Source organism: Quercus lobata, chromosome 4, assembly GCF_001633185.2.
Source record: "Quercus lobata isolate SW786 chromosome 4, ValleyOak3.0 Primary Assembly, whole genome shotgun sequence".
In the NCBI taxonomy this organism is placed as follows: domain Eukaryota; kingdom Viridiplantae; phylum Streptophyta; class Magnoliopsida; order Fagales; family Fagaceae; genus Quercus; species Quercus lobata.
In genome coordinates this window covers 15,980,718-16,124,896 of record NC_044907.1, presented here as the reverse complement: position 1 = coordinate 16,124,896, position 144,179 = coordinate 15,980,718, and the positions used below count along the sequence as shown (strand labels likewise).

General features: G+C 37.1%; 5 protein-coding genes and 1 pseudogene across 5 annotated transcripts; 5 read left to right on the top strand and 1 right to left on the bottom strand.

Moving 5' to 3' along the window:
* The first annotated feature begins 82,825 nt into the window (after nt 1–82,825).
* On the top strand, nt 82,826–83,500 carry LOC115984700. The gene has a single exon (XM_031107716.1). It carries the CDS (start codon nt 82,826–82,828, stop codon nt 83,498–83,500), a length of 675 nt encoding a protein of 224 aa, XP_030963576.1.
* Nucleotides 83,501–86,591: 3,091 nt separating this feature from the next.
* On the top strand, nt 86,592–88,514 carry LOC115984699 (annotated as a pseudogene).
* A 125-nt stretch (nt 88,515–88,639) lies between these two features.
* On the top strand, nt 88,640–92,117 carry LOC115984105 (glutathione S-transferase L3-like). Its single transcript, XM_031107008.1, has 10 exons — nt 88,640–88,759; nt 89,489–89,563; nt 89,708–89,768; nt 89,957–90,043; nt 90,133–90,231; nt 90,305–90,410; nt 90,500–90,579; nt 90,761–90,868; nt 91,233–91,313; nt 92,031–92,117. The coding sequence occupies exons 1-9, from the start codon at nt 88,701–88,703 to the stop codon at nt 91,311–91,313; spliced, it is 756 nt and encodes a 251-aa protein (XP_030962868.1). The 5' UTR covers nt 88,640–88,700; the 3' UTR covers nt 92,031–92,117.
* Nucleotides 92,118–99,812: 7,695 nt separating this feature from the next.
* Nucleotides 99,813–101,353, top strand: LOC115984698. Its single transcript, XM_031107714.1, has 3 exons — nt 99,813–100,628; nt 100,725–101,251; nt 101,335–101,353. The coding sequence occupies exons 1-3, from the start codon at nt 99,813–99,815 to the stop codon at nt 101,351–101,353; spliced, it is 1,362 nt and encodes a 453-aa protein (XP_030963574.1).
* On the top strand, nt 101,338–102,205 carry LOC115984106. The gene is made up of 2 exons (XM_031107009.1): nt 101,338–101,690; nt 101,819–102,205. The coding sequence occupies exons 1-2, from the start codon at nt 101,400–101,402 to the stop codon at nt 102,041–102,043; spliced, it is 516 nt and encodes a 171-aa protein (XP_030962869.1). The 5' UTR covers nt 101,338–101,399; the 3' UTR covers nt 102,044–102,205.
* Nucleotides 102,206–111,707: 9,502 nt separating this feature from the next.
* LOC115984697 lies at nt 111,708–121,911 on the bottom strand. Its single transcript, XM_031107713.1, has 4 exons — nt 121,855–121,911; nt 121,637–121,728; nt 113,351–114,450; nt 111,708–112,954 (listed from the first exon to the last, which is right to left on the bottom strand). The coding sequence occupies exons 2-4, from the start codon at nt 121,647–121,649 to the stop codon at nt 111,971–111,973; spliced, it is 2,097 nt and encodes a 698-aa protein (XP_030963573.1). The 5' UTR covers nt 121,650–121,728; nt 121,855–121,911; the 3' UTR covers nt 111,708–111,970.
* Between the last annotated feature and the right edge of the window lie 22,268 nt (nt 121,912–144,179).

Below are 144,179 nucleotides of genomic sequence, written 5' to 3'. Positions count from 1 at the left end.
TTGGATAAAATGAGAGAAAAAAAAATCACGCTGAGATATATATAGAAAACATGAAGCTCGATGGATCAAGAGGTGTCTAGAGGTATCGAGATTTAAATCTCACCAGATGGAGCTATCGAGGAGCTATCGAGAGGTGTCCATAGCAAAGTGACCTCGATGGATCGAGAAGCTATTGAGCATACAAAAACTCTCTCGATGGATCGGGAAGCTGTCGAGAAGTTATCGAGACAAATTCTCAAAAACTTCGATGGATCGAAATTACAATAACAGCTGTCGAGAAAGGAAGATTAAGAGGCTCGATAGATAGCCTAGCTATCGAGAGGTATCGAGAAGCTGTAGAGATTACTCAAAAATAGTTTTTCAAAGAAGAGAAAAACATAGATATGAATGTAATCAAGCATGATACTCAACCAAAAATCCAAACAACATTTTAAGCTCTCAAAAACATCTCTCAACAAAAAAAAAATGTCAAGCATTTAGATCCAAAACACACACACACACTAAACAAGTCTAACCAATTTTATATTTCAAAAACAAGTCAAGACAGTTCAATGAGTATACATTAACACATGTATTCGTTGTGATGGCCAAATCACATTGCACTTGCACATGTATCGAGAATAGCAAAGAATATTCTGTGTTGTGTGTGAAAAACATTGCAAGATTGCATAAGTGTCTACATGTTATGAAAATTTGAGATATGAGAAAATCATTTTAACTTACACACAATCATAACTACCTGATAGGGACTATCACCTTCGAGCTACATCTTATAACTCCCACATCTCTGAGAAGACACGCTTGCAATCATATATAAAGCATTTTGATTCTTTTTGCTTTTTATTTTTCTTTGCATATTTTCTTTTGTTAAGCATATCATGCACGGGCATATAAGAGAGAGAAAAGAAATACCCAATGATGTTAAGCTTTTGACATTGCACTTTTACTATGCCGAAGCATACAGATGTTATTTTATGATTGGCAGGCAACAGTGGTGAGATGGTTATTTATGCATTTCTCTTAGGATTTTCTAGTCCTTCTTGTCAAAAAGAGTAATACGAGTGTTAAGTACAAGAGATTATTTAATCTTATTCATCACAAACATGAGTCACAAAGCTCACTTGCTTAGTTGTGCATAGAGATACTCATCTAAGCTACAAAAGATACAAAGTTTAGAAAACTTTGTTTCAGTGGCTATCCAAGGTACACAAGTACCAATGTACACAAAACAAATTTTTTTTTTTTTTTGTATTTTTCATGTTTTTTCAATTTTTATTTTATTTTATTAAAAACAAACAAACAAAAACATGTTAAACAAAGCAAAGCATAAAAGTAGATGCAAATGCATGAGGAAGGAGGAGGAGAAGAGGAGATCAATCCATGGAGATAACACCAATGTTTTGGTAAAGGAATTCAAACCGTTAGCTATCAAGAGGTTTGGTGAACAAATCAGCATTTTGATCATCAGTGTGAATGAACTCAAGAGTGAAAGTACCATCTTTGACAAGCTCTAGAATGAAGTGATGTTGAATCTCTACCTATATAACTCGAGAATGTTGAACAGGATTATTAGAGATGTTGATGGCACTGGTATTGTCACAATAGATGGTAAAATGTTCTTGACGAATACCATAATCAAGGAGGAGTTTTTGTATCCATAGAAGTTGGGTGCAACAGCTACTGGTAGTGATGTATTCAGCCTTTGCAATGGATAATGAGATGGAATTCTGCTTTTTGCTCATCCAGGAGACAAGATTATTATCCACATAAAAACAACCCCCCCGAAGTACTCTTTTTATCATCAGCATTCCTAGCCTAGTCTACGTCAGAATACCTGGCTAAGACATCATTTGTGTCCTTACTGTACCACACACCAAAGTCGGCAGTGGTTTTGACATACTTTGTGATTCTTTTCAAAGAAATCATATGAGACTCATTGGATTAGCCTGATATCTAGCACACACTCCCACACTGTAACTAATGTCAGGTCTACTAGCTACAAGGTAAAGAAAACTGCCTATCATGCTTCTATATGGAGACAAATCAACACTTTTACCTAACAAATCAACAGTGAGTTTAACATTTAGGCTCATAGGGGTTCTAACAGAACTAGCAGATTCCAACCTAAACTTTTTTACAAGATTTTTAGCATATTTAGATTGAGATAGGAATATACCTGACTCTTGTTGACGGATCTGCAACCCAAGGAAGTGATTCAACTCTCCAATCATGCTCATCTCGAACTCGGCCTAAATGAGTTTGAAGAAACTATGAGCAATTTCATCCTTAGTCGACCCAAAGATGATATCATCAACATAGACTTGAGCAACTATCAACTCGCCATTTTCCCTTTTGATGAAGAGTGTTTGATTAGTTTTTCCTCTTGTGAACCAATGAGACATCAAGTATTGTGTGAGCTGATCATACCAAGCTCTGTGGGCTTGCTTTAAACCATAAAGTGCCTTTTTGAGATACAACACATGACTTGGAAAGTATGGATCAATAAATCCTTTAGGTTGAGCCACATAGACATCTTCCTTAAGGAATTCATTCAAGAAAGCAGTCTTTACATCCATTTGGTAAAGCTTGAACTTCAAGTGACATGCTAAGGCTAGGAGAATCCTAATGGACTCGATAAGGGCTACTAGAGAAAATGTCTCATCATAGTCTACTCCTTCCATTTGAGAGTATCCTTGAGCCATAAGTCGAGCCTTGTTGCGGATCACATTGCCCTCCTCATCAATCTTGTTGTGGAAGATCCACTTTGTGCCAATGATGTGCTCACCTTTCGGTTTAGGTACTAGAGTCTAAACATCATTCCTTTGAAACTGAAGCAATTCATCATGCATAGCCTCAACCTAGCTTTCGTCCTGAAGAGCTTCCTCAACCTTGGTGGGTTCAACTTGTGACAAATAACAAGAATATGACACAAAGTTAGCAACACATTTATCAACTGTATGCTTCCTTAGTGTAAGTTCATTCATGTTTCCCACAATAACTTCAGGAGGATGATTTAACTTAATCCTGGAGGAAGGTCCTTTCTTTTCATAGGATTCAGAATCAGGTGAGGTAAGTATGTCTGTTGAATCTTCTACAACACTTGGAGTGCCAAGAGTGCTTGGAGATGTGGGCTTTTGATCAACAATTTCTTGAGCATCCTTGGGCTCGAGAGGAAGAATTTCTTTGGGAATTTCCTCATTAATTTTCTCAAAACTGGACTCTAAGGCTTCATTAATCACAACATTCATAGTTTCCATCACCATTTTGGTTCTTTTGTTGTAAACCCGATAAGCCTTACTTGTAGAGGAGTATCCCAGAAATATTCCTTCGTCACTTTGCAAGTCAAATTTTCCCACACTCTCTACCCTTGAGAATGCAACAAGTACTTCCAAAGATTCTGATATACTTAACATTTGGCTTCCTTCCCTTCCATAACTCATAGGGAGTCTTCTTGGTACCGGGTCTAAAATATACCCAGTTAACTGTATGACACGTTGTGTTGATGGCTTCACAAGTTTCTAGCCACATCCTTGTTGTGCAACATGGCTCTAGCTATCTCCTAAATAACCCTGTTCTTTCTTTCTACTTCACCATTCTACTAAGAAGTAATAGGAGCAGAGAATTCTTGGGATATACCTAATCTAGTGCAAAAGGACTCCATGTAAGAGTTCTCGAATTATTTACCGTGGACACTTCGAATTCGATCAATCTTTAAGTTCTTCTCATTTTGCAATCTTGTGCACAAGGATTCAATGTGCTCAGGATCATCTGACTTGGATCTTAGGAGAATGACTCAAGTTTACCTTGTGAAGTCATTTACCACAACCATGATGTATCTCTTCCCACCAAGAGACTTGGTTCTTGTTGCACCCATGAGATCCAGATGTAGTAGCTCTAATGGTCTAGATGTAGTGGATGTCTGAGTGCCTAGATGTTTGGCTTTCATCTATTTCCCAAGTTGACACGGTCCACACACCACATTGTTCACTCTACTAAGCTTTGGTATTCCTAAAAATGATTCATGCTTATACACGATTGAAAGAAGTTTGTAACTAGCATGTCCTATTCTTTTATGCCATAGATCTTCATTTGGCAAATGAATGCTATTGCATACAATATTAGCATCAAGGACGAAACCATAACAATTGTCTAGAGTGCGAACACCACTTATGAGTTTCTTTCCAGACTTATTCAACACAAGGCATTTTCCTTTTGAGAATAGCACCATAAATTCTTGATCACTTATCTAACTTATGCTCAACAGGTTCATTTTTAGACCTAATATATATAGCACATTTGCAATGTCTGGCAGTCCAAGTAGGGAGATGGTCCTTTTCCTTTAATCTGTGATTTGCTCCCATCACCGAAAGTGACATTACCACCTTTCTTAGATTCAAAAACCTTAAAAAGAGATCGGTCTTTAGTCATGTGTCTTGAGCAGCCGCTATCAAGGTACCACAAACACGTGTCCATAGCCTTAAATGCAGACTCCATCATGAAGCACACCTTAGGCTTAGACGACAAATCAGTAGGAATGGTGTTTTCTCTCATTTTCCATTTATGAACAAGGCTTTTAACTTTCACTCTTCTCAGACAAACTCCTCTGCACATTTTCATTCTAAAATAGTCTAGTTTCTTCTTTGTCATGCCAAGATCTTTTCCAATAATCATCATGATGGATTTCAAATAAACTTTAGACTTGCATTTTCTGATACACTCAATCAAGTAGAGATTAGAAAATAAGTTGTATTTGAAAACATAGATCTTTTCTTGTCAGTTACAACCATGACAACAGGGGTCAATGGATCACACAACAATGATTAATCCTAATCAGAGTGTGCTTGCTCTGATACCACTTGATAGGTTAAGAAAGTATTGACCCCTTTCGATAAATTAACCAATTACTTAGTCAAGTTAATTTATTAATTAAATTAACATGCAATATACGTGGTAGCACAAATAAATCACCAACTAAGTTAATGTGCAGTGGAAAATAAAGTTGACATGGTGATTTGTTTACAAATGGGGAAAACCTCCAAGGCAAAAACCCCACTGGGTGATTTTAAGGTTACCACTCTCGAGAATCCACTATTATCCCAACAAGTGGTTACAAGTAAAGAAATCACAGTACCTTATACCAACTTACAGTTGGACCCTTACCCGAATACCCAATTGAACTTGTTCTGTAGTGACAATCTCTCATTTTCAATGCACGGCTCCTAGTACGTGACTAATCAATTGATGCACGAATCCAAGTACGTGACTAACCATTAACTTGAGAAGGATGTTGGTTGCAAAGTTCTTTAGTTCATGAAGCTCCTTGGTTACAAAACCCTATGACGTACAAACGCAGTAGCTTCTTCAAGAGAAAGATGGACTAGGGCATATGTCTTCAGTCACAATATGTTTGTGAAAAACTTTTGCCTTAAGTTGCATTCACTTGCGTCAACTGTGACGGCCCTTAAAATAATCCTTATATATGTTTAGAGTTGTGAGAAAAGAAAGCCTAAACAAATATATACGAATTGGTGTGGAATTAGATTTGAAAAACTGATTTTCGTAAATCTCGATAGATAGGTTATCTATCAAGTAGCTGTTGAGCATCGAGCTAAACAAGACTTTTAAACCTCGATAGATGCTATCTATTGAGCTAGTTGTCGAGCTTTAAAATCCAACACTTCTTCACTTGTTTCTTGACAGATTTGCATGGCTTTAACACTTGGACTTGAGCTTTTGTTCCTTGAAGTATTAAACACATCCTAAATCTATCCAATTACAAGTAAAGTGTGTTTTGTTATAGGATTAGCCAATTCTAAATGACATATGTTCCTAACATGATTCACATATGTCCTAACACTATGAAATATTTTTTAGAACTTTCAATTAAAGCATAGTCCTCATATTATAAGACCGCAAATTATTCCACAACTTTTGTGCCATAACTCTAATGGGGCAGACTGTGAGTGGTTAACCATCACTACTCGTGGTTTCTCTGTCACTAAGGAAGGGGCTCTTTTAAAGACCTACTCTTAGGCAGTAGAATAGGTTTGTCCCTTCTTACTAAAGGTGTGTCTGTCCTCTTAGGTAACAAGTTTACCTTTCAAGCTTGTGGTTTTTCTTCCTCTTATGGGATTCTGGAAAATAGTAATCTATTCTCCTTTTTTCATATGTAGGAATTAACTAAAACCCGGGGTGAACTCTCTTTAAATGACAGAGAAGCCTCAAGGTTCATTCTCCAAAATCAATAGCAATCTTCTGAGCTCATTAATGCTGCCAAATTCTTGACAAAGAGAGTGTTGAACAAGGAGGCAGTAACCAGCACTTTTAGATAGTTATGGTGTTCCATTGATGGTTTCAAAATTCGTAATCTTGGGGATCACGTGGTTCTGATTGTCTTCAAGAACCAAGGTGATGTTGACATAATTTTCTTGAGCAAACCATGGTTCTTTGATAAGCATCTGGTAGTGTTCCAAAAATATGACAATGACATTGTAATGACTGATCTCTGCTTTAATCGTGCTACTTTTTGCGTTCAAGTCCACAACATTCCGATCAGGTTCATGTCAAAGGAGGTAGCTAAAGGTATTTATGATACGGTTGTAGATGTGTGTCGGTCTATTGGGGGTGTTAAGGAAGATGGTGGGAGGTTCATGCATGTCAAGGTTACTTTGGATGTCTCCTTACCATTATGCCATGGTCGTTTGGTGTCCTTAGAGAACGACATAAAGACTTGGGTGAGTTTTAAGTATGAATGCCTTCCAAATATTTGCTACTGGGAGAAAATGTTCCAACGACTAGTTCTCAGTCCAAAACGATGTCGTGTAGTAAAGTGCTTAGACACAAAACACGCCTAAAGTGTAACGGTGTCGTTTCTCATTAAACCCAACGGTGCCGTTTTGGATTATTTTAGTTATTGAAGGTTTGAAGGATCACGCACGTGTAAGGATTTGTTATGACTCGTGTGAGACGGTTACAAGTTTGTTATACCAGACTCCGTTGGGCTTCTCTCTCCCTCCTTCTCTGATGTACCTATATATATAAGTATCTATTCACTTGTAAATCATTGAATTGTATTGTTCTCTTTCATAGCAATAATACTTGAGCTTTTCCAGTTTATTTTTCTATCTTTGTTTCTCATTTCTGTTTTGGTTAACACAGTAACAGTGAGATAGAGAGTGGTTTTCTCATGGTATCAGAGCATTGATCCATATCAATGGCTTCTGCTTGGTCCAGTTCATCTTCTTCATCATCTTCTTCAAGCGCTGTGCCTGCTATGGCTTCTTCAGGTCTGCCAGTGAATTCTTCATTGCTGTTGCTATTAAATATGTCATCTATGATGACTGTGAAGCTGGACTATGGGAATTATGTGGTGTGGAAACATCAAATTGAGGTAATTCTTGATTCCTACTCCATGATTGATGTTCTTGATGACTTAGTTACTGCTTCAGATAGATTTCTTAAGGATTCATCTGGTAATTTTACTACTGAAATTAATCCAGCATTCATAGCTTGGAAGAATTGTGAACAAGCAATGTTCACATTCTTGAATTCAACTCTTTCTCCTGCAATTCTTGCTCTTACAGTTGGGTAAAAATCTGCTAGAGGAGTTTGGAGAGTGTTAGAGAAGAGATTTGCATCAATTTCAAGATCTCATGTTATGAGTCTCCATAATGAATTGAATGCAATTAAGAAAGGGAATGAATCAATTGATGGTTATTTTCAGAAAATTAAGCAAGCTCGTGATAGATTAGCTACTGTGTCTGTGTTTGTGGATGATGAGGAGCTTCTCCACATTGTTCTTGATGGTCTTCCATCTAGCTATGACTCTTTTAGTTCTGCTATTAGAACTAGGAGTGATGTGTTGTCAGTGGAAGAATTGAATGCATTACTGAATGCTAAAGAGAGAGTTATTAAGAAGAGATCTAATGGTGTTGATTAAGTTTCTATGGCTATGGCTGCAAACTTTCATTCACAAGGCCTTCCTCGGGGAAGAGGAGGAAGAAATTACAACCAGAGAGGGAGAGGTGCTCATGGACATGGACCTCACTCTGGTGGAATGAATTCTCATTTTGGTGGGGGAAATTACTCCAATTTTGGTGGATCTAGCTCTCAGTTCCAGAGTTTTAATCCTGGTACTCAAGGGTTTCCTGGTAATCAAGGTTTTCCATCTCAATTTCAGTCTTTTAATCAACCTAAACCTTCTCAAAATCAAGGTCAATCCAGTAGGCCTATTTGTCAGATATGTGGAAAGAATGGTCATTCAGCTCTTGACTGTTACCATCGCTTGGACTTTGCATATCAAGGAAGGCATGCCCCTGCTAAACTTGCTTCAATGGTGGCCAATGCTGCTCAAGTTTAGGCTTCCAACTCTTGGCTAACTGACACAGGCTGCTCAGATCATGTAACTCCCAATTTGTCACAGCTGTCTCTTCATCAACAACCTATTCAAGGCAATGAGACTGTCACTGTTGGGAATGGTTAGGAACTGCTAGTCACTCACATTGGTAATGGTAAGTTTCAAACCCTAACTCATAATTTTAGACTTGATAATATTCTAAGGGTGCCTAACCTTGCTTCTAACCTTCTATCTGTTCATAAACTGTGTCTCCAAAATAATGTTTTTTGTTATTTTGATGCCAACAAGTTCTTAATTCAGGATTTGCCCACGGGGAAGATCCTCTATGCAGGGTTGAGTAGAGATGGGGTCTATCCTATTCCATCCATCTCTGACCTATCCTCATCATTGAACCATTTCAAGTCCTCTGCCTTTGTGTCTGTCAAACCACACCAGATTCTACTCTGGCATCATAGACTTGGCCATCCTCACTCTAGAGTTTTATATTATGTTCTTAAGACTGTATTTTCATCTCTTTCTTTTTCCATGATTGATGAGGTTTGTTCCTCTTGTGAACATTGTATAAGTGCTAAGATGCACAGACTTCATTTGAATAAATCTTAAATTGTTTCCACTTCAATTCTTGAAATTGTGCATAGTGATGTTTGGGGTCCCTCTCCTATTACTTCCTTCCTTGGCTTTAATTACTATGTACTTTTTGTTGATAATTACACTCATTTCACTTGGTTGTTTTTGCTTAAGTCTAAAAATGAAGTTTTGTCTGTCTTTAAGCACTTCAAGAACATGGTTGAAACTCAACATAATTCCAAACTTAAAATTTTAAGAACTGATAATGGTTCTGAATATACTAATGCTGTGTTTCAATCCTATTGTTCTGCTCATGGTATTCTCCATCAATCTTCCTGTCCTCATACTCCTGAGCAAAATGGAGTATCATAAAGGAAGCACAGACATGTTGTTGAAACAGGTCTTGCTCTCCTTTATCAGTCACATCTTCCTCTTAATTTCTGGTCATATGCTTTCACTGCTGCCACTTACCTTATAAATAGGCTTCCTTCATCAGTGTTAAGTTTTCAGTCTCCTTGGGAAAAATTGTACTCTAAAACACCTTCTGTTCATGCTCTTAAATCCTTTGGGTGTGCTTGCTATCCTTTTCTTAGACCCTATAATAAGAACAAGCTACAACCTAAGTCTACACCATGTATTTTTCTTGGCTATCCACCTTTGTCTAAAGGGTATATTTGCCTTGATCCTACATCCAATAGAATTTATATTGCTTGTCATGTTCTGTTTAATGAAACTCTCTTCCCTCTTGCCATTAATCCCAATCTTACTAATCCCCATGTTCCTTTTTCTTCTTCCTTGTCTGATTGGTTGTCTCATCCAGTTCCTACTTCTTTAGCACCCCCTAAATCTGTTGATACTCCTCATTCTTCTTCTTTTTCATCAGATTCTGATTTGTTATCTTCTCTACTTCCCTCATTTCTTTCTACTTCTTCTCCAATCCCTGTTGTTCCTACTCCTCTTAATACTCCTTCCTTAGTGTCTGCACTTTCTCCCTCTGTGCTCCCAGATTCCGTCCAACCTTTTTCATCATCTTCCAATCCTGCTCCTCTTGATCTTGTTCCTTCCTCCACCAATACTCATCCTATGGTTACAAGGTCTAAGCATGGAATATATAGACCTAAAGTTATGCAGGTACAATGTGATTATATTGAAGCAGAACCTCCTTCCTTTGCAATTGCTTCCAAGCATCCTTAATGGGTGGCTGCCATGGATGTTGAATTCCAGTCATTACAGAAGCAACATACTTGGTCTTTGGTTTCTCTTCCTCCACATAAAAATGTTGTAACTTGCAAATGAGTTTATAAGCTCAAAAGGCATAGTGATGGGTCTGTTGCTAGGTATAAGGCCAGATTAGTGGCTAGGGGCTATCTACAATAGTATGGATTAGATTATGATGAAACCTTCAGTCTAGTTGTTAAGCCTGCTACTGTTAGACTTCTTCTTACTTTGGCTGTGCAACATGGTTGGCAATTGAAGCAATTGGATGTTTCAAATGCTTTTCTACATGGTCTTCTAAAGGAGGAGGTCTTTATGGCTCAACCTCAAGGATATGTTGATCCTTCTTTTCCTAATCATGTGTGCCTTCTTCATAAAGCCCTTTATGGTCTCAAACAAGCTCTTGGGTTTGGTTTGAGAGATTTACCTCTCAACTCCTTCATGTGGGTTTCTGTGCTTCAGCTGCTGATGGCAATTTTTCATCTTGAGGCATCAATCTTTCATTGTGTATTTGTTGCTCTATGTAAATGATATTATCATCACTAGTAATAGCTCTTCTTTTCTTTCTACCATCATCACCCTTTTGGGCAAGGAGTTTGATCTTAAAGATCTTGGCTTGCTTCACTACTTTCTTAGTCTACAGATTGATTATACCTCCACTGGTTTGTTTGTGCATCAGTCCAAATATGCCTTTGATCTTCTCAAGAAGTTTGGCATGACTGATTGCAAGCCTTGTAAGACACCATGCTCTCCTAATCATCATCTCCTTCCCAATGACAGCCCTCTTTTATCTGATCCTAAATCCTATAGGAGTCTTGTTGGGGCTTTACAGTATCTCACCTTCACCAGGCCAGACTTGTCTTTTGCTGTTCAACAGGCCTGTCAACATATGAGCACTCCTACCCAAAATCACCTTCAAGTTGCTAAACGCATCCTGAGGTATCTTCATGGTTCCCTTCATTTTGGGATTGCTTTTACTCCAGGTCCCATCTCCTTATCTTATAGTGATGCAGACTGGGCTGGGGATCTTGTGGATAGACGATCTATTACCGGTATGGTAGTGTTTTTTGGTAATTCCCCCATAACCTGGTCTGCTAAGAAACAGTGCACTGTGTCTCATTCTTCCATAGAGGTTGAGTATCGTGTTTTAGCTTCTACTACAACTGAGTTGTATTGGCTTTGAATGCTCCATAGAGATTTTGGCATTTTTCTTCCTCAACCTTTGCTTCTTTGGTGTGACAATGTTAGTGCTTTGGCCATTGCCTCCAATCCTGTGTTTCATGCTCGCACAAAGCACATTGAGGTTGACTACCATTTTGTTTGTGAAAAGGTCCTCAGGCATGACTTACTCATTAAATTCATTTCCACTCATGATTAACTTGCTGATTTGTTTACCAAGGGCCTTCCTTCTCCCTAGTTTAATTGGCTTACTTCCAAACTTATGTGGGAATTCCCCATAAGTTTGAGGGGGGATGACAGTGCAAGCTCAGAATCAAATATTGAAGGAGAAGAAGCAAATGTTCCAACAGCTAGTTCTCAGTCCAAAACGGTGTCGTGTAGTAAAGTGGTTAGACACAAAACACGCCTAAAGTGTAACGGTGTCGTTTCTCATTAAACCCGACGATGCCGTTTTGGATTATATTAGTTATTGAAGGTCTGAAGGATCACGCATGTGTAACGATTTGTTATGACTTGTGTGAGACGGTTACAAGTCTATTATACCAGACTCCGTTGGGCTTCTCTCTCCCTCCTACTCTGATGTACCTATATATATATAAGTATCTATTCACTTGTAAATCATTGAATTGTATTGTTCTCTTTCCTAGCAATAATACTTTAGCTTTTCCAATTTATTTTTCAGTCTCTGTTTTTCATTTCTGTTTTGGTTAACATAGTAACAGTGATATAGAGAGTGGTTTTCTCAGTGTGGGCATCTTAATCATAGCGACAAAGAATGTTTGCTTTGGATTAGTAGCAAAGGTATGCTATCCTTTGATCAAAGACAATACAGTAAAAGCTTGCATGCTCCACCATATAGGTCCTATAACAAACCTATTGTTTTTGTTCTTGGCTTTTACAAAACCTTTGTTAGTCTAGCATTAGATAAAGTAGTCGAGGAGGAGGATCAATTGGACGTGGGGGTGGAGAACCAGTCCAATTTGTCACCAGTGGTGACGAGTCCAATTATGGATATGGATACACATGAGGTGGTAATGAATGCTAATGGTGACATTTCCAAATCAAGCTTGGCACCAGATACTGAATCCTTAGTTGGCAACATTTCAAATTCAAAAAAGTCCACTCCCGTTACCTTGACTGCAGTGATATAAAGCCTATTTAGCCAACAAAATTTGGTCACTCAATTTTCGTCACTCATCACTCATCACTCAATTTTTCACATTCGTTTGCCTTCATCACTCAGTTTCCATCACTCACTATTTTTCACACTATTTGGAGGGCCCACGCCTGTCATGGTGCAACTTTTTTTTTTTTTTTCCACTAGTAGCTTTTTTTTTTTTTTTTTTTTTTCCTCCTGGGTGGCTGTTCGGTCTGGTTTTTTTTTTTTTTTTTTTTTTTTTTCACTAAGTTTGGTGAGTCTAGGTACTAAAGAAAAAAAAAAAACAGAATAGAACAGAACAGACCGAACCAGTAAAAAAAAAAAAAAAAAAAGAAACCCAGATCGAATAGCCAACCCAGGAGGAAAAAAATAAAAAGAAGAAGAAGAAAAAAAGAAAAAAAAGAAGAAGAAACCAGACTGAATAGCCAACCCAGAGAAGAAAGAAAAAAAAAGTCAAAGGTCAAAAGTTGCGACTGAGTACTGTTTGTGGGTCCCTTATGTGTGTTTAATTACAATATTGTCATTGAGTTATGAGTTATGGAAATTGAAAACAGCCAAAATGTGTTTTCAGTTTCCATAACTCATAACTCAAAAATCAAAGAATTGAGGGATGGAAACAGAGTTATGGAGACAGAGTTATCGTTTGCCAAACAACCTTTTTGCTATGGGTCCCACCATTTTTGAGTTATGAGTTATGGAAACTGAAAATTGAGTTATGAAAATTGTGAATCCAAACGGCCCCATAGCTTCCATTCCTAATGGGGAAATAGTATATGGGGGAGCAAATCAAGCAAAATTTGATTTGGAGCCGAATTATGAGTCACTTTCCGAAAACAAGGGACCTTTGGCGAAAGGTGATCCTTTCCTAGCCAAACTTCAGGAAATTGACTGTGATCTTAAGAAGTTTGACAAGACTTCGGGCGAGAATCCTGGATTGTACAAATGTGAAGACTGTAGCATGGGTAATGTTAGGCCTTCTCGGGCCCTTGTAGACTTCCAAGATGGGCCTCGCCCAGGTATTATGTTTTGTGCTAGTCCAACCTAGGGCAGTGATCCTGTAAGAAAACCATTCCAGGATGTCACTAACTCCCTCTGTCCATCTAGCTTAGTTAAGCCCAAGCTTTACAAATGGTCCAAGGTTGGTCAAAAGCCCAAATGCTGAGCCTATGATCATGGAGTCTAAGCAAATAAGAGAGTGCCCCTTCGTATAAGCCTTCGATGCTCAACCAAAAAAGAAAAGAGTAGTATTTTCAGATGGCATTCCATTTCCTGAGGATGTCTTAATGGTGGCTGTCCCTCAGCCCCACCGTTCATCATAAATTGCCTAAGTTGGAACTACCATGGGCTTGGAACCATCGGCAAGTTTGCAAGCTGTCTGGCCTGGTAGAAGCAAATGTTGAGTGCACTACACCATGAATCCAGCCCACGTAATAGACATGCTCATTTAATGAGCATGTCTTTCATGTTTCTTAACTTTTCTTCATTATGTACAAAAGTCAGCATGAGTTATTGGGGTTGGTTGGCTTAGGCATGTTGGACACGCTGAAGGAAGAAAGAAAAGAAAGAAGCAAAAGGCAAGGGTCATTCGGCTAAGGGAGAGCTGAAGAAAAACAAATTGGTTGAAGCAAAGTCAAGATAAGTTGGATTGCATTTGTTGTGACTTGATGTGAAGAGTGTGAAAGGGAGAAAAGAAGGAAAAGATGAAGAACTAAATGGAGAGGCCATTCGGCCATTTGGGCAGGGGAAAAAGAAGTGAAGTCCCAAAGTGTGAGGACTAAGTGCAATCTTGAAGAGTTGCGTGAGTGAGAGCAAGCAAAAGAGGAGAAAAATAGAAAGAGTAAGAGAAAATACACTATGAGGAAGAGAGCAATTAGTGAAAAGAAAAAGAGAGCTTTTTTTACTCAAGTTGTATTTCTACGTATTGTAATCTCTATTTAATATAGTGAAATTATTCGGAGTTTGTCCCATGGTTTTTCCTTTTAAGGAGAAAGGGTTTCCACGTAAATCTTTGTGTTTTTGTGTGGGTGTGCTTCCGCTATGCTTGCTAAAATTTATTCATAGTTATATAGAATTTTTCCTAACAAGTGGTATCAAAGCGAGGTTCGATTGGGAGCAATGGCCAAAGAAGAAGGAAAGACGTTAGGAATCGAGAAGTTTGACGGCACAAACTTTGGCTATTGGAAGATGCAAATCAAAGATTATTTGTATGGGAAGATATTACATCTTCCTCTTTTGGGAAGGAAACCAGATAGTATGGAAGAAGAAGAATGGAGTCTTCTTGATAGACAGGTGCTAGAAGTTATACGATTAAACAAGATCAGTTGCACACAACGTTATGAAGGAAAAGACCACAGTGGATCTTATGAAGGCTTTGTCTAGCATATATGAAAAGCCTTCGACTAACAATAAGGTGCATCTGATGAAGAAGTTGTTTAATCTGAAGATGGTGGAAGGTACTCTTGTGGCTCAGCACCTAAATGAGTTTAACACCATGACAAATCAATTGTCTTCTGTGGAGATTGATTTTGATGATGAGATCCGTGCATTAATTGTTTTGGCTTCTTTGCCAAACAGTTGGGAGGCCATGAGAATGACAGTGAGCAATTCTGTAGGGAAGAGCAAACTCAAATATGATGATATTTGAGATTTGATTCTAAGTGAAGAGGTTCACAGAAGAGATGCTGGTATAAGCAATGCACAAGATCAAGCTCTTGTCATGAAGAGTAGGGGTAGAAATAGAAGCAGAGGGCTTGATGATCGGGCCAAATCTAATAACAAGTCATAGTCAAAAGGTAGATCTCAGTTTAAAGAGATGAGAGAATGTTTCCATTGTGGGAAAAAGGGTCACATAAAAAGAAACTATTGGCATTGGAATAAAGAACAAACTAAAGAGAAAGATGAAAAGAATGATGATGAGAAGAATACTGCAGCAGTTGTGTTTCATGAGGATGTTTTAATGCTCTCTCTTGAAGAGCAAAAATGTAAGCATGTTGCTAACAATGATGTTGAGTGGGTTGTTGATTCAGCAGCTTCCCACCATGTTATCCCCACAAAAAGGTTGTTCATCACATACAAAGCAGGTGACTTTGGTGTTGTGAAGATGGGTAACTCCAGTTATTCAAAAATTGTGGGAATTGGTGATGTGTGCATCAAGACCAATGGTGGTTGCATGTTGATATTGAAGGATGTGCGGCATGTTCCAGATTTAAGGATGAATGTGTTGTCTACATTGGCTTTGGATCGAGTAAGTTATAGTAACCATCTTGGCAATGGAAGATGGAAACTTTGTAAATGATTATTAGTTATTGCTAGAAGGCATGCTTGTTGTGGCATGTATAGAACTCATGTGAGGGCTTGTAAGAAAAAGTACAATGCAGTAAAAGTTTTTGAGAAAACTCAACAGTTGAGAGTTGATATTAATGGTGTTGCAGCCAAGAGAGTAAAATTCTCTCTACCTGAAAGTGATTTAAATGAGAAAGTGATATTTGACGAAAAATATCATGATGCTAGGAAGAATGATGAAGTGAAAGATCGTGAAGGTCTTGAGCAGGGGGAGCCAGGAAATTGGATTAAGGATATCCAAAGTGAAATAAATTCTTTGAGAATGAAAGGAATTGATTCTGATGAGATTTTCTCAGTATTAATGAAGATAATGAAGAAGGTTGAGTCCGGTATTGACTTGGTTGGCATGAATTCTAACTGAAGAGTTGAGTTGAAGATCTCCTCCATAAGTGGGTTGGAGGGGGAGATTGTTGGGTGCACTTCCCCATGAGTCCAGCCCACATAATAGACATGCTTATTTAAGGAGCATGTCTTTCATGTTTCTTAACTTTTCTCCATTATGTACAAAAGTCAGCATGAGTTATTGGGGTTGGTTGGCTTAGGCGTGTTGGACACGCTGAAGGAAGAAAGAAAAGAAAGAAGCAAGAGGCAAGGGTCATTTGGCTAAGGGAGAGTTGAAGAAAAGAAATTGGTTGAAGCAAGGTCAAGATAAGTTGGCTTGCATTTATTGTGACTTGATGTGAAGAGTGTGAAAGGGAGAAAAGAAGGAAAAGATGAAGAAATAAATGGAGAGGCCATTCGGCCCATTTGGGCAGGGGAAAAAGGAGTGAAATCCTAGAGTGTGAGGACTAGGTGCAGTCTTAAAGAGCTGCATGAGTGAAAGCAAGCAAAAAAGGAGAAAAATAGAAAGAGTAAGAGAAAATACACAGTGAGGAAGAAAGTAGTGAGTGTAAAGAAAAAGATAGTTTTTTTTTTTTACTCAAGTTGTATCTCTATGTGTTGTAATCTCTATTTAATATAGTGAAATTATTCGGAGTTTGTCCCGTGATTTTTCCCTTAAAGGAGAAAGGGTTTCCACGTAAATCTTTATGTTTTTGTATGGTTGTGCTTCCGCTGTGCTTGCTAAAATTTATTCACAGTTATATAGAATTTTTCCCAACAGCAAAAGGTCCCAACTTGGTCTTTTTGATGGAAACAAAGTAAAAGAAATCGTACATGGAGTGGCTTAGGTGCAAATTGAAGTTTGATAACATGTTTATTGCTCCACAGTGGAATTTGAGTGGGGGTTTAGCCTTGCTATGGATGGATGATCTTGATTTACATATTCGCACCTACTCTCCTCACCATATCAATGTGGTGGTAAATCCAAGAGTTAATGATGCTTGGCGATTCACGGGGTTTTACAAAGCTCCTGACGTTGCTAACTAAGAAGACTCTTGGTCTTTGTTGAGGCATTTAGCTAACCAATTTGATATGCCTTGGGTTTGTGTAGGGGATTTCAATGGAATTACATAACTGGGAGAGAAATCGGGTGGTTCAATTTGATCCAAGAGACAGATGCAAAAATTCAAAGATTGCTTAGACTTCTATAGGTTAAAGGATCTTAAGTTTTCAGGGCTGCCTTATTCTTGGTGTAACAGACGCTTTAATGGCAAGGTGGTTTGGGTCAGGCTTGATCATGCTATAGCTTCTGTTGAGTGGATGCTAAAATTCCCCTCGGTTTGAGTTCATCACTTACTAGGTTACTCCTCCACAAACTGATATGTTTATGTTTTGATGACGTCCACAGCAAGTTTTTTAGATCTCAAAGGCCTTTTCCATTCGAAGCGATGTGGCTTAAGGATGATTGTTGTGAGGGAGTGGTGCATTTGGCTTAATTCTGCAGGTGTTCCAATCAGTAAGGTTTAATCAAAGGTTGTTAATTGCCAAACACAACTAAGTTCTTGGAATAAAAAAGTTTTTAGCAATGTTCGATATCCTTTGGTTAAGCTGAGGAAGCAATTGTTGGAGGCAGAGGTTGTTTCTATGCTTGGGAGTGGTGATGATAGGGTGAAGATGCCGGATGAGGAAATTCATAGGCTTATGGATTTAGAGGAATGTATGTGGAACCAGCTGTTTAAAACAGATAGGCTGCGGTGTGGTGATCAAAATACTAAATAGTTTCATTGTTGGGCAAGTGAAAGAAATAAACATAATTTCATCCAAGGCTTGGAGAATGAACTAGATGAATGGGTTAAGAAAGAAAATCAAGTAGGGGAGCTCTTGATTCACTTCTATTCTAAACTTTTTACATCTTCAAATCCTATGCAACTTAATCCAGTCCTAAATGGGGTTGAGTCGAGGGTCTCTAGTGCCATGAATGAGGATTTGCTTCGACCATTTAAGGCAAGTGAGGTGCTGAATGCTCTTAAACAAATGGAGTCAGCCACTACTCCTAGTCTAGATGGCCTTCCCCCTTGTTCTTCAAGCAGTTTTGGAGCAAAGTTGGGCATGATGTATCGAAAGCTGTCCTTTTCTTGCTGAACTCAAGTACAATCCCAAACAATTTGAATCATACTTTTCTAACTCTCATTCAAAAAGTACATAGTCTGAGGAGAGTCACTAATTTTAGACCAATAAGTTTGAGTAATGTCTTGTATAAACTTGTTGCAAAAGTCCTGGTGAATAGGCTTAAACTTTTGCTCCCCCAACTGATATCAGAAAAATAGAGTGCATTCTTGTCCGAGAGAATGATTACGAATAATATTTTAATTGCTCATGAGACTCTCCACTATCTAAAAGCAAAAGGAACTAGGAAAATGGGGTATATGGCATAGAAGATGGACATGAGCAACACGTATGATCGAGTTGAGTGGGTATTTCTAGAGATGATTATGTTGAGAATGGGGTTCAATCCAAGATGGGTTTCTCTTATATCTGGTTGTATTCAATTCGTCACATATTCTATTATGGTGAATGGACAGTCCCATGGCCTTATCACACTTGAGAGAGGGCTTCACCAAGGTGATACACTATCTCCTTACCTCTTCTTATTGGTTACCGAAGGATTGCATGCTTTGTTTGCTAAGGCTAAAATGGAAGTGGCATTATTGGGTGTGTCCATTTGTGCTGCTAGCCCTAAGATTTCTCACCTTTTGTTTGCTGATGACGGCTTGGTTTTTTGTAAAGCTTCTATTCCTAAATGTGTACAAATCCAAGCTCTACTCAATCTATATGAGTAGGTTTCTGGCTAAAACATTAATAGGGGAAAACAAACATTTTTTTTTTTTTTTGAACTAACACTCATCACAGGACTCGTGAAGCCATCTCAAACTTCTTAGGGGTCCTGGTAATCCAATGATAAGAGCAATACTTGGGTTTACCTTCTTTAGTTGGTCAGGCAAAAAAGAAGTCCTTTAGTTTGATTAAAGAAAGAGTTTGGAAGAAGTTGAAAGGGTGGAAGGAAAAATTGTTATCACAGGCAAGGAGGGAAATTCTCATTAAAGCAGTAATTTAGGCAATCCCCACATACACTATGTCATGCTTTAAGCTCCCAAAAGGGCTTATAAATGAAATTGAATCTCTAGTTTGGAAATTTTGGTGGGGGTATAGAGGTGAGCAAAGAAAATTCCACTAGGTGAGTTGGGAGAAACTATGTCTTCCAAAGTGTGAAGGAGGTATGGGGTTTTGAGAGTTGAATAAGTTCAATGGCTCTCTTTTGGCATAATAACTTTGGAGACTCAATACATGTGAGAACACCTTGCTGCATAAGGTCATTAAAGCGAAATTCTTCCACAATTGTTCTGTTATGGAATGTAATAGCTCCAACAAAGGATCTTATGCCTAGAAAAGCCTAGAAAAGTATTCTTCAGGCTCGACATGTGATAGAATTGGGGTCGGGTTGGAGAATTGGTGATGGGAAATCAGTCCATATTCGGGAAGACAGGTGGTTGCCTAAAACCCCAGCTCCTAGGATTGTATCACCTGCTGGTGCTCTCCCACAGGAATGAAAAGTTAGCGAACTTATTGATGAGGGTACTCATACCTAGAGGTTTGACTTAGTTAGGAGCGAGTTTCTCCACATGAGGCTAACATGATTCTCGGCATCCCCCTAAGTTACTAGGTAGTAGAGGATAAGAAATTTTGGTTTCCAACTCCCAATGGTTCCTATCAGAGGCGGAGCCAGGGGGGTCGAGGGGGGGCAACTACCCCCCCTGACCTTCCCCCAAACAGTCTAACGCTTATTTTCCCCCCCCCCCCCCCCCGCGGCCAGATTTTTAGATTAGTTTGCTCTTTTTAACCAAGAGTCAAGAGACAAGTATTACAATTTATTTTGCTAAGAAAAGATAAGTTTTACATTTTATTTGAAAAAAAGAAAAGAAAAAAAAAATCAGACTCCTAACTTAATTATAGACTCACGATAGTTTTTTTTTTCCCCTGATAATTATTAGAAGTCTTACGACACTTTTGGTGTTTTACAATAATTGAAAATCAATATTTTTGAGGGAATATCGATGAGCTAATCCATGGGTTTTATGGGTCAACAAGTTGCTATTGTTGCAAAGTTTCAAAAGGTGGGAAACACACTCTGTTTGAAAGTCATGAAACAGGGGAGTTTCACTCTAGCTCCCTTGGCTCTCTAAAGTTTTGAATTTAAAGTGTCTAGAGGAAATCCTTACTAGTTTTTAAGATGTGTTCAAAGTCACATCATTTCCAAAGGTGTTTTGTAACTTTTGTTTGTTCTAACCAAAGTCATCTATAGCCAAGGTTCATTTTGATGTTTTTGCATTTATAATTCAAAATCATGAACACAATTTCAGGTATGTGTTTTGTACACATAGTATGTAACTATCGCTGTTCTTTTTAATCTCGCCCCCCCTAAACTAAAATCCTAGCTCCGCCACTTCCTATTCAACTCGGAGTGCCTATAAATTGTTAAGCTTGTGTGGATAAATGTATGTCAAAAACCACATTGTTCAAGTTCGGAGAAAACTCACAAATGTGGAATGGCATTTGGGATTTACACGTACCCCATAAAGTGAGACATATGTTGTGGAGAGCTACTCATAATGCAATTGTGTAACTTACAGAGGCGGAATGTGGTGCAAGACACAATACATGCCCTTTGGAGGTGCCCTTCTCTTCTTGCAGTTTGGTCTGAGGATAATGAGTTAATGAAGTTTCTCAAGTACAAGTTTCTGCACTTCTCAGATTTGCGAGGGATGGCTTTCTCGAGGTGTGATCGTATTGATTTGAATCTGTTAACAATATGTTTTTGTTGATATGGACTAAAAGAAACTCTGACTGAATTGGGGAAGCCTTTGTTGATTTCTGAGCGAAGACCCTCCTTCATGAGTTTCGAACAGCCCAGCCTCCTTAGAATTGGGTCCCAGCACTTGTGTCTCGGGCTGTCAGGGGATTCCTCCTATCTCTCCTTCCCTAAAAATTAACTTTAATGGTGCTACTTTCAATTAGGTGGGTACTGCAGGGATAGGTGTTCAAGTCCGTAATTGCTCAAGGTGTTGAACTCATGGCCTATCGTAAGGCAATGTTGTTTGCTAAAGAACTACAGGCCGTGGACTGCATTTTTGAGGGAGATGCTGTGTTATTATTCAAGCAATCTGGCTTAACGATTCAACACACCCGGAATATGGGCATCTCGTCAATGATGTTCTGTCACTTGCTAGAGATTTCCAGTTTTGTAGTTTTTCCCATGTAAAACGGATAGGCAATTCAGTTGCTCAATTTTTAGAGCCAGATGTTCAAAGTCTGGTAATGAGCTACAGGTATGGTTTACCTCCATTCCTAAGGATATAGCTCCCTTATGCTCGTGACTCATTGTAGTTCATTTTTTTTTTTTTTCAACAATCATTGCTATATGAACCCAACATTTTTTCTTCACCAATCACAATCTACTACATCACAATTATAGTCAAAAGTTGTGAAAAAAAATTGTGGTTCTAGACTATTCCTCCTAATAAACGATAAAGGTGTACCAAGGTAGAACTAGTACTTCTTAAGCCTTGTTTAACCCTTGTGGTAATTTGAAAAATGTTTCTATTAATAGTACTATGCAACGGACCATTTTGATGTGACATGTATTTTTTCACCAACTTTGTATTGTTGATGCACAGTGTTTGACCACAGTATTTTTGATAAAATTAGAGAAATTGAAGCTCGTTTGACTGTGGTTACAGCCCGAACTGTTTTTCTTCAGTTATTTTGAAAGAGTCCAAAAGGGTGTTGTAATTTCGTTTCACCAATTATGCATGTGGTGCTACATGCGTGTGCATTACGTAGGTAGTACTATCTTTTTTTAAATTTTGGGGGATTTATGTGACTTAACGTGTCTTATTCTTCTTCTATTAAAAAAAAAGTTTCTTCGATTAATAATTAAAGAAAGGAAAAAGAAAAATTGTGTCATGTTAACAATACAAGGACAAATAGGAAATAAAGGGATATCTTACGGTAAGGACTATAGGGTGACATTGAAAAGTTTTCAAAATATTCATCACAACTACATTTGGTTTTTCCTTGTAAGCTTATTTGCATTGTATTTATTAAAAGATATAGTTTTTGGTAAGGGTGAAAATGGTTTGGTCTATTCCAATTTTTGCATTTTTTGCCACCAAATTTGTCTGATCAATTTGGTCCGAATTTTGATCTTGGGCTTGTATAGTTGGACTTCCAATTTTTTGGGCTTTGCAAATAATTTTGGGTTTTTTTAAAAAATAGCTCATTGATTTTTTTTTTTGGGAGAAGAAACTAATTGATTTTTTTAAAACCCAAATATATGTTCAATTGTATTAAAATAGAACTAGTCGCTAACCCGTGCGATGCATGGGAAAATCTTATAAAAGTATAGTTTGTACATTAAAACATTTTAATTTTACATGAACTATAATAGTTTTAATAATATTTGAAAAATAAAATAAAAAGTGAAAACTCAAGCCAATTCAAGATGAACCACTGCAATTACAAAGGCAGTCCTCCCATTCATTCTTGCAAGCCAATAGCAACTGCAAGAGCTATCAAGAGGACATTCCATTGGATAGTTTAGACTCAAGTATGCTCCTCCTTTATTTTAATCCTATACATTAGCAATTTGAAGTGAGTTTTCAACAAGTGGTATCAAGTAAAAATCACGTTTGCACAAAACCTAAACAGACATCAACAATTTTACCAAGTTTTTTTTCACTTCATAGTAATTATGGAACACCTTGCAAGCTTTTAATCACCGCTGGCACATCATTGATGTTGAAGTTTATACATGCTCTGCATGTGGTATTAAGTTTTAGGGTTTTATAGATATGGCAGCCAAATGATACATGGAAAGACTTTTATCACATAATAATGATGCAGCAATCAATATATAAATATATTGTGTGTAGCAACATTTTAAAGGAACAAATAAAAAATAAGTGTAATTGTTTTGAATTATCCATTCATCTTAATCAGAATTTAACAAACTAAATTTGATAAAATAGTTTTCATATGAATAAAGCTTTATAAAGCTTGAGTATAGTTTCCTCTTATTTCCAAAAGTTTCCACATAATTCATCCAACAAAGTCTACAACTCTTCCCAGACCTTTTTTGGAAAAGTGAACGACTCTTCCCAAACCTTACCAAACCTAGAAGAAAAGAATGAAAGAAAACTTCAAATCAAATAATCATTCAGAGGAACAACTACAAACAACCATAAAAAATTTATGACTTGAGTTTTTATTCATTGAAATTGAACATTTACATATTTCCTACCATAAGGTTTTGGATTTTGACTCCAATTCCAAATGCCATGTCGCTTAATGTAAAGTTGTAAACTGTAAGCTTCTCATCTTTTTTAGGAATCCATCATCTCTTCTCAAAGGCATTATCCTAGCACGCTGAGCCTTCACCATCCCTGTTAAACTTTATCCCAAACATACTAAATAAAAATCCAAAACGTATCCCTACACTTTCTTATTAACCAAACCAAAATTATTATTAAAACAAAAAATACAAATATGCACATAATGATACAAAAAGAAAGAGTGTTTATAAGAAAACTCAGATAATACCCAATTGTGATAATTAGAGTCCACTGGCAGCCCATGTAAAAAATACTTGTAGTCAATAACAATGCAATGCAATCTGCTACATAGATTAAGATCATTCACCCAAAAAAAAGAAAAAGAAAAAAATACAAAATGGGAAGGGACATAGATAATAAATTTGAACATCTTGATAAATCCTATGAAAATTTTAAAGTAATCTGACTTTCAAATGAAAATTTGCTAGAGCACACATCAAGGAATTTAGGATTTTGAACAATATTGAGTCAAGATCTACAACAATGCACAAAATAGTCCATTAGATTTGTGTAGACAAATCATCAAATTTAAAAATATATAATTTGGGTATCCCTAAATTCATCACAAACATGAAGTTTAAACCATTATTTGCCTATTAGATTCAATAATCAATGTATCAGCTTGGATCACTGTGAAGTCTCTCAAAATATACTTCAAAAATAGATATGGAAGAAAAAATAACACAACTCTACCTTTTCAATTTGCTATTGCTAGAATTTGTAGACAACTTCTAAACTTTATAGGTTTAATCCTTCGCTGTGCATGGCAGAAAGCAGAAAATAAAAGTCAGTAGTAGGAATGAATCTTAGCTTCCATTGTTATACCAAAATTTAAAATACAAACCTTACCATAACTAACAAATAAAAGTTGTAGATAAATAGCGAAGCCAAGGTTGCAGAAGGAGGACACTGGAAAAGAAGCTGGGGTCTACAACCAAACAAAGAATCAAACAAAACCCCTCAAAAATCTAGATGTTGCTCTTAAAGAAGATTCTTATCAAATTTATTATTAAAAAAAAAATAGCATGATTCTTTGATAAAGTACAAATTCTACATACCCATAAAAATTAGATAAAGAAGTAACAAAAACAATGGTAAACTTGAGATGAAATAATAATTAAACTAAACATAAAACATGAACAGATAAACAATTAGTTTTTATTTCTTTGAAATTGAACCAAAAAATAGAACCACACATAAATCCTAGTGATAAGCCACAAATTGAATGACCCCTTGTGATAGAAATTAATTAATTAATTAGCCAAGTTATTAATTAATCAATTTATCATGCAAACGCGTGGTAGCACAAAAAAATCACCAATAAACTAATTAAGTAGCGGAAAATAAATAATACGGTGATTTGTTTATGAATGGGGAAAACCTAATGGCAAAAACCCCACCGAATGATTTTTAGGTCACCACTCCCGAAACTCCACTATTATCACAACAAGCAGTTACAAGTAAAGGAATCCCAAATACCTTACCAACCTACAGTTGAACCCTTACCCCAATACCCAATTGGACTTGTTCTGTAGTGACAGTTCCCCTTTTTGATGCACGACTCCCAAGTACGTGACTAACCAATTGCGCGGATCCCAGTACGTGACTTCAATCACCAACTAAGAAGATTGTTGGTTGCAAAGTTCTTCAGTTCATCCACACGATGAACATCAAGAAGATGCTTGGTCACAAAACCCTACGGTGCACATACACAGCAACTTCTTCAAGAGAAAGAGATGAACTAGGGCAAGAACTTCGTCTCCAGTCACAATTTGCTTGAACAGAGTTTGCTCAATGCTTGTGCAACTTGTGAACTTTTTAACGGCCCTTAAAACAATCCTTTTATATGTCTATGGTTAGAAGAAAAGAAAGCCCAAAGACATATTCACAGATCCCAAGAAAATCATATTTGAATTTTGAAATTCTTAAACCTCGACAGATAGGAGGTGTCGAGCAGCTGTCGAGCACTCCGGACTTTGAACAGCTTTCTTAAGCTCAATAGATGCAGTTGTTGAGCTAGCTGTCGAACTTTAATGAATTTGCACTATCAACTTGTTTTCTTAGATAGACTTGAAGGTTTCAACACTTGATCTTGAAACATGGTTTCTTGAAATATTTAAACACATCCTAAATCTACCAAAATACAAGTAAAGTACATTTTGTCAAAGGATAAGCCAATTACATAAAATCATGACATATGTTCTTAACATGTGAAACACATATGTCCTAACAATCTCCCCCTTTGGCAATCCGTGACAAAATCACAACAAACAGTTGAGCATATGAGAGAAGTCATAAATCACTCAACTCATATTCACTTGTTGAATACAATAAAATATATCCTAACACAAACTCTTGAAAAACTTTGCAAGAGAGAGTTTATGGCAAGTAGACTTTGACAACCTATATTTCTGAAACACTTTAAACAAAACTCATCAAGGCATCTTTGTGTGAAACAGAAATAATAGATTGCATACAAGTATAAGAAACATGTGCATTAAGAGAGAAAAGAAACAACACATGAAGGGGTAGGTGAAGGAAAAACATACATCAATATAAATAAGGAGATAAGTACAATGTATGTCAATAAGTGGTCACAAGACCTCATGTACAAGAATAATATATCTAAAAAGAAAGAAAAAAAGATACATAATATCCTCACTACATCCCTCAACACAACATATGAACATTCCCCCTAACAAAATGGCCCTATACTAACTCTCCCCCTAAGAATCACTACTCACATATCCAAAACTACTCCCCATTTTTGTCATGAGTGACAAAGGGTAAGAGTGTCAAGTAGACATTTCATCGGTAGAGCTAGCATCTCCATCAGCATCATCGTCATCACCATCATTATCATCATCCTCATCGTCAAAATCAGAAGCCACAGGAGAAGGTGGTGAAGGAGTAGCCTTAGGAGCAAAACCACCCATGGATGCCTATTGCCGTGCAATACGACCGACACGAACGTTCACCTGATACAACTCCGTAGAGAGTGTATCTAGGCGAGCATCCATGCGATGCAGCTGCGTCATGATGTCTCCTAAAGTCACATCGCCCGAAGAAGAGGGAGGAACGGACGTGGATAGAGCAGAATGGGATGGAGCTGAATGGGAGGGAGGAACTGCTGAATCCGACTGCCGCGACCGAAACTGGGCCTCGCTACGTTTAGCTGTAGCGTAATCTATGGCACACATGATGGTGAAATGGTCGGAAGAGGGAAAAGGAACGGAAAAATGGTGTAAGATCCTTGTGATAGAGGAAGGAAAAATGAGCTTATCACGGGACACCGAATCTAGATGAACATCTATAATAGAAAGAATGAAATGAGAAGGGAAATCTATAGTAAGATGCTCAAGAAAAGATAGCAAAAATCGAGCATGAGGCTCTGTAATGAAGTTATAGTGAGAGAGTTGATGCAAAACAAAAGTCATCACCATATTCATGAATCTAGGACCTTTAGCAAAAGGTTGACATGGTGTAAACAGATGCTCACCCCAAACAGAAGGGCGCTCACAGAAAGCAGACATGAGCTCATCCTTGGACACAGTCCTCAAACGCTCATAACTAGGATAGTCAGGAAACTCTATCCTAGGAACCCGAAGCACATCTGCAACAAGTTGCGGTGTGATAGGAATGCGCGTACCTCGAACGCGAGTGAAGAAAAGAGGTACTGAACGATCAATCCCATGCATGTTGGATTAAAACTCTTGGATAAGCATGAGAGGACAGGTGACCGAGACGTCACACAGTGACTCCCATCCCTTACTGTGAATGACGAAGGGAAGGTCGGTATCGGCAAATTTTGGTAGAATGACTCGGCATTCCGAATGAATGCCTCATCTAGAAAAGTTCTCTAAGAATGCCTTAAAGGCATCATCATCACGGAACCGAATATGAGATAGTGTAGGATCAGAGGACGAAGAAGCTCCGGAACGAAGAGGGTTCCGGGCTTGAGTGGATTTACGCTTAGGTGCCATAGACATGACTAACGTAAACAGAAAGAAAGGGAGAAAAAGAAAGACAATCAGAAAAGTCTCAAGCAATTTCAAATATAACAAGTATATTGAAAAGAGAGTATGTATGCATGGAAAATGCATGAACATGTGACATGCAAAGGAAATTGCATCATGGGCTCAGCCTAATCCAAACCTATCAACACACAAACAGACAGCACACATCTAAATGCATGACAATACTATTATAATTCTAATGTGATGCAATGTATGAGGTTTTAAACTCATTTAAATGAAAATCCATCCCAAAATTTCAATAAAAACTCATCAATTTTGAAAAACCCCAAAATTTTTTCAAAAACCCCAAAACCTAGGTTTCAAAACATGAAATGCAGGAATGTGAAAGGATTAGAAGCTTACCAAGTGAAGAAAAATTATTGGAGTGAGATGAGAGATTTTGGGAGAGAAATCAGAGAAGTATCGAGAGAGAGATTGAGTGAAATGAGTTCCAGATCGCACAGGGAGCTTAAATAGTGCCTGCAGTAAATCTCGACAGATGCAGGTGTTAAGAGGTATCGAGATATCTGTCGAGGAAGGTGTCGAGAAAATGATCGTCAACAGCTGAGGTATCGAAGAGGTGTCGAGGAACAACCCAACAGAATCAAGAACAGAATCTCGATCGATCCACCAGGTGTTGAGAAGCTATCGAGGATGCAGACCCATTCTCGATCGATCCTCTAGGTATTGAGAAGCTGTCGGGATTATGATAAGAAAAAGCTAAAGAAGCTCGACAGACAGCAAGGTATCGAGGAGGTATTGAGAAGGTGTCGAACCAGCTTTTAAAAACAGTTTTTCGAGATGAGAAAAACACAGACATAAATGCAATCCAACATGCAACTCAACCAATGATCCAATCAACATATTTAGCTCTCAAAATCATCTCTTAATAAAAATTTAAAGCACGTGGGTCCTCAAAAACACACACACACACACACTAAACAAATCTAACCAATTTTATATTTCAAAAATAAGTCAAGACAGTTTAGTGAGCATACATTAACACATGTAAAACCTTGTGATGGCCAAATCACATTGTACCTGCATATGTATCAAGAATAGTAAAGAATATTGCATGTTGTGTGTGAAAAATATCGCAAGATTGCATAAGTGTATACATGTTATGACGATTTGGGATATGAGAAAATTACTTTAACTCACACATAATCATAATTGCTTGATGGAGACTATTACCTTGGTGGTACATCTTATAACTCCCACATCTCCTAGAATACACGCTTGCAATCATTTGATCTTTTTGCTTTTAATTTTTCTTTTGCATGTTTTTCTTTTAAGCATATCATGCATGGGCATATTAGAGAGAGAAAAGAAATACCCAATGATATTTGACATTCCAATTTTGTTATGCCTAAGCACACAAATGTTATTGACACTGCACTTTTGCTATGTCGAAGCATACAGGTGTCATATTATGATTGGCGGGCAACAGTGGTGAGATGGTTATTAATTCCTTTCTCTCAGATTTTTTTAGTCCTTCCCGTCAAAAGGAGTGATACGAGTGTTAAGTACAAGAGATAACTTAATCTTACTCATCACTAACAAGAGCCACAAAGCTTACTTGCTTAGTTGTGCATAGAGATACTCATCTAAGCTACAAATGATACAAAGTTTAGAAAACTCTGTTTTAATGGTCATCCAAGGTACACAAGTATCAATGTACACAAAACACACACTGTTTTTGTATTTTTTCGATTTTTCAATTTTTTATTTTATTTTAATATGAAAATCAAAACAAAGTAAAAATGAAAAATAACCAAATAAAAACATGTTAAACAACCAAAGCATAAAAACTAGATTGACGTAAAACTTGAAAGCAAAACACATAAGTAATGCACACACAAAAAACAAGAAGAGAGAGAGAAAAGTGATAGAATCACTTGGAGCCCTTTTCTTTCCACACCCTGGAAGAACCTTTCCTTTGATTAAACCCTTGAACCGGCGGTGAGGGGGAAAAACCGTTCAAGTTCGAAAGGAACATGAGGGCTTTAAAAAGATCTCCAAGGGGAGCAAGAGAGGATTGAAGCTGATTTTGGTTCCCAGATGCTATCATGCCGTTGCTCTGTTGAGTGGCAAGCCACTTGTAGCAATTTGGTCGAGTATGACCGGCAGCTCCACAATGAGGACAGAGATGCTGCTTCTTTTGTTTAGGCTTTTAAGAGTTAACCTTCTTAGCCCTAGGGTTTTTAATATCTTTCTTCTCAAGCTTAGGGGGTGTTCCTAAGATAGATTTACCCTTATCTATGTTCTCACTAGCTAATTCAGTTTTAATCTCATTGTTCTCAATTTTAACATTATTAGCAGGAGGAACAAAAACAATAGTACTAGTAGAAGCAGTATTAGAGGAAGAAAGACTATACCCTAAACCTGTTCGATCTGAAGCAGATTTCTAAATGCTGAGCATATCATCAAGCTTTGCACTTGAAGTCCTCTCCAATTGAGCTTTGACTTGAAACAGCTCCGCTTCAAGCTTCTTGCTCTTCTCAGTTAAGAAATTGTTCTCGAACCTCAGTGCTTCAATAGTCTGACTAGCCTCATCAAATTTTGTGGAAAGCTCCTCACGGTCAAGTTCCACATCACTGAGCTTCTTGGTGGTTAGCCTATACAGTTTCTCATGCTTCTCAGAAAGATTGTACAGTTTCTTATAGGCTGTATGTATGTCATCTTGATCATCCATCTTCTCAAATTTGGATTCCACCAATTCCTCTTCTTCAACCACTTCTTCAACAATCTCATCAGTAGGATCAACAGTGGTAGTGAAGGTATTCAAGATTCCGTCATCCTCATTGTCAAAATCATCCTCAGGCTCGGTGTCGCTCAAGGTAGCAGCAAGTGCCTTGCTCTTCCCAATGCTCTTGAGATATGTAGGACACTCATGTTTCATGGGATCGAAGCCTTGACACCCAAAGCACTTAGGTCCTGCAGGAACAGTGTACTGACCACCTTCCTTAGCATCCTTCTTTCCTTTGTCTTGGCCTTTAAACTAAGAAAAACCGGTTTGCCTACTGTCCTTGTCTAAGCCCTTTCTATTTGCATTCTTTATAAACTTCTTGAACTACCTGGTGATGTAGGACTTCATCTTGGAATCTTTATCATCTGAAGACTCATCTGTCTCACTGCTCTTGGCCTTCAAAGCCATGCTCTTGCTTTTACCGAACTTGCCTATTCTTGTCAACCCTAGCTCGTAGGTCGGCAAGTTTCCAACCAGCTTAGTCAAAGGAATTTTATCAATGTCCTTTGATTCCTCTATTGCTGTGATCTTGGCATGGAATCTCTCGGGTAGAGATCTGAGCACCTTCCTTACAATCTTGGGTTCAGGAATGGTTTCCCCAAGATTGAAGGCTGAGTTCACTATGTCCTTTAGCTTGGCATAGAACTCATCGAATGACTTATCCTCCTACATTTTTATCTCTTCAAAACTTCTGGTGAGCCTCTAAAGTTTTGAACCTTTTACAGCCTTTGTACCCTCATAGGTTGTCTGGAGGATGGTCCAAGCCTCCTTGACAATTTCAGTTGAGGATATCTTCTTGAACTCCTCATTGGTGACTGCACTGAACAATCCATTCAATGCTCTGCTGTTGAAGTTTGCCGCCTTAATCTTGGCATCATCCTAGTAAGCTGGCGCTTCTGTAGGCTTAGTCCAGCCTATTTCCACAGCTTGCCACACTTTCTCATCTAAAGACTGCAAGAAAACTCTCATGCGTACTTTCCAGTATGCATAGTTAGTGCCATCAAATAAAGGAGGTATGATGAATGACTATCCTCTATCTATGATAAACAGGGGTCAATGGATCAACACAGTAAAGATTAAACCCTAATTAGAGTGTGCTTGCTCTGATACCACTTGATAGGCCACAAACTGAATGACCCCTTGTGATAGAAATTAATTAATTAATTAGCCAAGTTATTAATTAATCAATTTATCATGCAAACGCGTGGTAGCACAAACAAATTACCAATAAACTAATTAAGCAGCGAAAAATAAATAATACGGTGATTTATTTACGAATGGAGAAAACCTAACGGCAAAAACCCCACCAGGTGATTTTAAGGTTACCACTCCCGAAACTCTACTATTATCACAACAAGCAGTTACAAGTAAAGGAATCCCAAATATCTTACCAACCTACAGTTGAACCCTTACCCTAATATCCAATTGGACTTGTTTTGTAGTGACAGTTCCCCTTTCTGATGCATGACTCCCAAGTACGTGACTAACCAATTGCGCGGATCTCAGTACGTGGCTTTAATCACCAACTAAGAAGATTGTTGGTTGCAAATTTCTTCAGTTCATCCACACGATGAAGATCAAGAAGATGCTTGGTTACAAAACCCTACGGTGCACATACACAACAACTTCTTCAAGAGAAAGAGATGAACTAGGGCAAGAACTTCGTCTCCGATCACAATTTGCTTTAACAGAGTTTGCTCAATGTTTATGCAACTTGTGAACTTTTTGACGGCCTTTACAACAATCATTTTATATGTCTAGGGTTAGAAGAAAAGAAAGCCCAAAGACATATTTACGGATCCCAAGAAAATCATATTTGAATTTTGAAATTCTTAAACCTCGACAGATAGGAGGTGTCGAGCAGCTATCGAGCAGGTGTCGAGCTCTCCGGAATTTGAACAGCTTTCTTAAGCTCGATAGATGTAGCTGTCGAGCTTTAATGAATTTGCACTATCAACTTGTTTTCTTGGATAGACTTGAAGGCTTCAACACTTGATCTTGAAACATGGTTTCTTGAAGTATTTAAATACATCCTAAATCTACCCAAATACAAGTAAAGTGCGTTTTGTCAAAGGATAAGCAAATTACATAAAATCATGAAATATGTTCTTAACATGTGAAGCACATATGTCCTAACACTAGATAGGCAAAAAAAAAAAAAAAAAAAAAAAAAAAAAAAAAAAAAAAAAAAAGAAGAAGAAGAAGAAGAAGAAGAAGAAAAGCCATGAAATTGAAACATATGGAAGCAAAACCTATAGGATTGGGAGGCTAAGATAAAAAATGAATACTGCCACCAAGTATATATGATTAACCACAAATCCACATGAGGCTAAAATAATTCAATAATCTACAACAGAAAGTTAATTATTCAATAACTAAATTAATATGCTTACATTTGTATATAAACCCAATATTTAAATTAAATCCAAGCACAAACAAATGACTCACAAAAACATCAAGGGCATTCCAAGGATGCTCGTCTAATAAAAGGACAGGAAATATCATTACACAAAACATAACAAAATTATTAACAATGAAACAGAATAACAACTCTAAAATCCCAAATGAATTTTCTCACTGCCAATAATTGAAATTAATAGATGAAAAAATGACAAAATCAAAACTTCTCCCATCGGATCGTTCACCGGTGTAGGATTAAAGATTAGGTCCAGGATTCGAGTCAAATCGACCTTCCCTCTCATCTCAGGGTGAGGCAAGGAATTCAATACTCTAATCTTACTGGGGATTCATCATTGGCTAGGGCTTTCGAATCAAAGCATGGGCATCTACAACTAAGAGGAAGTAGTAGATCGTCGATTGAAAAGCCAGGTAAGTAAACTTCTATTGATTATTGATTCGACTAGAGGGACTCCTAGCAACAAACTTATATGAAGGGGCCCCATGAAGACGTAAAAGATGCAAGAGCCGCTAGCCGGATTGACCAATAAATGATATATAGGCTAGAGGGACGGACTCATACGACTAATTAGTGATCCCTGGCCCTACTAACAAAGAGATGTCCCTGAAATAGGGGATTAATTGATCGGAAAGCTCGGGCAGGAGTAGGACATTCCATAAAAATCTTTCTGATCCGCTAGCTAGTGGTCCTCTCAAATCCCATTTTTTCATTGACAAGTAGGGTGAATTCTAAGGTTCCTTATTCCGGTTGTAAAGCGGAAGAAGAGGGAGAATGGGCAGAGCCCCACCAGCAGCCTGCATTTTCGACCTGAAAGGAATTGAAAATGAAGCAAGAATCTGTGTTCACTATCTATGGAGTGGAATGACTATCCTTAATCTAAAACCCACTATGAGCTCCAAACCCATCAATCTAAACTAATCATTCAAAAGAAACACTCCCAAATGAAACCCTAAATCAAATTTAACAACCAAAACTGAAACCCTAAATCATATTTAACAACCAAAAACGAAACCCTAAATCATATTTAACAACCAAAATTATAGAACAAAATAAAAAACTTACCAATAATGTTTGCGGAGAGAATCTGGTCTAAAAAATAAATAATAATAATAATAAACAAAGTATTAAGGATGAAACCTAGATTGTGCGAAGGGTTTGGTTGAGTTGAATCCACTATTAGAAACTTATGAGAAAAACAAATTAGTGAGAGGTTAAAGGGGAAGGTCTATGTTTAGATGAGAATGAAGAGATGGAGGAGGAATTGTTGAATGGTTAGGAAGGAAGAGACGTTGTGAGAAGAGAGAGTTATAGAAGAAGTATTATCGGGTTTTGTTTTAAGTGGTAGAGAATTTTTTTTCCCGGTTTTATAGTAAAATTAGAATTTTTGTTTTTATTTTTTATTTTTTAGGTAATGCTAACGTGGAAAATTGTGGGAGCTTCAAAAGCTTCGGTTTTATATGTATATATATATATATATATATATAAATGAGAGAGTTAGGTTGTTTAGGGTGTACAAAGCAGCTCAATATTTCCATTTCTATAAGACTTATGGATAGACTTGAGAGAGGAAGAATCACAGCTTGAGAAATTGGAGATTTCGGAGAAGAGGATTGTTGTTGTTGTCTTCTTTCCTCTGCTTTAGTGAGTTTTTGCAGTGCCAAGCTAATGGCATTCAACTGTTTAGTGTTAGCATTCAATTGTTGAGTGTTAGTGTTTAACTGTAGGTTGATTTCTTGTAAAGAATGAGTGTGGTGGTCTATGGTGGTTTTAAGAAGAGGTATGGATTCATTTATGTAAGAAGAGAATTGAGTTTCAATCATGGTTGCAGGAAGTTAGGCTCTGATACCAATTGTTAGGTTCTTAGCAAATTAGAAATGGATGGAAAGAAGAATGGAAATGCGAAAGAAAATGAGAAAGAAAAGAGAGTTACTTTGAGGGTAGCCACCTCCTAAGCAATAGGGAGAACTAGAAAGGAATAGGAAGAGCAAACTTGGTTCATTTTCTGTATCTCCCTCTTATTCACTCTTAGTCCTCTTATATACAATTCTCCCTCCTCAACTCTTATCATTTCCTACCAAAAGACTACTAACTAACTAACTGATACTTTGACATCAACATAACAAACTAACATACATAAGCTTCAGCCTTATCTAACTAACTAAACCAACACACCAGAAGTACTAACATACATTGCAATAAATGTAAACCCTCAATACATCACATTTGGATTCCTAAAAAGGCTTCCCCCACGCTACCACCAGATATGGTAAGAAGGCTTCCCCCACTAGATATGGTTGTCATTAACTTTTAGTTTTGGTTGATTTTGTGGATTTATCTTTTAGTTTCTAAATTATGAGTTTACCTTTTAGTTTCTAAAATCTGGGTTGATTTTAGTTTAGCTGATTTTATGGGTTTCATACAAAATGTTCACAAAATGAATTTTTGGTTGAAGGTCTCCCTACGTAGGATTTATGTACCATGGTTCTCCATTGCTACTCTCACTTTTTAGCCCACTCACTACTGAAAGAATTGAAGGGCATCCTGATCATATTCTTAGCCCACTCACTACCAAATCAAACACACGACAAATTTCTTTCTCAATCTTTTATATCCCTTTGACGGTTTTGTTTAGATTGATATGCTTGAGAATGTTCTTATGAAAAAGAAGAATGTTCTTAAGCCAAAGTTTCACCAGTTTAAGAAATATGCTTTTAGATCTTGGTTTTTATGTTGTTGTTATGCTTTTTGTGTTTTTTAACGATAAAAGTACAGAGGTGGGTTATGAAAATCTAATGGAGTGAATTTCAAGTAGGCAAAGTGCCAACTTTTAAACCAAAGGTAGGCAATTACTTAAATTTCAGCCAAACTGCAGGTAGGTAAGTTGTAATTTGCCATATTTTTTATTTGATATAAATTTTGATAAATCCACCATTGGATTGCATTTTCTTCTTATGTCTTCCATATTTGCAAAATTTCAATAAGATCAAAGATTAATAACTATGTCATCAATCAAATGTTTAAATTTCAAATTATACATAAAAGAAGTTTATGGATCAAATAGTAAATAACATTCGATTGAAATGAAATTTCACATGTGTTTTAAAAATATAAAAAACATGCAATTCAACAGTTAGATTTTCAAAATATGTAGTAATGTCAATTTTTTAGTGAGAGTTGTAGTATTAGTCTATAACTAAGTTTATTGCCAAATTTTGTTTTAAAACTTTGGTCCCCTTAACAATATATTAAGCCCTTACAAACAAAAAGAAAAGCTTAAGAAAATTTTTGTTGATCTAAAATTTCGAAAGATATGTGGCTTACAGGTTGCAGCATTGATAATGAGATTATCATGTAACAATTTCAAAATAAAAAACTCTTAAATGAAAATTGTAAGATTTTATGTATTTGCATTTTTTTATTGTTGTCAATATATGAAATTATCTCTTTATTAGATTTTGTATAGTTTAAGTTTCATAATGACCACCCTAGAAAAAATTACTAGAGCCGTGGTGGGTCAATTAGTGGTTTGGTCAATAATTTTGACCTTGACTCACCCAGCCTAACCATTCATAGTTCTAATTACTAGATTGAAAGACTTTTTTTTGGCTAATGTTGGTATCTAGAATTCTTCAAATACTTAACTATTCTCATGGTGTGTACAATCACTCATCCCACATACGCACACTAGTTAATTATAGTAAGAAATTCCTTGGGGTTCCCCAGGTTTGAATCTCTTCCTTTCATTTCCAAATCCGAAAACTAGTGTTAAACTCATTGAGAGAGAGAGAGAGACAGAGACAGAGACAGAGAATTAATTCTAAACGTACGTATTAAACAACATGTTTAAATTTCAATTCGACCTTTGTAGATCAGTGGGAGAAGTTTTAGGAATTGCGTGCTCATGCTTTATTGACATATGCTTGGTTGAGCAATTTCAAATAGATTTGTTAATAGGTAGGTAATAATAGATTTCTTTCTCTCCATTGTATTTGACACCCCCCTCGACATACGTCGAATAGAGTTGCCGTTTGCAAATGTACTTCGCCCTGACCCATATACTAGGAGAAATGTTCACACAGGCACTAGGGCCATAAAAGAAAGGGATGAAGGTCCCTATTTCTTTTTCATGCTGCCACAAGTTGCATTCCATGTAGTTTCTCTTATTTTCCCACTCTACGATTTCAATATAAAATGGCCTGCCTGGTTCAAGGTCACCCTCTCTCTTAGACCCATCGTCCAAGGAACATGATACATGAAGCGGGCCACCTGGTATGTGAGTGTTCAGTTCAAGTACCTGTGTGATCGGATACTTATCTCGAATATTATCCCAAGCATTCCTTAAGCCTTGTCGAGCACTACCCCAAGCATTATGCCAAGCATGCTTCACCAAATTACCCAAGATCCCTCCCTCCGACGCGGGAACTAAGAAGAGCAATACAAAAAGTGACATGGCGAGAAAATTTCTGTTTTCACTATCAAAGGGTCCCATATTCAATATCGTGCCTATGTTAGCACTGACGGCAATGTTGGTGATAGTAAATGCTTTGGCCCTGCTCCTACAACACTATTTAAGAATTATTTGAACAGATAATCAAAACTGATATCTGTTGGGCTACGTAACTTACGGAACGTAAATGAGCTAGAACTTTTAACATTAATTTACGTAACTATTAACATAAATGAGCTACGTAACATTGAATACATATAAATGCCAATAAGATCAGTGAATAAAACTGATAGATTTAAACTAGGGTGTTCAGGCATTTATATGTGCCAACTAGGGGTGTCAATTTTTATCACTAAAAAAAAAAAAAAAAAAAAAAATTGCTATTTGCAGTAGAACTTTTTCAACTACTACAAAAAGCCATCAGGAAAACTAATTTTTTCGACAGCAAGTCTCTTTCATCAACAATTACTCATCGAATATTAAAATATTTGTGATGACAAAATAAGTTTGTCAAAAATGTCTATTATTTTAATTTGTCGAAAATATAATTTGTTTTGGAGGGAAGTGTTCTCGCCTTACTTTTTGCGACGGCATAAAAACATACGTTGCTTATAAAGTATTATTTATGACAACCGAAGAAAAAATGACGTAAATATTAAAACTTGTGACGACTTTCATGCATCAAAAATACAAATATATATTTATATATATATATATATATATTTTGTCAATATTTGCGACAAAGATTCTTCCATTGTAAATATAAAAGAGGGTATATTTGCATGCAATAGACATGGAGCCATCGAAAATGGTAAAATATTTTGGAGGGGAAATTCCCCTTAACTTTTTACATTTGTGATGACATTTATCCATTGCAATTATTTTATTTTTATTTTTTTCTAATTGAGTTTGTATTTGCGGCAAACATTTTTATAGTCCTATATAGTTAATTTGTTTTAAAAGAAAGAATGTAATAGTGATGGAATTGTATCCCTCCCAATTAATAATATTTTGCGATGGCCCTAAGCCATCGAAAATGGTAAATTTTATAAGGGGTAGTTTGTGCCCATATTTTTCATGCATTTGACGGTTATTTTTTTCATCACTATATATTGCATTGTTATTTGCGACGAATATTTTGGTCTTAATTAATAGTTAAAATTTTCTTAAGAAAATAAGGTATTAGTGATGTTAAGGTAATCCTGTCACAATAAAGGTGATTTCCAGCTGACATATGGCTATAAAAAATGGTTATTTTCTTTGAATGGTATATTTTCCTCAATTTTGTCTTAAAGCTCTTGAAATTTTCCTTAATTTTAAAAACTACAAAAAAACATCTTTCAAGACCCTCTATGTACTTAAGTCTATTTGGTAATTTTAGAGGTAAAAAATATTTTGATTATTTTGAAGATTTGAGGGACACTTTGGTCATTTTGTAGGTTTTAGGTTGTATTTTGGTCACTTTAGAAGTTTATGGGTATTTCGGTCATTTTCTAGCTTTGATGGTGTATTTCAGCCATTTTGGATGGTTAGATTGTGTTAACAGGGTTAATCAAAGTTTCCCAATAGGTGGGTACAACGATACATGTCAATCATGCAACAGATGAAGATCCAAATCTGACTGTTGGATTGGTCAAATGTGGTGAAATGTTTGTGTTTGTGAATTACAGTGACAACCAAATAGTAAGATTGTGAGAATAGAGTAGTCAAATCTTGCAAAATTTCGTCAAAGTTGATTAAACTTGGTCAATTTTTGGTCAAACTTCAAAGTTGGTTATAGGTCCACGGGATTTGATCAAATTAGGTTGATCAGGGAGGCTTTAAGTGGGTTTTGGTTATTGGTCAGTGTTTTAAGGTTTTCTTGGTTTTTATACTTTTATCAGTGTTAATGTCTCACGGCAATCGACTACCCTATGTGGCGACGTGCTCGCACCCTTGAAGGCTGCAGAGCTCGGGTGCTGTGAAAGAAGGGAAACCTCTGGTGTGTGACTAAATTGAGTCAATTGTAATCTATTATTACCAAAGGTAAGTGAAGTCATCACCAATCATTGGGTTTTTTTCTAAGGTGTGATTGGTCATCTAACTATATTTGATTTTATTACCAATCCTAGGCTAAGAAAAATTTCATTTTCCCTAATCTAATACGGATGGATAAAAAATCTTGATTCTTGAGTTCAAAAGTCCAGTAACATGTGGAGAAGGTGTTAGGACCCTACAACGCCTGTTCGGAGACATTCCTTTGTTTTGGTAAAATCTTAATTTTCAGACATTGGCAATTAAAAAAAAAAAAAAAGCTATTGGCATTAGCTTTTGAGGTTTTAAAGCAATTGGGCTTTTAGGTTTGATTTTGTAAAGGGGTGTGGCCTCTTTCAATGTTTTGCTAGCACATTTAGAATTGTTGTCAAATTTCCATGACAAAAATCTAGCAGCATTTCACCTTATTTTCATGGCGGAAATCTGGTAGCATTTCGCCTCAGGTGCATTATAGCACACAAAACACTATTCTCACCAAACTCTTGCTATGAGATTATGGTAAATATATGCACCATTTTTACAACGAAAATTCAGTAGAGTTTCACGTTTGGTGCGCTAGGCGCACCAGCAAGGCTTCATGCTTGTGTAAACGGTGCGCATCATCATGTTCATACTAAGGCAAGCTGAAGCTCACCTAAGCATCAAACATATTGATACGTATCACAAACACGGGGAAACCAATGTCGCTAACATGAATTGAGACAATCACACTGTGATGATCATGCACACAATGTAGCATGAATATGCCCCTACAACAGTCACATTGAGTGCATACCCACACTCCTAGGTCAAAATCACTAATGATTATGGGAGGGATGCTCTCCTAACCATATGAGTCCATCATACAAAGTGCATGACCATCTTTAAACAAATAGACATATATATATATATATATATATTTATATATATATATATATATATATATATATATATATATATATTTATAGATAATGCACAATGCAAGCACACAGAGTAGAAAAGTAAACTAGACATTGCCAACATTCTGAGGGTATTGCCCAGCAAGGTACAAGAAAAGAAAACCCTAGTCTAGAAAGCTATAAACATTGTTCTAAAGAAACACTATGAGAGAGAGAAAGAGGTAACCACAGGTGAAGGCTAAACCTCCTAATCTACTGAATATTGCCCTTTTTGGGCTTGTGTCTTCTTGCTTGCATTTTGCCTTTTTTGCTTGCTTTTTTAGAAGTCGTGCCCTCACTCTAAGCGTGTACATGCAATAACAAAGAAAACACAACTAGCAAACAAGTAAAAGAGATAGCAAAGAAACAAAGAAAACACACCAAGGGGCAAACAAGGAAAGAGAGCACACAAAGGGGCAAAAAAGCATGTTATCAAACAAGGAAACAAGAAAAGGTGTCCTATAAGGACAAATGTAGGTTTGGATTGGTGTTCGTAGTTCCATTGTATTGGAGTACGGACGACACATGTGCCATTAAGCAAAGTTCCTAAAAGGGACTCAGGATCTCATGTACAAAGACAGGTGCGATCCCACACGAGATTGTAGGTAGGAACTAAGCTTGATGACACAAACAAGTATACAAAGACACATGCATGAATAGGTAAACAAAGATGTGAATAAGGAAAGCTTAAAGAGTAGCGAAGAAGGATGCAAACACAAGATAACACTGAGACATGTTATCGAAGAAGAAACTGAAGAACTCAGTGAAAAACCTCTCTGCCACCCTCCAAGTGGTAAATCGATCCACTAGAGAATAAGTTGGAGTACAATAATAACAAAAGACCCTCCAAGCCTAGTCTATCCAATGTACTTGAGCCCTCCAAGCTCTTGCTACCAACTAGCTTCTCGGAACCTTGTTTTCTCTAGTTTTCTCGGATCCCGCAATTCAACCCGATTCATCCACCAATGGTTGGCTTCTTCCAATGCTTCCAAGCAGCACCAAAACCTCACTTTACACTCAAATTGGGTGTGATAAATGTTTGGGCTATCAACCTCTCAAGGATTTAGAGATGGAGAGGTAGGAGTAGAGGAAAATCATAAGGAAATATGTAGATGATTGTGGGTATAACAATCTCTAACTCTCAAGTGTGTATTCTAGGGTTTTCTCTTTGAAAAGAACTCCTTACAATATGTGGGTAATGAGGTTATATATGGTGTAGGTAAAGACTTGGTAAAACAAAACATGACAAATTAGCCAAACAAAATGTTATGCGAGTATTTCGCGAGAAGGCCTTACCAACGAAACAATCGCAAAAACTCCAGGTTGTCATGACTCTTCATATTCAAGTCATGTGCTTTACATGTGGCTACTTTGTGGGTTAGCTTCTTGCAAGCTTCTCGCGAAATCCACTTGTTCTTCATTTTAAGCTTGAGTCTTCACACTTTCTCACACTCATCCCTTACAATTAAAAACCCACATAAATACAAGGAAAATTGATTAAATAAAATTACAATCAAATTTAGCACATAATTAAATCCAACACAAAATAGTTGTAAATTATAAATTTATAGATATAACCAAACAAACAAGAAGGCCCTGAAGACCCACAAGCATAAACCCACAAAGGGGAAACAAATAAAACATGGCAACGGCCTAGATCTAAGCAAACAAGCATGGATCCAAGCACCAAAAGCATGAAAACGAGCAAACATGCAAAAAGGAACAAATCCAAACCCATTATTGAAACATGGGTGTATGGATGTAGGCCTCATCCACTAGATCTAAATCTACACCCTACCAAAAAAGCCAAACACAAGAAAAAGGCACAAACAAGTTATGTAATGCTATAAAAAAAAACAAAGGCATAGCATCCAAACATGTAGATATAAACACACAAACATGGCAAGAAGCACATAAACATGGCAAAGAGCAAAAAGGGGAAAATTAGACATATCCTAGCCCAAGAAGGCTACGCCATCAACATCAAAGCAATAAAACATGTGAGAAAGCAAGTAGACATGCTAGGAAATGAAATGGGTTTAGATAGTAGATAAAAGCTACATCTACACCCCTAAGCCTCAAATTGAAGGTACCAAGAGTAAGGAGAGGAAGATGAGAGCAAGAACACTACTTCTTGATTGATGAGAAAGATGAGAAATCAAAGGTTATATGAGAGTGTTTAGGAGAGAATTTAGAGTGAAAAAGAGAGAATCTACCCAGAAAATGCTCCAAAAAGCCCTTTTTTTTTTTTTTTTTTTTCCTGGGGGTTTGGTGTATATATAATGAAATAGTGACTTTTTAGCCTTTAGCGGCCTTTCAAGGTGCACCGAGCCTAACTGCTGACATCAGCAATCCTATCCTTTTCCCAATTAATGCCAATCGCATATTTGAGAGCCTTAGGGATTCTAATTGAGTTGATCTTGGATTCCTTGGAAAGGTATGGATGTCTAGTTTCCAAAATACTAAAGAAATTGGAAATACAACGGTCAAATAAAATGTTATGGCCTCAAGAAGTGAGTTGACACGCCTAACACGTTTTTCAATATATCTCAACCGTTTTAACTTCAATTTTGACTCCTAAATAGTCATTGGTAAGGGAATTCATTAATCTTAGCAATAAAATTGGTTTTAACCCATTCTGATTGTCGAAACAAAATTAGGTTTTTTGGCATCCCTAAGAATCACCCTTGAGTCAAACTTGGTCAAAGTTGACAAAAATCTCCAACAAGGTCGGGTTTGATGTAAAGACATGAAAATTGTTGTTTTTTTTTTGGGGGGAGGGGGGGGGGGGTTGACCAACTATGAATTTTGGTTTAAATGCTCGTAAATGTGTGGAAACACAAGAACTATTTAGACCCCCAAATTAAAGTTACAACTTGATTGATTTTACTCTAACTTAATAGTAAGTGTGGAATAGAGTAAATGCGAGTGGATAAACAAATAAGCTACTTTAACCCATAATCATTATAACACAGTAGTAAAACGAAAGGTGAAAGAGTAGGGAAGAAGAATGCAAACACAAGATAACATGTCGATGTGCTATCGAAGAACTCGGTGAAAAACCTCTCCACCGCCCTCCAAGCAGTAATCGATCCACTAGACAATCAGTTGGGATACATGGGTTAGCAAGAGACCCTCCAAGCCTAATCTACCCGATGTACCTAAACCCTCCAAGCTCCTACTCTAACAAGGCTTCTCGGAACCGTGTTTTGTCTAGCTCTCTGGATCCCGCAACAAGCTCCATGTTGCATCTGCCATCCTTGGCTTCTTTCAATACTTCCCAGCAGCACCAAAACCTCACTGAACACTTTGAAAGGGTGTGGTAAGTGTTTGAGTTATCAACCTCTCAATGGTATGGAAATGGAGAGGTAAGAGTTGAGGAAAATCCACAAGCAATTGTGTAGAGAAATGTGGGTATAACAATCTCTAACTCTCATGGTTTGTGGCTAGGGTTTTCTCTCTGAAGCACTCCTCAAATTTTGTGGGTAATGTGGGTATATATAATGTGGGTACAGAAAGTGTGTATTAGATAGGAAAATCTGGCAAAACAAAATGTTTCGCGAGTGTCTCGCGGGAAGGCCTTACCCACAAGCTACTCGCGAAACATAGCTATCTCCATCTATCCTGACTCTTCGCATTTCAGTCATGTGCAGGGCACATGCATCATTTCGTGGGATGCTTAGTCGCAAGCTACCCGCGAAAACTCTTCAGTCTTTAATTTGCTTGGGTCTTCACATTCTCTCTCTCTTTCTCTCTCACACAACCCTTACAGTTAAATCCCATAATAAATACAAGGTACAAAAGATTGAACATAATTACAATCAAATTTGGTACGAAATTAAAGCCAACAAAACATATAGTTGTAAATTACAACTTTACAATCTCCCCCTTTGGCTATTCCGTGACAAAACCCCTAAAACAGACTCTAGACTTAGACATGAGTTTGGGAACAGTGGCAAAACTCACTCACACCTAATCTAGAAGCTGTGAATCACTTGCACGTATATACCTGTAACCTAAAACACTCGCACACAAACAAAACTTTCATTAAGCTTATAACGAGTTGAATACATGGTATGTATATGAGCAAGTAAAGTGCGATCAAGTTTGTAAACATAATAAAACATATAAGCATATCTTGATCAAACAAGTTTAGTCATTAAATAATCACTACAATGAACATTTAACTAGTAAATGCTCATCCAGACACGTAATGCAATGAAGATCACTCACAAGGATCAATTGCATGTCCAACACACAACCAATGCAAAATACACGAAGTATTTGCATCTAGGATACATGATCCTACTAGGGTACAAGTGAGAGGTACTAAAGATATATAATCAACATCTAAAAGTACTAAAAAAATGCTACAAAGCATTGAGATAAACACAACAACAGAATATAAGACTGAAATTAAGAACAATGTATTAAAGCTTTAAACAAAAGGAGTAAAAACAATAAACAAACAGTTATAAAAGCTAAAATAAACAATGGTAAACCGCCTGTAATAAACTAATATATCTAAGGTCTAAATTATGCTCCCCCTAAACCATGCAAGCTTCCCCTCAAAATTTTCTCCCCATTTTTGACCGGAATGGCCAAAGAGGCTAAAATTCATTGGACTCTGAATCTGAACCCTGGTTGATGGACAAATCATTGATCTGAAAGGATAAGGCAGTGATCTAACCCTGGACATAAGCAAACTGGTCTGCGGTGTGCTGCACATAGGAGTCTAGCAAAGTATATAGCTAGTCCACTCTAGCAAGAAGGCAATCAAGTCTGTCGGGTCCTCGTGTAGGTACTGAAGAGGATGGCTGTGCTGAAGTCTCTAGGGTAGAAGTGAATCTATCAATCTCCTCCTCTGTATCTCACCCCTCCTCCTCAACACAATCCCGTGGTATCGTATGCACACCTGTTTTAGAGCCTTTGATGTGAGCTGTGCTTCTAGTCACTGTGTGTGCACTAATAGGATAGTCCCTCTGAACCACAGTAAGGCCACTCGAAAGTTTGAGCCTTGACTTTGCAATGAGGCCCATAATGAGAGAGGGGAATGGCATTACTGTTCTGGAGTTTTGCTTCTCTATGCTCTTCTTCAACAAATGGAAGATGTGTCCACATATATCAATCTCCTTATGAGTAAAGATATCATACAAGATGATTGTCCTTGGAGCGGATAGTGTCGTGAGGTTCGTGACTGGGTACAGATTATGGATCAGTACATAAGCTAAGGCCCTCATCTCTGGAGTGAATGGTATTGTGTTCATGGAGGGCTTCTTCAGTGTACCACTAAGTATCCTTACCATCTCCTCAATGGATTCCAATCTATGCTCATATTGTATCGTGATTGGCTATGAGGGAGGATGAACTTCTAAGAACTCCTGAATACTTTCCCTAGTGATGACAAACTCTGTCTGTCTCTCTCTCTCTCTCTCTCTCTGATTCTATGACTTTAATATGCATTATTAGTTTTTTTTTTTTTTAATTTAGTGTTTGTAACTTGATTTGTTTTGTATTTCATTCTTCATTTGATGCATTGGATGTGAGAATGAGTGTTTCCGTAGCATTACTCCACTTAATGTGGACAATTTTATTTATTTAATTTAGGCAAAATATTATATTTTAAACTTTTTAAAATAAAAAAGTAGTGGAAATATAAATAATTTAATGATATATATGGGGGATGTGGATGAATTTAAATGTTAAAAAAAATGATATGAGAAAAAAAAATAAAAATAAAATACATAGTAATAAACACTAACTTATCCAAATAATTCTATGTAATATAATAATAGTACATTCTTATATACTATTTTTAATTATTTATAATGAAATATGATAATATTTAACAATCAAAGCCATAAAAAATAAAATAAAAAATAAAAACTTAAAAAAACAAAACAAAAAACTAAATCTCATCAACTAAAATAGAGTTCTAAAAAATACAAAACTTTATCAAGCTAAAATAGATATGCAAGAAAAATAAAAATAAAAATCCACCAAAAAATTGAGGGAGAAAGAGTGGGAAATAACCACTTTTTGTGAGAAAATTATGTAAAAAATGGAAGGGTGAATGACAAATTTATACTAAAAGGATGATAATAAAAAAGAATCAAAATAAAGGAAGATAAAAGGAAAGAGGAAGAGTGATATCAAGGTAGAATGTTTGGGAAGATGAAAAGGTAAAGAGAAGGAGAAAAGTTGGAGAAAGTATAAATGTTAAAAAAAATTAGTACAATTTGATGAGCACAATTTTCTTTTATTTGAATTTACATTTTTTATTTTTTAAAACAAAAGGAGAGAGAAAATATAAATAATTTAATGATAAGGAGGATGTGGTTGAATTTTAATATTGAGTAAACCAGAAGAGAAGAAATAAATAAGAAAAAATAAAAGATATAACAATAAACACTAAATTATCCAAATTATGCTATGTAATGAAATACTATTTTATTTTTATCTATTGTCTTTAATTTTTTATAATGTAATAGGATAAAATTTAACAATCAAAAAGCAAAATAATAATAATTGTGGGGCCAGAGAATTTGTGGTCCCAGCCAACTTTCCATTTGGGCCGAAGGCCCACGCCAAGGAGAGTAGTTGACGAGGACAAGTAGCAAAAGTCCAAATGGCCTAGAGATGCAGTCAAGGATGACCCTGTCCTTGGCATCCCAAGGCCTAAAAGGGAAGAACGACACGTCATCAAAGGCAACCTTCGAAGCGCTCCCAAAAGAAAAGGCGAATAGAATAGGACTCGCATGGGGGTACAGTGTGGGAGTGGTTCAAGGAAAAGACGTCACCTCCGCATTGAATGTGCCAACAAACGTCCTAGCCACATTGATGAGAAAAGACCCCTGAACAGTGTGTTTTCGGTTATTGCAACTAACAGAAGGTGAGGGGAGGCGGCTGATGGGACAGACACTTGAGTAGTTACCTGCCTGATCAATAGATGGAAGGTCAGGATCAACTGAGAAGGGCTATATATTGTAAGGATTCATGCGCCAAGAGAGGAGGCCAAAAAAAAAAAAAACAATTGTAGCCAAAAAAATGAAAGGAATAATAAGAACATTAAGCTCAATGGACAAGATCCATGGACAAACTTAGTTCACCTCTGTGCGTTTACTATGAACACCATGACTAACCACCGTTCGGTGACCAAGGCCTAGCCTTTCAACCCATTCTCTATAAATTTATTGTTTGGTCCTTTAACGTTCGAGCACCATAAACCAATTTGGAGTCGTTACAAATTGAGTTCTTACAATAATAATAATAACTTAAAACACAAAACTAAATCGTATCAACCTAAATTAGAGTTCTTAAAAATACAAAAATTTATCAACCTAAAGCTGAGATGCAATAAAAAATAAAAATCCACCAAAACATTGGGAGAGAGAAAACAATGCAAAAAATGGAAAATAGTGATAAATTTATAGTAAGAGAGAAGGGATAAGAAGAGACAAATAAAGGAAGATTAAAGGAAAGATGAATAACAATATTAAAGTGAAGGATAGTGGGGAGATGAAAATGTAAGGGAAGAAGAAAGGTTGAAGAAAGTGTAAATATTTAAAAAATAAGTGAATGTAACAAAAATTATAGGAAAATTGGAAATAAAAAAGAAATATATATATATATATATATATGTTAAAACCGATAAAAATGAATATGTAAAGTCAATAAATATGAAAGGGGGAAATAATTCAAAAGAGATGCATCAGTGAAAGAAAAGGTAAAAAAGAAGAAGGTAGTCAGTAGTACTCACTCCTCTGTCAGTTCAGAGTTTTCAGATTAGATGTGATTGGATGATTTAGGTCGGAGGAAGCTTGAGCTATGCAACCAGCAATAGTGGAGAGCAAGAGCTGAGAGAAAGAAGCTAAGCAAGAATGAGAAAGAGAAACGGTAAAAAATTTAGGGATTTGAGGTTTTTTATTTGTTTTGATTTATGGTTAATTTCTTAGACTGGATTTGTAGTTTATCTTGTTGAATTTTGGTATGTATAGAGGATAATGATGTTATTTTTTGAACAATTGATTTTTGTCTAGACCAAAATAATTAATTTTTCTGTGGTACCAATGTTTAACGAGATATAACAGAATTTTTTTTTTTTTTGGTTAAAAGAACGCGCTGATTTTTTTTTAGATTCATCAGAAACCTTTTTTTTTTTTTTTTTTTTTTTTTTTTGCCTTCTATCCCTTCTTTTCTAAAATTTTGGGGCCCCCTTCCACTCAGGGGCCTTAGGCAATTGCCTAATTGGCCTAGAGGAAGGGCCGACCCTGCCCCTAAAGGCTTGAAAAGCTTCTGCGAGAAAATTGAGTCCTTGAAAGAGAATAGTGATGTTGATGAGCTTCTGTAGTTGATTTCTGACAACTTGATAGGTTTAAGGTTGTTGTTAGTGTATTAGGAAATGACAATTTGTCCATATATTTAATTTTTAGGATGTGTTTATGTCAATGAGGCATGTATATAGGTAAATAAAGGTGCTAATTAATGATTAGATTTCTTCTTTCCTACCTCTTCTGTGTTTGTTTCCTCTCTCTCTCTCTCTCTCTCTCTCCTAGGAATTAAACTGATATTCAGTATGATGACGCTCCATACCTATAATGTTACTGCAGCTGGAGATGAGTAATTATAAGCGGTCTCAAAGTACAACGATGGCAATAAAGGCCATAACCAATTGCAGTACCAGCACAGCAGTCTCTAATTGCTACATAACTTATTTTAAAACCGTTGAGAACTTTTTATCAAGCAGGGCGTTTTAAAGGTAAAACACTTGTTTGATGATTATGATGAAACAGATAAGGAGAAAGGTGGGAAGTGATCCCTCTCAAACCTATCCTGGAGTTCTCAATATTTGGATAATTTTTTTTTATTGTACTTTTATTCCTTCTCAAAGTCACTGCTAAAGACCGTACAATGTTGTGTAATTCTCAAATCAACACCTCCCTCTCCCCCTGGCCCATTTATGCTCCATTTATGATTCTTTTTATTTCATAGTTTTCATTAAAAATTATAAATTTTAAGCTATATTTATTCACTTTAAATGATATATTATAAATTTGAAGTTATATTATTCACGTTGAATGATGTAACATCATGTATATTGTTAGATACGATATATAAAATCTTAACCATATAATAGAATCTCTACATATCAAAGGTTAGTAGCAAAGATTAGGATGTCCTCATGGAGAATTTTTATGCCCCCAACAGCATGCTCATTGACGTGGCTCAATTGAGTGGGTCTTCCTTGACATTTTTTGGTTATCTTTTGATGATTCAATGATTCATTGGATTTTTCTCAATGGACCAAGCTTGATTGAGTAAGATGAGTTCAGTTTTGTCAAGCTTACTAGTAATGACTAAATATCAATAAGAGGTTTATGGTTCAGTGACATTGTCCTATTTATCCATAGAAGAAAATTTGGGTTCTAATCTTCATTCCCAGCTTGTTGTAAGCATTAAAAAAAAAAAAAAAAAAAAAAAAAGGCTTAATATCAGTAGGTTGAAGTTAGTATAGACAGCACGTGAAAAAGCACTTTCCTATAAAACAATACAGTGAAAACCCCACTTCTTCAGAAACCTCACAGATGTCGCATTCCAAAATGTGGTTGATACAGCTTCTCCCTGCCCCCACCCCCACCCACCCACCTTTTTTTTTTTTTTTTTTTTTTCTTCTTCTTCTTCTTCTTCTTCATAGTCATCCCAGTTATCATCTTTTTCACCATTCCTCTTCTTACGGGCTTCCTGTTTAGCCTGGACTTTTTGTAGCAGGCGCCTGAAAAGGAGTATTTCATATCAAAAAAGACTCATTAACTCATTGTAAAGATATTTCAGAAAGAAGAATACCTAAAAACCAAAGGTGGATATGAAACAAAATGAATATTTTAGCAATTCATGATGTAGTGCTAACAAGGCCCAGATATAACTAGACATACTCATCAAATGCGTACTCCTCCCTCTCACATAACTGTGAGTCCCACTAATTAAATTTATGGTGGGACCCACAATTCATGTGAGAGAGGAGAATACGCATTTATGATACTCTCGGAGTATTCAATAATTTTCCTATTCTAAGGCCATTAAGATGAATTTTTCCTAGAATAAACAAAAACATCAAGACATATCTTTGCAGAATTTGCAAAAAAGTAAGAGCAATGAAATGAGAAAAGAAAATAAACTATTGGGCAAAGCTAAACAAAATTGCTCCCTTTTGTTGTAGAAAGAAAAGAAGGTACATTTTTATTTTGATAATCTTTCTCAACTTATGCCAGGGAAGAAAACAAAACACACCCTCTCTGCCAGTCTTTGTACTTCATAATGCAAACCATGTTAATATATATGTTACTTCCTCTTACTTCTTTAACTAACTTGCAAAGTCATGCATCATATGCTAAAGCTTAGTAAACTGATATTGAATAATGTACAACTCTTGGGATTAATTTTTGATAAGTATAACACAGAGGATTAATTATAACCAATCTAAAAGAAGCTGTTATGAGTAATAGGGACAAAATGTACTTTATATATAAATAATATTTTATGTGTTAGGGTTAACTTATCAAGCCCTAAAACACTTTCACAATAAACAACATGGTATCAGAGCCACCAAGCTGCCGTTGCCGTTAACCCTCCGACCACCACCCACCGATATTGTTGTTGCCGGCAACAATATCCCTACTCGCTAGCTCCGACAACCCTAATAGAGACTCCGACGATCTCGATTTAGTGGCTGAAGGAGTTGTCTAGCACCGGTGACCCTCTCTCCGGTCTCGCGACACCAAATCGACGTCACTTGATCACGAGAGAGGCAGGGTTTTACTCGCCCTCCTCCGGCGACCATCCTAGCTTACTCGTCGGTCCTCACGCCACCACTCCTGCACCCTAGCGTCATCGTCGGAGCTTTTTCAGTTGAGAGTTTCAACCATGGTTTGATTTTCTTCTCTTTTTCAATACGTTCTCTACGTATCTGTCAGGCAGCCTTAGGTTGATGTTTAGTAGTGGATTGGGCAATTATTTTTTTTTGGTGTTGGTATGGATTTGTTGTTGCCTTGTTTTTTGGAATAGTTTGGTGTTGATTCGTTGATAGATGAGTTACTGTTGATGTGGCTGATTGGTTGAAGTACATTGGTTGCTAGTTGGAGTTTGTTTTAATTCAGTCCAGCTTATTTCTATAGTGTTAGTTTGTTCTTCAGATTGCTATTATGGAGTCCAAAGACAGTGCTCAGCCCCCTAATTATTTCTTATCTACTTATATGTTATCAATTACCTCCATTCATCTAAATGGTAGTTGTAGGAACCAAGTATAAGACCTATGGGCCCTGGATTACTTTGGGCTCACAATCTATTTGTAGTGGGTTTGAAGATTTCCTACTATGGGTCGTTCTCGGCAGAGAGACTCAAAACAACGCCCAATTGATATTCACTCCTTCACTCTTTTCCCTCAAATTTTCTGAACCCTTTCTTCTCCCAACTTTCTTCTATTTATAGCCAAGGTTAGTGGGAAGATTATGATTACAGCCACCGTTTGTGCTTTTGAAGGTCCAATATTATTTGATTTAAGTGGATGTTTAGGTGAGAGGGCGGTGCTGCATTTATGATCTTGGAACTTGATTTCAGCTGGATCGATTATGCTCGGCAACTCAGTCTCCCGTGCATACCACATTTTCCCGGGAAAGATTCATATACTTGTCCGAGAACGTTTGACCGATCACCTCTTGGAACTTAATGCCCAACACTTGTCTGTGTATTTATGGAAGCACCAGGGAGGGCGCAGGATGACTGGACCTTTCTACTGGGCCTGCGCCTAAAGCCGGTATGGGACTAGGCCCAGGACCTGTATGGGCCTGGGATCCTCGCGCTGTACGATTGGGACTGGGCCCGGGGCCTGTATGGGCCTGAGATCTTGGTGCCGTACAATAGCCCCCCCTTGATTCGTACTCGGTCGCCGAGAGGAATCAAGGAGCTGCCTGGGCCTTTTGACCTCGGGAGTCTTTTAGCCTGGGACCTATGACTGTTACTTCTTATTAATGTTCATCTCAAAAGACGCGCCGTTTCGCGACGCCAGACGCAGTCGTCATTATTGTCTGACGGCTCGTGAACCGAAGCGGCGCGCGGATTGGGTACGCTTGGCATTCGCTGGGTCGCTCGTAAACTGTGCCCATTTACTGCTTGATTAAGCGCTTCTTCTTCCCCCATTTCTTTTTGGCTCTATAAATAGTCTCCCTCTGAACACCATTCTATTTTTCCTTCGCCTCTGATCTTTAGAGCTTTTCCTCTGCCGATCACATTTCTGTGCGCTTGCTTACCCAGTGTTCTTTTCCTCCTTAGAACCCAAAGTAAGTTTTTCTTCCCCTTCCTATTCCTTCAGCTTTTATTTCTTTGAGTTTACTTCTGTAGTTTTAGGCGTTATAGATGGGTTACTCTTACCTTCTAGAATCCCCGGCTGCTTTGGCCACCTTTAGGAATAAATTTAACATTCCCGATGACGTGGATGTGGCTTACTGCCACGAGAGTGATATTGAACTCCACCGAGGGCAGGGTACAGCCTTCTTTCCTTTGATGTCCATTTTAGAAGGTGGGGTCAGGTTCCCCGTAGATCCCCTCTTGATAAACACACTCACTTACTATGGGCTGTGCCCCGACCAGCTTCCCCCCAACTTTTACCGGGTAGTTAGTTGTGTCAGTAAGTTGAACCACACCTTTAACTTACAGCTAGATCACCATGACATTAACCAAATGTATAGGCTCTGTGGGAGCAAAGCCACCGGTTATTACCTAAAGACAAGAGATGCACGGGTACGGCTGATATCATGCCTACCTGATTCAAACAGGAACTCCGCCGGGGAGTTCGTTAGGGTGCGCGGCAAATGGTTTGCCGGGGAGATCCCTTGCCCCCTTACGCAGCGTGAAGTGGGTTCGTACCATCCCCTTCATATAACTGCTTCCCTCCACCTCTCCTTTTCTTCTTATTGGAGTAAAAAGAACTTTATTATTGTAGACTAATGTGTCACCTGATCTTTTGCAGACGGCAAAGTGTTTGGGCAGGACCTCAGAGCCGTCCACGCCAAAGACTTAAACTTCGTCCTCCGTTCTGAGATATACGTGCATTGGGACGGACAACTCCGGGCCTCGCACTTGATCCTCGGAGTGGATCCGGTTTATTCTACTTGGCAGCCTTTCAAGCAGGCACTGATAGTTGACAGCCCCCTGCTATCGTATATAGACGTCCGGTACGTAAATTTTTTGCCGCCGAATCTTACAACCGGGGAAGCAAGGGAATTTGGTCGGCGGTTTACTTGCGCAGACGAGCTAGCTCCTTTGCGAGACGAATCCGCGGAGCAAGCATCCCGGCGCCTCAGGGAGATAGCCCACGAAGTCATACAGCAAGAAGGCCAAGCGCAAGAGCACCCATTCCCGAGAATCCAGCCGCCGTGCCTCAACAACAAGTGATAGAAGCGGCTGCCCTGCTAGCTGAAGCTATCCAGCCTAGGGGAAGGATGGTATCCAGGAAGGTGATGTCAATAGAACGGTTCGTGCCCAGTACCCGGCAATCCAATCAGCCACCGCCTTCCCAGAGCCGGGGTCAAGTGCCTCAGCCTTCACCCTCTACGCAGGCCGGACGTGCCTGAAAGAAGCAAAAAGTTACCGATCAACCTTCCACGGGCCCGGGAGATGCTGCTGCCAAGACTCCTCCCCGTCCAACAGGTGGCATTGTTATCCGCGAGCCGCCAACCGAAGCTGGCACGGGGGGTGCGTCCTCCTCCCAAGTGGCTCCAGCGTGGGAGCCAAAGATCCTTCTGGACGGCAAGCCATTGCCCTCAACCGCCTGCATTCGGATGTGGGATAAAGGCGAGGGCGGCCGTATTGCCCAATCTTTGGCCGAAGCTCTCCAGCTTCCCGAGGACGTGCATGCTTTCGAGGAGGGATCCGAGGAGTCCGTAGGGCGCCGGTTAGAGTGGCACGCCATTGCGGTAATTCTTTTGTCTATCTAGTCCTTCATACAGATTTCCTTTTGCTTCTTTTCTAACCTTTGTGCTTGCTAGGCTGCTCAAATGGCCCACATTGTGGCTACTCGGGCACGAGAGCTTGCCGAGGAGAACGAGCGCGAGAAGGATGCGCGGGAGGCGGCGGTGAAAACGGCTAAGGAAAAGCTGAAGGCCGCTGAGTCTGCTGAGAAAAAGGCTGCAACTGCAGAGAAGAATCGGTCCCTGGCCGAGAAAAGGTGCGCGGAGCTCCTAACTCAGCAGAATGAGACGGAGGTTAAGCTAGCCCAAGCCATCAGCCTTAACACCTCCAACGCCGAGGAGATTACCGACCTCAGGGCAGGCTTGGCTGCCGCGGAGCAAAAATGGTACGATGTCAGCTTTGCTGATGCCGAAAACTCCGTAGAGCCGGTGGTTGCTCAGGCTCGGAATATGGGTTTTGAGGCCGGGTGGTTTGCCGCTCTCCAAGCAATGGGAGTTCCTGAGGATTCGCATCTAAGAGACCCCGGCCAAATTCCATTCCCGAGCCCCGCTCCTGCTGCTCAGGATGCCCCGGTGGCTATTGACGAGGAGGAGACGGCCAGTATGAGGGAGCTGGTTGAGCAAATCGATGCCCACGCCGAGCCCGAGGAAATGGAAGCCACCAGTATCCCGACTGTGCAGGAGCTTCTCGGTGAGGATCCGCCTTTTCCCTTGACCGTCCAGCAGGGAGCGACACCGCCGACCCAACCTCCCAGCTAATTTTACTTTTATTTGCTTGCTTATTTTTATTTTATTAGTTTTATTTGCTTATGTCACCGGGATGTGGTGACCGAACAATTGCTTTATTTTGTTGGTTTTATTTGCCCACGTCACCGGGATGTGGTGATTGCACAATTGCTTTATTTTGTTGGTTTTATTTGCCCACGTCACCGGGATGTGGTGATTGCGCAATTGCTTTATTTAATTAGTAGTCCGTTTTCTTTTTCCGTTTCAATTTGTCGAGTGAGTTTATATCTATTTATGTGTTTTGCTTGAATCACGCCAGTGCTATGGCTGCTTAATAGAATGGTACCCCCGAGAACCTGTTGTGCGGCGCTTTGTGTAATTTGAGAGTGCTATTTGACTTAGTATTTGTAAAAAGGGTTAGGTTTTTATCAGGCTTTGGTGAACCGGGAATCGTGCTTTCGTCTTAAGAGTATTCGCTTGTTAGGTTTACGCCTGTTCGGAAATTTGAGTTTAACCGAGAACCAGGTTTCTGTCCTAAGGGATTTGTTTGTAGGTTTCCACCTGCTCGGCGATATTGACCGAGTCGAGGGTCAGGTTTCTGTCCTTAGAGATTTATTTGTAAGGTTTCCACCTGCTCGGTAATATTGATTGAACCGAGGGTCAGGTTTCTGTCCTTAGAGATTTATTTGTAAGGTTTCCACCTGCTCGGCAATATTGATTGAACCGAGGGTCAGGTTTCTGTCCTTAGAGATTATTTGTAAAGTTTCCACCTGCTCGGCGATATTGATCGAGCCGAGGGTCAGGTTTCTGTCCTTATAGATTTGATGGTGATTCTCTCGGCGTGCGGTCAAGGAGTAAAAAACAGCATATACAAAAGGATTCATCATGCTTTTAATTTCAATGGAATACAAGTTCTGGCTTACACCGATGATTATGCGTAGAATTTCTTCAAGTTGTTGGCGTTCCATGGTCGGGGGAGCGGCCTCTCGTCAAGGTCTTCCAAGTAATAAGCCCCTGCACCCGCAATGGCTGTGACTATGTATGGTCCTTCCCAACTCTGAGCGAGCTTCCCTGCAGCCATGTCCCGCATGTTCCCTACTACCCGTCTTAAAACTAGTTCCCCGGCACTGAATTCCCTGCTTTTCACGTTTCGGTTGTACCTTTGGGCCAGCTTCTGCTGATACTCGGCAACACGTACGGTCGCGGCCTCCCTGCATTCTTCTAGCCAATCCAAGTGTTCCATCATCAGGTCGGCGTTCTGTACGGGGTCAAACCCGGCAACCCGTGCACTGCATAAGCTCACCTCGGTTGGTATTACTGCTTCTGAGCCGTATGTCAGGGAAAATGGGGTTTCACCCGTGGATCTCCTGGGGGTCGTACGGTAGGCCCACAATACACTGGGTAGCTCTTCCGCCCATCTTCCCTTCGCTTCGTCCAACCTTTTCTTGAGCCCGTTCAAAATAGTCTTGTTTACCGCTTCAGCTTGGCCGTTGCTTTGTGGGTACGCCGGGGTTGAATACTTGTTCTTGATGCCAAGCTTACTACAAAAGCTCCGGAAAGCATTGTTGTCGAACTGCAGCCCATTGTCCGTCACTAGCGAATTCGGCACCCCAAACCGTGTAACTATGTTTTTCCATACAAACTTTTTCACGTCAGAATCCCGGATATTAGCCAAGGCTTCAGCTTCAGCCCACTTTGTGAAGTAATCTACAGCCACCAATACAAAACGGCGGTTCCCCGTTGCCCGGGGGAAAGGCCCTAGGATGTCAAGCCCCCATTGTGCAAATGGCCACTGGCTGCTGACGGGATTTAGCTGTCCTGCAGGCTGATGGATCATTGGGGCGTGCTTTTGACACTGTTCGCAACTCCGAACGTATTCGGCGGCATCCTTCTGCATCTGTGGCCACCAAAATCCCTGTGTCATTGCCCTGTGTGCTAAAGATCGTCCCCCGGCATGCCCGCCGCACACTCCTTCATGCAGCTCTGTCAGAAGTTCTTTGACTCTTTCTGGATGTAGGCACAAGAGGTAAGGGCCTGCAAAGGATCTTCGGTACAGTTTTCGGTCTGAAGACAGCCAGTATCTGGGAGCCATCCGTCGAATCTTGTTGGCCTTGGCCTCATTCTCCGGAACTTTATCTTCGGCAAGGAAGTCTATGATCGGGCTCATCCAACTTGGACCAGCCACTGCCACTTGCGCAATCTCTACTCCGGCTTGGTCGGGAACATTCTTCACATGGATGCTTGGCTCCCTTACAAGTTCTACCGTGATGAGCCTCGGCGTATCCTCGGTAGCCGATGAGGCTAACGTGGCAAGAGAGTCAGCGTGCTTGTTTTGTGACTAGGCTACCTGGGATATCTTTACCGTTCCAAACTGACCGATAATTTGCTTTGCCGTACTGAGATAAGCTTTCATTCTGGGGTCCCGAGCTTCGAAGTCCCCAGTGATCTGATAAACAACCAGTCGAGAGTCAAAGTAGATCTCTACGTCTTTTGCGCCCAGATGTAATACTGCCCTTAACCCGGCCAGTATGGCTTCGTATTCGGCTTCATTGTTCGAGGCTTTGAACCCCAATCTGAGGGAGTGTTCCAGTCGTATACTCTCAGGGGTGACTATGACTATACCAGCCCCGGCCCCCATAGCATTCGATGCGCCGTCCACAAATAACCTCCACGGGCGAACCTCCGTACTACAGATTATCTTGCCTTCATCCTTGGGTGTAAACTCTGCGATGAAGTCAGCCAGAACCTGTCCCTTCACTGAGCTTCTAGGTCGGTATCTTATGTCAAACGATCCCAACCGAGTCCCCCATTTGGCAATCCGCCCTGTGAAATCTGATCTCTTCAATAGTGACTGCAACGGATACTCGGTGAGGACGAACACTGTGTGTGCCTGGAAGTAATGTGGCAACTTTCTCGTGGCGTGCACCAGGGCCAAAACTAACTTCTCGAGAGGCAGGTACCTTGTCTCGGCATCGACCAAGGTTTTGCTCACGTAATACACCGGCATCTGCACTCCCCGGTCTCTTAGCAACACAGCACTTACTGCATGGTCGGTGACAGCGAGATACATAAACAGATCCTCCCCGGGCTCCGGGGCCGTCAACCTCGGCGCCTTTGCCAAATACTCCTTTAGCTCTCGAAAGGCTTCATCGCAACTCTCGTCCCATCGAAACCCCTTCCACTTTTTCAGAAGCTGATAAAAAGGCCGGCAACGGTCGGCAGACTTGGAGATGAATCTGTTCAGGGCCGCTAACATTCCAGTGAGCACTTGCACCTCTTTGGGATTGCTTAGTGGTTTGAGGCGGTTCACGGCTTCTATCTGGTCGGGGTTAGCTTCTATTCCCCGAGTAGAGATCAGATATCCCAGGAACTTACCAGCCCCCACTCCGAAAGTGCACTTCTCGGCATTCAAGCGCAATTTGTGCCGACGTAGTATCTCAAACACTCCCCGGAGATCTTCGGTATGCTGCGACTCAATTCTGCTTTTCACCACCATATCATCGATATAAACTTCAACCGTGCATCCAATTTTCTCTCAGAACATTCTCGTCATCATTCGCTGATACGTAGCCCCGGCGTTCTTTAATCCGAATGGCATGACCTCGTAGTGATAATTTGCATTCGGGGAGATAAATGCTGTCTTTTCTCGGTCTTCGGGTGCCAAGGCAATCTGGTGGTAGCCCTGGAAGGCATCTAGGAAGCTCATCCTCGGATGCCCGTACGTCGCATCTACTAGCTGGTCAATCTTGGGCATCGGGAACGGGTCCTTGGGACATGCCTTGTTCAAGTCTGTGAAATCCACACAAACTCTCCATTTCCCGTTCTTCTTCTTCACCACGACAGTGTTTGCCAACCACTTCGGGAAGAATATCTCCTTTATGGCTCCGGCATCCTTCAGCCGCTGTACCTCCAGGTTTACTGCATCGACGTGTTCCTTCGACGCTCTTCTCGGTTTCTGCTTCTTTGGGGGGAATAATGGATCCACGTTGAGTCTGTGGACAATGAACTCGGGATCTACGCCGGGCACTTCATACGGGCTCCATGCGAAAACATCCACGTTCTGCAATAGGAACAGCAACATATCCACCCTTTCCCGGTCGTTCATGCTTGTACCTATCTGGAAATACTTGTCAGCATCTGGGAGAATTCTTACCTTCAGCACCTCCTCGGCAACGTCCGCCCCAGCTTCCCCCTGGGGTTTCTGTAATTGCTATGAATCTTCTTTCTCGTTCTCCTCAGTTCGACCGAGCTGTTCCTTCTCCCACCGGACCGCGGCGACAAGGCACTGCCTCGCCACCTGTTGATTCCCCCTTACCACGGCAACTCCATTCTCAGTAGGAAATTTCACTTTCACGTGAAGGGTGGACGGGACAGCCCCCATGGCGTGAATCCACGGCCTTCCCAGGATTGCGGTGTACGGTGCGAATGATCGGACTATTATAAATGTAACTATAACTGCCTTGCCTTCCATGTCCACTGGGAGAGAGACTTGCCCCTCGGGAATTACAACCCTCCCATCAAACGAGACCAACGGCGTGTCATACTTTGCCAAATCCTGGGTCTTTAACCCTAGCCCTTCAAAGAGATCCGGGTACATGACGTCGGCTCCGCTTCCTTGATCAATCATTACCCTCTTCACCAGGAATCCGCCTATCCGGGCTGTCACCACCAAAGCATCGTCGTGGGGTTGGACCGTCCCCTCGAAATCGTCTTCTCCGAACGAGATGGTCAGCTGTCCAACTTTCTTTTTCTTCTTGGATGATTCTCCTTCCGTGCAGGCTACTGTCAGTATCCTTTTTGCCGCTGCTGCCCTTCTTGGTGCGGCATGGATGACTTCGATTACCCCCAGGGGTGGTGGAAGGGGATTCCTTTTCTGTTGGGCGCCCTGCCCGGTTTCTCGGTCAACGGAATCAGCTACAAACTCTTTCAAGTACCCGGCCCTTGCTAGCTGTCCGAGATGATCTTTTAATACCCGGCACTGTTCGGTTGTGTGCCCCTTGTCTCTGTGATAGGTGCAGTATAGGTTTTGGTTCCTCCGAGATGGGTCGCCCCCCATTTTGTTCGGCCACCTGAAGAATGGCTCGTTTTTGATTCGTTCCAGGATCTTGTGCACTGGTTCTTTAAACACCACATTGACCCCGTCGATCTGCACCTCTGGTCCCTGCATTCTGAAGTCTCGTTTAGATTTTGCCGGCAAAACGCTTTGCCGAGATCTCCCCACTAAAGGAGCTTTCCCCCTGCTTTGCAGCCGGTCATCTTCCAGGCGTTTGTACTCCTCTATGCGTCTCATCAGTTGCCTCATATCCTCGGGGGGTCTTCTCGTCAGTGACTCCCGTAATTCAGAATCCTCAGGGAGCCCCATTCTGAAGGTGCTTGCCGCGATTTTCTCGTTTCCTCCACCAATCTCGTTGTAGAGTTCCCAGTATCGGCTGGCATAACTCCGAAGGGTTTCCCCGACCCTCATCTTCATGGAAAGTAGTGCGTCGACCGGCTGTTGCACCCGGCTACATGTCACGAACCTGCTGCCGAATTCTTGAATCAGCTCGGCAAAGCTGTGTATGGAACCCTTCCACAACCCATTGAACCATCTCAGTGCAGTGGAACCGAGACTAGAGGGGAAAACTTTACACATCAATGCATCGTTGTGCGCATGCAGAGACATCATGTGGATGTAATGGCTAACATGCTCCACGGGGTCTGTCCTTCCCTCATACGAATTGAATGGTGGTCGTGTGAATCTGCTCGGCATCGGGGCTCATTCAATTTCATCGGAGAATGGTGACCGGGCCGCCATCCATAAAGCCCGGCTCATTGCATCCATGGAGGCATTGTGGTGCAGTCGTTCCTCCGGTGATTCTGATCCTTGGTGATCATAACCGTGTGACCGCGAACGGTTCCGCCGATGGCGTGGTTCCCGTGATTGCCGGTGCGACTCTTGGGAGCGCGACCGGTCTCGGGATCGATGCGTATTAGACCGGCTGGAGGCCTCGCCCTGGTTTCTCCTTTGCTGAGAGTTGCGATTCCTTTCATCTCGCCGACCCCTTGCTTCCAGCTCTAAGTCCATTACCAGTCTGCGTAACCGTTCCAGCTCTCGGTCCCTCTCGTCATGCTGCCGATGCGCCGAGACATCCAAAACCGTCCAGTGTGTCTGAGCCGACCCTTCTCCTTGTCCGGACCCTTCCTCCCTTCTTGAGTGCTCCCTATCTTCCCACCGTTTTTGCCTTCTCTCCCTCCATGTTGACCCCCGAGAAGATCCCATGGAGCCGCTTGGTGCACGCTCTCCTGAACGCTCCTCAGACATCCTTGTCGTTTGAGTCTCAGTCGAACCACAACTTTGTAGGAGGGCCCCACGGTGGGCGCCAATTGTAGGAACCAAGTATAAGACCTATGGGCCCTGGATTACTTTGGGCTCACAATCTATTTGTAGTGGGTTTGAAGATTTCCTACTATGGGTCGTTCTCGGCAGAAAGACTCAAAACAACGCCCAGTTGATATTCACTCCTTCACTCTTTTCCCTCAAATTTTCTGAACCCTTTCTTCTCCCAACTTTCTTCTATTTATAGCCAAGGTTAGTGGGAAGATTATGATTACAGCCACCGTTTGTGCTTTTGAAGGTCCAATATTATTTGATTTAAGTGGATGTTTAGGTGAGAGGGCGGTGCTGCATTTATGATCTTGGAACTTGATTTCAGCTGGATCGATTATGCTCGGTAACTCAGTCTCCCGTGCATACCACATTTTCCCGGGAAAGATTCATATACTTGTCCGGGAACGTTTGACCGATCACCTCTTGGAACTTAATGCCCAACACTTATCTGTGTATTTATGGAAGCAACAGGGAGGGCGCAGGATGACTGGACCTTTCTACTGGGCCTGCGCCCAAAGCCGGTATAGGACTAGGCCCAGGGCCTGTATGGGCCTGGGATCCTCGCGCTGTACGATTGGGACTGGGCCCGGGGCCTGTATGGGCCTGAGATCTTGGTGTCGTACAGTAGTAATTATGCTCAATGGGCACAGGCAGTTGAAGTCTTTCTTCTTGGTAGAAAGAAGTTTGATTACGTGATTAAGGAACCTCTTGTACCTACAGACCCTAAATTTACTGATTGGAGAGCCGAAGATGCATAAATTAGGAGTTGTTTGTGGAATAGCATGGAGTCTAAGATCAGTTGTAGTTTGGTTTTCTTACCAACTGCTAAACTTGTTTGGGAACAAGCCAAGGAACTTTACTCTGGTGTTAACAATTTGAAGTGGATTTATGATCTTCATCAAAATTATTTCTCCTTGTGTTTGGGTGATATGTCTTTAGAAGACTATTATAACAAGTTTAAGGGTGTATGTGAAGAACTCAATATTTATCAGCCTATCTCCTCTGATGTTAAAATTATGAAGAAACAACGAGATTCTATGCATGTCGCTCACTTCCTCTCTGGATTGACTAAAAGTTTGAATCCAGTAAAATCACAAATCTTAACTAGTCCAGACCTCCCTTCATTGAGTGAAGTTTTTGGTAGACTTCAACAGGCCACATTATATTATTCGAGTATTGACCCTTTCTCTTCCTCCCATACTGATGCATTACCTTCTGGTGATAAATCTGCCTTTACCACTTATATGGGGAGTAATAGAGGTGGTCGTGGAGGTCGAGATCGTAGGGGCCGAGGCCGTGGAGGTCGTGACCAAGGGGGTCGTGGGAGTGAACAAGGGGGTCGTGGTAAAGGACGTGGTCTTCGTAAGTGCACTTATTGTCATGGTGAGAATCATACAGTAGACTTTTGTTGGGAGTTGCATGGTAAACCCTTGGCTAACCAAGCTATTTTTCAAGTTCAAGAACCACCTTCATAGTCACTTCCACCGACATCTAGAGTAGTCTCTATTCCTGAGGAATAGTACAATTGTCTCTTGTCTCTGCATTCCAACTTTGTTGGGTCTAATTCTACTACTACTTTGGCTCAACAAGGTACTTCCGCTACTTGTCTTGCCACTCAGATCCTTGGGTCATTGACTCAGGTGCTACTGATCATATAACAGGTACCTCAAGTTTACTCTCTAACCTTGAGCAATCTAGTAATCTTCCTAATGTTACATTGGCAAATGGCTCAGCCACTACGGTTTCTAGTTTGGGCACTGCCAATCTTAGTCCTAATCTTTCTCTCTCTTTTGTCTTATATATTCCTAATTTTCCTTTTAACCTTTTGTCAATTAGTAAGCTTACTAAAATTTTGAATTGTGCTACCATTTTTTTATCCACTCATTGTATCTTTCAGGATCGCAAGACGGGGAAGATTATTGGTGGAGAGCATGAAGTCGTGGACTCTATTACTTGGATCGATGTGATTCTTCCTGTTTGGTGGCTTCTCATTTGTCTATCTCGCCTCTTCAGCATCATTGTTGCCTTGGTCATCCATCTCTCAAGAATTTGAAGTCATTAGTTCCATCGTGTCGTCAAATTGAGTCTTTACAATGTGAAGCATGTCAGTTGGGTAAACACCATAGGGTGCCTTTTACCCCTAGGCGTGAGAGTCGTGTTAGTAGTCCTTTTCATTTAGTTCATTCTGATATTTGGGGTCCAATAAACACTCTCTCATTGTTGGGATTTAGATATTTTGTCATTTTTGTTGATGATTATTCTAGAGTCACCTATCTTTATCTTATGAAAGAACGGTCTAAATTGTACTCAATTTTCAAATCATTTTATATGGAAATAAAGACTCAGTTTAATGCTTCGCATCGTATTTTTTGGTCTGATAATGCTCGTGAATATTTTCATACATCGTTGTCTCAATTTTTTGTTGATCATGGTATAATTCACCAATCTTCATGCCCCCATACTCCACAACAAAATGGTGTTGCTAAACGCAAAATGCATCATTTGTTAGAGGTCACTCATGCCTTAAAGTTTCATATGCATGTTCCCAAATCATATTGGAGTGATGTTGTTCTCATTGCCTGTCACCTAATTAATCGTATGCCTTCAACTGTTCTAGGTGGTTAGATCCCTTATACTGTGCTCTCTCCTGATGCACCCTTGTTCATCTACCTCCTAAGATCTTTGGTTGTGTGTGCTATGTTCATATCTTAGGTCCAGGGAGTGACAAACTTGATCCTAGATCCATTAAATGTGTTTTTCTTGGGTATTCTCGTACTCAGAAAGGATACCGGTGTTACTCACCTACTCTTTAGTGTCGTTTCATTAGTGCTGATGTCATATTTGATGAATCTCGGTCCTATTTCTCTCCTTCGGTTACTAGTGATAGTTCTCCTCCTTGTCTTCCTCTCCTACCACCTGTGTCTCCTATATAATCTCCTCAGAAACCACCTGGGTTTGTTGCTCAGGGGGAGTTTGGAAAAGTGTGTAGGTTGCATAAGGCCATCTATGGTCTTAAACAATCTCCTAGAGCTTGGTTTGGTAAATTCAGTGAAGTAGTGTTAAAGTTTGGATTGCGACGTTGTCATTCTCATCACTTTGTGTTTTCTTATACCTCTGATAGAGGAAAGCTTTTGTTGATAGTATATGTTGATGATATTATAATAACTAGAGATGACAAGCAGGGTATTGATGATTTGAAAAGATACCTTCAAAACTCCTTTCGAACTAAGGATCTGGGTAAACTTCGTTATTTCTTGGGTATTGAGGTAGCACGATCTAAAGAAGGCATCAGTTTATCATAGAGGAAGTATGTGTTGGATATTTTGGAAGAAACTAGCTTGTTAGGGTCTAAACCAGTGGAGACTCCTATGGATCCTAATGTCAAATTGTATGAAGATCAGGGGGAGCTATTATCTAATCCTGAGAGATATCATCGTTTGGTTGGTAAACTAAATTATCTCACAATTACTCGCCTAGATATATCATTTGCAGTTAGTGTTTTGAGCCAGTTTATGAAAGATCCTCGCCTTCCACATTGAGAGGCAGTTATTCGAATTGTGAGGTATCTTAAAGCACATCCAAGCCATGGTCTTTTGTATAAAGCTAATGGTCACCTACGGGTAGAAGCCTACACTGATGCTGATTGGGCTGGATCACTGTCAAATAGAAAATCCACTACTGGGTATTGCACTTTTCTGGGAGGAAATATGATTACTTGGAGAAGTATGAAACAAACTGTTGTTGTCAAGTCTAGTGCAGAGGCTGAGTATAAAGCTATGGCACACACATCATGTGAGCTTATGTGGATTAAGCATTTACTTGAGGAATTAAGATTTGTTGTGAAACTGCCTATAACTATGCATTGTGATAAGCAAGTAGCAATTTACATTGCCTCCAATCCTGTGTTCCATGAGCAAACCAAGCATATTGAAGTAGATTGTCATATTACTTAGGAGAAAGTAGAAGATGGTGTAATTGCTACTCCATATGTTTCTACAGGAGTCCAAATTGCTGATATGTTTACTAAAGCTTTATGTAAGACTCGTTTGGGTTTATTATGTAACAAACTAGGATTGTATGATATATAATCTCTAGCTTGAGGGGGAGTGTTATGAGTAATAGGGGTAAAACAGTAATATCATGTACTTTATATATAAATAATATTTTATGTGTTAGGGTTAACTTATCAAACCCTAAAACACTTTCACAGTAAACAACAGAAGCATCTAGTAATTAATCAACCTAAGGAATATTATGAAATTCATCTTCTCACCTAGTACCACATAATTACAAACTTCTCTGTGCATGACTCTTTTAAGTTCAGTTACAAACACAATCATGGGAATTGCAAACATGTGGGTGATGCTACTTTCTTGAAATCACTCTCACAGTCAAAAATTTCAATCTCCAGCCAGGGTTAGCAGCACAAAGAATATATTTTAACAAAAGCTACTTTGGCTTTATTTCCTTGAAGACTGCATATTCACATCCAAAGCAGCAAGTAAAACCTCCCCCCCCCCCCCCCCCCAACAAAAGAAACACTACCAGAAGTATTTGGCCTGTAATTCTATTGAATTACATGTTGCTTCCACTTGTATGGAAAACAAAATTCAAGTCCATCAAAGCAGTAACAAAGTTTATAACCCCAAAGCCAAGAGAGTAGAGACCATTCTTAGCCCAGTGCTAACTCACTCTCCCTCAATAATTGCTTTATGCTTACAATAGAGCCGTTCATGTATACAATTTACATCAAACATCACGGGTTCTTCAGTATCTAACACACCTTCATCCTTCAATGGGGGTGAACTAAGGTTACATTGTGATCTTTCAATCATGCTGAAAATGAATAATTACCATAAATTACTACATATCCCAAAAGCTCAAATTTTATTTGACAATTATTCTAAGGCCAGGGCCAACCATAATGACATCCTTTGCGATGTTCTTTGTGATGTTTCATGTCTGTGATTCGAACCTCATCTCTCCCTCTACCCTCACCCACTATCTATCTATCAAAAAACAATTATTGTAAGGTTCCTCTTTATGTGTGGGTCTAGAGTTCCCCTATTAAGTAAAGTTCAAACCTTTTTATTTCTTTTTTAACTCATAAGTAAAGTGGAAATAGAGTTTGAAGTCACTTATTAAATTACAATAATTCTAAGATTACACCCAATTTTACAACATATTGATACGGTCACACTTTCTGCTCATTCTTATATGGATCCACCACTTTTGGTCGATCACTCACAAAGTCACAATCAGCCACATTAACATGTGAAATTGAGTAAGTCCATAGTATTGTTGATTAAATTACCTCTTTTCCAAAAAGCTATGTTTAAGCATTATTCTAACAATCACTATATTGTACAACTAACATAAAACGCAAAGCTAGAATATTTCTTTCCATTTCTTTTCTTCCCATTTTCTCTGCTACCAACCAGTCCCACAAAAAGTAAATAACTTTGCTTATGAAAAAAGAAAAAAAAAAAGACAGAAAGAGGACAAAAATCCAAACCATTTTCGGTTACTTCTAGCAGCGTCACGTGCCTTCCTCTTCTTCTTGTCGTGATTATTCTCAAAGTACCTCCTCCTTTTACACTCTTGGATCACACCAGCCCTCAACACCTCTCTCCTGAACCAGTCCACCAGTTTATCTTCCGGTTCATTATCACCCACTATCACCTGAACGTTATATCAAGATTTGAAGTAAAGGGTGTTTAAGTATGCCAGTGCAGGACACACTATTGGGTTGATGAAAGAAGAACAACTCGGAGTTGAGGGGTCCAAGGTGGTGGACACTAGTGAGACCCACCCAAATGGTGGTTTGTTGGGAAAGTGGAGATTTGAGGGTGGTGGTGGTGGGATGGGTTGTTTTTGAAGGGAGAAGAGAGGAGAGCAATTGAGAGAGAGATAGTGAGGTAGCCATGGCTATGGCCTATGGGTTGGTGGCTTTGAAGTTTGAAATTGAACAAGAAGATTGTGGGCCAGTGGGCCCAGAGCCCAAAACAAGAGAAAGAAGCTTGAAAAGAGTTCCCAGCTCTCACTTCGGCAATGGTTGTTTGTACTTTGTTTGTTTCAATGATTGGTTTGGATTTCCTCACTTCAGCAAAGACTTATATTTCAACTTTCATTTGCATGTACAGTTTATGGAACACAACATTATTCTATACAACATTCTGGCAAGTTGTTGAAACAATAATATTCACAGCTTATTCTACAACATTGTTATAAGTTTAGGCACAAATAGAGCTTGTTTATAGTAAATGTTAAATATATTAGCAACGAGATGTGTTATACCATGTTGTGTATGCTAGAGTAGATGCGGAAGAGGAAGCATAGAGGAGGAATACTGAGAACACGAGGGTTACGTGGTTCAGCCTTACGGCCTACATCCACGGAGGAATCCCTTAAGGGCTACATCTTTATTATCTGAGAGTGTAGTACAATAATCTCCTGTGTTACAATGAACCCTAACATGAGTATATATAGGCGACTAAACCCTAGACTACTAGTACAAGCAGGAATGGGCTTGGGCCTATTACATTGGGCTAATATGTCTAATATATATCTCTAACACCCTCCCTCAAACTCAAGACGGAAGCTCGATGAAGACTTGAGGTTAGATAAGCATGAGAAGATCACTTGGAGATGCCTTGAAGAATGCCTTTGAAGAAACCACAATGAAGAATGTGCCAATTGTCCAATTTCGGAGTTTCAAATGAAGAAACGAAGGCCAAAATCGGAATCTACGCGAAAAACTGAGCAAGATAGGCCCTTTCGGAACTTTTGACTTTTGGTCAAAAGTCAAAAGTCAAAGTGCTCACGGGTCAGATCCGGGTGGTCCGGGTCGGGTCGGTCCGAGTCGTGGTGCTGACGAGACGACACTGCTGACGTGGCTGATGACGTGGACTAGGGCTGACGTGGATGTGCTTGCGTGGCTGCTGACGTGGAGTGATGACGTCATCCGAATGACGTCAGATGACATCAGCAGCAGATTTCCGGCGCGTGGATGCGCGTGACAGCGTTACCGACGCGTGGAGGAGAAGCCAAAAATCTTGGAAGCGCGTGGGGGCGCATGTAATCTCAGATGAGAGCCGGAATCGCAGGTTTCGTAGATCGGCGGACGAGGAGGCCGATTGGGCGGCGCGTGCTCGCAGAATACGATCTAGAAGTCAGGATTCTATGGCGGCGCGTGGGAGATTTTCCAGAGGCTACGGAGGCGCGTGGAGGCGCGTGGCAAGGCTTCGGGTGACCGGATTTCTGGGTTTTGGTCGCGGGAGATCTTGGAGCACGTCTGTGGTGTTGGTTTCATCAGGTGAAGCTTGAAGTTGCATAGATCTGGGATTGATGTCACGGGTTTGCTTGAGTTTGTGGATCTTGGACACAGCACTGCGCCACGGTGGCTGCGAGATGCCGTGGAGTCTAGATCCAGCAGAGAAGCATGCGTGACTTCTGATGGTGGTGTGCATGTGATATTCTTCTTTGCTTGCTAGAGATGTTTTGTTTTATGCCAAGAACGAAGTTTGGCTCTGATACCATGTTAAGAATATAAAGTGTGAGAAAGATTGAATAGTCTGTATATTAATGTGTGTATGCTAGAGTAGATGCGGAAGAGGAAGCATAGAGGAGGAATACTGAGAACACGAGGGTTACGTGATTCAGCCTTACGGCCTACATCCACGGAGGAATCCCTTAAGGGCTACATCTTTATTATCTGAGAGTGTAGTACAATAATCTCCTGTGTTACAATGAACCCTAACATGAGTATATATAGGCGACTAAACCCTAGACTACTAGTACAAGCAGGAATGGGCTTGGGCCTATTACATTGGGCTAATATGTCTAATATATATCTCTAACAGTAAAAGAGCCTTGTAGTCAAGTGATCTTAATTTTTTTTTTTTTTTATTTAAGGATAATAATAGATCAAATTTCTCCTTTCCCACTTATCTTATTATTTAGACAATTGAAAAAAGAAACGAGTTTGCTCACATTTAAAGAAAGTATTTGAAGTATATAATTATTAAAATAAAAGATATTACCGATTTCTTCTACATCGTTTTGAAAGATAAATGTAGCAAATGATATTCACTGCTAACAATTTATAACATCCAATATGATTATTCATTATTAAAAAAAATTAGATAAAATGCCCACAAGAAAATTAATTAAGATAATTTAATTTTTGTGATAAATAATTCACATAACTTTAATGTCAATATATGTAACAATCATACAAATTTTAAATATATATATATATATATATATATATATATGTTTAAACAAAGCCCACATATCACGAGCCTAGAATTAACAGCTTGGGACTGTACAAAAGACCATACAATGTAAGAAAAGATTAACAAAATTAAAATTCCACAATTGAAGGAGGGATTTTAATTGTCCCCTTGGAGAGATTGGAAGGGAGACCAAAACCCTTTGCCTTGAATGTAGTTTCCGTTGATTCTAGAGTGGTAGCTTGTAGGGCCATCTCAAAATGGACTTGGAGATATGTCATAGCCATCTAAAATAAACAATAAAAGCACCCAATCAGTCATGCGAGCATGGATAAAATTTAAAACAATTCCACAGTAGATGAAATAAATGAAACAAGAAAAAAAAAAGGTTTTCTTAAAGTGCCAAACTTCTATTATATCACAGGAGTTTCATATGCATGGTTTCAGAATATGTTCTCAATTCAGCAGAAGTAGAGTTCTTCAAATTTCTTAGGGGTAATCCAAACATCACCGTGTAACCAAAAAGGATAGTAGCTAGCATTGAGAAGAATATGCTTCATGAGTGACTGATTCACGAAGCACAATAATGATGAAAGCTAACTTTTCAAAAATGTGTTAGCTGACGAATTAGTAGTAGTTGTTACGGATGGTAACAACAAAGAAATGATTTTTGCTAGTCCATTTCACAATGTTAATTATAGCATATTCTTTACTACTTGACTGTTAGCTTCAGCAAAATCTGCTAGTTCAACACACAGACAATATTATCCGCATTAAAAAGATGGTGAAGATGAAAAATGCAAGCACGAATTTTGAGCCTCTATGGACCTTTTATTGCTTACTGTATAGCACTCTCTATCTGTGTCTGACTCAATCACTTGAAGGGCAAATGTACGCACCCATTCAAGCCCAATAGAAAGTTCAAGATTTCCTTCAACCAAGGAAGATGCTACATAAGAAGGATGAAGTGCCACCAATATGCATGAGGCAGCTAAAAGAACAACTCTTCTGACATATGCTTCCTTGTGATGGCATAACTCCCTGCACAAAATTAGCAAAAGGATTCAGGGACAGATAAACAAATACTTTCCACCTAATGTTTAACATGCAAAATGATGCCCAGATACAAAGGTGAAACTGCAATGAAATAATCACCATAAGCCACCATTCACCCAATTTTCACTTTTACCCCACTTCTATACAGACACACATGTTGGGATATTACACCAAGTAATAATGGAAGAACAAGATTAACACAAAAGACAAACAAAAAATAGATGACTTAGAGGCATAATATCGTTTTCCTTAGACAATATTTGTCCCCCACACTTTTGTTGTTAAAGGGTTATCGCAAATTTGTATCCAGGATACAACCAAGATGTTTGGTTCTACAGATAGCAATTTTAGAGAATGGCCACAAGATTTCTTGTGTTTCTCTCAAACTCTCTCTTTTTATGGAGTTAGTTTTTCAAGAAAACAAGCCTATTTCATGAAAAGGCACATATGGAGAGTTAGTTATTTTTCAAGTGAACAAGCCTATTTCATGAAAAGGCACATATGAAGAGTTAGTTTTTTTTTTCATAAAACGGTTTACAAAGATTGAAACATCTTCAACCCTTTTAAATAGTCATTAGAAAATTCCAGAAATTTCAAATTTTCGAATTTTCACTTAAAAAATTCATAACTTGAATTTTTCATTTTATAAAACCATATTCTCCAAACTCAAACATCATTATTACAGCCTATTTTTTTATATACCTATATATACAACAACACACGCAGGTCAAATAGTCACTTCTACCCAGCCATTAGATATTGACCATCTCCAAGATATCACATCATATTAATATATCAACATACTGAATTTTAATTAGTACCTAGATCTAAACAAATCGAGAAGAAGGGGAGCCAATGAAGATGCTTCTAGGTGCATGCTTGCACATTTCATACAAACACCGAGCATATGGATGAGTTTCCCCAAGACAATAAAATCTCTACCTAGAAATTCAACACCATGTCTTCTTTTATCAAAACCCTGCATGGCAGCACAACAAAAAACGCAGGCTATAGCTGACCTATAGCCACATTTCTAAGAAACGTCGCTATAGACTTAACCTATAGTCGTGTTTGTATGTGTCTTAAGCTGCGTTTTTGTGATAGGGCCTATATCCACATTTAAAAAACACAGCTATAGAACCAGCTTAATAATTTTTTAAAGGGGACCTGTAGCTGCGTTTTTTAAAAAATGCGGTTATAGGTCACTCTTGGAACAAATTTATACAATTGAACCTATAGCCGCGTTTTTCAAAAACGCAGCTACAGGTCCCCCTTAAAAAATTATTTAACTGGATCTATTTTAAAAAAAACGCAACTATATGTAACACCCAAAAAAAAACTTTTTCTTCAGCTTCCCACATGCCCCCCACTTTCCCACCTACTCCCACTATCTTCTTTTCTTTCTTGTCTCTTTCTTCATTCTTCACTCACTCCTCAGCACAACTCTTCAGGTTTTTTTTTTTTTTTTTTTTTTTTTTTTTTTTTTTTTCAGTACTCCAATGTAACTCTTTTTTTTTTTTTTCCTTTTTTCTTTGGAGCTGCTGCTTCTTTTTTTCATTGTTCTTTCTTTCTTTTTTTCTTCTTTTTTTGCTCCTTTCTTCTACAAGTCACGCCAGGTTCTTGTTTCTTTCTTTCTTTTTCTTTTTTTTTTTCTTTTTTTTTCCTTCCTTTCTCACTCCAGCACAACTCTTTTTTTTTTTTTTTTTTCTTTGTTTCTTTGCAACTACTTCTTCTTTTTTTCTTTTTTTTTCTTTTCTTTCTTTTTTTCTTCATCTCAAGCACACTGATTTGTCTATAGATCTAGGCTTTTTTTTTTTTTTTTGGTTATTTATGTTTAGTTAGTAAGAAAATGGAGGAAATGCTTTTTTTTTTTTTTTTTTGAAAATTTTGGATCTATGCTTGAATTTGTGCTATTGTATTGCTGATATTGTGCTTATGTTTAAATGGGTTTGTATTCTTGAGCTTGTTCTTTTGTGTTTCTGAGCTTGTGCTTTTGTGCTCCTTGAATGGACTGCGTTTTTAGATTTGGATTGGTTTTGTTGAATGAGAGGAGATTCATGGGTTTGTGTTCTTATATTTTGGAGCACGTTGTGTTTGTATTGTCAATATGTTGTGTTTGATTTTGAATTTTTTAGGCATGTTTGTATTGTGAGTATATTGTGTTTGATTTTGAATTTTTTTGGGTTTGTGTTTAATTTTGAATTTTTTTTGTTTGGCTTTTGAATTTTCTAGGGGAAAAAAACCTAGAATTAAAAAAAAAAAAAAAAAAAAAAAAAAAAAAAAAACCTATAGCCGCGTTTTAAATGCAGCTATAGGTCCGCAGCCTATAACCACGGTTATAAACACAGCTCAAAGTGGGTCTATAGCCATGTTTTCAAAAATGCAACTATAGGCCCGTAGCCTATAGCTGCGGTTAAAAAAACGCATCTATAGACCCGCAGGGGGCTATTGCTACGACGCATAGGTGGGGTTTGTAAACGCGGCTATATCCTATAGCTGTGTTTTTGGGGTCTATAGCTGCGTTTTTGAAATGCAGCTATAAACCCCGTTTTTTGTAGTGGGTGGTGGATGAGATATAATTGGCTTTTGTGAAATTTTACCAAAAAAGATCTCATAAATTGCACAGACATGTGGCTCTTTTTAGTACCACAACTGATATATTAAGGTTTACTCTTAGGAGAGTCTTTCAAAGAGTTTTTTTATTCATTAAGAAAAAACTTTAGAGAACATATGACTGATGAATTTAAATGACTTACCCCATCAGCATAATCAGATTTCTGTAGTGCCCCAACTACATCAACCAATTGTGAATTTTTTTTTTTTTTTTTCAAATCTGTGTCATCATCTGATAAGTCATAAGGCTGTAAAGATGAGTCACTCGAGGAATCAAAATTCTCGCTTGCATTATCATCATCATCTTTATCAGAGACTGATTCATTATTTAGTGTCGCTGGATCAATGATCTCATTTGGATCAACAAACTTAAAATAAAAAATAATCACTAAGCTCAATTTAGCAAAAAATAAAAAATAAAAAAATAGATAAGCTCCTTCTCATCTCTCAATTCTAATTATAGAAGATTCAATTTGAAGTTTTAAGTTAACAATTACTAAATTTATGGTGTCTCATGTTTATGATTGGAATCCATTTCCCTCCCATCTACTATCTGCCTTTTTCAAAATATATATATATTTTTTTTTATAGAAAAAATCATAAAATTTCTCAAACAAATAATATCGCTTTAAATGAGAGAGAGAGAGAGGTGTTGACAGTTGATCTAACTTTTTTTTTTTTTTTTTAAATAACAATAATAATCTTAGTGTGTACGGAGAAATTTCAATTATTTTTTAGCCGACCTATATTTAAAATAAAATAACTAAGAAAGAGGTAATTTTTGGCTGCAAAAACATAATTCCATTACTGCCACAAAACCTTTCTCCAGCAAATGAATTTTAAATTAATTATCAAAAGTTCATTTGGGAGTGCCGCCGTTTAAATGTTATCCAATTAGCACGTTGGAAGATGAGCATCAACATCAAAATTTTAGTCAATCATAATTAATAACTTTTCTTGTTTCTCAAAAAAATAAATAAATAAATAAAGAAATTTTCTTCATTCTAACTTGTAAGTTGCAACATTTGCCCAATCCTTTTGCTTCTTTAGTATCTAAGCAACAAAAATAAAGAGAAGGAGAATGCTAGAACGATAGCTATTTCTATTCGGCCTTAAAGTTGGGAAATAATGATTGATTTTATTCATAAAATTTTTGGATTTATTCATATAATAAGGATAAAATCATCCTCTTTCCTAATCAAAATGGATCCTGAAAGTTCAAATAGTATGTAAAACACCTATGAACATTTAGACCTCCAAATACAAAAATACCAACACAAGCTTATAATCAAACAATATATATACGCAATATGAATATAGCTAAACCGAAAATGGTAGCACACTCTAAACCATAATTAATCACAATCACAACAATAATTAAAAGGTAAAGAAAAAGGGAAGAAAGATATAAACACAAAGATAACACGGCAATGTGTTATCGAAGAAGAAACCGAAGTACTCGGCGTAAAACCTCTCCGCCACCCTCCAAGCGGTCAATAATCTACTAAAGAATGAAGTTAGGATACATGAATAGCAAAAGACTCTCCAAGCCTAATCTACCTAGTGCACCTAAGCCCTCTAAGTTTCTTGCTCCAATAGGGTTACGCCGAACCTTGTCTTCTCTAGCTTACTGGATCCCGCAATAACCCATTGCATCAACCAAACTGAATTGGTCCCTTTTGAACTGCTTCCCAAGCACCAAAATACTTTCTCACTGATATGGGCATGGTGAGATAAGGATTTGGCTAATGTACCTCTCAAGAATATGTCAATGAAGAGGGTGAAAGTAGAGGAATTTTGAGAATCAAAGGATGAAGATTGTGGATAAGTCAATCTTGTTTTTCTCTAGGGTTTCTCTTTCAAAATTCTCTCTAGAAACTCTCTACATTTCGTGGGTATAAGGTTATTTATAGTAGGGTGTATGAGGAATGCAAAGAGTCAATTACAACCAAACAAGGTATTCTGGCGACTCGTCCTTACGACTGGAACGAGTCGTGAGCTAACTGTCTGGCTAGACTGGAAGTTTTGTCTTGTAGTGCAATAGCTAGCGTGACCCTTCAGCTCCCCCTGCATGCTTTATACGTGTGCCATTTTGGCGACTTGCCAGTCGCAAGCCAATCGCGAGACTCTTTTTGAGTGAACACTTTTTGAGCTTTCTTCACACTCTCTCATACACTACCCTTACATAATTCCCATCTAAATACAGGGTATCTAATTGCTAAATTACAAGCAAATTTAACACAAAATAAAGCCAACACATAATTGAATAAATTCAACCTTACAGATCCTAACAAAATTGAATTCAATTTATTTAAAATCAGTTTCAAAGTTCACAACAAAATTGATCAAATTCAAATTATAGACATGTAGGAGTAAAATTCCCAAAGTCAACAATGGGCCTTGGGCACCGCACGGAGCCCAACCATGACCAAAAGGGGAAAGGGGGACCAAAAGACTTCCAGCCCATTCCTGTTGAGCCCAGCTTATTTAAAAAGACATCCGAGGAGAAATGTCTCCTTGAACACACAAATACGGGCCCAATGTGCGCCCCCTCCACAGTGAAGAACCATCCCAAACAAACGTGGGTAGTAGGATGAACCTCACACAGCAGGAAAAAAGAGGAAAATGTAAGACATCCAGGGAGAAACCACAACTGCCGCATTAAATGCAAGGAAGCTACTTTTTCAGCCGCATTAATGTGGAGAAGACAGGCTAACAGTGTTACGTTGACCAATGCAACTCACAGAAAGATACAGTGGATGTCCGATGGGATAGGTACTCAAGTGAAAATCCAGATGGTTAACAAGTGTAAGGCTCTTATCAATTTAAGGAGACTATATAAGAGAAGGAAATCCCCATGAAGAAGAGATCGAAAAATTCAGAGGGAAAAAGAGAGAGAGAGAGATTAAAGAATTCTGTAATCTTTAATTAGAGCAAGAGGTGCACTCATACGTCTCCTCGGACCGGTATCCTGTGAACATAAATGAAATATTCTCACATTCAGACTGTTACATGGCATACAGCTAATTAACGTTCACTTCGTCCAGCTCTAGTTCTGTAACCCGCTCTCTACAAATTCATTGTCTAGGGTCTTTTGGGTCAAAACCACTTACTTACTAGGCCTGGGCCCCAAAAACTGACCCTACAAGACAAATCAGTAAACATGTATCCTCCACAAAATTTCATTTTAAGACATTATATACGAATCATCCAATTTTATTTTCTCATTAAATAACATTAATAAATTGCTGATTGTCCTAAAAGTTTACATTATTAAGAAATGATTAATCAAATTATTTAATCATAACTCTAACAAATGTTTATGACCAAAACCCACTTGGGCCTATGGATGGAGAATAATTTTTGAAGAGGAGAGCTCACCAATATAACAGGTGAGGGTTCATAGTTGATAGGCTCTAAAGTGTTTTTTTTTTTTTTTTTTAATTTTTGGTAAAAGGCCCTAAAGATTAAAAAAAAAATGCACATAGAATGTTCACTTTATAGTAAAAAAATTAATAGAAAAGAAAAAGTGGACATCTATAATAAAGGATATTCAAAATATTGACAAGAGAGGTTGTCTCTTTAAAGGGACAAGTATTACCTTTGCATTGCCTCTCTAACAAAACCAAACCCTTTTATGGGTCCATAAAGGATTTAGAGCTAGGGTTTGACCTTGTCTGAGAAATAGTAGGCTGCACAATTGGGATTTTGGGAATTTGGGACCATTGGACTCATTTTACAGATAATTGGAAGAAGCCTTCTATTTAAAGCAAATTCCAGCTATAGCTATGGTGGAGGAATTTGCATTTTTGTCCTATGTTTTTGTATTTTTTTATCTTATTGATGTATTTTAGTGTCTTGTCCTTGTTGTGATTGTTACCAACTTTGACCAATCATAAATGACCTCATTCCACCTCAACCCTTGCAACTAAGCTTAGAGAAAAATTCATTTTGTGGTTTAGAAAATGTTGTGGAACTAGATGGGATGGTGAAATATATCCACTTTAGGTTCAAAACTCCAAAGTCTTGAAAAGTTTATAGAATTAACATATCTTAATGGAATATATTCTTAATGGTTTAAAAGACAATACAACCTATGATTATTTAAACCTAAAAGCTTTTCTTTAGGGATTCTCAAAAAATAAAAAATAAAATAAATAAATAACCATAAGCTTCTTTTTAAGGGTTATGGAAATAATTTTTTAGAGTTCTTTAATAGGTTTTGGTCATATCTTCCACAATTTTATTTTATTTTTATAATTCGATAATTTCAATGGAGAGAAGATATTTGAACCTTGAATGTCTTCAAAACACTATGAAATACTAATTAGTTGAGCTACAAGACTCTTGACATAACATTTATAGTTGTTATAAAAAGATTAATTTTCAACCAATGCTTTTCTTCCTTGTGATTTTGGTGATATCTTGTTTAGATGTTAGAATTATTTGTTATTTTTGCCATAAGTATTCTTTTTTATTAGGGCTTAAACTCCTCTTAAAAAAAACACTTAGGGCTTAAAGAGACATCGTTATGTCAATGCTAAAAATAATCCAATCTAAATTTATCAAAAAAACAAATCCAATCTAAAAAAAAGCAAGATAAAATAACTACTCTCTCTCTCTCTCTCTCTCTCTCTCTCTCTCATGTAAAGGAAAATAATTACATTTTTTCATTCCGATATTTCAAGTAATTTAATGTTCCTTGAGATGGGTGACTATATTTGGAGACACTTTTAACCTATGGAAACCACAAACTTATGGGTATGAAGGGCATCCCATAGGCTAAGCAAGGTGTTCTTGACTTCTTAGGCAACAATAGGTGCTGCCTCATTGTGGTGCATACATGGTTGTAATCAAAGTGTAATTTTATGATCATGGCTAATGGTTCTTTGCATTAAATGAGAGAAAGAGTGACTTATTTAGTCATTTGGAAGCCATTCTTGGGGCTCTTGCACAAGAAGACCAGGGTTCAATTTTTGAAAGGTTAAATCTGAAGAATGCCGTGACAGATCATATAGATGTAGCCTTTTATCATATCGAGGAGTTGGTTGTAGCATTGGCAATGCAAACTGATATTGTCAAAGAGACAATAAGGCACTTGAAAACTGTGTTGGCCTTGTTGAAAAGAACAATCATTGGCCTTCCTAACAGAGAGGAAGGTGTCCACAAAGATGAACATTCTTAAACCAAAGTCATTTAAGGGTACTCGAAGTGCCAAGGATTTGGAGATTTTTTATTTATTTATTTTTTTGTATGCAAGCAGTATTTCAAGGAATAAGTAGATGGTGAAAATTTGACTATCATTTACACGTATCTTGTAGAGGATGCCTAGTTGTGGTGGTCTTGCTGGAGGACTCAAATGGAAGATGATCATGAAAATTTATTAATTTTTAAAGTTTACACATATTAACCAGGGTAACATTTAGGTACAATACTAAAGTGTTGTTACTTAAGTTCTTTTCTTAATATTCAGCCATGTGGGTATACCTAATTAAAAATACACTTTTATCCTATGAGAAAAAAGCCACATTATTAAATCTTAAAAGTTCCTAAAGATTAGCACCTAAATAGTATACTTAAGTTTTGTTCTATTAAACAATAACCAATAACTCTTTTAGAAAGGAAAATAACTATCCCATGTAATGAAAATGTAATCAAAATGATCGAAATGGGAACTATTACTTCGTATCAAACATACCATTAGTTATTATTGTCTTCATCACTACAAAAATTTTGTAACTGTTAATTAAACAAATTAGTTGTATTACACATTTCTCTCACATAAAGGTGAGCTCCATACATGAATTTCACATATGAGATCCATATTTTATGCGAGAGAAATGTATTGTACACCACTATATGGAATATGTTTTCAATTAACCACTAGGTTTTTAAGCCGTTAAAATTTAAAGCAACTAATTATAATAATGAAAATATAGTTTTATGGGGAAAGTATGTATTATTTTGATAAGCCGAGTGGTCCAACGGTAAAGGATGTAACTGAGAAATTCTTTTCCAAAGAAAAAACTTAGAAATTCAAATTCTCTACAAGCTCATTGATCGTTGAAGTTTGCTCTTTTTACTTTCTCCTAAGATGATAGGATTTCCAACCCACAAGTGAATGAATTATTAAAGTTTTGATTCTTCAATCATTTGGCAAAGAAAAAAAGAAAAGAAAAAGAAAAGATATTTAAAAGCAACTACCGTATCACGTATCGTACGATACGTATCATATCGTGTACAAAACGTTTCGTATCGTAAGTATTCATGAATCGTTCGATACAAAGATGCATATCGTATGAATCGTATTGTATCAGTGAATCGTACACACGATACATAAACATGGGGGTTTACAATGAGTTTTTTTTGTTAAAATTTATAGTTTTATTTGATTTAAACAAGTTGTTAGAATTTTTTAACACAAAATTATTGGGAAACTTAATTGAGTCTAATAAAATAGCAAGTCCATGAGTTTTTTTTTTTTTTTTTTTCCTACAAAATTTAGACTATACTCATAACACTCACTTTCATATGTGCAAATTTATTTTCTATGCTATTAATAATGTATTATATGAAAATATAATTATTTTTTATTTTGTTATTATTATGAGTCTAAAAATCTAGAATGCTAAGAAAAAATATAAAGAATAAATTATTAGAATAAAACAACAAAAAATAGTAAATGTTGATAATAATGAAGAAAATATCTAAGAAAAAATAATTTTGCAAGATTTTGAACATGATGATAATATTGACTTATATGGAGTTGAATTGCCAAGATGATGAAAATATATTATTATTTTGGTTCATATATCATGTATTATCACTTCTAAGTTTAATCAATTTGAACATGCATGTTATAAACATAAGTTAATTTGATTTATTTAGTTAGCTTTGTTAAATTTTATTATATAATTAATGATTAAATTAGTCATTAGTTGAAAATATTTCGAATTTATAATGAATTTACCTTTAATATATGTATATCTATTATTATTTTATAATTTTATTAGATGTTTGTGTATCTTACGATATATAATTCGATACGATATACGATACAGAAAAATTAAAAATCAATTCATGATTTGACAACTATGGCAACTACTATATATGTTGAACAATGACCATACACAACATTAGACCAAAGAGAAGAAAAAGGTTCAAATTCAATGACAAAATCCAAATTCTCAAAGGGAGTAGGAATCACTTAGAATTAAGTTAAAATGAAAGGACATCACTGCAAAATCGGCATCAAAAGGAGAATATAGAAAATTCTTTTAAGGCAAAATCTGTATTTGTAAAAAACTAAGGGATAATTACACATAACCCACCTGTGGTTTGGGCGAAAATCACTTTGCCTACCCGTGGTTTGAAAAGTATCACTTAACCCACCTGAGGTCTGTTTCCGTCACTCTTCGTAACCCACCTCGGTCTCTGCCATTACAAAAACACATTTTAACCCCAAAACAGAACATAACGCGAATCAAAACCCCCAAAACTCAAACACTTTTCGAGAGAGACACCCAAGGTGCAATCAGGCTTGTTCTTTGCGGTTTGGAGCGTGTGGAGAGGGAGAAAGCACTTGTTTTGCATCATCGAACCTGGGCAAGGTATGTGTGATGTTTTTTCATCTGCATTTGGGTTCTTGATGTCATTTTTTTATGGTGACCCACCCACGTAGTTAGGTTTTGCTGTTCATCTGCACAGTAAAAATTTTTTTGTATGTTAAATTAGCATTTTGCTATTTAGGTGTAGAATCGCTTAGGATATGCATTTTGCTATTGTTGTTTCTATAATGCATATACCTGAAGGAATCAAGTTTATTTATCAATGATAGCACTTGTTTGTGAAGTGTGGGTAGTGTGGTCCCTATGAATTTGTTGGGAGTCTGGTTTTGCATGTGCTTTATGTGGTCCTTTGTCCGTGTGTTGTTGTCAATTTGTTGGCTTGTTGTCTCTTTTGGCTTCTTCTCACTTTCTGCATGTCAGTGTGTGTAAACAAAATACTTATTTTAATTGCAGATGGATGATGTCACATTTGACCTTGAAATTCATGTTGGGGGATGTTTTGTGGAGGAGCCAACCATACAATATGTGGGTGGGTCTGTACGTTTACTGATAGAGATTGACCCTGACAAGTTGAGTTACTTTGAAATTCGGGATTTATGCCATCTAGTTGGTGCTCCTAAGGAACACAGTAGATATAAGTATTTAATTCCTGATGGTGATCTACAGCATGATTTAAGAGACATAGAAACAGATACAGATGTCGTAAACATGACTAACCTTCATAAGGCATGCTATGCTGAAAAAATCATAATCTATACTGACATAGATGTGGAGCCATTGGCAGTTGAGTATCCTGATGTAGGGGGAGTGGCAGATGGTGGCGTAGGTGGTGGCGTAGGTGGTGATGCAGGGGGAGTGGCAGGTGGTGTAGGTGGTGATGCAGAGGGAGTGGCAGATGGTGTAGGTGGTCATGCAGGTGGTGATGTAAGTGGTGATGCAGCAAGGGTTGAAATAGAATTGGATAGTGATGATGATGAAGATGATGAGAATGATGATGAGAGTGATGATGAAGAAGATGTTGAGGATGTTGACATTGATGCAAGAGATGAAGAACAGAATGTTGAAGGAGATGATGATGATGATGATGATGATGATTGGCTAAATGAAGGCCTAGAGGGGGATGGCTTTGGTGATGATGTATTTGCTGCTCAAAACTCAACTCCACAAGGTTCTGCTCCCAATACAAACCCAGAATCAAGCAATGCACCCCACACAGCCCCAAAATCAAGCAATGCACCCCACACAGACCCTGAGTGGGCTGAGCCAGCCCTTGAGGATGACCTGGTAAGCATGGATGGGTCTGATGATGAGCAGTACCTGAGCAAGTATAGTTTAATGCTAAGAGTGACATGAGAAATGTTGTACTGAAGAAGGAGATGAAGTTCCCTAATGCAAAGGTGTTCAGAGCTGCTTTGAGGGAGTATGCAATCAAAAAACTTATTGACATCAAATTCAAGCTTAATGAGAAGACCAAGATATCAGTTCACTGCAAGAATGGGTGTGGGTGGAGATGTTATGCATCTCAAATAAGTGGAGAGCTAACATTTCAAATTAAGACCTTGACTGATGACTGTACTTGTCCCAAGTCTTTCAAAAACAGCCAAGCAACATCAGCTTATGTTGCTAAGAGGTTCATTGAGGATTTTAGCAAAAATCCAAATTGGGAGGTGAGTGGTGTACACAACCATGTGATGCAAAATTTATCTGTTGACCTAAGTGTAAACCAAGTGTATAGGTCAAGTTTTGTTTTGTTCAGTTACACTTGAATAGTTGACTTTGTTTGCTGAACTAACTTGTTTTGTTTGTTTGTTTGCTTGCTTATTTACAGGGGCTTATACCTGCAATAGAGACACTATTCCCTACCGTGGAGCATAGATACTGTGTGAAACATATCTACAACAATTTCAAAGTTGATCACAAGGGATTGGAGCTGAAGGATGCATTGTGGAGGTGTGCTGCTGCCACAACAGTAAGGGAGTTTGAGAGTTGCATGCAGTACATAAGGGATTTGGATGAAAAGGCATATGAGTATCTTGCAAACATTGCACCTGCACAGTGGACAAGGTCACACTTCACTCCTAGGGCCTTAACAGATTGTTTGATAAATAATTTGAGTGAGTCTTTTAATGCAATGATATTGAAGTCTAGGGACAAGCCTATCTTGGCAATGTTGGAGTGGATTAGGGTTAGACTTATGACTAGGCTTTACACAAAAAGGGAAGGGATACAGAAGTATGCTGGAAAGTTGTGTCCAAGCATACAAGATAGGTTGGAGAAATTGAAAGTTGAAAGTAAGGCATTTAGTGATACCCTAGCTGGTAGTTTCCTTTATGAGGTAGGCAGTCAGTATGAGAGGCATGTAGTTGATTTGGTGAAGAAGACATGTAGCTGTAGGTCTTGGGATTTAAATGGCATTCCCTGCAAACATGCCATAACAGCCATTTATACAAACATTGAGACACCAGAAGACTATACCCACTCATGCTACTTCAAAGAAACTTACATGGAGATATACAAGAAGGTACTTCCTCCCATGCCTGGCCAGTCAGAATGGGCTGAGACTGGACAGCCTGCTCCCCTGGCACCTCACATATACAAACCACCAGGTAGACCACCCAAGCAAAGAAAGAAGGCTTCTGATGAGCCTAGGAACCCTTACAAAGCAAGTAGACAGAACAGACCTGTAAGATGTGGGAAATGCAAAAAGGAAGGGCATAACTCAAGAGGGTGCAAGGCTGGCATCACTGGGGAGACACCATGGCAGAGGAGACAGAGACTTCAAAGAGAAAAAGCTGTAAGTAATTAGGATTTAAATGGCAAAAAACAAAAACAAAAAAAAAAAAACTTGTTTTTAAACTTACAATAGACACTGTATTGAAACTGGGTTTTGTTGCAGGTAAGGGAAGGGGTGCCTGCACCTAGATCTGCACCTCAGCCTGCACCTCAGCCACCATCCCAGCAGCCTACCCAGACCTCCAACATGATGTCTGCTACTCAGCCTTCATCCTCACAGCAAGGAAATCAACCTAGGCCATCTCACAAGAGAGCAGGATGGTTCTCTTCCTCACAACCAGAGTTTCACACACCTAGGGAGACCTGGGATACCTTACCAAGTTCTTCACAGGTAACTTAGTCCTGGATAGTTGTGTAGCTTGGGATATTTTTTAACAAGTGGATCTATTTTTTATTTTATAGCCTTCACATGCAAGTGGGAGCACTGGTGGTGTGAGGACTAGAGGACAGCTTGCTGCACAAAGGCCACCAAAAATGAATCCAGTGGGTGGAAAGAGGAAAGAGTAAAGGCAAGAAATGAATGAAGCTAGTGGGTACGCATGCCAGCATTGGGAGTAAAGCTAGTGGGAACATGTGGGCCTTTTTGGTTTTTTTTTTTTGTGAAGACTACTGTTGGCCTTTTGTAATTATCAATTAGTGTAAAAAACAGTCACTGCTGGCCTTGGAATGTGCTTTTTTGTAATTACTAATTAGTGTAAAAAAACAATCACTGCTGGCCTTGGAATGTGCTTTTTTGTAATTAAGGTACAATACACTCCAGGTTGTTATATGGAAGTTGTGATATTACAGTTTGTATGGAACAATATTTGTCCAAACTAGATTATATGGAAGTTTATTTATTGCTACTACAAATTGTGTCCAAGTATATTATTTTTATTGTGGAATGGTATGCACAACCAAATTATATGAAAGTTTATTTATTGCTACTACAAATTGTGTCCAAGTATATTTTTCTAATAGAGTGTATGGGAAGTGTTTATTGTGGAATGGTTGTTATGGTATGCACAGCCAAATTATATGGAAGTTTAGTTATTGCTACTACAAATTATGTCCAAGTATATTTTTCTAATACAATGTATGAAAGTTTTTATTGTGGAATGGTTGTTATGGTATGCACAGCCAAATTGATAATTGACCATTACTTCTTCCATTGAATGGTTGTTAGGATATGCACAAAATACTCGAGAATTGACCAATTCTTCATTCATTGACACATCAAAACATTACATCAGTAGGCTAGTGCTATTACAATGCAAATTCATTAACACCATTGCCATAACTATCTCTACTAACCAATTAACTACTTCAGGGGCAACAATCTAGGTCTCTTCACTCCAGAGAACTCAATTGAGCCAAAACACAACAACATAATAATAACAAAAAAGATCCATGACAAAATGCATGCAGACTTCCACATTCTTTGCTTCTCTTCAGCAAGAATGGCTTTTTCCTTAGCTTTTGCACAGACAGCTCGAGCCTTTCTCTCCCTCTCCTTGGCTTTGGCTTCCTCTTCAAGAGCCTTTTCTGCCATTTGCCTAGCTTCTTCTGCCGTTTCCAGAGCTGTCATTTCCCTCTCATTTGCAAGTTGGAGAGTAGTCTGAAGCCTAGACATCTTCTCTAGAGCCAAAGGTGCAGCTTCATTCCCACGAGGACAGGTTGGGTTATCAATCCAAACAAAGAGAGGACACTTAGGACCAACCTTATAACGGCTACAACCCAAGAACCTCCTCCCAAAATTGTACAAACTCAAACTTGTTCTCAAAACACAAGTCTGCTCATTGCACATATGTCCACATGAACCTGAGAAATTACCACTTGATGAAGACATCTCAACATAACACGATTCCTGGATTTAACTTTCACACAGTAAGTTCACACTTGAACAAAATCTGAAACCCTAAATCAGGAACAGACCCAAATGCAGATGAAAAAACATCACACATACCTTGCCCAGGTTCGATGATGCAAACAAGTGCTTTCTCCCTCTCCACACGCTCCAAACCGCGAAGAACAAGCCTGATTGCACCTTGGGTGTCTCTCTCGAAAAGTGTTTGAGTTTTGGGGGTTTTGATTCGCGTTATGTTCTGTTTTGGGGTTAAAATGTGTTTTTGTAACGGCAGAGACCGAGGTGGGTTACGGAGAGTGACGGAAACAGACCTCAGGTGGGTTAAGTGATACTTTTCAAACCACGGGTAGGCAAAGTGATTTTCGCCCAAACCACAGGTGGGTTATATGTAATTATCCCAAAAACTAAAGACTAAAATTAGTTTGGTAGTTGCCTATTTGGCTTATGTTAAACACTAAAAATGGCAAGCACATCATCAGCACCACCGTCTATCTCCTCCTTCCAATTGTTTGGTCTGTTAGTGGTTCTAGGAGGCAAATCCGGAATCAAAGAATGAATGTGTTGAATTTTGTTCAAACCAGACCAATAAAGAAATAAAGAGAGAGAAAAACAACAAAATACAAAAAGACAAAAAAAAAATAATAATAAAAAAAGAAAAAAAAATGATATGTTCAGAACATTTTTACAACAAATCTTAAGTAATAAGTTGTTATTGTTGGAGCAAAAAAGTAATCTTAGTGTTCGGTTCAAATTTAAATCAATAACAACTAACCATCTCTGATTTGTTATAAAAATATTGTGGATGTAGCACATCTCAACAAAAAAAAAATAAAAAAAAATAAAAAAAAAATCAAACAAGGAAATTACACCCAGAAACAAAGGAACAAAAAGCAAGTCACCGGTACCAACCTACCCGTTTTTTGCTTTCCCCATCAATCTAAACACATATCCAAATTATTGTTTGTCTGAAATCTGAAATACCCATTTAGCTAAACCAACCCAGAAAGTCAGAGAAACACATAAACCAACAGTAAACTCACATAAAACAAAAACATAATCTTTTTGTGTTTTTTGTTTTTGTTTGTCATTTTCTCAGTTCCCTCCATTCTCCACCACCTACAGTTTCTGTCAAGAAATAGTCCTTCTGCTCCTAAAGATCAAATTTTGAGAGAGAGAGATTGACTCATGTATGAACCTGAGGAAACAAAAACAATGTGAGAGAAAAGAGGGATAGAGAGAGAGAGACAGAGTTCTTAGGATGAGCAAAGAAAACAATGGCATTGTGAAGGCCTGGGAAGCAACAGTGCGGAAATCACAAGCTATTGCAAAGAAAAGAACTCCCCATGTCTGTAGCACATGCTGATGATGATGATGAGCCTGTTGCAGCATGTCCATGCCATGCCTACCATGCTGAGAGGGCACTCTCCAATGGGGACTTCTATACAGGCCAATGGATGGACAATTTCCCACATGGACATGGTAAGTACCTCTGGCCAGATGGGTGCATGTATGTTGGTGAATGGTACAGAGGCAAGACCATGGGGAAAGGTAAGTTTAGTTGGCCTTCTGGTGCCACCTATGAGGGTGAGTTCAAGACTGGTTATATGGATGGTACGTAGAGGGACTTATACTGGTTCATCTGGGGACACATATAGAGGATATTGGGTGATGAACTTGAAGCATGGACATGGGACTAAAAGCTTTTCCAATGGAGATTACTATGAGGGTGAATGGAGGCGCGGATTGCAAGATGGACACCAATGGAAGAATGGGAACCATTATATTGGGCAGTGGACAAATGGGGTTATGAATGGGAATGGTACAATGATTTGGACCAATGGGAACAGGTATGATGGGTGTTGGGAACATGGTTGGCCTAAAGGGAATGGTGGCCAGATGGGAGTTTTTATGTGGGGGTTTGGAGTAAGGATACCACTGACCAAAATGGTAGTTATTATTCATCAATTAATTCTTATGGGAATTTGGATTGGGACCCCCAGGAGGTTTTTGCAGTGGATTTGACTGATTGCCAGATTAGTCCTGGGGGAGAAAGTGTCCATTTTTCCTTCTCAAAAGATGGTGAATTGGCCTGGTCTTGAAGGGGAGCCCTTCCAAAAGAGGAAAGGTTATGATGGGAATTTCAGGCCTAGGAGGGAGTCCATGGATGGAATGTTAAATGATTATTTTTGGGGGAATGGTGAGGCTGGTAGTGTCAATGGAGTTGAGGGATTGGGGAATCTTCAGCATGAAGAGTCTGTTAAGAAAGGGAATGTATCACAACAGTTAAGCTAAAGCCGGTGAAAAGACCGGGGATGACAATATCTAAAGGGCATAAGAACCATGAGCTCATGCTCAATTTGCAGAAAGAAGAAGCAAAGCATAGCAGGTATGTCCATTACACTCTTATCATATTTCAAATATCTACTAGTTACACAACATAGTAGGGCCACTATTATGTCCATTACACTCTCTTAATGAATGCTTAACGCTATTAATATTTTTGGAACAATGATGAATAAGATCAACTGTCAAAAAGCCCAATTTTCAATGAATTAAAGGGGTTAGAACAAGAGGAAATATACCTCCCTGCCCAATTTTCAATTCTCACCGTAAAACCTGCATTAAAGTCACAGGTACCTCCCTGCACCTCTTCTTTTTCCTCTTTTTCTTTTTTCTTCTTCCTTGCTTAAAACTAGTTTTTTTCTTTCTTTTTTCACAGTATCTTTGTTCAAAGTGCAAAATGACTTCTATGGTGATAGCCGATGAACAAGCCCCTCCCATTTTTGAAAAACTGAAATACATATTTAGAGTCAAAATTATGTGGCTGTTGCTAATTAATGTATTCAGCTCTGGAACCATGATTGCGTTTGAAAATAATTTAGCACAAATCGCCACAAGTTACAGCTACCCTGCTAAAAAAGTTTCTAATTTCGTACTTCTTATGTGTGTTTCAAGGTTTTTTGGATCCTTGTTAGTTGGCAACCTAAAATCTATCCAAGTTTCTAAGATTAATTTTATCATGGGAGTCACAATAATGATGATTTTATCATCTCTATCTTCCTTTGTGGCCTTGGCAATTGAGGGTAGGGATTTTTTGTATGGTGTGATCATCATTGAAGGGTTTTGTATGGGGGTTTTCTTGGGCTTGCAGTTCGAACTGCTAGGAGAGGTTTATAGATAGGAGGTTCAGTCAATTTTATTTTCTTCGGCACAGATTGGAGGGGTTGTTGGAAACTTTCTCTTTAGTAAATATATTATTGCCCTAATTTACGATTTTCAAGCTAAAAGGCAGTTGGGGGAAAAGAGTGTTGGAGGTACTGCTCTAAACTGTGTTGGAGATGAGTGTTTTAGGATTTCCTTGTACGTGATGGCTGCTTTAACAGCTGCCAGCTTGGTTCCCTGCGGGTTCCTTTGGAGGACATTCTTGTAAGTTCTCACAGCTTTTTTTGTTGGATTCATACTTGTAATGGAATTGGTCATTCGGACTGTTGTTGCCTTGATTTTGATGTAATGTTTGTTTATACAGTTACAGGTACCCTGCAAAAAAATTTCTAATTGTGTATTTCTTATGTGTGTTTCGAGGTTTTTTGGATCCTTGATAGTTGGCAACCTAAAATCTATACAAGTTTCTAAGATTAATTTTATCATGGAAGTCACAATAATGATGATTTTATCATCTCTATCTTCCTTTGTGGCCTTGGCAATTGAGGGTAGGGATTTTCTGTATGGTGTGATAATCATTGAAGGGTTTTGTATGGGGGTTTTGTTGGGCTTGCAGTTCGAATTGCTAGGAGAGGTTTATAGAGAGGAGGTTTAGTCAAATTTTATTTTCTTCAGCAAAGATTGGAGGGGTTGTTGGAAACTTTTTCTTTAGTAAATATATTATTGTCCTAATTTATGATTTTCAAGCTAAAAGGCAGTTGGGGGAAAAGGGTGTCGGAGGCACTGGTTTAACCTGTGTTGGAGATGAGTGTTTTAGGATTTCCTTGTACATGATGGTTGCTTTAACAGCTGCCAGCTTAGTTCCATGCGGGTTCCTTTTGGAGGACATTCTTGTAAGTTCTCACAGCTTTTTTTGTTGGATTCATACTTGTAATGGAATTGGTCATTGGGACTGTTGTTGCCTTGGTTGTGGTGTAATGTGTGTTTATACAGGACTGTGAATGAGCACCTTCCCACACCCTTGGATGCCATTTCTGAACCACCTCCACTGTTTGATGGAACTACAAGGTTCGCTCTTCTCTCCCTTTTTGTTTGTTTTTTATTTGGGCCTACTTGGTTTTGTCCAATTGACTGTCTTTACTATGTCTTTGTTTACGATAGTTTATATGCAGAAGTGAACTTGGATCTGTTTTTGTTTTTGGTTTTTCAAAGGTTGTACCCCAATTATGCATGCCCATTTGCACAGTGTGTGTGGATCACCAGGAACTATAAGGTTGAATTTTTGTCCTCTTTGGTCTCATTTCTAGACTTCCTCTTAAGTTGTCCGATACTACTTAAGTAGCTTCTAATTTCAATAACAAGACAGACCAAAATTATCTCTTCTGGGATCATTTGTCCTTTTCCTTTTCTTGGGATTGTTTTGGACTTAATAATTATGTTGCTGAATGTTTTGAGCTGCAGGGATTACATGACAAGATTAAACTAGTTCCAATTGACCTTCAAAACAGGCCTGCTTGGTACAAAGAGAAAGTCTACAATGTGAACAAGGTGAAACAAAATATGCCTATCTAGTGCATATATAATTGATTGAGCTGTTTCATTTTCTTGATTGACCTACAATATCTTGAAATTAACAGGTACCCGCATTGGAACACGATGGCAAAATCATTGGGGAGAGCCTTGATTTGATTAAATATGTAGACAGCAATTTTGAAGGGCCTTCTCTTCTCCCCAATGTAAGATTTGACAATTCATTGTGCCCTTCTCTAACTCTGTTGGAATTTGACAAAAGTTATGATGCGACTGTAGGATCCTGCTAAAAAAGAGTTTGCTGAGGAATTTATAGCCTTCATTGATTCCTTGATCAACATGACAGTGCACAAATCATTCAAAGGAGACACAGTCAAAGAAGCCGGTAAGATTTAAAACTTGCTGCCTGTTGAGTCTTGACACCATTTTGTATAGAAGCTAGGCTCGCGAAAACCTTAAATTAACTTGCATCAGGTCCTGATTTTGACCATCTGGAGAATGCTCTTCACAAATTTGATGATGGGCCTTTCTTCCTTGGTCATGAGTTCAGTTTAGTAATTAACTTGACTATGTTATTTTTATCTATTGTTGGTTCTGTGTTGGTAAATTCGCATTAAAAATAGTAAAGATTCAGAATTTATTTTTCCTGTACTAAAGACCAAGATTATTTAGCTATGTATATGGAAAGTGGAAACCGTTAATATTGATTATTGAGTGAAACTTTATGATCTTCAGGCGGACATAGCTTGCATCCCGTTTGTTGAAAGTTTCCAAATCTTATCTTCAACCTTGTGGAATTATGACATCACTACAGGAAGGCCTAAACTTGCTAGGTGGATCGAGGTAACTTCAAACACATGTGATGTTTAGTGACAATAAATTTACAAATTAGAAGATTAATTATCTCCCCCAATTGGTTAAAATTTAATTTTTTTAAGTCAACAATCTTTACTGTTCCATTTGGATTAAGAGGTAGAGAGAGGAGTAGTCAGTAGAGTAGAGTTGGCCGGAAATTAGGCTACTCTACTCTACTCCCATTTGCTCCCCCTCCCTCCCGCAATGGGCCCAATGGGGCATACTTGCACATGCTGTATCTATATTTTACATTCTTGTCTCTTTAAACATGGCTTTGAAGGAGGTTTGAGTCCCTTAATGTATTGAACTCTTGGTTCTTGAATGGTAATTATTCATGTCAACCCTTGTGCAGGAGTTAAACAAGATCGATGCTTATAAGACAACAAAGGCGGATCCCAAAGTGGCTCTTGAATCATATAAGGCCTGCATTTAGGTACTAATTACTTAGTACATGGAAATGGAATTATGAATTTTATTTCGTTAAATACTCTTATTTTCGTTAGGAATCCTTTTTAACTACTCTTTAATCTAATTTTGTTCCTCAGACTCAGCACTGAACATGACAGGGGCAGCACAGTTCCTTTGGACAAGTGGCTGTCTGCCTTTGTGCACTGTTTATTTTTATATTTTAAAGATGTCTTATGTGTGTATGTATAGTAGGTAATAGTTGAAAACATGGACAGCGTGTGGTCAGCATGTATGAATTGCTTAAATAAATAGAACTATGGGTTTGGTCTTGTAATAAAAAGATATTTTTCTTTTCTTTTTATAATAAAAGATATTGTTACACATGTTTTGTTACATACTTTGTCACAACTTGCATATTTAAGTCTATCATTGGTACTCGGTGAAAAGTAATCCAATTAGAGCATTAGCATCAGGCGTTCTATCTCAAATACCATTTGCACAGCGCGTGTGGATCACTAGGAACTATAAGGTTATTTTCACCACTTTTTGTCCTGTTTGTTCCCATTCCTTATTTTGTTGTTAGAATTCATCTTAAGCTGTCCGATACTGCTTTTTCTAGCTTCTAATTTCAATTAAAAGACAGATCCTTTAGCCCTTCTGGGATCGTTTGCCCTTTTCCTTTTATGGGGTTTATTTATTTATTTAATTTAATATCTATGTTGGTGAATATCTTGAGGTGCAGGGATTATATGGCAAGATTAAAGTAGTTCCAATTAACCTTCAAAATAGGCCTGCTTGGTACAAAGAGGAAGTCTACCCTGAAAACAAGGTGATATCTTATTGTAAATATGTCTATCTAATGCATACTTGATTGTGCTGTTTGATTTTCTTGATTGATCATCAAATTTTCCATATTAACAGGTACCTTCATTGGAACACAATGGAAAAATAATTGGAAAGTGCCTTGATTTGATTAAATATGTAGATAGAAACTTTGAAGGGCCTTCTCTTCTCCCCAATGTAAGATTTACATAATTTATTCATGCCCTTAAAAAAACACTCTCCCTTTCTTGGAATTATACTAAATCTATGATGTGAAAATATTGTAGGATCCAGCTAAAACACTGTTCACTGAAGATTTGTTACCCTATGGCCCTACACCGATACCTTCAACAAGATAGTGTACACATCATTCAAAGGAGACAGCTAAAGAAGCTGGTAAGATTTAAAACTATCTGCCTCTTTGAGTCTTGTCAGCATTTTATATAGAAGAATCGCTAAAACTTCAAACTTCCGTCAGGTGCTGCTTTTGACCACCTAGAGAATGCTCTTCGTAAATTTGAAGATGGGCCTTTCTTCCTTGGCCATGAGTTCAGTTTGGTAAGTTGGCTTCTCCATTATGTTATTTTTATCATTCTTTGGTGCTGTATTGCTTGCATTTTGTTCATTCATTGACCTTGGTATATTCTTTTTAAACATATTAAAGAGTCAGATTTTATTTTTATTTTTTTACCTATGCTGCAGACAATGACTATTTAGCCATATATATGGGAAGTGGAAACCAGTAATATAGTTATTAAACAATATTTGTTATAATATGAATATTTCTCCTTTGATTTATGAGCTATGCGTTCTTCAGGTGGATGTAACTTACATCCCTTTTGTTGAAAGATTTCAAATCATCTTTTCAGCATTGTGGAATTATGACATCACTGCAGGAAGGCCCAAACTTGCGAGGTGGATTGAGGTAAGTTAGAACCCATATGGTGTTTAGTGGCAATTGTGAGTTCTAGTGGTCTCAGATTTACAGATTAATTAGTTCGAGAAGTGATTATCAAAAAAATAGTTCTAGAAGCTATACCTCATTGATAGGAACTGAATCAACTGATAGCTGTGGCTTGGAAGTTGTGGCATTGAGTTGCAACATTAGGGTTACAGTTACTATGGATAATGGTAATAGATTTTGTGACTGAAAATGTTTGCCTTGCCCCCCAAAAGTCAGTACACGTCTTCGGTATTGTTTCTGAAACCTAAAGGATAATGAATGTAGCTTGATTGATAGTTGGAGGAAGATCTCTTTTATTGATTTGTGATATCCTCTGTTTGAGTTGATCAAGCCTCATCATACTGTTCTGTTGAAGTTTAGAAACAATCAGTCTATCTGTTGCGTGGTGGGGCATGCATGCAAATGCTATATAACCAAAAACTTTATATTCTCTTCACTTAAAGCATGATTTTGGAGGTTAAGAGTCTTGTAACTTATTAACATTATCCAGTTCTTAGGTGGGGAACTTGTTTAGTTGCTCTGCTCCCCCCCCCCCCCACTTGTTGTAAGGGGGGAAAACGGCTTTAAAGGAGACATGAGTTCCTAATGTATCGGGGTTTTGGTTTCTTGAATTATAATTATTCTTGGTAACCCTTGTGCAGGAGGTAAACAAGGTTGATGCTTATAAGCCAACAGAGACAGATCCCAAAGAGCTTGTTGAATTCTACAAGGCCCGCTTTTTGGTACTGTCCATTTAGTTCATGGAATTATGAATTTGACTTTGTTAAAGTTTTTCTACTCTTATTTTCCACGTGTATGCCTTTTGCTAACCAATCCTTAATCTAAGTTTCTTTCTCAGGCTCACTCGTGAACAATCCAGCACCTCTTTTGGATATTAATAAGCTAAATAAGTGGCTGTGTGCCTGTGTGTTCTGTACTAGTTGAGGATATGAATTGTCTCGGTGTGAGCTTGTGATCAGTATGCATGGATTACTTAAATAAATAGAAGTTGGTAATGTACTAAAACAGCTATTGTATGTTAATAAATGATAATTATGTTTTTAACTTGGTTTAAATATATGTTTCTTTGAAGACTTGTGAAGCAGATTGTTGATTGTTGATTCTCTAACAACTGGCTGGGTTTTCCATTGACAATTTTGGCAATACGCCTTAACTTGATACTATAACTAAATAGTCACAACTCACGAGTATAAACACTATAGAATGTGTAGAGTCTGAAACTCTGAATACAAATGAGGATTAGGAATGACGAAATCAAGGGGGAAAATTCATAAATTATAAATTCCATGTGTGTAGGCCTTCTTAGCAAGCATGCTTGCACAGAAATTGATCTCTTGGTAGCTATGTTGAACACTTGTGCTCAAACCACATTATAAGAGCCACGACCTGCACTCATCTAAGAAGCTCAACTATAAACCACAGCAGAGAAAGCTACCACTTGTCGGACCGTGTGCCTATAACAACGAGTTGAGAGAGCTACTATAACAACGAGTCCCATGAAATAGTCAACAATGGCCCTAGATATACAAGCAGAGAAAGCTACCAAAAAGAGTTGAGAAACTTTCGGATTAACCATCTTTGAATATAATTTTTTGATAAGTAATATGCAGGCCTTAATCAGCTAAACAACAAAACAGTTCTGCAGGAGTTTTGATAAATTACCAATTGTCTCCAAAATATAAATTCTTAAAAATTGGAGAATATAGTCTTCTAATTATAATTCTAACACTTTCTATTAGGTATAGGTCTAAACTCTCACTCAATAAGTGAGTCAGGGACTTTAACATTTATAAACGGGAGGTAAAGTAGATACAAAATTTGAAATTAGTATCTTTTATTTAGTTTGATACCATGATGAATTACTAATTATTTCAAAATGTTAAATTGTTCGGAAATTGTGAATTTAATAATTTAACCATTATTCTAACAAGCATTTTGAAAGAAGTATATGAAACAGTTAGATGAACTTCAATTAAAAGGACTACCATATGGATGAACAGTGCATTAGTACTTTGTAAGTCATGCCATGGTACAGGAGATTAGTCCATTTATCATAAAATATGATTGGTTGATAAAATCACAAGCCTAAGTGAATGACATATGTAAAACCTTTCAGTTAAAAAGTGTCTAGTTGGTTTAGTTAATAAGTGAGTCATAGACTTTTACATTTATAAACGAGAGGTAAAGTAAATACAAGAATTGAAATTAGGATATTTTGGTTTGATATTACGATGAATTATCAAATATTTCAAAATGTTAAATTATTAAGAAATTGTGAATTTAATAATTTAACCATTGGTTTTAATAAGCACTTTGCAAAGAAGTATATGAAACAGTTAGATGAACTTTAATTAAAAAGACTACCATATGGATGGACAGTGCATTATTACTTTGTAAATCATGCCATGATACTGGAGATTAGTCCATTTATCATAAGATATGATTGGTTGATAAAAACACAAGCCTATGTGAATGGCATATGTAAAATCTTTCAGTTAAAAGGTGTTCAGTTGGTTTAATTACTTCATAATGACATATACAACATCTAGATTTCAATAAGATTATTAGAACAGATTAAATTAACATTTTCCTATTAAAGTAATTAGACTTATCGAATAAGTGATATGCTAAATGCAAAAAAGATTGAAAAAAATTAAAAGAAAAGATCAAAACACGCCATAGAACACCAAATTTACGTAGTTCACCCAAAACTAGGGCTACATTCACAAACTTATTTGATATTTATTCAAAACCAGGGCTACATCCACAAATTTATGTGGTTCACCCAAAACTAGAGTTACAAATACTACAACATTATACGCATAAAATTTGGTAAGCATATTAAGCTCAAACTTCTGATTTTGTACTAGTTTGAATATATACTCGTCCCCATACTCAGAAGTTTGTATATATTCGCACTAGTTTGTATATATACTCGTCAACATACTCAGAAGTTTGAGCTTAATATGCTTACCAAATTCTCTTGATCTAGACGAATATGGACAATTCTCTGAAGACAAAGATTGATGAGAAGTGAGGAGAATGAGATAGAAATTCAGTAGGTCTCGGGGTTTATATACACATGACGAAAACGCCTCAGTAAGATATATGTGGAGTTTTCTTGAACGACAAGATAAAAGTTTCTTAGAAATGGAGAGGGAAGAAGAATTCAACAATAGCTAGTAATAAAAAATTGACACTTGAGGGCCACTGCTAGGTTAACAGAAAATGTTCAATTTTAAAGGAATGCAGGCTTATTTAAATCATACTCCTAAAAGAAAAAAGAGATTCATTTCTTAGATTGGACTGTCCTATATAAATTAGCAATTTTGTAATAACCATGACAATAATTTAAGATAGTTTGAAAATTTTGAATGGATGATATAGGCATATCTCTATCTCTCCCTTAAAATTACAAGTTAAGGGCTGGTAGGTTTTAGACAAATGGAACCGTCCTTTGACCAAAGGTAAGAGGAATACATGGGCTACAACATATGAGGAATAAAATGGAATTAGGAAAATAGAAGAGTACCTCTTATTTTGTAATGCAGTTAAAAAGAACAAATTTCTACCCAAAAAATAGAAGTTGAAGAAGAAAGTAACAGAAAGGAAAACATTAAGCTTGTTATTTGTCTGAGTCTATATAGTTTGTCTGCCAAGATGAATAAATACAATTATAATTCAAAAAAGAAAAAAGAAAATGCAATTATATGTGACATGGGAATATTGCTGAGAGAGGCATAAGAAATAAACAATGAAGGTACGAGATGTTTACCAAAAAAAAACGAAGGTACAAGGAAGGAGTACTTGTTGCCCAATTTAGTACATTATCATTTTTTTTTTTTTTTTTTTGGAGAATAAATGGCAGAAATTTATTCAAAGAGATAATAAAATTGTACAGTAACAAGGCAGCAACAGGGAGAGCCAAAAAAACCTGAGCTAGCTACAGAGCTTTCCCTACACCTAACAGAGACAGCAGCTAAATGAAAGATTACAACAAGGAAAGCCAAAGAAAACAATACTATCTTACAAACTCAAGACAAACTTCCATAATTAGCTTCCAAATATTCTATAGCATGAGCTACAGCAGACTTGGCTAGAAAAGAGGGGTTAGGACGTGGAGTACCATAGTGAGCCTCATTCCGCTTATTCTAGATCATCCAACTAGTTGTGAAAAATATTGCAATCTCTGGGTCATTTTTCATTTGCATAATTTGATCAGCCACATCAACAAATGAAAGATTTGTGGAATGAGACATGGTCCCCCATAAGCATGTGGACTTCCAAATCATATCAGAATATGTACAGCATAGCAGGATATGGTCCGTTTTCTCCACCCCAACCTCACAACAATCACATCCAGCATCCAACAATATTTTTCTTCTAGCTAGATTTACCTTTGTAGGCAGTATATCTCTACAAGCTCTCCAAATAAAAGTTTTGATTTTACTACATACCTTGGCCGCCCAAATAGCTTTCCAAATTTTATTGCACTGTGAGTAATTGGATGATTGGCCATGAGAAGATCTCAGTTGTTGAATTTGTATCATCTTGTAAGCACTTTTTACCGAATATTCACCCGTGTTTGTGTATGCCCAAGTTTGGATGTCTTGCACCGCTCTATTGCTCAAAGGGATGGATTTAATAACTTCAGCTTCATGTGGGAGAAATACATGATCAATCATGGATACACGCCAAGATCTTGTAATTGGATCAATGAGGTTATCCACTGTGGCCATTATTGACATTGTGGAGCATGGGGTTACCACTTTGAATGATGGTGGAGTTGGAAGCCATCGGTCTTGCCAAATTCGAATTTTATTTCCGGTTCCTACTCGCCATCTCAAACCGCTAGCCAAGATAGATCTGGCAGCCACTATACTCTTCCATGCAAAACTCCCTGAATTTGGTGAAGGAGCATCTAAGAAAGATGTGTTGGGAAAGTACTTTGATTTGTAGACTCGATAGAACAAGGAGTGAGTATTTTTCATAAGTCTCCATCCTTGTTTGGCTAACATGGCTAAGTTGAAAGAATGAAGCTCCCGAAACCCAATTCCTCCCATTGACTTGGGCATACAAAGTTTAGACCAACTCAACCAGTGTACTTTCCTTTCTTGCATCTTTTGACCCCACCAAAATCTGCTCATCATATTTTTAATGGTGGTAGTTGCATGTGGATTAGTGTGCGTACGCTTGTTGTCGATAAGATATTTAAAAATAAGGGATAATTACACATAACCCACCTGTGGTTTGGGTGAAAATCACTTTGCCTACCCGTGGTTTGAAAAGTATCACTTAACCCACCCGAGGTGTGTTTCCGTCACTCTCCGTAACCCACCTCGGTCTCTGCCGTTACAAAAACACCTTTTAACCCCAAAACAGAACATAACGCGAATCTAAACCCCCAAAACTCAAACACTTTTCGAGAGAGAGACCCGGGGTGCGATCAGGCTTGTTTTTCGTGGTTTGGAGCGTGTGGAGAGGGAGAAAACACTTGTTTTGCATCATCGAACCTAGGCAAGGTATGTGTGATTGTTTTTCATCTGCATTTGGGTTCTTGATGTCATTTTTTTATGGTGACCCACCCACGTAGTTAGGTTTTGCTGTTCATCTGCACAATAAAATTTTTTTTTGTATGTTAAATTTTGCTATTTATGTGTAGAATCGCTTAGGATATGCATTTTGCTATGGTTGTTTCTATAATGCATATACCTGAAATAATCAAGTTTATTTGTCAATGATTGCACTTGTTTGTGAAGTGTGGATAGTGTGGTCCCTATGAATTTGTTGGGAATCTGGTTTTACATGTGCTTTATGTGGTCCTTTGTCCGTGTGTTGTTGTCAATTTGTTGGATTGTTGTCTCTTTTGGCTTCTTGTTACTTTCTGCATGTCAGTGTGTAAACAAAATACTTATTTTAATTGTAGATGGTTGACTTCACATTTGACCTTGAAATTCATGTTGGGGGATGTTTTGTGGAGGAGCCAACCATACAATATGTGGGTGGGTCTGTACGTTTACTGACAGAGATTGACCCTGACAAGTTGAGTTATTTTGAAATTCGGGATTTATGCCATCTAGTTGGTGCTCCTAAGGAACACAGTAGATATAAGTATTTAATTCCTGATGGTGATCTACAGCATGATTTAAGAGACATAGAAACAGATACAGATGTCGTAAACATGACTAACCTTCATAAGGCATGGTATGCTGAAAAAATCATAATCTATACTGACATAGATGTGGAGCCATTGGCAGTTGAGTATCCTGATGCAGGGGGAGTGGCAGATGGTGTAGGTGGTCATGCAGGTGGTGATGTAAGTGGTGATGCAGCAAGGGTTGAAATAGAATTGGATAGTGATGATGATGAAGATGATGAGAATGATGATGGGAGTGATGATGAAGAAGATGTTGAGGATGTTGACATTGATGCAAGAGATGAAGAACAGAATGTTGAAGGAGATGATGATGATGATGATGATGATTGGCTAAATGAAGGCCTAGAGGGGGATGGCTTTGGTGATGATGTATTTGCTGCTCAAAACTCAGCTCCACAAGGTTCTGCTCCCAATACAAACCCAGAATCAAGCAATGCACCCCACACAGCCCCAGAATCAAGCAATGCACCCCACACAGACCCTGAGTGGGCTGAGCCAGCCCTTGAGGATGACCTGGTAAGCATGGATGGGTCTGATGATGAGCAGTACCTGAGCAAGTAGAGTTTAATGCTAAGAGTGACATGAGAAATGTTGTACTGAAGAAGGAGATGAAGTTCCCTAATGCAAAGGTGTTCAGAGCTGCTTTGAGGGAGTATGCAATCAAAAAACCTATTGACATCAAATTCAAGCTTAATGAGAAGACCAAGATATCAGTTCACTGCAAGAATGGGTGTGGGTGGAGATGTTATGCATCTCAAATAAGTGGAGAGCTAACATTTCAAATTAAGACCTTGACTGATGACTGTACTTGTCCCAAGTCTTTCAAAAACAGCCAAGCAACATCAGCTTATGTTGCTAAGAGGTTCATTGAGGATTTTAGCAAAAATCCAAATTGGGAGGTGAGTGGTGTACACAACCATGTGATGCAAAATTTATCTGTTGACCTAAGTGTAAACCAAGTGTATAGGTCAAAGAGAAAGGCAAAGGATTTGATAAATGGAGATGAGCAACTGCAATATGGTGTCCTTAGGGACTATGCACAAATGATAACCACTGTAGACAAGGGGAGTAGGGTTATATTGCAGACAGAAATGGCTGAGGAGACTTCCCAGCCAAAATTTAAGAGGATGTATGTTAGGTTCAATGCTCAGAAGGTAGGATTTTTAGGTGGATGCAGGTCATTTATAGGTTTAGATGGTTGTCACATAAAGCACAGATTTGGTGGGCAAATCTTATCTGCCACTGCCAAGGATGCAAATGACAACATTTTTCCAGTAGCCATGGCTGTTGTGGAACAAGAAACCAGGGAGTCTTGGATATGGTTTTTGGAAATTTTTGCTGATGATATAGGGAGGCCAGAGGAGCTTCAGTTGGTCTTCATTTCTGATAGGCAAAAGGTATGCAAGTTTTGTTTTGTTCAGTTACACTTGAATAGTTGACTTTGTTTGCTGAACTAACTTGTTTTGTTTGTTTGTTTGCTTGCTTATTTACAGGGGCTTATACCTGCAATAGAGACACTATTCCCTACCGTGGAGCATAGATACTGTGTGAAACACATCTACAACAATTTCAAAGTTGATCACAAGGGATTGGAGCTGAAGGATGCATTGTGGAGGTGTGCTGCTGCCACAACAGTAAGGGAGTTTGAGAGATGCATGCAGTACATAAGGGATTTGGATGAAAAGGCATATGAGTATCTTGCAAACATTGCACCTGCACAGTGGACAAGGTCACACTTCACTCCTAGGGCCTTAACAGATTGTTTGGTAAATAATTTGAGTGAGTCTTTTAATGCAATGATATTGAAGTCTAGGGACAAGCCTATCTTGGCAATGTTGGAGTGGATTAGGGTTAGACTTATGACTAGACTTTACACAAAAAGGGAAGGGATACAGAAGTATGCTGGAAAGTTGTGTCCAAGCATACAAGATAGGTTGGAGAAATTGAAGGTTGAAAGTAAGGCATTTAGTGCTACCCCAGCTGGTAGTTTCCTTTATGAGGTAGGCAGTCAGTATGAGAGGCATGTAGTTGATTTGGTGAAGAAGACATGTAGCTGTAGGTCTTGGGATTTAAATGGCATTCCTTGCAAACATGCCATAACAGCCATTTATACAAACATTGAGACACCAGAAGACTATACCCACCCATGCTACTTCAAAGAAACTTACATGGAGATATACAAGGAGGTACTTCCTCCCATGCCTGGCCAGTCAGAATGGGTTGAGACTGGACAGCCTGCTCCCCTGACACCTCACATATACAAACCACCAGGCAGACCACCCAAGCAAAGAAAGAGGGCTTCTGATGAGCCTAGGAACCCTTACAAAGCAAGTAGACAGAACAGACCTGTAAGATGTGGGAAATGCAAAAAGGAAGGGCATAACTCAAGAGGGTGCAAGGCTGGCATCACTGGGGAGACACCATGGCAGAGGAGACAGAGACTTCAAAGAGAAAAAGCTGTAAGTAAATGGCAAAAAACACTGTATTGAATAGACACTGTATTGAACTTACAGACCTACAAAAAAATAAAAAAACTGGGTTTTTAAACTTACAATACACACTGTATTGAAACTGGGTTTTGTTGCAGGCAAGGGAAGGGGTGCCTGCACCTAGATCTGCACCTCAGCCACCATCCCAGCAGCCTACCCAGACCTACAACATGATGTCTGCCACTCAGCCTTCATCCTCACAGCAAGGAAATCAACCTAGGCCATCTCACAAGAGAGCAGGATGGTTCTCTTCCTCACAAACAGAGTTTCACACACCTAGGGAGACCTGGGATACCTTACCAAGTTCTTCACAGGTAACTTAGTCCTGGATGGTTGTGTAGCTTGGGATATTTTTTAACAAGTGGATCTATTTTTTATTTTGTAGCCTTCACATGCAAGTGGGAGCACTGGTGGTGTGAGGACTAGAGGACAGCTTGCTGCACAAAGGCCACCAAAAATGAATCCAGTGGGTGGAAAGAGGAAAGAGTAAAGGCAAGAAATGAATGAAGTTAGTGGGTACGCATGCCAGCATTGGGAGTAAAGCTAGTGGGAACATGTGGGCCTTTTTGGTTTTTTTTTTTTTGTGAAGACCACTGTTGGCCTTTTGTAATTATCAATTAGTGTAAAAAATAGTCACTGCTGGCCTTGGAATGTGCTTTTTTGTAATTACTAATTAGTGTAAAAAACAATCACTGCTGGCCTTGGAATGTGCTTTTTTGTAATTAAGGTACAATACACTCCAGGTTGTTATATGGAAGTTGTGATATTACAGTTTGTATGGAACAATATTTGTCCAAACTAGATTATATGAAAGTTTATTTATTGCTACTACAAATTGTGTCCAAGTATATTTTTCTAATAGAGTGTATGGAAGTTTTTATTGTGGAATGGTTGTTATGGTATGCACAGCCAAATTATATGGAAGTTTATTTATTGCTACTACAAATTGTGTCTAAGTATATTTTTCTAATATAGTGTATGGAAGTTTTTATTGTGGAATGGTTGTTATGGTATGCACAGCCAAATTGATAATTGACCATTACTTCTTCCATTGAATGGTTGTTATGATATGCACAAAATACTCAATAATTGACCAATTCTTCATTCATTGACACATCAAAACATTACATCAGTAGGCTAGTGCTATTACAATGCAAATTCATTAACACCATTGCCATAACTATCTCTACTAACCAATTAACTACTTCAGGGGCAACAATCTAGGTCTCTTCACTCCAGAGAACTCAATTGAGCCAAAACACAACAACATAACAATAACAAAAAAGATCCATGACAAAATCATGCAGACTTCCACATTCTTTGCTTCTCTTCAACAAGAATGGCTTTTTCCTTAACTTTTGCACAGACAGCTCGAGCCTTTCTCTCCCTCTCCTTGGCTTTGGCTTCCTCTTCAAGAGCCTTTTCTGCCATTTGCCTAGCTTCTTCTGCCGTTTTCAGAGCTGTCCTTTCCCTCTCATTTGCAAGTTGGAGAGCAGTCTAAAGTCTAGACGTCTTCTCTAGAGCCAAAGGTGCAGTTTCATTCTCATGAGGACAGGTTGGGTTATCAATCCAAACAAAGAAAGGACACTTAGGACCAACCTTATAACGGCTACAACCCAAGAACCTCCTCCCAAAATTGTGCAAACTCAAACTTGTTCTCAAAACACAAGTTTGCTCATTGCACATATGTCCACATGAACCCGAGAAATTACCACTTGATGAAGACATCTCAACATAACACAATTCCTGGGAAGTACAAATTTAGACTTTCACACAGTAAGTTCACACTTGACCAAAATCTGAAACCCTAAATCAGGAACAGACCCAAATGCAGATGAACAGCAGTCACACATACCTTGCCTAGGTTCGATGATGCAAAACAAGTGTTTTCTCCCTATCCATACGCTCCAAACCACGAAGAACAAGCTGATCGCACCCCGGGTCTCTCTCTCGAAAAGTGTTTGAGTTTTGGGGGTTTTGATTCGCGTTATGTTCTGTTTTGGGGTGTAAAGGTGTTTTTGTAATGGCAGAGACCGAGGTGGGTTACGGAGAGTGACGGAAACACACCTCAGGTGGGTTAAGTGATACTTTTCAAACCACGGGTAGGCAAAGTGATTTTCGCCCAAACCACAGGTGGGTTATGTGTAATTATCCCTAAAAATAAAAAACAGTCTATAGCATGGCTTAGCCTTTAAGCTAATGTTAATTATTGAAAGACAAAAACGACTTATTTAACATAACCGGTTGCAGACCCACATGACATTGAATATATAATTATATATAAAGTTTGACTATAGACTTAGTTTTAAGTTAGAGTTACAACTCCACTTAGGTGCGGTTTGGATAGCTAAAACGCGTTCAGCATTTTGCATTTTCAGCTTTTTTTTTTTTTTTTTTTTAACCAACGCCTGTTGCACTGTTCATAAGATATGAACAGTGCAATTAGGCAAATAAACAATAACTTTTTTTTTTTTTTTATTGTTCTCAATTTTTAGTTTTTAGCAAAATAAGCTGTATTTAAATGGACCTTTAATATATTTTTATTAGTTTTTAGACCCTTGGAAAACATAATATATTTAACCTAATTTAAAACCAAGTTGTTACTTAGTTCAATTAAATAGATTTAGATTGAACAATTATAAATTATATCATACACAACAGAAAAGTAAATAACACAACAATATAATAACTCAGGAAAACCAATGAAACTGACAGTTTTAAGGTTAAAAACCTAGGGAGAATTTAACCCAAACAATTCACAAGACATGGCAAAATGGGTGGGTCGGGTCAATCTGGTTGTGGGTCAAATGAGTTGCAGGTCAAAAATGGGTCATTTTAAGCGGGTTAAAAACAGGTTCGGGTCAATTGGATTGCAGGTCAAGTTGGGTTGACCCGTATTTTCACATGATTTAAAAAAAAAAAAAAAAAAAAAAAAAAAAAAAAAAAACATGTATTTGCCATTTGGAAAGTCATACAACAAATTACTTGATGTAAAATGAATTACTTTGAATTCATCTCGTATATCAAGAATGAACTCAATTAAACTTATTAATACTTATTCAATAATTTTAAAATTATACAAATCTTAACATTACTATCTAAAACAAAATAACACAGAGATAAGTAAAATAAATACACAAGTTTTATTTCTACACAATATCAACATCCCAAAATATAAAACAAAATTACAAATGACTTATTAGATAACTCATTTGACAAAGAATAAAAACATATAAGAAATTTACAATCTTGAAAATTAATTTTATAATATATTATAAATTGTGGTTAACACTCTATTTCAATTTGAGATATACATTAAAGTTTGATTGTTTACTTATTTATACATGGTCTCTTTTATGAATATCATATCATTGTTAAGCTACAAACACTCTAGGAAATATCATAATTTATTTTGAAAAGTTGTTTATTTTGAACATAAATTATTAAAAAATATGTCTAAGCATTCATAATTTACATTAATTTGATATTTTGGCTTCACTATTTTCACACTTGTGAATGTTTCTCACGCATGTCTATAATTTTAAATCTATATTTTTAACTCCACTGTAACTAAATTATCTTGGCATGTACTTTACTATTTGATATCTAAAAATCTTTACTCATTACAGAATGCTCAATCATTCATCTTTCAATTAATTTGCATGCAGTTTTGTAAATGTCTCAATTGTTTCCTTAAAGCTCACAACAAACAATTAAACAAATATTGTTTTAATTTTAATTTTTTTACCAAAAAAAAAGTTTTTAAAAATGGCTCAAGTTCTAATTGGGTCGTGGGTCCGGTTGGGTTGACCCACAAAAGACACGAGTCGAGTCATGGGTCAACTTGTTTTTGCTTCAGGTGAAAAAAGATCGAGTTCGGGTCGGGTATTTTTCGAGTTGGGTTGGAAAATTCTGACCCGTTTTGCCATGTCTTCAAAATATTATTATTATTATACATTATATTTTCCTAATTTTTTTAGTACAACTAAAATTTTTGAGTTTCAAGGTAAAAAAGCCAGTTACGCTTGAGATAAGAAAAGGGAAGAGAGTAGTAACGTTGAGTTAAATTTGAAAGTTGAAAAGATGGGAAATAGTTAAATACTACTGAGAAGAAGAAACCTGATCATGACTTATGGTTGAATTCAATCAATGAGTTTTAATTTCTTAGAGAAGAATAGACAAATAAAGAAAGAAATAGAATAGCTGAAGGGATGAATTACGAGGGAGTTGGATATAATACGGAAAACTTAGCCAATTGTGTTGTTGGACAGTTAAGGAGTCTAGTATTCAGACACAAAATGTTTTAGCTTTCGTGGACTAAATTGGATCGGGCTGAATGGATGGAAGTGGACCGAACTAGAACAAATCAGACCAAACTAGGCCAAAGTAGACTGAATTGATCCTAAGTGGACGGAATGGATTGAATGGATGGAAGTGGATCAAAATGACCCGAAGTAGACTAAATTGGTCCTACGTTGGCTGAAATAGACCGAACTGGTACGTTGATATGGCTTAGAAGGAGCATAGCAACAATAAATACCACACTTCAACTTTTAGATATTATATAAATGACTTGAAGCCTTGAAGTTAAAAGGAAAAGAAAAAGTTTATATCTCTAATTTTCTAAAAACATTAAAAAAAATAATAAGATTTTTATTAAAATTACTTATATATTTTTAGGATGTTGCCTAAATATTTTCTGGTTTAATGAGCTATTATGGTATAAGAGTAATTAGAGAAATAATTAATAGTGCATTAATAATTTATAAACTCCTTTTTTATGAAATACGTTAAATGCACTTTGAATTTTTTTTGAAGAAACAAAAATGATGTATTAGTCAAATCGAGGGGGTCTATTATTTAAATTTACACATAAATTTATATATTTTTACCAAAAGTAGAAAAGGAGAGTGGGATTGTTGGAAAGTTAGGGGCCGTTTGGATTGAGTTTTTTGATAACTCAATTCTCTGTTTCCATAACTCATAACTCAAAAATGGTGGGACCCATAGTAAAAAGGTTGTTTGGCCAAACGATAACTCTGTTTCCATCACTCAATTCTCTGATTTTTGAGTTATGAGTTATGAAAACTGAAAACAAGAAAAGGCTGTTTTCAGTTTCCATAACTCATAACTCAATGGCATTTCCGTAAATAAACACACATGAGGGACCCACAGCCGCAACTTTTGACCACGTTTTGACTTTTTTTTTTTTTTTTTTTCTCTGGGTTGGCGTTGTTCTTTTTTTTTTTTTTTTTTCTTTTTCTTTTCCTGGATTGGCTGTTCGGTTTGGTTTTTTTTTTTTTTTTTTTTTTTTTTTATATATATAATATATATATATATTAGCTTCGGTGAGTTGGGTGCTAAAAAAAAAAAAAAAAAAAACTACTGTACTGGCTGACAGGTGTGGGACCCATGAATAGTGTGAAAAAATTGAGTGATGAAAATAAAAGTGATGTTGCCAAATGAGTGTGAAAAAATGAGTGATGAGTGATGAGTTATGAGTGATGAGTGATGAGTGATGGAAATTGAGTGACGGAAATTGAGTGATGAAAAACCCTTACCCAAACAGGCCCTTACTTACGGGGGGCTTGGCCCCCTTAGTCCTGGTTATAGTAACGTAGTAACCTTTTTCTTTTTTCTTTTTTCTTTTAAGAAAATAGTAACACAGTAGCTTGATTAAACTACAACGGGTTAAGTTTATCGAATTGAAGTTTTAAGAATTCAAGTATCTGATTAAAGTTTTAAGAATCCACACTATCCAAGTATGATAGAACATGTTAACACAAGCCATGGCAACCATGAATTTTTTTTGTTTCCTCTCATAATGTTACCTAGGAGATTTTGAACTTGTTGTGTTTCACTCAAATTAAGCTAGATGTTGTAGAGAGAGAAAATTTCCAATTTATTGTAAGCTAACACATCATACTACCAAGTTCACAATATAGCCAATTACAAAACGGCACGTATTGCTACTAGTTTCTTCTATCACCATTCAGAAAACCAACAGAGATTTTCCAAGTGTCATTGAAATAAAAAAACATAAAAAGCATGCAAAAACTAATCACACATTAGCGCATGCATGTAAGCAATGACATAGGCCACAAATCGATGCATGTAAGCAATAACATAAGCAATTCAATCGATTGTTGACATGTGTCATCTTGAAAACTAAGACATTTTGGCCAATCAAATGATGCCACGTGTTTTGGAGAAAAAGTCTTAAAACTCTTCCAATCAGGCTGTGACATGTGTCACCAATCAAACTACGCCATGTGTCACTCACCCAACCCCAAACTCCTATAAACAGAAGCTTTCATAAGGCATTTCTACACATCTTGGAAGACATCTTAGAAGATACTAACACACCAAGACATCCACACTTCAAGCAGTATTGAAAGTTCAAATAGTGTATAAAACACCCTTGAACGTTTAGACCCCAAATAACAAAATTACCAATTCAAGCTTTATGACAAACAATAGGTGTGTGGAAAATGAACACAAACTATAAATAGAATTGGTAAACAATCTAAGCCAATTAAAATCACATCCACAGCAGAAAATAAAAGGCAAAGATTAAGGGAAGAGAGATACAAACACAAGGACAACACAACGATGTGTTATCGAAGAGGAAACCAAAGCTGTCAGCGTAAAACCTCTCCACCGCCCTCCAAGCGGTAAGTAATCTACTAAAAAATGTAGTTTGGATACATGAACAACAATAGACCCTCCAAGCCTAATCTATCCAGTGTACCTAAGCCCTCCAAGCTTCTTACTCCAACGAGGTTGCGCTGAACCTATTTTTTTTCTAGCTTTCCGGATTCCGCTACTTGACCATAGCATCAACCAATGTGAAATTGGTTTCTTCCTAACTGCTTCCCAAAACACCAAACAGCTCTCTCACAGTAATGGATATGGTGAGAAAAAGTTTTGGTAAAAAACCTCTTAAGGATTTAACAATGGAGAGGAAAAGAGTAGAGGAATTTGAAGAATCTCTTATGTAAAGATTGTGGATGAATTAATCTTGTTTTTCTTTAGGGTTTCTCTCTCAAAATTCTCTCTGGAAGCTCTCTTACTTTCGTGGGTATGAGGGGTATTTATACTTGGGTGAGAATGGAATGTGAAGAGTCAGATTTTTCAAAACAGGGTTGGCTCGCGGCTTGATTGAGTCGCGAGATCCAGCCGCGAGATAACTGAACGGCCAGTTGTCCTATTTTGTCCTGTAGTGCTCCAACTAACATGACGCTTCAACTTCTGGCATGCCTGGCACGTGTGCAGCTTCTGGAAGCTTGCAGCCGCAAGTCACCTGCGAGATCTAGTAGCGAGTCTCTGTTTTTCTTGCACACTCTTGAGCAATTCTTCACACTATCTAACTCACTACCCTTACAAAAATCCCACCTAAATACAGGGTTACTAATTGCTGAAATACAAGCAAATTTGACACGGAATAAAGCCAACAAGATGGTTGATTAAATTCAACCTTACAAGTATCAAAAAAGATTCAGAAGCATAGAAGCTCTGCTAGAATCAAGCCCTAAAGCCTCTAGAAACTTTAGGAACTTCAACCTTGAATACAAAAAAAATTCGAAGCAAAATTGTTCAAATCATCTTCCTAAATCTCAAAATTCACTGGAATCAAGCTAAAAAACCTCTAGAAACTTCAAGAAACTACAAATCAATGAAGCTCTACAAATTCAGGCCTCCAAAATCCCGAAGAATTTCCACCACAAACTTTCGAAGATGAACAACATGCGAAGAACACAAAGAACACACGAAAAACTTGAAGAACAAAGAATTTCTAACAAGCTCATAGCTAGAGATCCGTTGTAATTCTGTTTCAAGGGTCTTCGATCCATCCTGCAGCCAAATTGAAGGATATTTGGTGTTCAAGTCAAAATCACATTACCATAATTCCAATAAACAAGTCTTTCAAGGAGATTGAATCAGAAAATCACTCTTTTGTAATCATAGAGAATTGTTCCACACATTCATCAATACTAATTCACATTTGTAAAACTATTTTACTTGTTTGATTTATTTCGAACTAGAAATTTAGTCGACTATAGGTGTTTGTAGGGGTGGATTCAAGAATGTCATTTCAAGGGGTAAGGGCTAAAATTAATTGAAAGCAAAGTTGAATTAAATAATGTAAATTAATATAAGTAACCAAATAAACAGTAAACAATAAACAATACAATGTAAATTGCAATTTATTTTTTCATGTCAAGTGTCAATTTACAGAACTGCATCCATAATCTTTCTTATTTTTGAAATCATTGCTTGATTTCTTCATTTTTTGTGTGCATGTCCTAAAAATTTGACTTCAAATGTAGCTTGATGATAGAAACCTTGATAAAGCAGTATTTCTCAATGGGCGACAAATTTCCTACTTGATTCTAGAACAGAATACAGATTGACTTGGTTTTGAAAAAGTTATTTTTGAACAGAATTTCCCACTAATGATGCAATATTGTAGCAGCACGTCGAGCAGTCTACTTCGCTCTTGAACTTGGTTTTGAAAAAGTTATTTTTGAGAGGGACTCAACGATTATGGTTAAGGCCTTTTTCAGGGAGGATGCGCTTCACTCAGCCATAGGTCATATTGTAAAAAGCATTAAGCCTATGTTGGGTTCTTTTAGATCCCATTCATTTCTTTTATACTAGGAGGCAGGGTAATTCTGTTGTTCATGTCTTAGTTAAGAGAGTTAGACTTTCTTTTCTGCAAGAAGTTTAGATGAAATCTGTTCCTCGAGATATTTTTCTTTTGTTGTAGCTGATTTTCCTGTTCATTGATTTATGAAAGTAATCGGATTGGTCTGGTTTCTAAAATATATATATATATATATATATATATATATAAAATAAAATAAATCCAGATTGACTAGTATTTATTTTGGACAGAATTTTATAGTGTATGCTTATTCTTTTAGATAAATATCCAAATTCCAGCGTCTATGCGCCATGGAGGTCAGGTGGTCAAACCCATATATGGTTGGCCCCATTTGAGATAGGCCACAAAGTTATCGGACACAACCCAATGTAGACAAACTCACAAAAGGAGATCAAGTCAATAGGCCTCAGGACAAATGTTTTTTCTTGAGGACAAAAGTGGGCCTAAAGTTAATGACACGAACTATTTAACTTAAGTGACCTTTTTTTTGAAGAGTAATTTAAGTGACTCGGTAGCATATAGTCAATATTTTACAATACATTCCTAGAATATAATCTCTATTTAATGACTTGGTAGCGAATAGTCAGGGGTGGCCATAGATGGATATACAACCAAAATAAGTTACCAAAACAGATTTGAGAAACATTCGGATTTACCAGCTTTGATTATTAGTTGTTGTTAAGTTATATGATTGGCCTCAAATCAAACGAAACAGTTCCGCAGGAGCTCTTTGCCTCTTTGCATAGAAGTATATGGAGCAGTTAGAAGGACCACCATACGGATGAACAGCTAGTGCATGAATCGCTATTAAAAATGATCAATCCATTAGTACTTGTAAGTCATGCCATGAAACTGTGAATTAGGTCATTATCATAATTAGATAGGATCGGCTGACAAAGGCGCAAACTTAAGTGAATGGTACATGTAAGACCTTTCAGCTAAAAAAGTGTCTAGCTGATTAGTTACTTCATAATGACAGATTGACAGTCATTTAGATTTCAATAAGACTATTAGAACGGATCAAATTAACATTTTCCTATTAAGGTAAGATAATTAGACTTATCAAATAAGTGCTAGTTAATTAAGATATTGTAAAAAATAAAAAAATAAAAAAAAAATAAAATAAAATAAAATAAAAAGAAAAGATCAAAGCACACACTAGAACACCAAATTTACGTGGTTCACCCAAAACTAGGGTTACATCCACAAACTTATTAATATTTATTCAAAACTAGACCACATCCACAAATTTATGTATTTCACCCATAACTGGAGTTGCAAATACTACAATATTATACTTATGAAATTAACATGACTCTCAAAAAATTGCCTCACCCTCCTCACCTTAAGAGCAGGAGGTACTCTCCATGTTAATCACGCCAACAAGGACTCATTTCAGGTCCTTGCTAGAAAAAAAGAAGCAAAGAAAATGTGAAAATTTTCAAAAAAATCGATGAACTCTTGAGCTTGGAGTAGATTGGTCTTGCTTAAAACTTCTTGTATACTTCAGAAGACCTGTTAACAGGTCTTCTTAAGTATAAAAGAAGTTTGTGCCCCATGATAGAGAGAGTGATTGAGTATATCATCTTGCATATGGGGCATTTGCCTCAGAAGATTTGCCCGTACCACATAGCATCCTATTGCTTGGATGAGGAAGAAAATGTACTGTTGCATAAATCAGGTGTGAGGTGGGTGAGTTTACTTCAATTACCACATCTTTCTTCCATAACAGCCACACTCCATCATCAAAGAGAAACGGGTGTACGAGGTATGAACCAGTGAACCCAATTTCCTCTATAGCCTGATCTGCATCATTGCCACTACTTTTTATTCCAAAAAGAAGTACAATGGAGGGATTTTCATGCTGCTTTAGATATTTCATTGTCTGGATGAGTGTGATGTTGTCTGTCCCATTATACTTCCAGCATAGTAGTTTATGCAAAGTAGTTTGTGGCACAGTCTCTGCACAGGTCTGGTATATTGCTTCTTGCTGATTCTGAAGTGGGTACTTGGTGAAATCACTAACTGTTGGCAGAAAATTTATCAAGTGCTGGTTTCTCGTCGCAGTTTTTGAGACACCAATGTCAAGACTCGCAACCTCTGATTTGATGCTGTAAAGAGTTTGACGAATTTCAGTGCTGAATTCTGTTATTGGGGTGTTTCCTATCACTTTGTTTACCATTGCCATACGTATCCCTGTAGAGTATAACTGGATGCTTGGCTTTATCACTGGAGAAGGTCGAGGAGAGGCAGTCCCTGAGGACAAGGTTTGAGGCTGGTTACCTTGTGGCTGTGTTGGTGTAGTGTGGCATGCTTCTTTGATAATCGTGTGTGCAGGTTGGTGACACAGATGTTGAGAGGAGTCTTGAGGCAAAGAGTTGGACGAACCTGCAATGGAGAATTCAGATGGTAACCCTTTTTCAGACTTCAATGACTTTGGAATATATGGTGGTTTGTCCTTAGGAGGCTGGCTTAGTGTTCCCTCAGTTATTGGAGACAAGGAAGTGCCTTCTCCAGGTAGCGGATTCTTTCTTTGCATCAATTCTGTGCTGGATTCAGCAATCACCTTAAGATGAGGAGAGCTTTTGTCAGAAGATATAGCACATTGAATGAACAATATTTAATATCATCAAAAACTATTTACAGAAAAGTAATATGCAAATGCCAGTGCTTGTAACTGATATATAGTAACATTTTTACAACTAGTAATGCTAGCTAGGTATACAACATTTTTACAAATTTTTTTCGCAACTGACATGGTATATTGTGATTGAAACAACATATTACTATCAGACCTTGAATGCACAACTGACACCAATTTTATTATGTAGCAATCACAAAATACCATATTAACAATTTTGTAAAATTTTGTGTCCCTAGACGGCTAGACTTATTATTAACAACTTCGATACATCACAAAAGAAATTTGAATCACCAAAAAGTTCCAAAAGCTTAAACTTACAGAAGCTTTAGGCTTGGATTGATCAATCAGCTCAAGATCACTTTCAGTTCCAGCGGCCATGTTCTGATTTTGAACGTGTGGTCTCTGTGATCCTGAACTCTCTCTTTGATGCTGCTTGAAATGACGAGCTTGGGTCCAAGAACTATTATCATCACTTGAGGAACTGTCCGCACTCTTGGACATCACAATCTTTGATGTATGATCTGCAAGTCTCCTATGACCAGCAGAGTTCACCAATTCATTGCTTGTAGAAGCTTGACCTCGAGAAGCATTGATGGTAGCAGAATTTAACAGCTGGTCTAGACAATTATGTTTCAAATGCCCATAATGCCTGCACAGAGAGCACACCATATCCAACCCCTCATACTCAACTCGCTGCCATATTTCTCCAATCTTTATATGACCAGGAAGTGGACGTGTTAGATCAACTCTAACACAAAACCTTGCAAACTTACACATCTTTCTTCCTTCAGTGATGGGGTCAATTTTCAGAAGATTACCACCAATAGCTGCTGCAATTCTTAACAGAAAACCATAGTATTCTATTGGAAGTTCTGGTAACTGAATCCAAACATCTACTTGGGTAATGACAGTCTCTGAAGGCCTAAAGTTTGGCTTCCATGGCAACAAAGTGACACAGTAATTCGGGATCGACAAAGGGTACTTGTGAAGTACCATGTTATAATCCAAAAACTCTGAAATATTCAACAAGAAGAAACCAAGTCCAAGATCAACCAGCTGGTAAGGTCCAAAATGAGCCAATACACGAACAAGGCGCGTGTAGAGATTATGATAACCTATCTTTTTGCCATGGACATAGATGATAAGAGAGTACCGGAATTGATTAATGATCGGAGCCAACTCCCTGGGGTTAAGCTCAACCTCAATAGTTGTTGAGAACTTGTTTGCATCCATGTCATGATCATCACCTTCCTGGCGTGCACGGAGGTTGAGTTCAAGTGCACTCTCTGATTCATCGGAGGAAGAGGTCATAGGTTTCTTGTTCTTTCCATTATTATTCCGAGCTCGTTCAGCATACTCATCATCAGTGTTCTCAGGGTGATGCACATGGTAGTGCCTGTTTGCCATAGGACTTTTTCCTGGGAAAGAGAGACAGGAAGAGATGTTCAGCTAAGTTATAAATTTCTAATCGGTTTCTCTGGAATGAAATATGAGATGTTCTTTTTTGAGATATGTATATAGTAAGAAGAGAAAGGTTGGATTTGAATTACGAGAGCATCATGTTAACAATTTTCCAAACTTTAGGTAACAGAACTCTTATTAAAATGAAATGATGATACCTGAAAGTTGAGGTCTAAAAACTTATTTATTATTATTATTATTATTATTTTTTTTTTGGAGGATTAGAAACATAACTTTTAGACTTTATTTTATGCACAGAATATTATTGGAGATATTGTATTTGTTTTAAAAAACAGTTTTTTTTTTTTAGAATTTCAAAAACATAAAATATAAAATGGCATAATTGTGTTGGACTGATTCAACTATTTCAACCCAAATAGTTGAAAACCATTGCAATAGATGCAAATTAACATACCGAGTTCTTTATACGCCATTGGGTATAAAACGTTGGTGACTAGTTTATTTATTACAACCAATAATAATAATAATAATAATAAACCATACATGAGTTTTGAACGAAATGAAAAGGGGAAAGTTAGATTTTACATTTCAGGTCTATATTAAATGGCTTCTTTTTTTCTTTTCTATTTTTAAGATAAGATAGAATTATACTTAAGAGATTCGCTCGATAATAATTTTTCTTCACCATCATTTCTAGACACCAATTAACTTTTTGGTGTAAGTGAGATTTTTTAAATCTTAAATCTTTGACATTAAAAGGCTTTACCAATTGATTTAATTGAAATCCACTATTTAATGAGTTCTTTATGTACACATAAAAGTTTTGTATCTGATTCTCAAAACTAATTAATTGTACAATACTATTGTTAATTTCTTGGCCCTTGTGCCTTAACTTGAACTAACATAAGGCATTTTCTTTATTATTTTTAAAATAAATAGAAAAAATTGGTCAACATGAATCAGTGTATTACTCGGAAAAAAGAAGGGATAATTTATTTATTTATTTAAAATTTTTACACTAGATTGAGAAGAGCCATGTTCCATTCTACGATTTGGCATGGCATATGAAATGAAGTGGAACTACAATCATATATTTCAGTTAAAAAAAAAAATTGAAATGCCTTTATTTCTTATAAAATTATATTTATCTCACACTTTTTATGTCCTTCCATGAGCATCCAATGATATAGATCCACTATTTTACTTTGTAAGAGAAGGTGTCATACGTTTGACCTATAGCTCATTGAGAACATGGGTTTTTAAACTAATACTTTTTATTGCCTATAGCCTTTTAGTTTATTTAGTTATATATGTACAACTTTAGAAAAGAATCACAATGTTTTAACAAATAAGCTTTCAACAAAAAGCTGCATCCAAATGGACGTATAATATTGTAAAAATGTAACTGTGGGGCCCAATAGTTTATGGACCAGGCATGTTTACTCGTAGGGAGTCCAAAGGTCCAAGCCGAAGAGGGCTGTGGCCCAAGCCCAATAATGTAAAGCATAGGATAGCCTTGAGGTACTGCCGAGGACCGCTCAGTCCTCGGCAAACCCAAAGTCCCACCGAAGAGAGGGGCAAAAACGGTATAGGACTAAGTTTGAAAGAAAATCTAGAATATCAGGGGAAAGCTGCCCTTACTGCCATTCAATGCTCTGCACCTGACAGAGCCGCATTCTTTGGCTTTTACAATCACCCCCAACGACTTTGAGTATGGGTTGATGGGACAAGTATCAGTCTTGGAAAGTTTGACCCTACACGTGGACGAAGGACAGCGAACATAGGCCAGTATAAAAGGAAAAATGAGTGACCTAGGGAGGAGGCTGGGAAAAAGGGCCAAAAACCAGAGCCTCCCAGCCCACCTCCAGGAAAAAGGTTCCAGGGGTGAAGAAAACTTAACCGCGCATGACCACCACGAAAAACCCACCACCAGGTGACTAAGGCCTAGCCTTTCAAACTCACGCTCCTACAAATGATATTGTTTGGGCCTTTTTACGTGCGAACCCAACACTGTTACGGTTCGTTACCAACCGTGTCCTTACAATTGGCGCCGTCTGTGGGAAAGGCTTGTGTGTTGGCATAGGCGGTGGGTCGAGAGAGTTCCCTTGTCATCTCTGACAACTGGTTGTAGAGTTTTAGAATAAAGTTCCGCTAGGGGCTATGCTTCTTGACTAGGGGCTACGCTTGGTAGCGTTAATCGCACGGATAATTCTAGGAGCTTGGCCAGGGAGCTAACTCCCCTAAAGCCAAGGTCCAGCGCCAAAGGAAAACTAGGTTTTGGACAGAACCAAGGTATTGCATAGTCCTCGGACTCAAGCCTATGGGGAAACCAACTACCTGGATGAGGAAAACTAGGTTTTGGACAGAACCAAGGCATTGCATAGTCCTCGGACTCAAGCCTATGGGGAAACCAACTACCTGGATGAGGAAAACTAGGTTTTGGACAGAACCAAGGCATTGCATAGTCCTCGGACTCAAGCCTATGGGAAACCAACTACCTGGATGAGGAAAACTAGGTTTTGGACAGAACCAAGGCATTGCATAGTCCTCGGACTCAAGCCTATGGGGAAACCAACTACCTGGATGAGGAAACTAGGTTTTGGACAGAACCAAGGCATTGCATAGTCCTCGGACTCAAGCCTATGGGGAAACCAACTACCTGGATGAGGAAAACTAGGTTTTGGACAGAACCAAGGCATTGCATAGTCCTCGGACTCAAGCCTATGGGGAAACCAACTACTTGGATGAGGAAAACTAGGTTTTGGACAGAACCAAGGCATTGCATAGTCCTCGGACTCAAGCCTATGGGGAAACCAACTACCTGGATGAGGAAAACTAGGTTTTGGACAGAACCAAGGCATTGCATAGTCCTCGGACTCAAGCCTATGGGGAAACCAACTACTTGGATGAGGAAAACTAGGTTTTGGACAGAACCAAGGTATTGTATAGTCCTCGGACTCAAGCCTATGGGGAAACCAACTACCTGGATGAGGAAAACTAGGTTTTGGACAGATCCAAGGCATTGCATAGTCCTCGGACTCAAGCCTAGGGGGAAACCAACTACCTGGGCAGCCAACTTCTTGGATGAGAAGAAGATTGAGTTTTTGTAAGGTTGGCTACTTGATAACAATTCTAAGTTGCTCAGTCTTCGGCTCAAAAACTGTAAAGGGTTAATGCCAATAGGAGTGTTAAGAAAATGTTGAAACGCGTCACTATTAAGTAGCCTAAGGGGCTGTTCATTTTGTGGGTGATATGTCCTCGGATGGTTACTTCCTACACTGCATCGTGCATTGAGCTATCATCTCGGCCAATTTTGGGGTAAGTATCGTTTTTTACAGGTCGGCATTGTTGTGCCAAACAACTCCATTAAGGTTATGGTGATATCTTTTTCTTAGCAAGCATTTCTGGCCCGAAGTGTCATTGATTCAAATGCTATATTACTATGCTGAACAACACTTATCAATACATAATAGCCCCAAGTATGGTACTCTAAGTTCGGCGGTATGGTGCCAGACCGATTCAGTGGACCCATCATAATGTCCTTTCTTTTCCTGCCTGATGGGAGTTTCAGCCCTAAGTATCTTTTGTTTGATTCAATATTATTAAGCCGGATTGTTTTTATAAGCGCATAGCAAGATCTTTCTATTAACTGGGACTTTGTTCCTAGGTGTCGGCCACAATTTAAAGAAAAAAAAGCTTTTCATTCACAAGATTGTAGGACTATTCATTGCTTTATCATTCCGGAAATATAGAGATAGAGTATGTGAAATAAAGTGATAACAATTTTCATTAATACAAAGATGTATTACAACGTACAAAGAGGGGCTTAAACAAGCCTATACCAAATATAGATTGCTAAAATCATAAAAGAAAAGCAATACATTGGGTAAACAGTCAGATCTCTTTTTAAACTCGTTTCCGAAATCTTTCCAAACTCTGCCTCAGTAGCGCCCATATCGAGAGAAGGACCTTCCTCAGAAGAAGATGGAGGAGATGAACGAAGAAGATGGAGGAGATGAATGAAAAGAAGGAGGAGAAGAAGAGGGAAGAGATGAAAAGAAAGAAAAATGAGCAAAAGAGGGAGAAGGAAAAGCGCCAGGATGGATCTGGTGCTGGGAAGACTAAGAAAGAGAGGCGAAAGGAGGCGCCAGTGAACGAAGAGAGGAAGAAGCAGGGGCATTTAGTCCCTGCCTCGGTCCTGACTCCTAACACACTGGGGCCATATTAGGTATGCTCGTAAGAGAGCGGTTGGTACTGATAATGGGTGTTCTCGACACAGTCACGCCGAAAGTTTGACGTGATGAGTCCCTGTTTCGGATTTTAGCTGAAAGGAAGGTGAGACAAATCTTAAGTCTCCGCCATCCTTGCCCTGACCGAGCCATTTCGAGCTTTATTGGAACATGATGCTTTGAGGAGGGTTATGGTTCCTTCATCACTTGTTATGGTGAACGTGTTATGATTTGGTGTATAACTATGGGGTTAAGTAAACGCTAAGGGAGGCCAAGGGTTTCAGATCTCAGAAAGATAAAAGGGTCTCTGTACGAAAGCGATAGCCACCTGCTTGTCTTCTTATAGGAAGGGCAAAACGGAAGGCATTAAATTCGTTCAGGTTTCCGAAGGAATCTGAAAACAAAGATGTGTCCGTTCCACTTCCCCACCTCATCAGACGAACCGTCGAATGTAAATGAATCTCGTAAAGGGAAGTCATTAAAAGCGCGTCTGGGACAACCAAACGGCAGGAGCGTGTCATGAGTAAATTAAGGGGAACACCTTGTAAACTGATATATTTTCTGGGCAGGTGGAGAATCGCCAGCATCAATGAAGGGCTAAATTAAATGAGCCATAATAACGGTTCGGTATTACCAAAACCCACCTTTCCAACTCAAAGGTCGGACAGCAGGGTTTTGAGGGGCTATTGTGGGGCCCAATAGTTTATGGACCAGGCCCGTTTACTCGTAGGGAGTCCAGAGGTCCAAGCCGAAGAGAGCTGTGGCCCAAACCCAATAATGTAAAGCATAGGATAGCCTTGAGGTACTGCCGAGGACCGCTCAGTCCTCGGCAAACCCAAAGTCCCACTGAAGAGAGGGGCAAAAACGATATAGAACTAAGTTTGAAAGAAAATCTAGAATATCCGGGGAAAGCTGCCCTTACTGCCATTCAATGTTCTGCACCTGACAGAGCCGCATTCTTTGGCTTTTACAATCACCCCCAACAACTTTGAGTATGGGTTGATGGGACAAGTATTAGTCTTGGAAAGTTTGACCCTACACGTGGACGAAGGACAGCGAACACAGGCCAGTATAAAAGGAAAAATGAGTGACCTAGGGAGGAGGCTGGGAAAAAGGGTAAAAAACCAGAGCCTCCCAGCCCACCTCCAGGAAAAAGGTTCCAGGGGTGAAGAAAACTTAACCGCGCATGACCACCACGAAAAACCCACCACCAGGTGACTAAGGCCTAGCCTTTCAAACCCACGCTCTACAAATGATATTGTTTGGGCCTTTTTACGTACGAACCCAACACTGTTACGGTTCGTTACCAACCGTGTCCTTACAGTAACCATTTAGACCATTAAATGGTGACCATTGAATTAAATATTTAATCTTATAGTCTTTTTGTCTCCTATCTTTTCTTTATTTCTTTTATAGATATGATAGAATATTTGAACCTATTGTATCCTCTCTATTATTATTCTTCATTATCAAGCTAATACATCAATGATCTTCTACAAAATATTTTACAATTGAGCTAAATAGAATACATTTTTATATCTGTTTAAAATTTTGAAAACTAATAACCCTCTTTTTCTATCTCCAACTTTGACATTCTCTCCAATAGTATCCCTTCTTGTTGACGATTTCATCACCGCATGACATTGCCTCATTCTCGACATCCTCCCATACAACTGCCTTCTTTACCAATGATTCCATTGTCGTGTGACATTGTTTCTCTAAATATTTTTCACCCACCATTTTCATTGAGACAAACCACAAAATTTCATCAGCTGATAGATGATCTACACAAAGTTGGAAATCTCATCATAGAAAGTGCTTGCTTACATGCCTCATGCACCTCACATTGTCTAGCCATTGGTGCTACCCGCAACTTCAATGTCGTCTGGCCACCATTTGATCACCATCTACGTGCCTCACACGCTGGTCCAATCCAAATTCTCAAGCATTCTATGTTTTTATTACAAAATTTTAAGAGAAAAATAAATTTTAATTAAAAAAGAAAGAAAGAAAATTGTTCCCAAAGGAATAGGCAAAGTTGGAAATAGAAGAGAGCTATAACGCCTTCAAGTACCTTTTGGGTTCATCATGTAAAACTCCTCTTGAATCACCTCTAGAAGCATGAGAAAGATCCCTCCCTCTATCCTCATCAACTTTCCCACCCAAAATTGACAAAATCTACAATAAACTCTTCATCCAAAAACCACCAGTCTACCCTCTCCCACCTTAACTCTCCAAAACCCCACGACCCCACGAGCTCTCCCTCCTCTTTTGAACCCTGCTGGCTCCTCCTTTCCTTTCCACCTGCAAATGGCTCTCCAGCCCTTCTCACCTCTCCTTCCTCAACCCTTCTCTCAGTTCATCTCATATACAGAGCAATTTTCTATTATCTCATCACCCTCTTTTTTAACTCTTCTACATGATCCAACAGCTGGATTTAATAACTAAAGGATAAAAGCCAAACAAAGAGAAACGAAAAGGGAATAAACAAAAGAGAGATTCTAGTGCCAAACCGACTTTTAGCCCGATTGGCATCTACTTCTTCCCTGTATCATGGATTCGATCCGTTGTTCCGATCTCTTTCAGAAAAGAAAGAAAGAAAGATTCTAGTAATGTTCAATTGAAAAAAAAAAAAAAAAAAATCCTTATACTCAAAATCAAAGATCAACCGATCATATGTTTTATATTTACCTCTTTTGGTCAGATTTAGATCTGAAGATAGAATTCCCTAATTATTTATCGTTAGGAAAAAAAAGAAAAAGAAAAAGGAATTGACATGTGGGAATTCGCAAGGCAAACCATACCATCATCTAGTAAAGAGTTAATAATAAGGAATGATAAACAAATTATCAACCATGAAGCTTGTAGTACTAATGACAATAAGCATAAACTTAGAGAATTCACATGTAGTTTGACCTAAACCAATACAAAGAAAAAGTGGAGAGAAGCATACCACGAGGTTGCATATAAGATGAGCAAGAGCATAAGCCTCCTCGAGCAGTTCGATCAACAAGTACACTCTCAGAAGCGTAACCTGTATAAAACCTGCAAAAGTCAAGTCAAGAACAGAGTTATTAGTGATATGTGGAAGGTGAGAGAGGACAAACTATACATATATATATATATATATACTAGTCAATATACTTGGAAGTTTGAGTTCAACATGCTTACCTAAGTCTCTTTCTACACACGCATATGTTGGACAATTCTCTGAAAACAAAGATTGAACAGAACAGATTGAGACAGAATTTTTTTCGATGTAAACGACTCAGACAGATTTTTAGACCATAGAGGATTTAGACCTTGGGGTATATTTCTTTCATCTATAGTGCCTCGCCTTTTGTATAGATACAAATGCAGAAATTTCCTTATAATAAGTCCTCTAGAGTTTTCTTGCACGGAAAGAAAAAACATTTTCTTAGAAAGGTAAAGGGAGGAAAATTCAACGATGACTAGTGAATGATTGAATTGACACTTGAGGGTCATCGCTAAGTTAACAAGAAAATGTACCATTTTAAAGGAATGACAGGTTCTATCTGGGAATGCAATAACGATGCATTTAAAAATAGTTTTTCTTTTGGTTTTACATAGGATAGAGACAACTTTTATTTTTTATATTTGTTTCAACGAGACCAAACTACGCTTCACTCATTCCTCCTTTATCTTAAAACACAATTCAAACAAAGATTCTGTATCTCTTACTAGCATCTTATCAGATTCTTGAAGATGTTTAAATACTCTTAGTTGTTATTAAATAAAAATAATAATAAAAAGAAACCTCAAACAAGTTAACCAAAAACAACTCTACCAATGTTTCAAAAAAACTCTTACAAAAATTCTCCAAAAAAAAAAATACTAGCATCTTATCAGATTCTTGAAGATGTTTAAATACTCTTAGTTGTTATTAAATAAAAATAATAATAAAAAGAAACCTCAAACAAGTTAACCAAAAACAACTCTACCAACCAAACAAACTCTTACAAAAATTCTCCAAAAAAAAACTCTTACAAAATTACAACTCATAAAAATTTCAGAAAGAAAAGAAACACTACCATTGGACACCAAAGATTTTCCTCCCTTACAATATCCTCGAATGTAGTTAATTTTAGCGGTGTAGCCGCTGAAGAGAAGAAAAAATTTCTGAAACAATTTATCAAGCTACAAGCATTAGACAGATTCTACTTGTCCTCCTTATGTGAATACGTAGTATAAAAAGCCACAGAACACTAATTTTATTTATTTTTGTGTAAAGGGCAGTGAATAACTTTTTGACTACGGGTCCTTGGCCCCATGCTACAACTAGCTAAGTATTGATCATAGTTAATTATTTCCCAATAATGAAATTTGTTGTGTCTATTACTTACACATTTTCATTTTGCTTCATGTCATTATTTTGTTGGACAAACTAAACACACATAAATGATTATGTGGTACTTAGAGTGCTCGTGAGCATATTGATAATAAAATTTGTGAAATTGATACCTTTTTACTCAAAAACTCTCCACATTAGTATATTTATAATACTATAGATTTACATTTTTTCTACAATAATCATGCAAATATACACAGCTATTATAACTTTGTATCTAAATATTTTATTAATTTCTCATTTCATCTCTCCCTCTTCTTCTCTCTTCTTCACTACCTTGTGTCTCACACATAAACTTAACCACCACCAAACAGCCACAACCCATTACAAAATTTTATCATCTTATTGCCAAACCCGATTGACCCATCAATCAAAAAACCCAAATCAAACTCAACAATGGATGTCTGCGTTTGAGATGTTTGTTAATGACTACTTTTGCTAAAAGTCTTGCAAACCCGTAGAAAACAAGGACCAATTCCTTTTGGGGCCACTATTTTTATTTGTATATGTGATGGCACGAGCTTGAGTCATTGCAAGTTCTTTTTTGTCCTATACCACTAGCCTTATCGGAGTAAGTATGTGAGAGACTATACTCTTAGTGTCTGTTTAAAAACAACTTATTTAGCTTTTTACTGAAAATGTTTTGCTGAAAATTTGCTAAAGTATACTTGTACAATTGTACCTTGAAAAAATTTTAAAAAGTGAAAAAAAAAAAAAGCAAGAAAAAGTAAGATTTTAAAAAGTTGTACGTAAAAACTAACAATTAAAGCTAAAAGCTGAATGCCAAATAGGCTCTTAGTCCGCCAACTTTTTGTTGGAAGAAACTTGCGTGAATTGGTGGGGTCGTGTTGGTGCCTCTCATGATGATGGTTTGACTAACCATATTTCCCCCTATAAATTTAGGGTTTTACATGAAGTTGTCATTTATTTTATTTAAATAGTAAAAATAAGAAAATGCATAATGAAAGAAATAAAAATACTTTATTGATTAGTGGAGGGTAAGAGGTGTTAGAGATTTAGTGTTGTGAGACAATAAGACAAATAGTAATTTTTAAATTGTTTTGAGTTTAAAAATAGGACCTGCTATTTTGAGTTTCAAATGTCAAGAGAAGACGATTTGCTTTAGATTAAAAAGTGTCATGATACATAATATGGGACATCACATTTCATTTTTTGTGAAATACTTTTATTTCTATGGTAAAATTTTCTATTTTTTCAAGAATATATATTATTAATTTGTATGGGCTAAAATCCAAAGGCCCAAAAAGATGTTGGGTTTAGACCCAAATCCACAACAACTAATTTATAAAGGTGAGTTTTTGAACAAACAATTAAACTTGAAATAGTAATTTCTCATGAAAGATTGATACTAAACAACTTATGGGATTAAAAATAGTAATAAGGCAAGTTTTTCTTTATTTCTTCTTCCTCAGAATGACCAAGGAGCTTTTACTTTTAGTAAAATACAAGATTAGATTTTTGTTTATTGTATTATCTCTTTTCACTCTCTTTTTGGGGATCCAATCCTTGTACAAGAAGGATCTTTTCCATTTTGTAGTCCCACTACTTCAATCCTAGCCCTCCACTTGGATGATGGATGGTCTTTCTCCTAGATACTTGTCCCATTCTATTCTTGTAGACATTCCTTGACCATTCCTAGAACTCTTCTTTCATTTTCTTTCTAGTTTTTTATATGATATTAGTAGAGTGCGGGAGAGGGAAAAGGTAAGTATTGGTGGGAGATAAAATACAAAACGGAGGGAAATGGCAAAAGAATATGTTTGTCTCATTAAAAAATTGTTGAGGACAGTTTGGTAATTTTGCTTAGTTCAAACTGGCCATGACACTATATTTTTTGGGACTGTCCAATATATATTATCAATTTTATTATAGATCTATATAGATGTCATTGTTCAATGAACCCAATCAACTAGAAAAGCGAGTTTGAATGGAAGATGCACATCAGTATCTGACTATTATAAGTTATTAAAATATTACAATTTGAGTACTGGTAATTTTGATCAAGTGGCACTACCCCTTCGATTAAAGGTAAGAGGAATAGATACTATCAAAAGGTTAGAGGGACGAATTATAGGGGCGACAACATATGTGGGGGATGGTAAAGCATGAAGTTGGTTATTTGTCTATATCTACCAAGATTAACAATGCCATTATAATTCAAAAATTGGCAAATGCAATTATATGAGAGGTGGAAATATTGCTGAGAGAGGAATAAGAAAAAAATTAGGAAGGGACCAGAAAGGAGTACTTGTTGCACAATTCAGTACTTCCTAGCCTCATGATAATATCTATCTTATAGTTGATTGGCATAACTATCAATGTCATGGTCAATTTTCTTTTTGGTCAATTACTTCCATTGTTAGATAAACAAGGAAAAAATCTAAAATATTATACGTGGTTGATAAGTGACATGGGAATCAAATGTGTGCTAGTATGAATCAGTTGGTTATGGTCTTAACAAATTGAAATTGCTGGTCTTCCATAAGATATTTATATTAAAAAAAAATAGTGTATAACATAGCTTAACCTTTAAGCCAATGTTGATTATTGAAATTCAAAAACGGCTTTATGATATAACTTTTAAATTAATGACTTGAAGCCTTGAAGGTAACCCATATTTTGTATGTTTCAAAATATATGATCTTGTAGAAAATTTTTGTTCCAAGTATTTATGTAAACAAAGAATAAGGATTGTGATATCTGGAACATTTATCTGCAAGTCTAATTAAATCTAGGAAATGGACTCTTTAAGCCATGATAATTAAGGTGCAATCCTACTATCACCATACTATCTCTAAGCTTTAATTGTATTTAGGCGGAGCTTTGCCTAGTGGAGGTCTCAAATCTCATGATTATGAACTAGCATTCTTAGAATTATTTACAACAGACTTGGTGGTATAGTAATATATGATAACTGGATTAAACTTTGACGGTTCAATTTAGCTTGTCTAATAAAGTTGATTTTAAACTATCTCAAAATATATATATATATATATATATATCTCGAATTAAAGTTTTAAGAATCCAAGTATCCAAGTATGATAGAATAATGTTAATACAAGCCATGGCAACCATGAATTGTTTTTGTTTCCTCTCATAAAGTTACCTAGATGATTTTGAACTTGTTGGGTTTCACTCAGAGGTAGGTGTTTGTAGGGGTGGATTCAATAATGTCATTTCAAGGGGTAAGATTAATTAAAAGCAAAGTTTGAATTAAAAAATGTAATATGAGTAATAAAATAAAAAATACATATCATAATTTAAATGTAAATTTTAATTTATTTTTTCATGTCTAGTATCAATTCATTGAATTGCCCATTCGAAATCATTGCTTGATTTATTCACTATTTAAGTACATGTCCTAAAAATTTGGCTTCAAAATGTATCTTGATAATAGAAAGTTGAACCCCACCATATTCACTTGTATTTATTGGACAGAATTTTATAGGGTATGCTTATATTTTTAAAAAGAGTCATATTAATGAGTATCTTTAAGACAATGATTAATTAATTATTTTAAAAAAGTTTAAACACCATTTTTATAAGAAATATAAAATGTCGTAAAAAAAAACTAATTTTTTTAAATTTTTTTATAAAAATTTTCTAAGAATATTTCATAAATTAATGGACAAAATATCCAAAATATCGGTTAACTTTTCATTTTTCTTTTAGAAAAATATCCAAATTCCAGCGGTCAATGCGCTAGGGAGATCAGGTGGTCAAACCCAAGGTTGGGCCACTTTGATGATTGGAGATAGGCCACAAAGTTTTCGGGAAACCATCCAATGTGGACAAAATGCCGTTAAATCAATGGGCCTCAGGAGAGATTTGACAGAAAGTGGGCCTAAAGTTTTTTTTTTTTTTTTGAGAAAGAAGTGGGCCTAAAGTTAATGACACAAACTATGCTTTCCACTGATCGTTAGGTCCTGTGATCATATTTATATGTGGTCCTCTTACTTTTCAACTAGGTAGTAGCCTAATATTTTTATTTTTTTGAGGAAAGTCTAGTACTTTTTATTTATTTATATTTTGAGGAAAAGCTTAGTCCTTATAATTCACGGGACAAGTTAATGAATGTTAAAAAGACATTAATTTAAGAAATATTTTTAGAAACTTTATACAGGAAAAAAGAATAAATAATTTTTTTATTAATTTTTATATTTCTTTTAAAAGTAGTATCAAAATCTTTCTTAAATAATCCATTAAAAAGCTTCTTAAGCTCACTTGTTAGCAGAACTCTAATACTAATGCAATTTCAAAATTGAAATAGGTGATAGTTCTAATTGTGTCATGAGAGCTCTAAAATTAGAATGCACATTCAAATTATCATGTACTTTTTGATGGGCCCCTTGGGCAAAGCCCACAAAGGTGACTGGAAGTTAAGAGGACCCAATATTCTTTGCTCAGTTCAAGAAGGTATCCCATGAATTGTCCAATTGAAAAAGTTGCTAATTTTTCTGGGGGTACTTAAATAAGTTAGTTTACTATGGTTATTTGTCATTAAGCAGTATGATGACAATAAATCATCTAGGTCTATACAAAACAAGAAATTCGAGAACTGAAAAAGCTTAAATCAGATCAAGCTTTGGATATCATTCAATTCTAAATCATTGAAAAGCCTAGAATGCTATAAATACAGTGTTATATACAAAAGTAGATAAACTGTCAAGGAGGACTAAAAGCGATAGAAAATGTCAAGTTTTATGAACAGGATTTTCGAGGTGTATAAAAATGTTTTGGGATAAACATTATTGCACACATAATAATGTACGCACTTTTATATACAAGTGGAAAAGAAATAAACTTTGACTTCAAAAACTATTATTGCAGCTACTTTTTTAAATATGCACGAGTGTGTGCAATAAACACTATTCAATATTTTGAAAATTTGAGAGTAGGTTGATCTTTCTTCAAATTACTAGTCAGATCAGATATACATAGAAAAGTCTTATGAACAGGTCTCCCAATGTGTATAAAACATTTGTGCCCCATCATAGAGAGACTGGTTGACTATCATATTGCATTTGGGGCATGTGACTGGGAAGATTTGGCCGTAGTGCATAGCATAATTGCTTGGTTAAGGAGTGAAATGTTCTATTGCATAAATATTGTTTGAGGTGTATCTACATACTTCAATTGTCACATCTTCTTTGTTCCATAACAGCCATACTCCATCGTCAAGCAAAACCGGGTCTATGCGATATGAACTAGAGAATCCAATTTCTTTGATAGCTTGAACTGCATCATCACGACTACTTCTTATTCCGAAAAGCAGTACAATGGAGGGGTTTTCAAGTTGCTTAAGATATTTCATTGTTTGGATGAGCATTATGTTATCTAAGCCATTATACTTCCAGCATAGTAGTTTCTGCAAATGATAACAGTTGGTCATGACATCGCTAACTCTTGGCAGAAAGTTCATTTTACGTTGGTTTATCATCCCATTAGGTGCGACAACAATGTCAAAACTTGCAACCATTGATTTGATGTTGTAAAGAGTAGGAAGAATTTCGGTGCTTACTTTTGTTATTGTTTTGTTGCTTATCTCTTTGTGTACTATTGCCTTATGTATTGCTGTGGAGTATAACTGGAAGCTTGGAATGACCATTGGAGAAGGCCGAGGAGAGTTAGTCGCCGAGAATGAGATCTGTGGGTGGTTCCCTTGTGGTGGTGTTGGTATAGTGTGGCATGCTTTATCGACCTTTGTATTTGAATTCTGAGGCAATGTGTTGGATGAAGATGCAATTGAGAATTCAGGTAACCCTTCTGGTTTTAATGTTTTTTCCACTGGGCTGATGGGAGCTTCATCTTGAGAGTTCAATAACTTTGTCATAGAATGTGATGGTATGTCCTCACGAGGATGGATTAGTGTTCCTTCTTCCGTTGGAGACAAGGATGTACCTTCTCTAGGTAGGGGATTCTGTCTTTGCATCAATCTGAAGTTCGATTTTCTATTCACCTTAAGATGAGAAGAGATTTTGTTAGAATATATAGCACAAAATGATCTGTAACACTTTTTGTATTTCATTTTATGTTCTACAAATCATTTATTGTCATGTATTTATTTATCTTCTTTATATAGAACAATTAAAGTTTAATATGAAAAAAAAAAAAAATTAAACACATGATATACTGTGTTGGTTGAATATAAAGGAGAACGTAAAAAGTGATATAAAGGATTTGTATTTAGATTAAAAAAAAAATTGTATTCATTTAGTATATATTATCAAACAATATTATTAAAAAATAATATAGTTGGAGGCGTGACATATTATACAAGATATATTTGAAGAGGATATTTTTCAACCCTAGAATCCACCCTTTTTATAATAATAAAATTCCACCCATTTATATATGATGTCTTTCAAATTATCAATTTGTTCTATTGACATCATAATTTAAATGAAATATAGAAAATTTGTCCTCAATCCTAGTTTTTTTTAGGGAGAAAGTCAAACCAATTGAGATCAAAAGCATATTGATGCCTATATTAAATATAGAATAATATTAGGGATATAATATTTTAAATAACTATATCCATGTGCACTTTCGGACTTAATTGAGAGTTAATTGAAATATGTATGTAGTGTAATTTCAAAATTACCCTTATTGGTTATAATGAAAAACCACAATTTCCATTTAATTTAAACCTCAATTTAGACAATATAAGGTATATTGATACAATTGTCACAAATTGGGGTATCATTTGAGCAAATTTATAGTTTGAGGGGGACAGATATTATAAATTTGGTGAAAGCTTACGGTGGAAAATTGTAATTTCTCTTAATATGAGAATAACTTTTGTTAGAAGAAAAAAATAGCACACTTAATAATGAATAATATTACTTAATATTATAAAAATGTAATTATACAAAAACAATATGCAAGTTCTGATATTAAACAACATTTCATAACAAAACATAGAAAGGAAGTGTAAACTTACAGAAACATTGGCCTTTGGAGGCTTGAGTTCATCATTCTGCTGAAGATTGCTTTGAGGTTCAGATGGTTGAGCACAGGTAGTACTGATGTAATTAGAAGAAGAGTAGCAAGGACAATTCTTCTGTAGATGCCCATAACGCCTACACATAGAACACACCATATCCAAATCTAGTCCCTCATACACGATTGCTTGCAGTTTCACACCAATCTTTATATGATCATGAAGTGGACGGTTTAGATCAAGTGTTACACAAAACCTTGCAAACTTACATGTCTTCCTTTTTTCAGTGTTGGGGTCAATTTTGAGAAGTCTAATACCAATACATACTGCAATTCTGGACAGAAAATCATAGTATTCTATTGGAAGTTCTGGCAACTTAATCCAAACATCTACATGTTTCATATTGGTCTCTGAAGGCTTGAAGTTTGGAACCCAATTCAAAAGAGTTACACAGTAATTTGGGATCGAAAAAGGGTGCTTGGAAAGTACCACGGAATAGTCTGAAAGCTCTGAAACATTCAACAAGAAGAAACCAAGACCAAGATCATTGAGCTGGTAAGGTCCAAAAGGAGACAATAGGCGAGCAAGGCGTGTGTAGAGGTTGTGATACTTGATCTTTTTGCCATGTACATAGATGAAAAAAGAGTATCGAAATCGATCAATGATTGGAGCCAGCTCGGTGGGGTTGAGCTCAAAAGTTGAGAACTTGTTTGCATCCATGCCATGATCATCACCACCTTCTTGGCATGCACTGAGGTTGAGGCTAAAAGTACTCTCTGATTCATCGGAAAGAGCTTCTTCAACATATTCATCATCTCTATCTTTATTACCTAGGTGATCGTGGAACTGCTTGAACATGGTGTTGCTACGATTTTCCCTTGGGATTTGGCCTACAATATTGTATGAGAGCGAGAAAGAGAGAGAGAGAGAGAGAGAGAGAGAGAGAGAGAGAGAGAGAGTGTGTGTGTGTGTGTGTGTGTGTGTGTGTTAGGGAGAGATGTTGAGGCAATGAATTTAGTGGATGTGTGAAATTTAAACCCTTCATAAATATAGATAATGAAATTACATGTTCTTAGCACAAATAATTAATTAGCAATGTCATAATCCATTTGTTAGCAATGTCAACATTTCATCACTCAGCTACGTAAGGACATGAGAAATAACAGTATGAAACATGCCTCAGTTTTTATTTTAGTAAGAAATAAATTGAAATTAAAAAAAAAAATTGTGATGAGTAAAGTCAAATCTTTTTTTTAATAAAAAAACCGAGTAAAAGCAAATTCAAGTCTATGTTATAAAACACAGAATAATACTCGGAAAATTGTTTTTTTAATTATTAAAAGTTGACAGTTAAATATTAGCATTAATACACCATGTTGAATACGCTAATAAGGATGCGAAAGTAAAATCATAAAGTATAAAACATAATAATACATGAGGGTTACATGGTTCAGCTTAACAGCCTACATCCATGGAGGAAACCTTAAAAGGCTACATCAATAATATATTAGAATGTAGTATAAATCATGTGTTACAATAAACCATAACATATGTATATATAGTAGACTAAATCCTAAACTAATAGATTTCTAATACAAGTAAGAGACTTGGCTTGTACATAAAGTAGAATTAGGCTTGAGCCTATACTAATGAGCTAATATATCTTTAACATTGACAAAATCATGACTGTTTTGAAAATTTTTAAAACTTTAACAAGCTATTCATTGTAATTTGCTAAATTCTTAAAATACTAAAGAGTTTTTTAATTAAATCTTTTAAAACTTAGTGATTTAATTTTTTATTTTTCAAAATCTTAAGGTTTAATTTGTTGTTTCTAAAACTATAGTATTTAATTTATTATGTCCTAAATTATAGGGTTTAAATATTATTATCTCCAAATGAATTGTAGATCAAAACTCACTATCTTCTCATATTAAATCTCAAACACCACTGTCTTCTTCCATTTAAATGGATTGAGACTTAATTTGTTATTCTTTAAAACTCGGCATTGTTACTTTTCATATGTTTAATTTGCTACTTTTTTAAACTAGAAGATTTAATTTGTTGATGTAAAAATTGGGTTTTGCAAAAGTGTTTGAGTGGATATTTTTTAGTCAAAATAAAAGTGGATCCTACCTATCTAGAAGATTAGCATCATATGTTCAATTGCCGAAAACCTTTAAATTGTGAATGAGAAATTGACTCATTTATCCCTACTTGGATATGGGCGAGAGTAATGTTTTTGCTTAAATCCCACGTAGAAAGGAAATAGAGAATTTTCAGGTTTATATACCTATATGTGTTGGACAATGACATTGACCAAAAGCGGTAGAAAGTGGAAGACCAACCCAATGGGCCTTTCACTTACCCACACATGCCTATCACCAAGCTGAGCCAAGTTGGGCTGGGTGTGGTCTGATTTCTTTAGACATGGTACCCCTTTGGGGATAACATGCTTAGAGCATTAGCATTGAAAAATTCCAATGCGACTCTATTTTACCATTCTAAAATACCTCTTTATCATTATACCATACCATTTTACAATATCTCTAACATTCCAAAACTCTATTTTTATTAAAATATTATTTTTTAACCTTTCTTTATTATTTCTTTCCAACCGTTTTTCAGTCTCATTTTCCTGGGCTTTCCAACAGCCATTTTTAGTCCTCTTTCTCAACCTCTAGCACTGGTTCAATACACAACACACACACACCCATACCGATCAACCTATCCAAACCCATCACCACACCCACACACACAAACACAAACACAAACATCAAACCAGCAACAAAGCCACACACACAAACACAAACATCAAACCAACAACAAAGCCACACACACAAACACAAACCATCAACAGAGCCACACACACACAAACCATCAAAACAGTTGGAGCCAACAACGGTCACCACACCCACCACCCAACCCCCCGATCAGCAAACCCAAGCCACCGATCTGAAACCCACGCCAACGATTTGAAACTCAAGCCACCGATCAAAAAAATCATCACCGAAGCAAACCCATTCAAAAAAATCATCACTGGGGCAAACTCATTGAAACCCACGCCGCCGATTTGAAACCTAGGCCACCGATCAAAAAAATCATCACCGGAGCAAGCCCATTCAAAAAGAATCATCACCGAAGCAAACCCATTCAAAAAAAATCATCACCAGAGCAAACCCATTCAAGAAAAATCATCACCGGAGCCACCGGAGCAAACCCATTCAAAAAAAATCATCACCAAAGCAAACCCATTCAAAAAACATCATCACCGGAGCAAACTCATTCAAAAAAAATCATCACCGGAGCAAACCCATTCAAAAAAATGAGAGAGATGAGAGAGCAGATGGAGAGCAGAGACGAGAGAGCAGATGGAGAGCAGAGAAGGAAGAGAGAGAAGAGAACAGAAAAAATGAGAGAGATGAGAGACAGAGGAGAGAGAATCAGAGATAAAATATTAATTTTTTTTTTTTTTTTACAATACTGCTACAGTGCAATTCTATCTTTAGAATTGCATTGTAGCAAGTATTGCAAAAATTTTGCAATACTTGCCTTTACAATTCTCTAATGCAGATGATTTTAAGGCTGTAAATGTCAAATTTCCCTTAGATATGGCATTAACATTCTCCAATGCTAATGCTCTTACCTAATTAAGCCCCAGATGTTGGAAAATTTTCCTGAAACAATGTTTTAAGAGATCAAGATCAAGAAAACACAGATTTAAGCCATAAAGGATGTTACAAAGAATATTGCTTTGTTTACTCTCACTTTAGGGTACACGTTTCTTCATCCACAGCCTACAGGTCTCGGCTTTTAGTGAATTAATTCATGCATAAACCGTCTATTAAGGTCTGTGGAGCTATCTTGCACGGAAAGAAAACAATTTTTTAGTGAATTCTACAATTTAATATCTAGAGCCAATGATAAGTTGGACTAATGGCACTAGGTACTGTGTATTTAGGAGTTGAAGGCAAGGGGAGGGTTACTAACAACAATATTATATGAATAGATTTTAAGTTATACCTGATATAACTCTAAATAATGTTACACCACTTAATAACTTTTTATTAAATTAATCTTTAAATAATCCAAACATTGAATTATATGTTCACTATGTTTTTAACAATTGAATAATATTAACACTTGAGGGTTACTACTAATTTAAAGGCAAATAATCCAATTTTTTAATGAATAGTAAGCTTATCTGGGCGCTACAAATTAAAATATAAATTCTCCTAGGGTTTACACATTTACGTAAGAAGGAGATGAGGGCCTAAGGCAATGGCATTGTCAAAACTAATGGATAGTGGATGGGCCATGATGAATATTTAATTAATTAACTAGAAGATAAGGTAGATTGAATGAAATATAAAAATATTTCTATTTGCCAAAATAACAAAATCTAGAAGATGCACAAGTAATTGGTCATTGCATCATCCAAGAATTACTCAAATAATTAAATTGGATTTGTTCAAATGCTACATAAAGAAATCAATGCACCATATATTTAGAAGAGCAGAAATATATCAAGACTATGCAATGTCTTCCCAGTTTTCTTCTTTGCTTCTGATGAATGGTATATCACAGAAAGCAAACCCAAATGGTCTTTCAGAAAACAATGTCAAAGCACTATATGGCTTAAATTATTCAAAGAGTAAGCATCCAAAAAGAACAATTTACAACCTTTCGGCCTATAAGACTCAGAAAAAACAATATCCATCCTTTAGGCCAAAAAAATAAATTCACACCCAGATTTTTAGCCACACAGAAGCAAATTCCAACCTCAAAATACCCCTAAAAGAATTCATCTCTCTTTCATTATGGCCAAGAGAAAGAACTTATTTGCTACCTTTTGTAGAGGTCCTAGCTATTACTTATGAGTTCGGTACTTTAAAAAGGGTCCACAGTCCCCACCATTCATAAAATATTATCACCTTTGATTCAGAAAGACAGTTAAGTGTTACCCAATATTTTCACATTCGATTCAATTAAGATATTCTTTATTCAAAGCTGCTAGAAGAGAGAACGCACAGCCATCCTCATTGTGTATGGAATTATTTCTCTTTTAAGTGCTTTTTGTAGTTTTTCTTTTTCACATGTTGGTAGCGGAAAGGTAATCAGGTAATTCACTTGTTAGCAAAACATGCTCAGGGTGTTGAGCAATTTGTTACTTGGATTGAGGAGAGCCCTTGTTTCTTAGAACATGCTCTCTCAGCTGATGTAATTACTTTTTGTTCATGTTAATGAATTTTCAGTTTCCTATTAAAAAAAAAAAAAAAAAAGAGGTCTATGAGTGTGAGGATAAGGGAGAAGAGATGAGGAGATGTGTAATAGAGAGAGAGAGATTTAGGAATTTTACAAATTTTAGAAAGTTTTAGGAAAGGTAATCTAACTCATTGCAAAATTTGGGTTTTTTTTTTTTTTTTTTAATCTACGTGGTGGTATAGTTGGCAATTTATGGCATAGAAATTTTTTTATTATTATTCTGTTTGACACGTCAGATTTTTCCATCCAAAAGATAATGGCAAGTATCAAATTGACAGGGCATTGAAAAGGTTAGGGACCAAATTAACAAATGGTGTAAAGGATAGGGACTAACATTGTAATTTATCCTAAATTTTTATTAGATTAATCTTTAAAAAATCCAAGCGTTGACATCAAAAAAAGAATTATATGTTCACTATGTTTTTAACACGTACAACAAGTTTTGTATCAATCAAATGTCATTTACCATTTGATCTAGAAGCCCATATATTATGCACAATTTTTCAAGCATGGAGAGTATAACTATAAAAATATAATTTAATCCAACGTTGGATTTAAAATTCGCATCCAATCAAAAAAGATTGAGTGGTGTAAATATAATATAATTTAGAATTATATCGGGTGTAACTTAAATCTAAGCCACAATATATATACACACACACACACACATATATATATATACACACACACAATTGAATAATATTAACATTTGAGGGTTGCTACTAATTTAAAGGCAAATAATCCATTTTTTATGAATAGTAGGCTTATCTGGGTGCTACAAATTAAAATATAAATTCATTCCCCTAGGATTTACTCTTTTACTTAAGAAGGACATGAGGGCCTAAGGCAATGGCATTGTAAAACTAATGGATATTGGATGGTCCATGATGAGTATTTAATTAACTAACTAGAAGATAAGCTAGATTGAATGAAATATAAAAATATTTCTATTTCTCTAAATATTCCCAAGTCACCACATCAAAATAAATGTATATATTCCAATGTCACTATCCAATTTTTTTTTTTTTTTCTAGAGTCTTAAAAAACATTTTGCCTGTGGAGTACCAGTAGTTTTGGTCAAACATCAAATGGCACCGGCCCTTTGACAAAATGTAAGAGATATCTCAAGGGGCAACAGCATATGGGGATAGAATGGGTTTAGGAAAAAAGAAGAGTATCCCATATTTTTGTAATCCAATGTAAAAAAAGAAAGGTAAAATATTAAGTTGGGTTTTTTGTAAATTTAATGGATTTTCTAGGGACAAAAAATGAGTTTAGTAAAACGCAGGAAATAGGTTTCTTCCATTTTTGTATATATCATTGAGACTAACTTGTAGATCAAAATTGTTGAAATAAATCTATTAACAATATGGATGAACAATCATTTGAATTTTTTTGAATTAATAAGCCCAATGATTAGTTTTTTCCATTAAAAGTTGGGTAATAGTGTATATATGAGTAAAAAAAGAATTCCAATTTTTCTTGATGGACGGAAATAGACCGAATGGACCGAAGTGGACTGAAATTGACTAAGTGAACTGAAATAGAAGGAGTGGACCTAATTAGACTAAAAGGAACTGAATTGGACCAAATAAACTAAAGTGGACCGAAATAAAACTGTATGGACCGAATTGGACTGAAAATGTGGCGTTAGTATGACTCAACAAGAGTTTAGTAAAAATAAACGTTGCAGTTTTTAGATATTATATAGATATAGATGTATGTATATATAGATTTCATAGATGCATCAATGCATCATGCACTTCCTTAAAATGGCCCATATGATGATCATAGAAGTAATCATCAAATACTTATATATACAAACCTTTTTTTTTTCTTTTTTTTTTGTGATTAATATTCGCTGATGTTTTATAATGTTTCAATTCTGGACCGGATTTTATTTGCGTCTACAGTCAATGTCATGGACAATTTCTTCCACTGCATTTTTTTTGGTAAACAATTTCTTCCAATGCTAGAAAAACAAGCAAAGAAAAGAAAATATTATGTGATGTTAGTGACACGGGGATCAAGTGTGTCCTGTATGAGTTAGTTGATTATATGGTTTTAACTAAACAAATAGAAGTTGAACCAATGTATCTTATTAGATGATTGGTCATATATAAACTTGTAGTTAACTGATTGAAATCTCTGGTCTTGTTGAGTTTCACTCAAGGGGTTACAGGTGTTTGTAGTGTACTCAGAAATATTTCAATTTAAAGGGGCAAGAGGAAAAGGCAAGCATAGCAAAATTGAAATAGAAAACGTTAACTAACACATAACTAACAAAATAAATAAATAAAATTCAATTTTCCATGCAAAAGTTAATTTAAATGTAAATTATAACTGATTTTTTCTTGTCCAGTGTCAATTTACACAATGACCTCTATAATCTTTTTGAAATCACTGCTTCCTGATAAAAATTTGGACCTTGCAGCATTACACAACGGGTGTCAAGTTTCATATTGGATTCTAGAACAGATTGACCTCTAACATATTCATTTGTATTTAATTTGAATTATAATCGTATAGTGTATGCCTAATCTTTGAGAAATACCCAAATTCCATCTTCAACGAGCTATAGAGGTGGTCAAACCCAAGTTTGGCCCCATTTGAGATATAGCCTAAAGTTATCAGACCAGGAACAGCCCGATGTGCATAAAATGCTATTAAGTTCCTGGGCCTTACGAGAGATTTGATGGAAACTGGGCGTAAAGTAAATGACACCAAATAAGCTAGCTTCCATTGACCATTAGGCCCTGTGACTATATTATATGTGGTTCTTTTGGAAACTAGCTAGTAATACTAATGCAATTTCAAAATGTTGAAATAGTTGACCAGTTCTAAGATCATGTATATCCTGACCTCTAAAGAATAGAATGTACATTCAAATGATCATGTATATCCTGTGCCAAGTGCCAACCTGTAGATGCATTCAATGCATTAACTCGAACACTTAAATACACTTTATGATGGACCCCTTGGGCAAAGGTGAAAGCTCAAGAAAGCAGGCATCCTATGAAGTGTCCAATTGGAAAAAAAAAGTTGTAAATTTTTTCTGGGGTGTTTAAATAAGTGAATTTAATATTGACATTAAGCAATATAATGAGTAATAAATTATCATCTGGGTCTAAACAAAAGATGAAGTTCGAGAATCTGAAAAAGCTTAAAAGTGCATCAAGCATTGGATATTGTTCAAAATCTAAATCATTGAAAAGCCTAGAAAGCTATAAAATACAGCATATTGAAAAGTAGATGGTACTGCCATTGTAGTCTGTAGCAGTACCAAGGTTGCAGCAACCTTTAATCCATATACCAAGTTTTCATGTGTCATTGTTTAGCAGTAGTACCTTTGATTATACTCAACCATCCTATTAAAACAATGGCTTAAATGGTGATTGATTTTTAGGGAGCGAATCGAGCTGCTACAGCCGCCTAAAGTCTGAGCAAACTGTGCTTTTGGGAAAGTGGTGCTGTGCATTGATAGATGATCTTAGATATGTGAGTCTGTCTGATAATAATCATGGTGGTATGGAGTAAAGAGAAGAGAGATTGGAAAGTGAAGTGTTTTCCAAATTTGACGAGGTTTGTCAGCACCCTTTCTCTTGAAACTTAGCTTTCAATCTGTATAATCCCCAAGTTTCTAGTCTGTCTGTCATCAATCCCAGCACCTATTCTCTCTCTCTCTCTCTCTCTCTCTGTGTATAATAGTATGTGCATGTGAGGAGGGTATGTATGTGTTTTACAAATTTATTTCTTGCTAGATATTTGTAGATTGGGTCCGGCTTGTGTCCAGTCAAAGTTTTCATTGGACACGTTGGATTTTGGACACGTGTCCAAATCTTGCGGTGTCCGGTGAAAATTCAAAGAGCTGTTATCAATGAGTTGTTTAATCTTATTTTCTTGGGATATATAAAAAATTTTGGTTGGTTTGATTTCTTGCGAGTCCCAAATGAGCTGTGTTGCTTTCTTTATTGCTATGTTCGAAGTTAAAAACTCTTTGATTTTCAGAACCGAGGAATTAGGCTGGATGGCTCTTCAATTGAAGTTGAATATATATATTTATGGGAAAAGTTAATGCAATGTCTTTTAATTAATGAGAGAGGTTTGGGTCCAGTGCATTGGACCCGATCGAATGATGACATGTGTCCAAAAATAGACACGTGTCACAATCCCAATGGGTCCAATGTCACTGGATACTGAAACTAATCTGGACCCTTAATTAATTGGGTCTAAGGTATTTATTGAATCATATAAGAAAATGAGAAAATTTAAGTACATTACGTAGGTGTTATTCTTTAAATTCTCATTTTTAGATTTCTGTCATGTAACTGCACTTAACTAAAAATACACTTTCATCCCATAAGAAAAAGACACGTGGTAAAATCTTAAGAGAAGAACATAAGGAACAACACCTAAATAATGTACCTAAATTTTGCCCTTTAGAAAAAGTTTTAATATCACTTTTATATGAAGAGAAATGCTAACGAGTGCTCTTAAGGTACTGGTTAAGGATCCAGTTAAAGAAAGTTTTTATGGGGAAAGAAAAAAAAAACAATTAATATTTTGACAGTTTTTTCATTTCCCATAAAAGTGATGTCAAAAGTTTTCTAAAATAGATTCTTAACTAGTGCCCTAAGGGTACTCGTTAGCATGACCCTTATATGAAATATACAAAGCTATTAAAAAAATTAAATACTTTTTTTTTTTGTTATAAAAAATTTCTAAATACACTTCCTAAATCAATGCCCTTAATTGAGATCTATTAACTTTTCCCTAATTAAAAATGTATAAGTGTCCAAATCAATCTTATATGTCTTTTTAACAAGGGTATCTCTCACTCTTTTAGAAAATTTTTGATACCATCTTTATGAGAAATATAAAAAGTCATCGAAAAATTTAATTATTTTTTTCTCCCATAAAAACTTTGAAAAAGTATTTTCAAAATTAAATTTGTTAGAGCACAATTCTCAAAAAAAAAAAAAAAAAAAAAATTTGTTAAAGCATTCGTTAGCTTTACTCTTTTTAGAAACACAAAATTGTGTCAATTGAATTGGCTAATTAAAGTTGAATCTCCCTTAGAAAGCAATAGCCCAAGATCGAGAAATTTACTAATGTAACCCTAGCCAATGATCATTATCCTATTAAGGATGGGGATTACTGTTCCCATATTGGTTTGTTTCAAGTGAAATAAAAATTATATATATATATATATATATATAGAGGCAAGATAAATTTTAGTTACAAAATTGGTTGTAATCTTATACTACAATTTTACTTAATATCTTTTTAATGAGGGTGAATTTTGACAAATCAATCATTAGATTACATTTTCTTCTTATATCCTTCATACTTGCAAAATTTCTAAAAAATTAGAGATTAGTAGCAATGTTATCAATAAATTGTTTAAATTGCAAGTTTTTGTAATTTAAAATTATGCATAAAATATAAACTTATAAATTATATAATAAATAATATCCGATAGATATGAAATTTGACATGTGTATTAAGAGCATAAAGAACATACAATTTGACGGTTAGATTTTCAAAATATATAGTAATATTTATTTTATTGAATAAGGTTGTAACCTTAGGCTACAACTAATTTTGTAGCTAAATTTTGTCTATATAAGCAAAACTTATAGAAAATTTAATTAGATTCTATAATTGAAGTCCAATTTTACGTTATGTGTCTTAAATTATTTATTTTTAAAAAGAGTTTTATTTTTTAATTTGGAGTCAAATGTAGGACCACATCATAAATATCTATCTAAGTGAGTTATTGCATACAAAAAGCAAAAAGTCTAGAATTAATGAATTGAAAAAAAAAAATTAAATGGACAATTTACATTTTCTACCAATAATATTCTTACAAGACTTTTTAAAGAGTTAAAAAAATATAAGAATGACTATCCATAATATTTAAATTATATATATATATATATTTATAAGAATCATATTATGCATTTTAATGTATATCTTTTAAGTATATCCATGCATATGCATAGAGTTACAAGCTAGTTTATTTAATAATAAGGATTATATTTCTTATATTTAGGAGTGTTCTTATATGAAAACAATGGTACCGAAGGAAATGTATTCTCCAGAACTATGGGTTATCTGCATACTTATAACAATTGAGAAAGACACATTTGTGGATGAAAGCATATTAAGATCTGTACACCCAATAAAAAAAAAAATTGTATTAATAACTTCCTTTTTTTGCTAAATGGATTAATTAAGTTATTTTTTTAGTATAATTAATTAATTAGGTTACATTTAGAGTAGTTCGTAATCGTTTATATATCCAAAATCAACCTAATAAACACCTATGAGCACAATCATACACTTCTTTTGTCAGTTGGATTTGGAATAGTAGAATCTTCCACCCAAATTTTCACACTATTACTTATGTGTATGTGATGTTGTTGGCCCAAAGTGAGAGAATTTGTGAGAGCGAAATGTTAGAGATATAAAAGTCTCACAATTTTTGTCATAAACTCGACATGTAACAAGTTGTGAATGGTGAAGGTCAAATAGTGGGTTCACACTTCTACCACTCACGATTCGTCATGTGATGAGTTATGAAAAAATTTGCAAGACTTTATGTATTCTTAACATTACTCTTTCCAAGAGAGTAAGTGAAATTATATGTGAAAAATTCAGTGTCAATAATAGCACCACTTTACAATTTCTCATAATAGTCCAATCCTCAATGATTGCATCATCACTTTATGCATAATGGTTTTTAAGGGAAAACAATTATGCGAAGCTATAGATGTGTCATAATTTGCGTCTATGAGCATGAAATATGTGACAATCTATATGTGCTAGGCACAATGTCAGCTAGTGGAGAAGATATTTTGGTCACACTGTCATAGATACATGCCTTCTCTCTGATATTGACACTTGGTACGTCAAACCTTTTTTAGTGTACCATTCAACTATTCGTTATTCTTTCTCCTAAGAATCTGAATATTTTATGCCGATGGGTCTCTATGCCTGTGATACCCTTTTTCCCTTTCTCTTCTTTTGTTACAGGTCTGCCCTCTCCCATTAAAGTTAGGGAGGAAGAAAACTGAATCACATACCTCTTTATCTCTTTATCAATGCAATGGTAATGAGAAATCTTCTGGGGGTCTCAATCAAAGTGTGAAAGCATTGAGTACATCAACTAAAATTGAAGATAATAATGACAAGTTGGATCCCAAATTCTATAGAATCTTGTCCATTTTCATATCATATAGTAAGATATTTAAAAAATTTATAGAATTGTAATGATGTGCAAAGGTTTGCAACTGGTGATGAAACACCCATGAGAAATGATAAGGAAGGAAAAAGAACAATGGACTGCTAACAAGTATTAGCAATGGCATTTGCAGGGATAATGTTTGAGTACCAAGATCAAAATAACACACGAAATGGCTAACAGCTAAGGATCCACTATTTCAAACCCCCTCTTTCCCCTTTTAACAAAAAAGATGCGGATGTTTAAGTTGATAAGTGTCACAAGATCTAGTGTCATGCTCTGACCGAACTATATTAACTAAGTATGTAACAACAACCACATACAAATAAGTGCTTGTAAGACCTTACTTCTTCTTTTTTTGGTTATTTTTTTCTTTTTCTGCTAGGAAAAAATGAGTAGAGGAGAGCGACTTGAGTTGACGTTTTCCACTTGGACGACACAAATTTTGCATATATCTATGTTATCATTTTAGTTATGAAGTTTTTTATTGCAAGTGTGTGCAAGACCTCACTAAAAGTAATTATTTTTTTTTTATAAAAATAATCTAGTTAGTTCAATAGCTTACAAAAGTATCAATGCTATTTTCTAAGAAATAATTCAAAATCAAAAACTTAAAAAGCAGGACTTATTACAACTAAGGTAAAATCCACATATTATAAAACTTCCAACAGTCACACAAAAAGAAAATATTGATGCCTAACATATGTTAATATTGTCCTAAACCCTTCTCACACCACCCTAACTAGCGTCTAATATGCTTGTATTTCCTTCAAAGATTCAACTACAATCTTATCCCCTTTGCAAATTTTGAGTCACCCTCTCTCTTTAGAATTCTATGTATATATGTTAATTTGAATAAGTTCAATTAACTGACAAATTGACACTAAGGTTTTCTTAAAAACCCCTCAAAGAAATAATAACATATCATAATCCCCATGATAACTTTCACTAAAAAAAAAAAAACAGTCTACTTGTAAGGGCAGGTTTTGATTCCTAAGCCCAAAAGATGAATGGATTAAGGCCCAAATAGCCCAATACAATGAATTTATAGAGAGTGGATTTAAAAGCTAAGATTCGATGGATCAAACAACACGCATAGTGAATCAAAGATAGTAAGAAAGTAAGGGAAGACAAGTTATGTGCAAAGAAAACCTTCCTCAACAAAATCCAAGGAGAGTGGTCCTTATGTATATTTTTTTTTAAACTTGAATACAATTACAGTTCTTGTTGCTATAGTATTTTCTCTATAGATTTTACGATCCTTTCTCCCTAGAGGGCCTCTTACATTATATAACTTCCTTTAAATGATCTTGGCTCTCCATTTGTTAATCGTCGAGGCCACTACTTGGATATTTGTCCCATCAGACACCTTTCCAAACCCCTTGTGAATTGCGGCAGCCAAATCAGCACTGTTTAGGGGTCTTCTCCACATAAATATAGCTAGGAGTTTTGGTGGGATGCATTAAATGTGGTGGCTACCACCATCCTTTCAGTCACGTCAAGGCTAACCTCTTCTTCGAAACTCTTTCTCTACAGTATGACCTCCTATGATAACGTGTCATTGACATGACCTTACTATCTGAGGGTGTGACCTCCTCAACCCGATAATGGCCCCCTTAGCCATGGGTATGACACGTGACACAATTACCTTA

What these genes read in the sequence shown, in the direction of transcription:
- LOC115984700 (XM_031107716.1), top strand. Translation starts at nt 82,826, where the DNA reads ATGATATTGAAGTCTAGGGACAAGCCTATCTTGGCAATGTTGGAGTGG.
- LOC115984105 (XM_031107008.1), top strand. Translation starts at nt 88,701, where the DNA reads ATGGCTGCTTTAACAGCTGCCAGCTTGGTTCCCTGCGGGTTCCTTTGG. An exon ending in AAGTCTACAATGTGAACAAG is followed by an intron (nt 90,044 to 90,132) that starts GTGAAACAAAAT and finishes TGAAATTAACAG; the next exon opens with GTACCCGCATTGGAACACGA. An exon ending in TTGGTCATGAGTTCAGTTTA is followed by an intron (nt 90,580 to 90,760) that starts GTAATTAACTTG and finishes TATGATCTTCAG; the next exon opens with GCGGACATAGCTTGCATCCC.
- LOC115984698 (XM_031107714.1), top strand. Translation starts at nt 99,813, where the DNA reads ATGAGAAATGTTGTACTGAAGAAGGAGATGAAGTTCCCTAATGCAAAG. An exon ending in TCATTTCTGATAGGCAAAAG is followed by an intron (nt 100,629 to 100,724) that starts GTATGCAAGTTT and finishes GCTTATTTACAG; the next exon opens with GGGCTTATACCTGCAATAGA.
- LOC115984106 (XM_031107009.1), top strand. Translation starts at nt 101,400, where the DNA reads ATGGAGATATACAAGGAGGTACTTCCTCCCATGCCTGGCCAGTCAGAA. An exon ending in GACTTCAAAGAGAAAAAGCT is followed by an intron (nt 101,691 to 101,818) that starts GTAAGTAAATGG and finishes GTTTTGTTGCAG; the next exon opens with GCAAGGGAAGGGGTGCCTGC.
- LOC115984697 (XM_031107713.1), bottom strand. An exon ending in AATCCAAGCCTAAAGCTTCT is followed by an intron (nt 112,955 to 113,350) that starts GTAAGTTTAAGC and finishes CCTCATCTTAAG; the next exon opens with GTGATTGCTGAATCCAGCAC.